This window comes from Chenopodium quinoa, unplaced genomic scaffold (assembly GCF_001683475.1).
Source record: "Chenopodium quinoa cultivar QQ74 unplaced genomic scaffold, ASM168347v1, whole genome shotgun sequence".
Classification (NCBI taxonomy): Eukaryota; Viridiplantae; Streptophyta; class Magnoliopsida; order Caryophyllales; family Amaranthaceae; genus Chenopodium; species Chenopodium quinoa.
Window position 1 is genome coordinate 318,043 of NW_018743391.1, and position 144,179 is coordinate 462,221.

At 34.5% G+C, this 144,179-nt stretch overlaps 8 protein-coding genes and 1 long non-coding RNA gene across 12 annotated transcripts; 3 read left to right on the forward strand and 6 right to left on the reverse strand.

Moving 5' to 3' along the window:
* Nucleotides 1-16,655: 16,655 nt before the first annotated feature.
* LOC110738529 (agamous-like MADS-box protein AGL80) lies at nucleotides 16,656-17,854 on the forward strand. The gene has a single exon (XM_021918934.1). The coding sequence runs from the start codon at nucleotides 16,986-16,988 to the stop codon at nucleotides 17,595-17,597; it is 612 nt and encodes a 203-aa protein (XP_021774626.1). The 5' UTR covers nucleotides 16,656-16,985; the 3' UTR covers nucleotides 17,598-17,854.
* Nucleotides 17,855-19,111: 1,257 nt separating this feature from the next.
* On the forward strand, nucleotides 19,112-21,085 carry LOC110738618. 3 transcript variants are annotated; one of them, XR_002514637.1, is made up of 2 exons: nucleotides 19,112-19,535; nucleotides 20,647-21,085. It is a non-coding gene; the product is annotated as an uncharacterized LOC110738618 (long non-coding RNA). The 3 variants fall into 3 exon arrangements; XR_002514636.1 differs by having other exon boundaries at nucleotides 20,654-21,085; XR_002514638.1 differs by having other exon boundaries at nucleotides 20,713-21,085.
* Nucleotides 21,086-25,592: 4,507 nt separating this feature from the next.
* On the reverse strand, nucleotides 25,593-26,833 carry LOC110738530 (agamous-like MADS-box protein AGL80). The gene has a single exon (XM_021918935.1). The coding sequence runs from the start codon at nucleotides 26,409-26,411 to the stop codon at nucleotides 25,860-25,862; it is 552 nt and encodes a 183-aa protein (XP_021774627.1). The 5' UTR covers nucleotides 26,412-26,833; the 3' UTR covers nucleotides 25,593-25,859.
* Nucleotides 26,834-31,816: 4,983 nt separating this feature from the next.
* On the reverse strand, nucleotides 31,817-50,052 carry LOC110738619 (chromatin structure-remodeling complex protein BSH-like). Of its 2 annotated transcripts, XM_021919011.1 has the most exons (13): nucleotides 49,816-50,052; nucleotides 49,570-49,658; nucleotides 44,307-44,401; nucleotides 43,452-43,469; nucleotides 40,914-40,985; nucleotides 40,770-40,817; nucleotides 40,608-40,691; nucleotides 39,570-39,608; nucleotides 39,377-39,459; nucleotides 39,225-39,287; nucleotides 37,970-38,024; nucleotides 32,286-32,334; nucleotides 31,817-32,177 (listed from the first exon to the last, which is right to left on the reverse strand). In XM_021919011.1, the coding sequence occupies exons 1-12, from the start codon at nucleotides 49,863-49,865 to the stop codon at nucleotides 32,290-32,292; spliced, it is 741 nt and encodes a 246-aa protein (XP_021774703.1). In that variant the 5' UTR covers nucleotides 49,866-50,052; the 3' UTR covers nucleotides 31,817-32,177; nucleotides 32,286-32,289. The 2 variants fall into 2 exon arrangements, with proteins under 2 accessions (XP_021774703.1, XP_021774704.1); XM_021919012.1 differs by lacking the exon at nucleotides 43,452-43,469 and having other exon boundaries at nucleotides 49,816-50,049.
* Nucleotides 50,053-61,982: 11,930 nt separating this feature from the next.
* Nucleotides 61,983-62,784, forward strand: LOC110738555 (agamous-like MADS-box protein AGL80). Its single transcript, XM_021918955.1, has one exon. The coding sequence runs from the start codon at nucleotides 62,143-62,145 to the stop codon at nucleotides 62,782-62,784; it is 642 nt and encodes a 213-aa protein (XP_021774647.1). The 5' UTR covers nucleotides 61,983-62,142.
* An 11,935-nt stretch (nucleotides 62,785-74,719) lies between these two features.
* Nucleotides 74,720-79,583, reverse strand: LOC110738557. Its single transcript, XM_021918956.1, has 9 exons — nucleotides 79,344-79,583; nucleotides 79,020-79,250; nucleotides 78,644-78,928; nucleotides 76,126-76,578; nucleotides 75,773-76,042; nucleotides 75,424-75,693; nucleotides 75,071-75,262; nucleotides 74,847-74,963; nucleotides 74,720-74,742 (listed from the first exon to the last, which is right to left on the reverse strand). Exons 1-7 carry the CDS (start codon nucleotides 79,581-79,583, stop codon nucleotides 75,221-75,223), a joined length of 1,791 nt encoding a protein of 596 aa, XP_021774648.1. The 3' UTR covers nucleotides 74,720-74,742; nucleotides 74,847-74,963; nucleotides 75,071-75,220.
* Nucleotides 79,584-80,137: 554 nt separating this feature from the next.
* On the reverse strand, nucleotides 80,138-81,839 carry LOC110738558. Its single transcript, XM_021918957.1, has 3 exons — nucleotides 81,524-81,839; nucleotides 81,112-81,385; nucleotides 80,138-81,020 (listed from the first exon to the last, which is right to left on the reverse strand). The coding sequence occupies exons 1-3, from the start codon at nucleotides 81,837-81,839 to the stop codon at nucleotides 80,138-80,140; spliced, it is 1,473 nt and encodes a 490-aa protein (XP_021774649.1).
* Nucleotides 81,840-119,198: 37,359 nt separating this feature from the next.
* On the reverse strand, nucleotides 119,199-122,862 carry LOC110738620 (auxin-responsive protein IAA31-like). Its single transcript, XM_021919013.1, has 4 exons — nucleotides 122,482-122,862; nucleotides 120,698-120,912; nucleotides 120,152-120,251; nucleotides 119,199-119,607 (listed from the first exon to the last, which is right to left on the reverse strand). Exons 1-4 carry the CDS (start codon nucleotides 122,715-122,717, stop codon nucleotides 119,550-119,552), a joined length of 609 nt encoding a protein of 202 aa, XP_021774705.1. The 5' UTR covers nucleotides 122,718-122,862; the 3' UTR covers nucleotides 119,199-119,549.
* Nucleotides 122,863-136,380: 13,518 nt separating this feature from the next.
* Nucleotides 136,381-137,888, reverse strand: LOC110738559 (protein FAR1-RELATED SEQUENCE 5-like). Its single transcript, XM_021918958.1, has 4 exons — nucleotides 137,798-137,888; nucleotides 137,468-137,645; nucleotides 137,238-137,341; nucleotides 136,381-137,129 (listed from the first exon to the last, which is right to left on the reverse strand). The coding sequence occupies exons 1-4, from the start codon at nucleotides 137,886-137,888 to the stop codon at nucleotides 136,381-136,383; spliced, it is 1,122 nt and encodes a 373-aa protein (XP_021774650.1).
* Between the last annotated feature and the right edge of the window lie 6,291 nt (nucleotides 137,889-144,179).

Genomic DNA, 144,179 nt, shown 5'->3' on the forward strand with positions numbered 1-144,179 from the left:
TATTCCTAGTATCATGTCTAGGGTAACTTTAATATTAAGTATGATTAAAAGTATGATGCCTTTTATGTTCTTCCTAATATTTATGATTAGTAGTATCATGTTAAGGCTAAATATATGATTTTTATTGTTTAGTGACATGCTAGGGTTTGTTATTAATCTTGTTAGTATCATGCCTAGGATCTTGCTATTATTATTGTGCTTTATTATTAACATGATTATTTTTATGATTATAATTGTTATAATGAATATAATGATTATTTATTATGTTGCTTGATGATATTTATTTTTATTTCTTGATCACGCCTTTTATGCATGATTAAAGGGAATTTGTACTTGTAATCATGTTTAATAAGATAATTAATAATCTTGTTTAGGGTTAATATGATTATAATTCAAGTGATCGCCAATAATAGATTTATTTGTGCATTAATATTCAACCAACATAGATAAACAGGTTTAGGGTAATCCTATTGATTGCATGTTAGTCAGAAAGCGCACATGAATACTATCAGAATAAAGTAGAGGCCTATTATTAGGGCATGTTCAATCTTTTTTAGGTTGGATTTGTACCTTCATCCCCGGACTACCAGTCATGGTTCAAGACCTATTGGATTTAAAGATCTCTTGGATCGTTAAGGGGTGTAACCTTCACCTCATGAACGGTTTACAAGTTCCTAAAAAACTTGTTGGAGACTCTTTTGCTCTATCTTCTTTCCCTTTGGACGCCACCGTACTTAAGTGTATGATCACACTGGGGTTCAAGCTATGGGATTAACGCTTGAAATATTCCCTACAACAATCTTTATTATCATTTAAGGGATTTTGAGACAGTTATGAACATTAAGGGAATTGATTGGAGAGTTTTCCCTTCACTCTTCTCACTTTCTCTTGAAATTGTATGTTAGAAATGGTTCTTTTTTATGGAATCTAAGAAAAAAGGATACTTGGGATTCTATTACATATGCTTTCACTAATAGATACAAATGTAATATTCAAGTAGAAACTGGTCACAGGGAACTTGAACTGCATAAAAAAAAAAACAGAGAATGAAGGTTTCACTGTATTTTACAATAGATGGAAAGAAACTTTTGCTAGGATAATTGAAGTTCCAAATGAGAAAGAATATGTAAGGATGTTCATTAAGAATATTTAAGACAAATATTAAAAGCACTTGAAATATAAATTCAATTTAAATACTTTCAAAGTTGTCTATAATATAGGCATTGATATCGAAGATTATCTCGCAAAACAAAAAGCTATTAACAATAGAAACAATAGTAGCTAGAACGAAAATCCTCTTTCTTTCGAAACACCTACTCTAGTAACAATGTTAGTTACTTTAACCTTAATGATGTCTTAGCCATGGAAAATTAAAATCCAAGAAAGCAAATAAGAAAAGAGTTCATCCCTATTGGGATGAGCTATGACACCACCTTCGACTGACTCCATGCCAAGGGACTCATCAGTCACATTGGACCTCTTTAAGAACTAACACCCGAAAATAGATCACCTAACTGGGATTCTAACACCCATTTCAAGTACCATCAAGGCAGGGGACATACTATCGAGAGTTGTTGGAAACTAAAAGAGGCCATCCAACGTTTTTTCGATTGTAACAAGCTTTCCATTCCTCCATCCGGCAAGAAGACCGAGTGTTGAAAAGAACAAAGCAAGAGGCGGGCTTCGATGAAAATATTTCATGATTTCTTTTCTTATTTTTGATTTCCCTTTCCCTTAATAACTCTAGCATAGACACCCTCCATTTTTTACTTAGATTTATTTCATGAGCTCGATTTTTTCACCATTTCCACTTCAATAAAATGAGCATTTTATTTCCTTGCATACGATCATTCCATTGCATTTCAATTCATTAAAAAAAAACATTGTCAAACTAAGAACAAGGTATACCATTTGAGGCACCTCTTGTAGCCACATCATATCACTTTCACTTTTTCAAATATATAATTTCTTTCTTGATAAACCACTTTGAGCTTTGTATAAAGATATACCTTTCTTTTTTTTACCTACATCTGCCAAACCTTCTTGAGTTATTTTTAACAAAGTTTCAAAAGTTCAAAAAAGCAAATAGCAATAAAAGTGTGCAATAGGGCAAGTGTTCCAATGTCTTTGATATGAACACGTCTTAGATTGCGTCTCTTATCGTGTGCGCGGTAATGTGCCTGAGAAACATGAATGCCAAGTGAGTGATAGACCGCATGATCAGGATTTCCCACACTTATTTAAAAAAATAGAAAAATTTAAATACAAATCTCAAAAAGAAAAATGCAAAAGCAAAAGAGAGGGAGGGAGAGAGAGAGAGAGAGTAAAAAATAAAGAAAAAAGTGTTTAAAAGTGAGAAATCTCAAGCATACCAATATAAAGATTCAAATTCAAGGGTGCACACCTTGGGGGGGCTTATTTGGGTCTTTAGCGTTTATTCTTTCTTCTTTAACCTTTAGCCAAACCCCTTTACAACCCTTGAAAGACCTATTTGAGGTATACACACTTGTGTGAGGTTCGACTAGAGCTTTGTTTAGCCTGGTTCCTAACAGATATGTAGGGAACCTCACATTGGGGTGCGACCATAATAATTATGCTTTCAAATTCATATTTACATTCAGGCATAATCATATAACGGGATCTCCAATGCTCATACCTATCTATTTAGAGCTAGACTTGGGGGCTTGATCCCTAATTCATTAGCCTACCCAACCTAAGCTAGAGTCATCATCATTAAGCTCTTTTCAAAATATATTTCCACACCTTTAGCCTTTGCATCTTAACTTTATTGTCACTTTCACACACATTACAAATACATAGCTAAATAATCCTTCCCTTAGGAACCCTTTGTCATGAAATCTGGATATAACTTTGAAGCATGTCATGTCATCTTAGAATAATTCATTACTCATAATCATCATCGCACCACAAAGTAAGAAGTGCTCAGCCTCCGCGCCTAAGTTACCTAAATACTTTCATCAACTAAGATAGTCTAGGATGCTATAATCTTTGCACCATAAGATACAACATCAACGTGTACACTTGATAAAGCACATTCAACATGTACCATCACTTTGATTCATTATTTTTCTTTCCTTTTGAGGAATTTCAAAAACCTAATCTTTCAACAATACTTCAGCTTGATTCATTTTCACGTCTTTCTTTTTTCGAGAGAAAGTCGATACCCTCCACAAAAATGACGGAAATTTTTTGCTTTTTTTACATTTTCGAGACACATGAACACAATTCACACGCAAGTCATGTACATGGAGTCATGTCGTGTCATCATATCGAGTTGAGTCTACAAACACATGTCAAAAGACATTGAGTCCAGTTGATCAAAACACATTAAGTCGCACACTAAGTCAAGTAACACCAAGCCATGGGTCAACCTCAAGATAACAAGCAATAAACATGAGAAAAGTCCTATAATCCAAAATATAGGTGTAGGTACACTAAGTCCTTGAAAGACGAGTAACCTTTACAAAATATTTAAGGCAATTTAATGAGCGGAAGACGCAAGTTTTCCAAGGCGTGAGAATCTATCACTTCCAAGGCATGAAGACGAGACAATTTGAGAAGACGGCTCGAGGCGTAGTGGTGTTTGACGACATTCCCTAATATGTGGAAGATGTCACATTGATTCGAGAAGACGGCTCAAGGCGTAGTGGTATTTGATGACATTCCCTAAGATGTGGAAGATGTCACATTGATTTGAGAAGACGACTCGAGGCGTAGTGGTCTTTGACAGCGTTCCTTAGGATGTTAAGGTTGTCGCCCGATAGGGGTTGCAATTCGGGTCAGTGGGTCGGGTTCAGGTCAAATTTTGGGTCGATTTCGGGTTATGCTGAGAAACAATAAAAAATAGTGTAAAACTTAAAATTATTATGAAATATGAAATGTAGGTCAAATCAGGTCGAATTTGGGTTATTCGGGTTTGGTTCGGGTCGGGTTCAGGTTTCTCTCAATAACTTGAGGTCGGGTTCGTTCGAGTTATCGGGTCGGGTTAGGGATTGACAGCCCTATCGCCCGATTTGAGAAGATAGCTTGAGGCATAGCGATCGTGGACGGTGTTCCCTAAGATGTGGAGGTTGTCATGCAAAATAACTTTTATTCGAGAAAATTGATCGTGTCTTGAGGCGTGGACGATTCACATTGCAAGTTTCTCGAGGCGTAAAGACCTATAATTATCATAAAAGTTTTCCCAAGACGTAGAAAATTGTCAATCGATGCACACTTCCCAAGGCATAGAAGTTGGAAATTGTGTCCCAAGGCGTGGTTACTTAATGGAATCTCACTTGCGAGCTACTCAATTCATAGAAGCTCACGATAGGACTTCCTAAGGCGTGGAAAATCATCATTTAGAATACTTCTCAAGGCGTAGGAGTCTACGGCATGTTACTCGAGGCATGGAAATTTGTCATCTATCACTTGTGGGTTGTTCAAGGCATAGAAAATCACGATATAATTCCCGAGGCGTGGAAGATCGTCATCCAATGGATCGCTCGAGACGTAGTGGTTTTTGATAAAACTCCCGAGGTGTGGAAGATCGTCATCCAATGGATCGCTTGAGGTGTAGTAGTTTGCAATAGAATTCCCGAGGCGTGGAAGACCATCATCCAGTGGGTTGCTCGAGGCGTAGTGGTTCACGATAGAATTCCCGAGACGTGAAATATTATCATCCGGTGGATTTCTCGAAGCATAAAAAACTACCAAACGTGTTTTTTACCATGCATTGGTGCCTGATACGCATTTCTTTCCCCTTTATTCCTTTATTTGTGGAACTGTAGACACCTAAAAATGTCTCCTCAAATCCGAATCCAATGATGAACAACCTTTCACCGTCATTATTGGTCGGGTTGAGCATTTAATCTTCGAGTGATTAATCCATATTTTCATTCAATAAACCAACCCAATTCCTAGCCCATTTCCCCAAAGAATAACTTATCTTCCTCTTTTCGTGTCTTTAAATCCAAAATAATTCATTTCGTGTCCCTTAAAATTATTCATTTCATGTCCTTTTTATAAAAACGTTTAGACTTGTTTATTTTGGTCCATAATCAGGGTCTAATGATTGAATATTTAAATGGTTATTGAAAAGAGCTTTCCAAAGATATATTATAAGCCCAAATCCGAGTTATAACGAATAAGTTATGACCAAAATACTAAACTAAGCCTAAACCGAACCTAAACCCACCTTACCTACGACCCAATGATCATGTGAAGGGTCCAAAGGATTTAATCCCATTACTAAACCAATTAGATTAATTGGAGGTTTATAAGTTTCTAAAGGATCTTAATTATCCTTTTTAAAAACATAAGATTAAAGAGTTTGAAATTGAATAAAACTCCTCTTTTTGAAAGTCCTAATTCTATTCAAATTTAAAGATGTTCAAAGATAGTCTTATATGATTTTTGTGCCTCATAGTTTTTGTCTAAATATTATATGTATGGATATCCCTTGAAATTATCTTTTGAATTATATATTATAATATTAATTCCAAGCTATAACAAAAAATATATAAAAGAAATACCAAACTCTATCCAAAACTAACTTCGTCCCACTATTTCGAACATATCTTTTATTACAAACTATTTTAATCTGATTCTTATTGGTATAGAAAGTATGCTTCAATATCTTTCCAACGACATATTATTTATCTTATTATGATTTCTGTATCAAAAGATATGATAAAAGCAAAAACCGCAAAACCTGTTGCCTATCGCAAGAGTTTTATTCCGATTCGAATTCAGATCTTTTCTTAATTCTTCTTCGACCCTTCTTTTTTCTTTATAAATAGAGGTCATATCACCCCTTTTTCAATCATCAACAAACTTGATCACAAAATCATTCTCTTCTCCCTCTTTAGCCTAAACACTAGCCTCCCTATTCTCCCATAATACTTCCCCTAAGCACTCCAAGGTGTCCATACAATACCTGAAATTCTATACTTAAATCAAGACGTGAAAGGTATAATTAACTGAGCTTTTGGACCAAATTAACTCTACTTTTATTTAATTTAATTGTTTCAATTTGATTTATATATTTATTGAAGTTACACTATTTCCATTGTAACTTAAAGTATATGAATTTATTTGAACCGATTCTAATTAGTTTGGAGATTAATCTTCTAAATATGTGCAACGATATATAATATGTGTTTGGGATCAAAAGTTATGATAAAATTAAAAACTGCCAAGTTGTTGTCCCTACACGCAGTAGATGGTTCGTGCACCCGAGTGTATCATGCGCATAATACACCCGGATTAAGCCGAAAAAACATGGCTATATATAAAGAACATTATTAATTTATCAAAGAACGCAACATTAAAATCTAAAGATCACAATTTATTTTAATGAAACATTTTGTATAAAAGGTAAAAGATAATTAATAATTGATTTTTACCACGCACTTAATGTCAAATCATTCCAAAATATTAAGTTTTCATAATTTCTTTATATAAAATTATTTTCAACTAAAAATAATTCAAGGTTTTATTTTCAAATTTCAAAATATTATTTTTCAATTTCCAAATAACTTTATTCCAATCATTTTCTTTTAAAAATCCTTTAAAAAATTGATCGTATTTTTTCACCATATTTTTTATTGTTATAATATTCATCTTAATGATAAAGGAACATTGTTCGTAATATATAGAACATAATTTGTATTATTGATACGTAAACAACATGTTTAATCTATCTTAAATACCTTAAAGAATATCGAAAAGACCAATGGAAAATATCTTACCTAGAAAGATCATTGTCTATAAATCTCCAACTCACTTTCTACATCAAAAACATCCTGATTACTCTCATCTTCGTGTCTTTGGTTGTTTGTGTTATCCCCTTCTTCTGTCTTCTAAAATACACAAACTTCAGGCTTGATTTACTCCATGTGTATTTCTTGGATATCCATATAAATGTTTTGATATGTGTAGACACCCAAATGTGTCTCCCCAAAACCAAACCCAGTGACGAATACCTTTCACGTCATTTGATTATCGAACAAAGTGAAAGTCTGAAAAGTTTAGTGATGAGGATGTTTTTTTATTAAAAATATTTCTCTTTCTGTTTTCTAAAGTATTTCTTTTCTTACTCTATTTATAAAAAATAGTCAGTCCAATTTGGTTTGGTCCATGATAAGGGTCCAATAATAGTGTAGTTTGATTGGGCTTGCAAAGAGCTTTCCAATGATAAATTATAAGCCCAATTCCGATGAATAATGAGGAAGTTATGGATTAAATTAAATTAGGCCCAATGATTTTAAATGTGGCCCAATTATCTAGAGGAGGGCCTATTTATTATTATTCCTAAAGTGATTAGGATTGATTTTAATCTCCTAGGAATATCTAGAAGGTTCTCTTTAACTCTAATAAGGTTAGGATTGATAATTATATTTTTAAAGAGGTTTTATTTTGAATAAAATACATTAAATCTGATTTTAAATCTGCTTGGACGCAGAATTACCTGAATCGGTTTAAAAGGTGATTTCGCGTGTAAAAATGCGTTGTACTTTTGAACCAGCGCGAGACGACAGAGTCGACGCCTGGCGCTGACCTTTGTCGCCGGGCGCTGACCTTTGTCGCCTGGCGCTGACCTTTGTCGCCGGGCGCTGACCTTTGTCGCCTGGCGACAAGCCTGTCGTCTGGCGCTGACTCCTGTCGTTGGCGACAAGAATTATTTTATACCGAATATGATTTTTTTGATCCCGTGCTATTTTTCCTATAAATAGGGGTCATATTTCCCTGTTTTGAAATCCCCTAGAATTTTCTAATTCTATTATCCCTCTCTCTAAAAGCTATAAGCTTTCTCTCTCTATTCTTTTTCTAAACCTTCCCCCTCTCAAAATTCCTCACTCATTAGTTCTAGAAACACCTAGCTAAGTTCGAAGTTGCCTTCACCCTAGACGTGAAAGGTTTGATATTTCTGAGGGTTTGGTCCTAATCTCTATTTTAATTATTTAATCTAATTGTTTGGTTTATTATTTTCCTTGAAGTTACTAACGTGTGTATTTTGTTAATAGAAAGAGATTCGAGGCATCGAAGTAAGTACTTTAATTGTTTATTGATCTTTTGACATAGAAATCATGCTTAGATTGTTTTATTGATTCCTAGTATCATGTTAGGATGTTTTATTGCTTCCTAGTATCATGTTTAGGGGGATAACTAATATTTTAAATATCAAGTATGTTTATTATGATGCTTCCTATTTCTTTCCTAATATCATGTTAGTATAATATTAGGGTTAAAGCTTTGATCTTTAATGTTTAGTGACATGCTAGGGTTTTTTTATTAATCTTGTTAGTATCATGCCTAGGGTCTTGCTAATATTATTATGCTTTAACATCATTATGATATTTATGATTGTTATTATTATTATGATTATTATGTTGCTTGATGTTTATTATTATTTTTATTGCTTGATCACGCTTTTTATGCATGTTTATAGGGAATTTGTACTTGTAATCACGCTTAATAAGATAATTAATAATCTTGTTTAGGGTTAATATGATTATAATTCAAGTGATCGTCAATAATAGATTTGTTTGTGCATTAATATCCAACCAACATAGAATAAACAGGTTTAAGGTAAACCTATTGATTGCATGTTAGTAAGAAAGCGCACATGAATACGAGAAGAATAAAGTAGAGGCCTATTTTTAAGGCAAGTTCAATCTCTTTTAGGTTGAATTTGTACCTTCATCCCCGAACTTCCAGTCATGGTTCCAGACCAATTGGAGTTAACGATCTCCTGGATCGTTAAGGGGTGTAACCTTCACCCTGTGAACGGTTTAAAAGTTCCTAAAACTTGTTGGCGACTCTTTTGCTCTATCTTCCTTCCTTTTGGACGCCGCCATGCTTAAGTGTATGATCACAGTGGGGCTCAAGTGTGGGATGCTTGAAATATTCCCTACAATCTGCAAGTCGGAAAATTATAATTGCTTGGCATGTTTGGTTTGATAAGTTTGTTTATCCTTTCTCTAAAAGTGTACTCCTACTCCTCATTCCTACGATTTTTTGGGTGCGGAATCACATTCATTAGACAATCCTTTAATTTGTCAAGTTCTTGAATCAAGCCCTTCGCAAGTTTATTCTCTTGCTCAGCATATCCATTCCCCACCCTTTCCCCGCAGCACACAGCAGCCTATGAGTGTAGCTTCTGCCAGTTCTCAACAACGTGGCTTCTTGCCACCAACTGCTACCCTTGCCAAGTTACCAGCGGGCGCTGGTGTGCAAGCAATACCACATTATGATGCCTCTATCAAGCCTGGTTGTTATCCAGGGCACGCTGGTGCGGGCCTGGGTGCTCACACACCTGTTGATGATAGTATGCACTCCTATAATTCCCATAGTACTCCTCACTCCTCTGGCAGTCAGTACTCTCTAACCCCATAAAGCCCGTGGACCCCAAATCACTACCAAGGCAACAACAACCTCTTTCTCATCCTATTCTCTCTTCCTCTCCTTACCCGACATCTACCACATCATGTTCTATGGATATGCAAAGTAAACATGAAATATTCAAGATGAATCTTAAATACCGAGACCAAACACATCATACTACTACCTCCATATTACCCATTCCAAAGAACTCGGTTCATGCTATTCGTGACCATAATTGGAAAATTGCTATGTTGGAAGAATATGATGCTCTTATTAAGAATGGAACTTGAGATTTAGTTCCTAGGTCACATAATGTGAACATTATTCGGCCGTTATAGATTTTTTGGCATAAAACTAAGTCTGATGGTTCCTTTCAAAGATACAAGTCTCATCTTATTAGTGATGGTAAAACTCAAAGGGAAAGGATTGCTTGTGATGAGACTTTTAGTCCAATTGTTAAATCGGCTACTATTCGAGTGGTTTTTAGCATTGCATTGTCCAAGTCTTGGACAATTCATTAATTGGATGTCAAAAAATCTTTCTTACATGGTAAGTTGAATAAGACAGTTTACATGTACCCATGGCATTCAAAGATCCCACTAGACCTAACCATGTTTGCTTGCTACGAAAGTCACTATATGGTCTGAAACAAGCACCTAGAGCTTGGTACCAACGGTTTGAAGATTTTGTGGCTAACATTAACTTTTCTCGTGCAAATTTGATAACTCATTGTTCATTTATCGCCAGGGTACTGATACTGCTTACATTCTTCTCTATGTTGATGACATTGTGCTTAAAGCTTCTTCGTAGTCTCTCCAATGCCGTATTATTTGCAATGAAAGATTTAGGTAAATTGAGCTATTTCTGGGTATTGCTATTTCTAGAGATAAAAATGGTTTATTTTTTTCTCAGAAGAAATATGCACAGGAAATATTAGAATAAGAAGGAATGGCAAAGTGCAAGCCTTCGCCTACACCTGTTGACTCCAAAGAAAAATTGAGCACTCAGACGGGCTTTGTATGATGAACCTACTTCTTACCGGTGCTTATGTGGTTCTATGCAGTACTTAACTTTCACTCGGCTAGATATTTCTTATGTTGTTCGACAGGCTTGCTTATTTATGCACTCACCACGTGTTGAGCACATGACTGCGTTGAAACGCATACTACGATATGTCCAAGGTACAACATATTTTGGATAATAGCTATATAAGTCATCTATTTCTTCTATTTTTTCATACAAGGATGCCGATTGGGCAGGTGTGCAGACACTCGTCGTTCTACATCAGGGTTTAGTGTCTTCCTTGGTGATAATTTGATATATTGGTTTTCAAAACTCCAATCCAATTTGTCTAAGCATAATGCCAAAGTAGAGTACAAAGGGGTTGCAAGTATTGTTCCTGAATCCTGCTGGGTTTGGAATTTGTTGTTCAAGGTTCATTTTCCTATTTCAAAAGCAACATTGGTTTACTGCAACAATGTTAGTGCCATTTATGTCTCTAGCAATCCAGTTCAACATCAGTGCACTTAACATATTGAGATGGACATACACTTTGTTCATGAGAAAGTTCAACGAGGCGAAGTTTGTGTCCTACATGTGCCATCCCGATACCAGATTATGGACATTTTGACAAAATTTCTGCCTAAGGTTCTATTTGATGATATTTAGTACATTCTCAGCATTCGCAGTCTTCCCGTTTCGACTGCAGGTGTGTGTTAGATTATGGAAATAATCTAAATATGTATATAATATTTTGTATATTATTTAGCCTTGTATTTATCTAGTTTACCTAGTTTAGCCGATTATATTTTAAATATATATATATATTGCTTTGCAATTAATGAAAATGCTATGGCAAATATTCTCTCAGCAAAGAACATATATATAGTTCAGACTCAAAGAACTTATTAATCAGACTAAAAGATCATGTTCCATTCCAATTCAAAAATGAATATGGATCTAAGGAATGATAAAACAACATTCTTCATAACATGAAGAACATCATCTTCAACCTAAAAAAATAATAGGAAAGAAGAAAACAAAATTAAAAAATTAGAAAAACCTTTTATCCCAACAACGAATTAGTCAATTACATCTTTTGATTAAAAGATTCATCGAAACAATAAAATCAACCTGTAATAACATTGAATCACTTCGAAATTAAAAATTTACCGTGGTTTCTCTCTCTATATCAACTCAATTTCTCTTTCTAAACAAAAATGTGATATGCTTACCAAAAGTAATATGAAATGTAAATAATAAATCAATTCCATAAATCAGAGAATATAAATAACAAATCAATCCCTTAAACCAATGAGGGAATTGTTTTGGAATTTTTTGCTCGTGTACTTTATATTTGTACCATGTCATGGTACACTCATGTATTTTGACTTGTATTTTGACACCGGTCAAAATACAAGGGTTTAAGGGATTGATTTAAGGTAAAAATACAAGGGTTTTAAGGGATTAAAACACCGGTTCACTTTATAATTGTTTTGGAATTTTTTATTACCCTTCTATTTTGACCGGTGTACCATGCGTACCATGTCATGGTACACTCATGTGTATAATGAAATTTTTTTTTTGATGCAAAAGAGGGTAAATACCCGAACAAAGAAAAACAATTACACCACCAAATGTTGCAAAGCCACTCCTACCATGTCCTCCCAAAGAATGTTCTTTATTTTGATCGGAGGATCATCGAAATAAATCACACTCTATTGAAGGCCAACCCCTACATTAGCGAGTTTATTCACCACCCTATTCCCTTCCCTAAAACAATGATGAATATTAAAAAAAGAACCAAAAAAACGGCAAAGACTACGACAATTGTTGATGATGTGCACGCATTCCCCCTGTTGTGGTTTTCATTGATAATGGCCTTAACACATGCTTTATTATCCATCTACGCTACAAGCCTCATGATGCCTAGTTGCTTTGCCAATTTTAGTCCATGTTTAAGAGCTAAAAATTCAGCTCTATAAGCATGACATATGCTAAAATTAGCAGCAAAACCTTTGATAAACTGACCTTCATCATCTCGAATAACACCACTACCACCAGCTAAACCCGGAGAACCCTTGGCTTCCCCATGTGTGTTCAAAGTACACCAGCCAGGAGGTAAAGCAATCCAGCGAACCTGAACCTCTTTTCTTACAGCAGCATTTTGGTGTAAACCTTGGTATCGATCCTTGGGTGTAGAGAAAACATCCCAAATTTCTCCTGTTTGGCCTCGAATGAAAGCTCCTGTATCAAATGGATTTTCATTTTCTTTCCCAAATACAAAATTATTCCTCCAACGCCATATCCACCATAGAGATGTAGCAAAACAGGTAGGCCATTTAGCAGAAAATTGAGGCCTGCAGCTTCTAAATTTCGAACAATCCATTGGCTTAGATCACCATTGAAAAAAGATGGGTGTAAAGCATCACAACCAACACTCATCCAAATAGCACGAGAAATAGGACAATCCCGCAAGAGGTGGAGTAGAGTCTCATCAGCTCCCAGGGTGCATCTTTGACAACTAGCATCTTCAGTTAAATGTCTTTTGCGACGAATATCATTGCATAGAATTCGATAATGTAAAGCAAACCATAAGAATGTTCTGACCCTCTGCTGCACTGGTGTCTTCCAAGCCAAATCCCATTTTGGATCTCTCGGGATAACATCATCATCACGCCTTAATTTCATAGCATGTTTGACAGAGAATTTGCCACTGTTTGAACCCCTCCAGTATCTCAAATCAGCTACTGCCGGCTCTTCAATAAGGGAGTGTGCAGCGATTAATTTCAATAAGGGAGTGTGCAGCGATTAATTCCCATCTCCAACCTTTCCCCTGTTCCCACATTTCCTCCACTATCGCATCCTCGATTGAACTAGGGATAGCTGAAGTAGCAAGCTCACGGAGAGGCTGCTGTGTTGCCCAACAATGCTAAAAAAATAATGTTGTTCAACCATTACCTATTGCCACCTGTGAGCCCTTCTTGATCCAAGCCGCATTATCAGTGATGCTGCGCCAAACATTAGACATACAAGAGGTAGGCACAAACATATAAATGTCACATCTATCCCGGCAATACTTGCCTCGCAGAACCCTTGACTAAAGTGCTTGTGGTTCCGAAAGTACTCTCCACCCAAGCTTGGTGAGGAAAGCAGAATTTACTTGTCTAGTAGAGCGAATGCCGAGCCCTCCCTTGTCCCTAGGAAGCTGAAGCATGTCCCATGACAGTAAGTGGATTCTCTGCTTCTCTTTCGAACTTCCCCAAATAAAGCAACAAGCTTTTTTTTTTATCTATTTCATCACAAATCGAACGAGGAAGTTTAGCCGTTTGCATCGAGTAATTTGAAAGAGTTGTGAGAGTAGACTTGGCTAAAGTAATGCGACCGGGCAGGGATAGATACTTGGTTTTCCACCCCGTGAGACGACGGTCGATTTTTTCGCAAAGGTGCGCATATGTCTAGAGCTGTCAATTCGGATAAATGGGTCGGGTTTGAGTCGGGTTAGTGTGGGTCGGGTCAGTACGGGTTAATGTTGGGACCTATGCGGGTCGGGTTTGGGTTGGGTCATGCTTGAGTCGGGTCACGTCGGGTCATACATCTTATCGGGTTTGGGTCGGGTTTAGGTTGGGTCAATAAAAGGTCGGGTTACATTCGGGTCGGGTGAAAAACAGGTCGGGTTACATTCGGGTTTTTACAGGTTTAAACGAGTTAGGGTCCTGTTCGGGTTCGAGTTGAGTTCGGTTCAAGTCAATTATTTGCGGGTTATAATCAGGTCGGGTCATTGTCGGGTTCAGTTCAAGTCAATAATTTGCGGGTTATAATCACGTCGGGTCATTTCCTAGTCGGGGCATTCTCGGGTTCGAGTCGGGTTCGGTTCAAGTCAATAATTTTTTTTTTAAAGCTCCAAATCAAATTACATAATTTAAAACATTTAAAAAAATATTTAAATAAGTAAGTGAATACTAAAATTTGAAAAAAAGGATCAATAAAAGGATTATAAGTAGTTATATGGAAGTTTATTTTGAAGATAAATTTAGAAAAAAAAAATCATTTGGCTGATTTAATTAGACAAAATCACTATCATCGATTCACCTCACTCACCTCATATAGCCTCAAATACGTTTAAATTCGGGTTAGTAATAGGTCGAGTTTAAATTCGGGTTAGTAATAGGTCGAGTTTAAATTCGGGTCGGGCCAATAACAAGTCGGGTTGAATTTGGGTCGGATCAATAACAAGTCGGGTTGATTTCGGGTCGGGTTTGTACCATGTCGGGTTTAAATTCGAGTTGGGTTAGGAACGGGTCGGGTTGAATTCGGGTTTTGACGGGTAAAATCGGGTTTGGGTCATTCTCGGGTTCAAGTCAAGTTCGGTTCAGGTCAATAATTTACGGGTCACATTTGGGTCGGGTCCTCTCTAGGTCGGGTTATGGTCGGGTTCGGGTCTCAAATACTCGGGTCTAGGGTTGGTTTCAGGTCAGGTTAGGTCGGATTCGGGTCACCATTTTTTTCGGGTTCAAACGGGTTAGGGTTAGGGTCGGATTAGGGTCGGTATTTCAGGTCGGGTCAGCTTTTGACAGCTCTACATATGTCTCATGAGTAACTCGATTGGTCAATGTAGGCATTTCCAAATAAAACCCAAGATCCTCTGTATAATGAAATATTCACCCCACACAATGTGCGTCTCAAAATCTATATTCTTTAAATTTTTATTAGTATTTAAATAACAACTAATATTTTGATATTCATGGAGACGATTTTGATTACCCAATAACAAAATTTTAAGCCCCACCCAAAAGACTTTGACGTAAAGTTTCGACCTCGGTTTTATTTATAATCCTATCCAAGTATTTCGGTACGAAGTGTAAAAAAAAAAAAAAAAAAAAAAAAAAAAAAAGGCTCATCTTTTGAAGGTATAATCACGAGATGACTTCAAAATTTACTAACTCTTTAATTTATTTATTGTTTTTATCAAAATGGGTAATTTAATTTTCTTGGTTTTATTTACTCTTATTATTATTTTTATTGCTTTGACTATAGTATCAAACTATATATTAGGATTATATTTATTATTGGGCATACTACGTTGCTTAGCTTTTAATATTTTAATGTCACATGCTCTACTTTAATTAATTTGATGGATTTTTTTTTATGATCAATATGTTATTGGTGAATCAAGGCCATAATTTAAATTTCATGACTAATAAGATAATTATTGTGGACAAATAGTTTAGAATCCCATTAATCTAGTTGTTTAACAAAGTAATTACAATCTTTATCAATTGAGTTCATTGATGTACGTTAAAAAAAAAACCTTATATGTATGTATTTTAATTGCAAATTAAACATATTTCTATAAAATTGAGTAAAGGTCAATACGGGCGAAATTATCATCCTTATTTGATTTCCTACCATTATCCCTGCACCCTCCATCCATGTTGTAATACTCTAAAAATTCCCATCCTTCAAATTCCCCTACCATCGTGATAACTGAAAATTCAACTAGTACTTAAGAGGGGCGGGGAGCTAAATTGTACAGTAACAGTTAGTGAACATAAAATAGACCCTGCAATAGTTGATTCAGTTACAAACATGCCATGATGACTAGACAATAGATCCACAATAGTTGATTTATTTACAAATATTTAATAATGACTAGGCAAAATTGTTGATTTATTTAAAGTTTTGCCATTTGATAAACGAATTTTGTTTGTCAAGGAGATAAATTGGCTTCCTCGCTATATATATCCCTCATATTCATCTCAGTGCCCCCAACCATTTTTTTTTTTTTGTTAAGTTTTAGTTTTCATTAAAGGTTATCAAGGAGTATTGAAGAGAAAATTTTCATTTGAGAAAAATTGAAAATTAGATTAATTGTCAATTGTTTAAATGCAAAGGATATTAAATTCATAAACTCTTATCTTATATGTGGTCAACCACACAATTAGTTGATGGATAATGGGGTTAATGGGATTATTATTGCGATTATTATCAAGTTGTCTTACTAAGAGTACTACAATAGAAAAATCGATATACTTTTACAAACAAGTGGAATTATTTTTTCATAGCCAAAATCAATGAAAGAGAGTTAATTACTTGAATGAACAAATGATTCTTTTATTTTCTAATAGTTTGACGTTACTATACTCATATACTGAATCAGAGTTACTCTTACAAATACAATAATATTACCTTTATGAATAAATGAGTTATTCATATTGATAAAAATTGGTTAATTTAATTTTATAAATAAATAAATTGAACTTTGTATCTAATTGGTGACTTGTATTATTAAATTAAATTAATATCATAGTCAGCTTGTCAACATATCAACCCTATTTAGGTAGCAAATATCTATTATTAAACCCGCAATGATTTGATATCTCATTTGATGTCAATAAAATCCAATAGGATACACTTTTATGATTTTAATTTTGAGGATTTATGATGATTTATCCCTATAAATACCACTTTGTATACCTTACAAAAATCAACCCCTCCAATTTATTAAAAGTCATCCCACCTTGAAATAAACCCTAATCCCTATTTCTTTTAAATTAAAAAAAAAAAAAAAAAATCTCTAGTTCTCCTTCATAGTAGAAATGAGTAGAAAAAATGTAAAATCATCAATCATAAAAGATGTCACTTCTAGGAAAGCTTCACACAAAACACGATCACTTGGGCTGTTAAAAAAGACTCAGGAAATTAGTGTGTTGTGTGACGTGGATGCTTGTGCTATCATATACGGAGAAGATGATCAAGTTCCATTGGCGTGGCCTTCATCTGAGGCAGAAGTAAGACGAATTATCAACAATTACAAAGGTAAGTCTCAAGTAGGTCAATTGGAAAGGCAATTAGATCAACAGACATTTTTAAAACAAACCGTACAGAAGAGTGAAGAGAAGCTAGCAAGGATTCAAGTGAAGAATCGAGAGTTGCAAATGGAAAATATAATCACCGACATAATGGCTGGTAGATCTACACTTGAACAAGTCCCCTTCTGCGATTTGGGATATATGATTAGGATGTTAAAAGAAAGAATGAAGCTTGTTAAGAATCGGATTTCTAATTGGGGAAATAATATCAACAGTAATCCTCCTTTTCAAAACTCAAGTGCTAGCCGTGATGATAATCTAAAAATAAACTCAAGTCTTTTTCATGGAGATGGGATGATGGAGGCTATTACGTCAAGGAATAATCATACTAGTGAATAATTCTTTGCCGGGTGTATCTTTGCTTGCAGCCAATCCTCATAATTCCTATTTTGTAGTTGTTGTTATTGTTCTTACTTCTAGTAATATTATGAGCCTAAGATTTAAATAAAGAATTGGATTGGTTTTATTTGATATATCTTTCCTATTATTTATTATGAGATATAATATCACGCTATTATGGATATTAATAATCACTTATGTTGTGTCTTAAGACATTAAATCAACATGTATGTATCTTTTATTAAATTCATATCTAACACCAGAAAAGAAAAGAAAGTTTGTATGTACAATATAATGGATGAACAATAAAATGTATGTACAATATGTTATTATTAGGTTGGTTAGAGGTTTTCCTCTAGATTTTTTTAGAACATTATTCTTTGTATAATTAGAGAATGGAAAATAAGAGTGTTCATTTAGAGGGAAAACATTGTTTGAATGATGAAAAGGTTTAATGAATTTTTGAATTCAATGATGCACAAGTAATTTTGATGATAGAGCTCCAAAGTTTACACCTTAATAATTTATTGTACTGGAAACAATATCCTTTGAGAAAATGCACAACCAAAAAGGTTTTTTTTTATTTTTTTTATTTTTTATTATCTAGGAATAATCCTATAATCAATACACATATTAAACCTCCTCTTATTATAAAACGATTACAGTCCTTCTCTCTTATTTTAATGTGGAAGGGTTATTTAAAATTATATTATTATATTTTAAGTTAAAGTTTGCATTAATGGTTTGGTAATAATGAACTTAGTACGTAGAGGAGTTTGGGTAGATGCTTTCTTTTGTCTTTGGTGGAAGTGCAGATAAAGATGATTAATATATTTATGAAGTGCATTTTTAGGTTAGTTTCTTTTATGAAGAATATTTGGTTGGTGGAACAGACAACTTGATACATGTTCTGAAGAAAATTAAAGAACTCATCTCACTTGGCGATTAGGTCATAGGAAAATAATCTCTGAATTTGAATGCATAAATTTGTTATGTCAAAACATTTCTCACCCTTTAATAACTTGAGTCTTGAATGACTAGAATAACACTCGTTGGTATAAAATTTTACTTTGATAGTATTGTCTTCATACCAACAAAGCATTTTACTTTTGTTGGAATTAATGAAGAAGCTAAGTAATTTAATATCATGGTAATATCATCTAAGAATAATTTTACACCAATGAACATTATTTTAGTCATTAATTACTCAAATTATTGGAGGCATCGATTTTTCAATTATGACAAGTGGTAATTATGTCTGTATTTTTGTATTGATCTTTAGAATTTTTGGAAAACGTCATTTAAGGCCATTAAGAATATGTAGTATTAATAATATTATTACAACTACAAATGCTTTTAAAATAATTGAGTTAATTCTATAAAGATCTTATCCCAAATCTTATTTTAAAAGAGAAATTGTAAGAAACCACCTTATAACACCTTTTTTTTCTTTTTTTTTTGGTAAAAGAACACCTATAAAATTAAAATTTTCTTGTGAAAGCACACTTAAACCATTTTTTTTTTTTTTTTTTTTTTTTGCAGAGTAACACCTTATCCCGATCTCAAGGCTTTGACCCCATTTTTCGGCGTTGACCATTACATGAGGGTCATGTGTTCATCCCCTCTCTCCTCAAAACCACCAAAACCTTGGCCTCCTAGCCAACCCCAGCCATCAACACCACTACCTAGCAACCACTAGAACCACCTCTCAACCTCCGACACTAACACCACAACCTATCAACCTAGTCGCCATCTAAGCCTAATCAAATTACACTAAACCCACCAAAAAAATCCCTTTTCTTTCTTTTCCCCTCCAATTAGACTTTCTCACTCGTCTAATCTTCCCAGAAACCCTTGAATTTTTTTCAATTAAAGGGGAAAACTCCATTGTTTTGCCGAATTGCAGCAAAGAACAACCCCATTTAATCTAATTTCAAGGTGGGTAAGTTGTTAAAGTAAAAAAAATTGATTAATTGTTGTTAATTTCGTTGGATTTTCTTATATACCTTAGATCTAGGGTTTTTAATTGGGGAAAAAAAGGGGGAAATTCTGCTACATACCTACCCACTTCTCTCTCCACTCCATTATTGGTTTTTGGGGGACGCTACGCTTTTTCGGATGGATTTTTGTGGTTTTGGAGGTGGGTAAGGATTTTTGTAGGCAGGTTTAAAGTGATTTAATTTAGGTGGGCAGTGAATCGGTGATGGCGGCTAGCTTGGTGGTTGGTGGTGTTGGCGTATGAGAAGTGGTTTCAGTGGTGGCTAGGTGGTAGTGTTGGCAACTGGGGTTGGTTAGGCTATGACTTCTGTGGTTTTGTGAAGGGAGGGGTGCGCATGTGACCCCAACATGAGGGTAAAAACATGATCAAACCCCATTTCCTAGTGTTTTTATGTTCTTAATTAAAAATTGTAGTTTGTTTCATTGTTTGTCTTGATGAACCTTGACAAAAACAAAACTTGCAATCTTTGAATTAGATTATGTATTGTGTCAAGATCTTTAGCAATTATACTGTATTTTCTTGATAAAAACCAAACTTGAAGTCTTCAAATAAACTTTCTTATTCTAAAGGATTTTCAAAGAGACCATAGAAACACATTTGTAGTTAATTTGGATCAATATGAAGGTGAACCCACAAGCAATTTGAATCCTAACTAAAAAAAAAAAAAAAAGAAAAAAAAAAAAGACAAGTTAACCCTATTTCTTTCTCATGATGATTTTAAAGTCCTCTAGGAGATATTTCCTTTTTTCTTCCTTATTACATGTAACAACTCATTACAAGAAGAGGTTGTGATTATGATAAAAAGCTTTTTTGGTAGTTGATCGATAATTATTAGGGATGAGCACCAACACTTATTTTCTTTGTTTTATTGCAATTCTCCAACATTTTATAACTGTGCTTTTGCTTGCTTTATTTGTTCAATCTTGCATGTGTTCCATTCTTAGATATATTCTTATGCCATTTCCATATTATATGTCTTGTATGAATTTACTTGTGCAATACTATTTAAATGAGTTATAAATTGATCATTAAAGATTCTAAAATTTTTAGCTGATAGGTTTGCTTCTAAGGCCTTTCATAATAATACAAGTGATTCCTCTGCTCACTTGTCTTCAGCTTTGGTAGACAACTTTGGTAAGGTACCCTTCACAGCTCCGCAAGGTTTTATGAAGTTCATCTCATGGAATTGCCAAGGACTAAATGACCAAAGTTCTCCGAAGCTTTCTTATGTGTTTTGGTTACTACACTCTTTTGTTCCTAACCTTTTGTTTCTTTTTGAAACTAAAGTTCCAGTCTCAGTTGTGACTAGCTTACTTAGTAGTCCTTGTCCTACTACGGTTTTTGGGGTTGACTTGAATGGTAGTAGTGGGGGTTTAGCGGTTTTTGGGTATGGCACGAAAGATGTTTCTTGCATTTTTTGTTGTTCAAACGTTGTACTTTGTAATATAAAAGTATCTAATGAAATAAGTAGATGTGTGATGTTAATTTATGGTGCTCCTGTTGTGGAAGATAGACCTCAAGTCCGGGATTTGATTTTAGATTTACTTGCTTTTGCTCCTAATTGTTTAATTATTAGTGATATTAATCAAATAGAGCATCATTATGATAGTTTGGGTGATTCTAGTGTTATTAAGGGTTGGGATTCCTTTATTTATTTTAGATTAAAATCCAATTTGTTTTCCACTCCATTCAAAGGCCCCCTTACATTTGGACAAATAATCGGAGGTACATCAACTTATTTTACAACAGTTGGACCGCTCCTATATGACCTCTGATTGGTTTCATAACTATCTTGATAGTCGTTTACTTGATCAACTGATCCTTGTTTCTAATCATGCTACTATTGTGTTTGACGACTCACCCCTGTAGCATACGTCAAATCGTCCTAATCAATTAGATAATTGGTGCCTCAACTATATACAGGTACATGACTTCGTTCGTTACACATGGCAAAGGAATAATATTGGCTCTCCAATGTTTATCCTTTCGAAAAATTTGGACCATGTCAAGGCACTAATGCGGAAGTGGTGTCTAAACAATAAGAAACTATGGGGTGTGGATTATAATTTTTTTTTCGAAGGAACTCTCCATATCCCATGGATGGGGAGTTAATTTAATCTGATCCTGATGCGACACAGTATATGTCTAATATTGTTACTTTGAAGGACAGTATTTTACTATAGCTTTAATTCTATCTAGAGACAACGTTATAAGAAAAATTGGATACTCAAAGGTGATTACCCCTCAAAGATATTTTTCTTTAAAGTTAAAACTCGATAGAAGAAGAATCAAATCACTTCTTTTCTTGATGAATAATGTGTTATTCAGCATGGTCAGCCGGACGTTCAATGTATTATCGTGAAATCTCTAAAACAGACCTTTAAGAGTGATGTTATGCCACCTTATGATCCAGAAATTGACATTGTCTTGCGTAAATTAGATCTTCCAACTCTATAATTTGGAAAGACCTTTTTCGTCTGCAGAAATAAGGGACGACATGTTTGCTTTAATACTGTAAGTCTCCTAGTCCGGATGGGATCACACTATAGTTTTTCAAAACACACTAGGATTTTGTTGGAGATTTGGTTGTCATGGGCATTAGACATGGTTCCTTCAGAAAGAGTGGAATCAATCTCTCCTTGTTATGATTATGAAGATTGGGACTTTAACAGAGATAGGAAATTTATGTCCAATTAGCCTCTGTAATACGATTTACAAATGCGCTTCAAAGTGCTTGGATACAATTTTAGACTGCATCAATATTTTCCTCTTCGTATCTCAGATTTCCAATATGCCTTTGTTCAAGGCAGAGTTATAACGGATAACATTTTGTTGAGTCGTGAGTAAATGGACAAATTAACATTTCTAAATCTGGTTCTAACTTGCTTGTCGCGATTAAAATTTATATAAGTAAAGCTTACGACCGAATTCATATGAGCTTTCTTTTACGTACATGTCTTGAAGGGCTATGGGTTTCCAGCTCGTTGGTTGCAAATGAACCAACAATGTCACTCCACGGTCTCTGATAAGTCTCTTATCAATGGTATGTTGTCAGACCCATTCAAACTGTTGTGTGGTCTTCTCTAGGGTGACCCTCTCTCACCGTACCTCTTCCTTTTCTGCATAGATATTTTCTCGTGGATGTTACATCTAGGCGAAGATTTGAAGTTTTTTCAAGGAATCAAGCTTTCAAGAAATAGTCCTATTATCTCCCATCTATTCTTCGTTGATGATGCTCTTACCCTCTTCCGTGCTTCATCTACTGCGTGTTCTAACATTGTCCAAATCATACAATGGTTTACTAAAATTTCGATAGAGGAACTCAACCTTTCAAAATCTCTGATTAAGTTTAGCCCGAATATTAGTACTAAAGTGTAGAAGGATTTCGAATTGATTTTTCCGATGAAACAAGTTTAGGTCTTCGATCATCATCTGGGTGCTCCTATCGACTGCTTAGAAAAAAAGAAGGATCACTTCCAACTCATCATTGATAAAATTATCGGAAGGATTAACTGCCTAAATACTATCAGGCTGTCCCAATCGTAGAAGTTAATCATTATTAACTCTATTCTTGTAACTATGGCATCTCATGTCCTTTCCTGCTATGATCTCTCGCTTTTACTGACTGGAAAAATTAATTCTTTACTGATGCGCTTTTTTTGGGCGAATTCTGATACTACAGGTATGCATTAGGAAGGATACCATGCATCTCCCTCGTGGTATGGGCGGGTTAAGAATTCGATGTTTTTCCTCCTTATATAAGACGTTCCTAATGAAACATTTTTAGAGGTTTGATAACAATCCATAACTCCTTATTTTGAAAGTTTTCTCTACACGCACTACCTTTATTTCCAATACCTATGACACTATGCCTTGATTCTCAGGTCGTTACTCTTATGGCCTTCGTGGGTTACTTAGGTAGATACACTTTCACAACAGGGTTGTAATTGGAAAATAGTTAATGGCCGCTCTATTCTAGCCGGCTCAACTAAATGGGTTATTGGTAATATCCCTTAATTTAAGTCGGAATTCTTAATACGCACTCCAGGGAACTGTAGTACCAGTCATTTTTATTTATTAGCAAACCAAAGGGTGGGACACTAATAAATTTCATACTGGTTTATGCCCGCAGATGCATTGGCAATCCTTGCTATGGAATTGTCAGATACTACACAGGAAGACTTTCAATACTGGTCTAGTACCCCTTCAGGAAGGTACTCGGTTAATATAGGCTATGAAATGCTTCATCAACAACTTCCTAGAGCCCTAGTTGCTTCAAGTGTAGGCTCCTTTTAGAAAATTCTTTGGTCTTTGCAGCTACATCCTAAATGGAAGTTGTTTTTATGGAAATTGCTCCTTCTTGCTCTCGTAGTTAATACGGAGCTTCATCATAGAGGGGTTTCGGTTCAAGATGTGTGTTGTGATATTTGTAATACTGAACCGGAGGATTTATATCATCTCTTTAGGATGTGCTATAATGCAAGAACATATTGGAGGGGTGGATGCCTCGGTATTCACTTAAAGAGACCTTTCTCTCTCAAATTGGATCCAAGATTATATTTGACTTTTTATTAGTCAGGATGGGCCTAGTAGTACTCGCCTGGGCACCTTCGTCGGTACCCTTTAGAGTCTTTGGTTATGTCGGAATTCCATAATCTTCAGCAATTCTAATGTAATACACTCTCATGCTTCTCAGTTTGCGGAGGTCATGGATTTTCATATAATATTCCTTGACCACGACGTTGCTGGTACTCCTCTTCTGTCACTAGGGATCAAGCTGCTACCTTACCTTTTCCTGGTTTTTATGCAGCTCAGCTTGGATTACTCAACCATGGGAATGCTTTACTATAAATGCAAATTGATGGTTCTTGGTTCAAAGATTCCGAGCATGCTGGTTGGGTGGTTATTGGATAATGTGGACCCGTTGGATGACCGGATCATTGGCGGAAGTAACTTCGGCGTTTGCTCTTCATCCTTACATGCAGAGGCGATGGCGTGCTTGTATGGTTTACAATGGGCTTCGAATAATGGGTTTTAGTCCCTCACAATCTTTATTGATTCACATAATCTTGTTACGCTTATTCGGGGGGATGATCAAGGTAACATTAATTACCTCTGGCTCATCATAAAGACTAACTGGCTTGGCTCTACCTTTCAATATTGTCGTGTTCATAAGGCAGATGGACAATGTGTTCATCGTGCTCATCAAATTGTTGAAGAAGCGGCGGTTAATTTTATTTGATTTTGTACTAATTTGTAGTTTGATTTTATCCTTTGTAAAAAAAAAGAAATGAAAAGATTTGTAATAGTAATTAGGCATCTCTTTAATTTTTTCTAACAACGTAACAATCTCTACTTGCAAAGCCAACCCCATTTGCATGCACTCTTGACATAATCATCAAAGTGATCACAATTTACAAACCCCTTGGTTGCTAAATCAAACCCAACTTAAAATTAAAAATACATGTTCTAAAATAAGTGGGTGTGAACAATTTTAAAAAATTTCAAAGTGAACAAGAACAAGTCAATTATTTCTATACCAACCACTTGGTTTCAAAGACAAAACGGATTAATTAAAAATTGGAGTAATATAATAAGGTTACCATAGTCCTTATAAAACTATGATGACCTTAAAAAATGCATCTAAGCAACCCTACAATTTCTCACAATGTGGGGATAGGCACAAACCTTGTGAGAGGGGGAAACAACCATGCATATATAACACCCCTACAAGTTAATTGGTTCAAATTGGGTCATTGTTTTTGGAACCAGACTTGGACCTAGTTGACACGGTCTACATTAGGGCAAAATTTGTTCTGTTCTAAAGATGGGTAACGAGAATTTTTTCTCATCCCTACCTCTTAACATTGTCGTTCACTTTATTTACTTCATTGTTAATAAAAAAAATGTGTGAGAGTGTTCCACATTTTTAAGTGCACTGTAGAAATCAAATTTTTGTTTTACTTCTAAAAATTTTATACCAAGTGGAGACAAGGGGATTATTAAATTTGAAAACGGGGGAAGTATATCATAGATGCATTATTAAAATGAATAACATATTTTAGGATGAAAAATCAGTCATTAAAACCAATCCGATCCAATTCTCCATTTAAATCTTAGGCTTGCAGAAATACAAGATAAATTGAAGACGATAACAATAAGAAGAACAACGGCAACAAAAAAAAAACAATAACGAAACAAATAACAACAACAAACAAAGATTGCGAGGATTGGCTGCAAGCTAAGAAACACCCAATGAAGTATCATTGGCTGGTATGATTAGCCCCTGACGTACTAGCCTCCATCGTCCTATCACCTTGGGAACGAGGATTGCTATTCTTTCCAAAAACCTTTAATCGATGTTGGACGGACTTCATTCGATTCTCTAGGACTAAAATCAAGTCACTCAAATCGCAAGGGTCGACTTGTTCGATTGTAGATTTTCCAGTCATTATGTCAGTGACCATATTTTCTATTTGTAAATCTCGGTTCTTCCTTTGAATCCTTTCTACCTTCTCTTCAGTCTTTATAACATTTACTTCTGACAATGATTGTTGATCTAATTGCCTTTGCAATTGATACATATCAGAATTATCTCTGTAATTGGAGATAATTCTTTTTATTTCGGCCTCAGATGAAGGCCACACCACTGGAACTTGGGCATCTTTCGCAAATATGATAGCACAAGCATCTATGTCACACAATACACTAAGTTCCTGAGTCTTTTTTACTAACCCCTTTGTACGTTTTGAAGATGTAGCTTTCCTTGAAGTTGCATTTTCTATGAATGCTAGCTTCACTTTTTTTCTAGCCATTTCTACAATGGAGAAGATCTAGGGTTTTCCTCTTTGAACTAAAAGAAGGGTTTTTAAGTGGTTTTTTTTTTTTTTTTTTTTTTTTTATATATGTATTTAGAAGAAGGGATGAATAGTTTTAGGTATATAGAAGGATATATATAGGGCTAGATCACCCTAAACCCTAAGGATACAGTGAGAGTCCACTTTTGTATACCTTACAGTCCATAATGGATTTTATTGACATCACATCAACATGTCATAGAATTGAGATAGTATTGACAGCAAATCAACAAGTAATTGAATTGAGATATTATTGACAGCAAATAATTGTATATATGTGAAATAAAAATGATTTTTGTTACCAAAATTGGGTTGATATTTTGGCAAGATGGCTAGGATATTAATTCAATATTCATCCATTGCATTTAGACTATTGTAACTTTTGTACATTAACCTAAGACTCCCTCTGTTTAAATACTTGCTTCATTTCTCTAGGACACGTATGTCGTGGTAATATTTTATCAATAATATCTTTAAATTTCAATAAGTATAAACTCTAACAATTGAAAATTAATAATCTATTCATTGAGACAATTTCAACAAGTACCCACAAGATTATATATTTTCTTATGTATAAATCACAAACATTAATCAAAGTAGGACAAAAGAACAATGCAAAAAATAAAAACAGAGCAAGAATTTAAAAACGGAAGGACCATCTTTTATTTTCAACTTAAAATTATGTCCCTTAGGCTATTTGGCCACCATAAAAAAAAAAATACATTAACTAAAAGAAAATAATTGGGGGATAGTAATGCGATGAATTTGAGGGACTAATATGTGCCTTAACAAAAATTTCTAAGGCACTTTAAACGTAATAGATACTCTTTTCCTTTATAAAAACTTGCTCCATTTCTACTTTTTGCACTATTTATTTGTCCTACTTTAATTAATGTTTGTGATTTATACATAAGAAAATATATAATCTTGTGGGTACTTGTTGGAATCATCTCAATAAATAGATTATCAATTTTCAATTGTTAGAATTTATACTTATTGATGATTAAAGTTATTATTGATCAAATATTACCATCGGCATACGTGTCGAAGAGAAATGGAGAAAATATTTAAAAATGGAGGGAGTATTTATTAATAGATGATTTTAACATCGATTTTAATTAATAATCTTACAAAATGTACTTTGAGTATGCATAAAAAAAAGGACAAAACCTTGAACATTGCTTATGTTTTTGGTGTCCATAGAATCACAAAGGTAGGTAATAAGAGTTGATTTCAGGATCTTCTAAAATAATCAGGATGAAACCCTAACCACTTGAGCTACCCCTCACTCTTAAAACCTTTAATGAACATTGCATAAATGAGGAATTATTTTAAATCACAGAAGTTTAATGCTCGGACTTTCATTTTACTAACTAACAAAAACTAATACAAGAAGAGCGCAAATGAAATTAATGTTGCATTGATAATACATTAAGAAACATTCATGAATTTGAAAAAATGCTTATCAAACATGAACAAATAAATCATTAAACGTTCGAAAAATGAAAATCTGCACCCAAAAAAACTTAACAATTTTATCACATCGAAGGCTTAACACGATTACTTGGTAATGGCATAGACGGCATAGATGATTCCGGGGAGGTAGCCGAAAAATGTCAATATTAGGCAAATCCAGAACTCTACCTGCAAGCCAATTACACGAGTTTTACCTTAGTTCGTTACATATATGGTGTTTATTAGTAACGAATATTGATTAGAAAAACAATGAAGATTATGCAAAATTAGACAATTTAACTATTTAAGGATTCAGAAGATCAGTTCATGTTAGCTACCTTTGTGATTCAGAAGATCAGTTCACATACCTTTATTGACTCATGCATGAGTAAAATATAGTACGGAGTACTAAGTATTTAAAATTAGAAATAAAATTTCATCAATCCTGAGATTCCTAATAATAATAATAATAATAATAATAATAATAATAATAATAATAATATTTCACAATTATAATTATCAAATCACACCAAAAACCTCTTTTCTTACTTCGTGTAATTCTTCCATCAAGGATTATACGTTATTATATACTACGTATATAGTATTATTATGTAAACTCGTATTGTGACAAAAAAAGAATAAGTTGGTCATAAGAGGATGATAATTACCTTAAACTTGCAATGGAGGTTGCACATTTGGATCCTAATATTCCTGAACACTTATTAAAACTACACATATCAATATCAAATTTTAGAAATTAGTGTAAATCGAAATTTTCTTACAAATGCAAAAATTCTCAAAATTATTATCATCAGATGATTATAATTCTTCCTATCACATGCCAATAAATCTAAAAAAAGAAAAAAGAAAACCTTTTAATAAGGTGGGTGCAATATTAGCACGCAAAACTAAATAATTATAACTAAAGCACACAAAAAATACAGTTGCAAAAGATATATTGACAATGAAATTTGAAAAACTAATATAATCATGTACGTACTTCAAACCATATAACCTAACATTTATTTCATCCGAAATTTATCATCTCAATGATAGTATTATGTGAACTGGTATCGTGACAACTAAATTAAGAAGATCGTAATAAGATGGATATGTTCATAGGAGATATGATACTTACCCTACATCCAAACTTGAGAAAAACACCAAGAGGGGGTAGAATTATTGCAAGAAGTATATCGATACAAGTTGCTGTTGAGTCTGAGATTTTTATTATTTTCCGAGATTTTTGGTGTGATAAACACAATTACACAAAGCAAGAAGAGAGAAAATAGCAGGGTTGTTAGATTTGATGGCAACTTAGATATGGTTTTAGGGTCTTTATATAACCTGCACACACTCTCCCAAAACAAAAATCAAATTTCTTTTTTTTTTTTTTTTTATTAATTAGTTAGGGTGTGGAAGGAGCTTAACAACATGATAACAACTCATACATGCATGTAGTTATTTTTTCTTTTTTTTTCATCTATTGATGTTGACGAATGGAATCAATGGATACTATATAATTTTATGATGTAGGGCACGTGAGTAAGAAAATATTAACAGTAAAATTACATCTAAATGTGTTGTGGAAACTGTAATTGTCATTTATATAAAAGGAAATGATCACATCTTTAATATACAATTACCAAAACTTAACATTATCGTCACATTTAATGATTAATCAAGGTAAAAAATGAGGGAGCCCAGGTTAATCTATGATATCAATATTTCAGGTTAATCTCCTCTCACAACTTTATGTATTTTTTTCAGTGCCACTTTATTATTTCACTTTTTATTACTTAGAAAATAAAAGAAAAAATAATATATTGTGAGTGGAGATTAACATTACAAGTTAATGTCAGAGATAAACTTGATTTTCCCATAATAAAAAAATTAACTAATTAAGTATAGGTAGGTCAAGGAGAAAGAATTCAATTGTACAAAGACTCACTAATAACACTCCCTCTAATATACTTATGCCCTAAATTGATTTTCAAGTTCATTTAAAAATTATTTTACATACCTATTTAGTTATGTACACTTAGACGGAAGAAATAAAGGCGTCGACATTAAAAACACCCTAGCTAGGTTAAGGTGAGGAATATATCAAACCTAAAGCTAGTATGAAGTAACACAAGCAAAATAAAGCAATTAGACAGGTAATAACATGTGTATAAGCAAGTATTATGGCCTGAATATAAAGCAAAAGCTTACATGTTGTCTGAGCAGGAGAATAGGTTCTCTCATGTGTTCTAGTCTTCCAGATCCGACGCAACCGTAATCGTGTATTATCTCTCTAAGTACAGTTTCTAATTTCTTAATTAACACCACTAATTATTATTTAAGCACGTGAATTAACAACTTATTCAGAATATTATAACCGACCATCTTGTTCAATAAACTTTATTTAGGGTTGTATCGTGGTATCATAAATGAAATTAGGTTTAGAATTAAAAATATAACTATTTTTTTAGGGCCATTTTAGGAGATATTCTTGTATATTTGTGTTAATTCATTCAAAGATGTTTTTCATATGGGGAACTTTGTGGCTTTGTGCATCACATACCATAAATTTCTCTAATTTTGAAAGTACACTTAAAATGAATACATAAATCCTATAAAATGTGAAAATTAACTACGTTTTGCATTATATTCTAGTTTTTTTTTTAATTGTTTGCATCATACATACACTTCAAAGGGCCGGCATGTTCTCATTGACTGAATTAAACTGAACTGAACTGAACTTATTAGAGCTGAAATGAACTGAAATAAATTGAACTGAATTGAATATTTTATGAGAGAAAAAAAACTAAACTGGACTGAAAATAATTAATATAATGAGAATAGGGCCTTCATCCCTGCATAGGCTACATTCGATGATTTTATCAGTTAGTCATTTCCATTTTCATAGAAGCTTCCCAAAAGGGGGGAAAGGTTAGATCATTCGTATGATTTTAGTTTTGGGAGCAAGGAACTTATTACGAATAAATAGATAATGTAAACATGATTTGAAATCATCTCCAAATCATCTCTTATGCGTCCACAACTTTTGCCCTTTTAATTTTACGTGTAATTTTTTTTTTTTTTTTATTGTGTTAAATGTGTATCACGTAGATTTTTTTACCAAATCCGCCTATAATGTGAGTGAGCTAAAAACTTACTATTACAACGACGTCAAAGATTTAAAATACGCATTTAGGTTCCATGCATTTTGACCCTAGATTGATTACAACAACCAAATAATAATATATGATACGAGTACCACGTATGGTGAAATAAGAAATTAAGAGCCTAAATCTCCTGATGACATTTTTATATAGGAAGAATTGGTGAGAAGATATAAACTTATAAAATTTCAATGGCGGTGCTAAGTAAATAAGTAATTCTTCATTGTGAATGAAGACACTCAATTTTTATAAACTACGTGATTTTGCGTTTATTTGTTGACTTTTCCTCGTAACAAAACAAAACCATGAAATTATTCTAGGAAGATTTGTACGACTACATAGTACAAGCAGCTAAGCAACTTAATCATGAATTAATATGAAATTAATTTTATAAACTCACACGCTAATCAAATACGACCTAAGAAACCTCACATGGTGATGCTTGCATAGTTGCATCATTCTCACCGATCACCATACTTTTTAATTTAGAAATAAGCTACGAGTAGATCAATAATAATTTAATTGCAATCCGTTGTATCTTTTGCATGATAGAATCTAAGAATAACTTTAACCATATGCTTGTACATTATGGCAAATCGGCAAACCTTGGTTGTACGAAGAAGATCCTTCAAATCCCATCTTATTTTTAAATTATGTACTATATAAAGTATTCCATTTACTTTTATGTTTTTCAACATATTAAGTTATAGTCTTTACTGTAGTATATACCGAATGAGTTCATAATCACCTCAAGGAAAAGGTATTTTCCGAGTTTACATTAAGTTCCTTTGATTATGTCTATGACAAAAACAAAATTAGTTATATTGTATCGGTAAATGTTAATTAGTCCAAGTTAAAGATTGAGAGTTCAACCACCAAGTTCAACTGCATTGTATATCGCGAAAGAAACAACCATTAATCAAGCAATCTTCCACATGAGCATATTGGATTTGTAACATCTTTTCGATTTACTCGAACGTTAATCGTTGCAATTCCAGTCGAGTACTATGCAGTAGGAATACATAACCTTATAAGGCATTAGTTTTCTTCTACATATCCACAACTGTGCTTGACAATGTCCTAGCATATGCTATCATGTCACCTAAGAGAGATGCCAGCAATTGTTTTCAGTATCTAGCAGACCAGCACCAGAGGTAATATATGAAGAAAACAATGGTTTTTATCAACCAAAAAAATTATTAAGACGTACCTAATCAACGAGCAATTTTATCTTCTCTTGCTTCAAGTGCTTCTACTTCCTCTGTTGATAAGTATATTAGGTGACTCGTACTTCGTAGCTTTGTCCGCCCGATCGGGCGGACATTGCCCGGTCTGACCGGGCGGAAGAAGAAGAGGTGCCTGGCAAATTCGTTGAAGAAGCTGCTCTCGCGCCCGACCGGGCGAGCCTTCGCCCGACCGGGCGAGCCTTCGCCCGATCGGGCAGACCTTGCCCGGTCTGACCGGGCGGTGGGGGTTGGATACGTTGAAGCATTCGTATGGAGTTTTCTTCTCGCGCCCGATCGGGCAGACCTTGCCCGGTCTGACCGGGCGGAGAAGGAAAAATACGGAACGCGGATTTTGCGGTTTTAGGTTATCTTATTTTATTATCTTTTTGCCCAAGTATCTTTTAATTAGGGATTAATATAAAACCTCCCTAATATCAGTATTAGGGTTAAGAGAGATAGAGTGAGAGCCGTTCTTGAGAAATACAAGAATCATCTTTGTAATCTTTGCAGTTTATAGTGAAATCATTCGATCTCGGTGCCCGTGGACGTAGCTATCACATCGATAGTGAACCACGTAAATTCTTGGTGTTGTTCTTATTGTTTGCATTGAATTTCTTTATTGTTTTCTTGTTTGTTTTCGACCTTTGCTTCCGCTGTCGCACAACAATTGGTATCAGAGCCAGGTTCAATCCTTGGAGAGTTTCTTGAAGATAACAATGGCAGGAGATTCAACAATAAGAATTGAGAAGTTTACCGGGAAAAATAGTTTCGGGCTATGGCAAATTAAGATGAAGGCTCTGTTAAAACAACAGCAGATATGGCGTCCGTTGGCTCCAAAGAGTACTACTTCGGAGTCAGGAGACGGACCGACTGACTCGCAGTTAGAAGTTATGGAAGAGAAGGCACACTCTACCATATTACTTAGTCTTGATGATCAAATCATCACGGAGGTTGCTGATCAGGAAACGGCAGCTGGATTGTGGCTGAAGCTGGAGTCATTGTATATGACTAAGTCGTTGACCAACAAATTATTACTGAAACAGCGGTTGTTTAGCCTCCGGATGCAGTCAGGTACTTCCTTACGGGAACATCTAGAAAAACTTAACTCTATTTTGCTTGATTTACGTAATTTAGATGTTAAAATTGATGATGAGGATGCTGCGTTGATTTTACTTGTATCTCTACCGTCTAGCTTTGAGAATTTTGTAGAGTCTTTTGTTGTTGGTAAGGATTCTATAACCTTAGAAGAAGTGAAGGCAGCACTTCATACTAGGGAACTCAGAATGAAAGCTACGAGTGATAATGGGGATAATGGTAGTGGGTTATTTGTTAAGTCCGGAAAGTCTAAAAAGAATAAGGGGTTTAACAAGGGGAACAATGCTGGGTCGGGTGCTGGAAACGGCAAGGATGGATCTAGTAAAACTACTACTAAAACATGTTATTACTGTAAAGAACCGGGTCACTTTAGGAATAATTGTCCGGTGAGGAAAAACAAGTCCCAGGCTGCTGTAGTTGAAGAGAAACCGAATGAGAGCTATAATTCAGAGGAAGATTTAGCATTAGTCAGTTCTGCTAGGTCTGATGATTTATCTGATAACTGGGTTCTAGATTCGGGGTGTTCGTTCCATATGTGTCCACGTCGAGATTGGTTTGATACATATGAACCTCGCAATGGGGGTATGGTTATAGTCGGTAACAATGCTCCATGTAAGGTCACAGGTATTGGTTCCATGAGGTTGAGGACTGTTGATGGGCGGAGGTTAACTTTGACTAATGTACGGCATGTTCCTGCTTTAGGAAAGAATCTGATTTCATTGGGTACCCTGGATGAATTGGGGTACAATGGTGTGTTTTCAGATGGGGAGTTGTGTATTTTCAGAGGTTCTGAGTTGGTACTTAAGGGTATCAAAAGGAACACCCTCTATGTTTTTGAGGGTGTTACACTGCCTAGTTCTGCGGTTTGCGCATCTGTATCTCACCAGGAGATGACTAAGATTTGGCACATGAGGCTTGGTCATATGGGGGAGAAGGGGATGCAGCTATTGTCCAAGAGGGGTCTTCTATCCGGGGTCAAGGTTGCCAACCTTGAATTTTGTGAGCATTGTGTGTTTGGTAAGAAACACAGGTCAATGTTCAGCAAGGGTGCTCACATTACTGATGCAGTGCTCGATTACATCCATTCAGATTGCTGGGGTCCATCTAGAGTTGAAGGTATGGGAGGTTACCACTATTTTGTGTCATTTGTTGATGACAAGTCCCGATACACATGGCTTAGGTTGCTTAAGTCAAAGGATGAGGCCTTCAAAGTTTTCAAGCAATGGAAAGCTTTGGTGGAAAATCGACAAGGAAGGAAGATCAAGAAGCTACGAACGGACAATGGGCTAGAGTTTTGCAAAGACGAGTTTAATCAGTTCTGTGCAGATGAGGGTATAGGTCGGCATCATACTGTCAGGAAGACACCACAGCAGAACGGTGTAGCAGAACGGGTTAATCAGACACTGCTAGAGAGAGTCCGATGCATGCTCTCTAATGCAGGGCTTGGGAGGAGGTACTGGAGTGAAGCTGTGTTAACAGCTTGTTATGTCATTAATAGGGGTCCTCATTCTGGAATTGATTCCAAGATTCCGTTTGAGATCTGGAGTGGTAAGTTGCCTAATTTTTCGAATTTGAAGATTTTTGGTTGTGTTGCTTATTATCATGTTATTGAGGGTAAGCTGGATCCACGAGCCAAGAAGGGGTGTTTTGTTGGGTACGGGGATGGTGTGAAGGGGTTTAGAATTTTTTCACCTTCGGAGGGTCGGGTCATTCTTAGTAGGGATGTTACTTTCGATGAAAACACCATGTATTCAATTAAAAATGCAGAGATTTCAGATTTGAGAAGGGAAGGAGACAATTTATTACAGACAGATGGGGTACTTGAGGTACATCAGTCTACCATTGCTGATTTACCTCGGGTACAATATATTGATGATGATGCTGATGTTCCAGTGCCGGGTACTCCTGAACCTGAGATTACTCCTACTCATTCTAACTCTGGGGATGAGGTGGAGCAATCTAATCAGGGGTCATCTAGTCAACCTGACACCATTCTTGAGATGCCTAAACGAGTTATCAAGAAGCCTGTTAGATTGATTGAAGAGATGGAGGGAAGAAATTGCTGTGTTGATGCGATGACAGGTTATGCATTGAGTGTAGCTGATGATGTAGAGTCATTTGAACCTGCCACATATAAACAAGCAATTAGTTGTAGTGAGTCTGCGCAATGGCTTGCCGCAATGGGTGAAGAGATGCAGTCTCTTTACAAGAACAGAGTGTGGGAACTGGTAAAAGTACCGGAAGGGAGGAAGCTTGTGGGTTGTAAATGGATTTACAAGAAGAAAGAAGGGTTGTCGGAAACTGAGCAAATACGTTTTAAGGCTAGGCTAGTTGCTAAGGGGTTCAGTCAGGTAGAAGGGGTTGATTTTGTTGAGATATTCTCACCTGTGGTTCGACATACTTCTATCCGTGTGTTATTGTCAATTGTAGCACATTTTGATCTTGAGCTGGAGCAGTTGGATGTTAAAACGGCTTTCCTTCATGGCAATTTGGAGGAGGAGATTCTGATGAAGCAGCCCGAAGGATTCGAAGTTCCTGGAAAGGAACACTATGCCTGCAGATTGCTAAAGTCATTGTATGGACTTAAGCAATCCCCCCGACAGTGGTACAAAAGGTTTGATTCTTTTATGGTTTCACAAGGTTTTGACAGGAATTCATATGATTGCTGTGTGTATCATAGTAAGCTGGATAATGGTTCCATGATTTATCTTTTGTTATATGTTGATGACATGTTGGTTGCCACAAAGAATAAATCTGATATTGCTAGATTAAAGGAGATGCTTAACTCGGAGTTTGACATGAAAGACTTGGGTGCAGCTAGGAAGATTTTGGGTATGGAGATCTACAGGGATCGGGCTAGAGGTAAGCTTTTCTTGACTCAGAAAAGCTACATTGAAAAGATTCTGTCTCGTTTTGGGATGGAAAAATCGAAGCCTATAAGTACGCCAACTACTGTTAGTTGTAAGTTGTCTTTGTCTATGTCACCTCAATCAGAGGAGGAGTTGTCTTATATGTCTAGAGTTCCATATGCAAACGCGGTTGGTTGTTTGATGTATGCTATGGTCTGTACTAGGCCGGATATTGCGCATGTTGTTAGTGTTGTAAGCAGGTTTATGGCTCGACCTGGGAGGGAACACTGGCAAGGGGTGAAAAGGATTTTTCGCTACCTGAGAGGGACAGCTGATATTGGTCTTGTGTACGGGAATGGTAGGGAATGCTTGGTCACTGGGTACAGTGATTCTGATTATGCAGCTGATGTGGATACCAGGAGGTCTGTGACTGGTTATGTGTTCACTTTGGGTGGTTCTGTGGTTAGTTGGAAGTCTACATTGCAGTCATCAGTTACGTTGTCAACTACTGAAGCTGAGTATATGGCTTTAACTTCTGCAGCTAAGGAGTCTATTTGGCTCAAAGGCCTAGTAGGTGAACTGGGTATTGCACAGGATTTTGCTACAGTATATTGTGATAGTCTAAGTGCGATTTGCTTAGCTAAAGATCAAGTACACCATGATCGGACGAAGCACATTGATGTCAGGTATCATTTCTTGCGTACTGACAAGAGGATTAAGGTGAAGAAGATTGGGACTGCTGACAACCCGGCTGATTTCTTCACTAAGCCTGTTCCGTTTAGCAAGTTTAAACATTGCTTAGACTTGTTAAATATTGATTACTACGTGATGTAGTAGGCCCTGAGGGGCGAAGTTGGGGAGCTCCTGGTGTAGGTGTGTTGGCCTTAAGGTGGAGCTTGCCCGGGGCTTGTGATGCAGGTGGAGCATTATGAGTTGTTATACTTGGAGACGAGTATGTGATGGGTCTTGGTTGAAGACTTATCGGGATGTATGGCTTATGCATGAGTCTTGCATCGGGTTTGGCTTGAGATGTTTTTCACTATGTCTTGATGGGGTCGTTTGCTGACTACGAGTTCTCGTCAAGGTGGAGATTGTTGATAAGTATATTAGGTGACTCGTACTTCGTAGCTTTGTCCGCCCGATCGGGCGGACATTGCCCGGTCTGACCGGGCGGAAGAAGAAGAGGTGCCTGGCAAATTCGTTGAAGAAGCTGCTCTCGCGCCCGACCGGGCGAGCCTTCGCCCGACCGGGCGAGCCTTCGCCCGATCGGGCAGACCTTGCCCGGTCTGACCGGGCGGTGGGGGTTGGATACGTTGAAGCATTCGTATGGAGTTTTCTTCTCGCGCCCGATCGGGCAGACCTTGCCCGGTCTGACCGGGCGGAGAAGGAAAAATACGGAACGCGGATTTTGCGGTTTTAGGTTATCTTATTTTATTATCTTTTTGCCCAAGTATCTTTTAATTAGGGATTAATATAAAACCTCCCTAATATCAGTATTAGGGTTAAGAGAGATAGAGTGAGAGCCGTTCTTGAGAAATACAAGAATCATCTTTGTAATCTTTGCAGTTTATAGTGAAATCATTCGATCTCGGTGCCCGTGGACGTAGCTATCACATCGATAGTGAACCACGTAAATTCTTGGTGTTGTTCTTATTGTTTGCATTGAATTTCTTTATTGTTTTCTTGTTTGTTTTCGACCTTTGCTTCCGCTGTCGCACAACATCCTCATTTGAGAGGATGTCAACAATTGCTTCATACACATCCCAATCTTTTCTTTTCCTGAAGTTTACAACCAATAAATTTCAAACTGTAATCGTTATTTTACTCTCAGAAATTGAATTCATTTTCAACCGCAACCAGTTTAAGTAATTAAAAATCCTGATACACAGCCGCTAAAGGTGTTACCAATGAGGCAATGAGCATACATGCAGCTTAACACAGAATAAGGAAATCACTACTTCCGTCCCATATCAATCTATACAATGAGAATTTGTAGTAAGGTGAAGGGGAGTGAAAAGAGGTTAAGGAATTACTTATAAATGAAAATGTATACAAGTCCATCCCAAAAATGAATACACATGATGCCAGAATTGTCAATGGAAATACTGCAGAGAAATAAGTCGCCATTGAGGGAACGTTTGGTTCGGAAAATAGAAACGGAGTGGAACGGAAACAAGTAAGAAGGGGGAAAGGAATAATTAAGCTATTACCTTTTCATTTGTTTGGTTTAACCATGGAAAGGGTATTTTTTAAGAGGAAAGTAAGAGTATTTGTCACCCCAAGTTTTTGAGAGGTAACAAATGAGGGGTAACCATTACCCTTAGGTAATGGTAATTGTCACCATGCCTTCAAACCAAACACACGGTAATGGTATCGGTTTAATCGAATCCGTTTCTAAACCAAAAAATACACTAACCAAACGCCCCCTGAGTATGTAACAGTTACCATGCACCAATAGGCTTCCATCCAGATCACAGTGCATTGAAGCCAACATCATGCATCTCAAGTTCTTTACCCCACAAGAAACCTATTTAAACTTCCCTAGTTGCAAAAAAAATCTATCTCTAGCTTTGACTACCATATCCTGTACATTTCAGCACACTGCATATCTCGAATAGATCAACTACATCAATTTGAGAATACACATGCGCCAGCAGGCAAAGCTGCCACATGTCAGCATTGTTAAGATTCGGCCTAATGAACAGAGCGAATTCTACAATTGCCTCACACCATATGTCAATAGAATGGTGTCAATTATTAACATACCATTTTAAGTCTAGATGTTAAAACTAATCAAGCACCAGACAAGTGACTGAATTAACATGCGACTCTTACGTACATATAGTTTAGGCCTATCATGCCAATATAGGGCAAACTCCAGTTTTAAAAAAGGAAATAAAAGATATGTATAGTAACAAAACAACAGAATTCCAATATCCTCCCAGAAAAGGGAAAGAAAATCTAAATCTAAACTCTTACCGAATGACACTTGATTTGCTGCCAAACAACTTAGCCAAATCTACTGCAGTAACGCCAGCTTTGCTGAAAAGGGACATGTCAATTATAATATTAAAGTTCACTACATTTGGACATGGACTAGGTATCTTGTTGATATTCATACATTAACATACCTAACAGGCATGTACTCAATTCCACGACGACCCTTCTTGCTTACTCTAATCTCCTTAGCCGATGTTACATTTTGGACTGCAATCTGCAAGCCATAATTGACACACACAGCAGGAAATGATATAATTTTCTTCTTTATTACAAGCATACGTATCACAAATAAATATGCTTAGAGATTTCAAACAATGTCAGCACCTCATAAAGTTGCTCCCTTATGGAAAAAGCAATAGCAGGCTGCAAAAAGAAACAATCAGTGATTCACGTTAAGGCATAGGGTCACTCAGAACATGATAACACACAAGCGAAAACAAGAAAATATACCAATACATGATATCTCACAAATTAGCAAGCTTTCAAACACCATTTAATAATTTTCATTATTTAATTCACTGATATCAGGTAAGAAGAGAGTCATAACTCATAAGCACATTGGATAGAGTCAATGAGTAAGAAGAATCGTCCCTCTCCAAGTGCCAAGTGGAAATTGAAGTGTGTTGGCTAGTCATCAAATGTTCAAAAAATTCATAATAGCAAGGTTTTACCTTGATTTGACTTTTCCAATTACCACTGCGTAATAAGGTCACATTACCAGTCTTCACATTTATTAGTAGTCTATTTGTAAAGAACCATCAAAGCCACTCTTCCAGTGTCACTTTCAAAGCAACCAAAAACAATTTCTGCTGTGATCTTATTTCCTAGTTTGTATTATTACTCACTTACCCTCCATCTTGACGTTTTTTAATTTGCTAGCGTTGCATGATATCAAAACAGCTAACGTAGAAATTTCAATGAGCAATATCAAGTTCGAGCATGGATGTAGAACAATCAAAGTGACAGCTCCACAATTCATGGGACCAATGCTTAGATGTAGAACATGTGGATAACTTAGTGAACAGTTTGAAATTGGCCATACTTCTTGCCCAGGAATTCTATATTTATGCTTAGCACCCAAGGGGCTTGTGCATGCATATCTGACATCTATCAGGTGAGCTTGATGTTCAAGCAAGATAGCTAACTAAGCTAAGATTTGAGCAAGATAAATGAATACTTCCTAGGGTTTCCTAATCTTGGCTAAATGGCAGGAGCAGAGACAGGAATTTTCCTGGAGGAAGATTCTCGGGCATTGCATTATCTGATGCATCAGCATGTAAGTTTCTTAGGAAACTGCAGATAGTCACGCCAGAGGAACTTCTTAAAATTTCTTTAAAAAAGGGATGTTAGTTATTTGCTTACTCCAACTTCAGGATCATCAATACCCATGTCAGCACAGAAGATCTTTGCAAAGTCTTCAGGATCACTCTCCATATTGTTCAAGTCCTGAAAATGACAATGTACCTTATTAATATGAGGTTCAATAACTAGCCATAAACTCTCATATAGAAAATATAATCTTACCCATAAAAACTGGTCTCTAATAAGAGTCTGATTTACTCGAAGATCTAGCTGCAAAAGGGTAACATACAATCACATCAACAACAAGAAGATTGGATGTTGCATCCAATTTTACAGAAACTACCACAAGAAAATCAATCATCAAACCTTGATGGGGACAATCTTCTCACCAACAATCATATCTTGGCCTTCATATGACCGAAATTCGGTCAGCTGTGACTGCAATAACCAAATGCCAGCAAGTAATAACAATATAGTTAAGTGCTTTTAGTTCAAAATTATAGTACACATTTCCCACATAATTTGCATTCTTCCAAGAAGCTGCGAGTCATTTTACAAGAGTGTTGAGGTTTTAGTCATACAGACTATACAAGTTTGAATAGGAAACACACATCTCCACAGGTAGTAGAAAAAAAGGAACATAATATTTCCATGGGGGCATAAAATAGAGCAAGGGTTGCTGTAGGTTAGCAACAGCTAGCAAAATTTTTTTTTTGTATCTATGAGCATGAAACTAGGTGATATTTATGTAGGGAAAATGGGCAATCCCTACTCAACAACATCCAGCACTTCCTTGAGTACAGCGTAAAGATAAGTTTTCAAGGGTTGCTTAGTCGTCACCCAGGAGCAGTGCACCACATTTCCAAGGTCTGGTGACAAATAAGCATGGGATTGGCACTACACCTCTTAGACCCCAAGTATGGTGATTATGCAAGGTTTGCTAGATCAACAGACAGTGATGGAGCACCGCATTAATCAAGTGTGGTGACAAATGAGCAATGGCTTTTAGGTTCTAAAAGAGCTCAAAGAAGAACTTTTGACCTAAAATCCAAATAGGATCTTGGCACATTAAAACCCTTACCAGAAAGTTAGTAAAGTTAGTGGAGGTGATGATGCGAAGAAAAATTAACAGTGTATCAGAGCCAAAGTAATTACACCTTAAGCGTTATAAATCATGATATGTAGAACAGAGTTGGCGTTATTATCTGGATCAACTACTTTCTTTAGCTTTGTTCTAATCAGTGCCTTCTCTGCCTCCACTTTTGAATAAGTTATGTTAAATAAGTTTGTTAACCTTCACTACGAACTTAGTCAACAGGAGTTGGAGGAAAGATTGACCCCACAAGGAGAAAAAACACATTTGTACCAATATATAAGAACAAACACGATGCACAAGATTGCTCAAACTACAAAGGTATAAAGCTTAAGTCGAGCCAAGAAATTGTGGGAGAGTGATAGATCGTTGATTAAGAAGTTTGAGTATTTGGAGAAACAGTTTGGATTTATGTCTGGGCGTTCAACCATTGATGCAGTTCATTTGATATGGATAATGATGGAATATTACACAGTGAAAAATAGGGATTGGCATATGATTTTCATTGATTTGGAGAAAGACTAGAAAGCTTATGACAAGGCGTCGAGAGAAGTGCTTTGGTGGGCAATAGCCAAGAAAGGTACTTCTAAAATCTATATCAACTTAATAAATGTTAGGAACTGTGGTAGAGTAACAAAGGATTCTCCAACTACTCTACTACGATTTAATTCCATCACGAGCCAGCATTATATCCTTTTCTCTTTGCAACTATTTGGATGAAGTAGCAAAGTTTGTCCATCAATTTTTCTAGAGGTAAATGTCTGTTGAAATCTCACAGTTTTAAATTGAGTTGGTGTTAAACATAGTACATGAAACGGCAATTTAACACAGCAAGGGAATCAAGGTGAATAGGTACTAACTTCGGACAGTAAGAGTTGTCCAACAGCAAGTTTTTGAAGTACTTTGGAGCGATTTTATTGTAGAATGGAGATATTGAACAAGATGTGAACCAAAGGATTTAATCCAAGTGGAGATCTGTAATAGAAATATTGTGACAAAAGCATACCCCTAGTGTAAAAGGGGAAATTCTACAGGAGACTATTAGAACAACGCTATACGGATCTGATTACAGGAAGGACAAAGATGAGAGTAGCGGAGATGGGGATGTTGAGATGGATCTGTGGTAACATCATAAGGGATAGAACTAGATATGATGATATTAAAAGAAATGTTGGAATTGCGGGCATTTAAAGCAAAATAAGTAAGAATTGATTACATTGGTTTAGGGATGTGAAACGAAGAAATGAATATCAAAAAAAGTTCTGGTAAGGTAGCAGAATGTTGGGATCATGAGAGTCTTAGAAGAGTTCTAGAAGGACTAAGATGAATTGGTTATAAGGAACTAATACTGATATGAAGAAATTGAATTAGAGGAGTGTATAGCAATTGAAAGAAGGGAATAGAAGGAGAGGATCATGGTTGAGGATCACTTGTTCACGTAGACAACCCCATCATTGGGATTAAAATTTTGATGTTGTTCTTAATATTTACCAAATCTCATGTGATTTTCCTTCACTGCAGCACACATAAATGCAACATATATGAACTTTAAGCAAAAGTATAGCGGGCAAGTACAATAGGATGTCAACACTAATAAAAAAAAGGGCTTGATCCCCCTAGTTTAGTCACTTACCATCAGATAAACTAGCATCAATTAGAACTTTAGAAGTAAGCAGGACTACATTTACCAAGGTTTTAAACAAAAGATATAGCCCCTCCATCCAGATTTATGTTCACATAGCTCCATACCCTCTAATTCCATTTTTGCTAACAGGTATATCTTAAATTCCAGCTGGTACAGTGGTGCTTACCTTCATCAACTCAGCATCCTAGACATTAGAAAAGTGAGCAAGGAAAAAGGTTTAATCCTAATTGGAATCCAGGTGCATAGATTGTCTGGCACCAAACCATGTTGATCCACGCCAGCCATAGAATAAAGTACATCAATTTTTTATCAGTCTTAATAGGCACATCTTAGAGAATAGACAGATACAGAGATATATACAATATTTTTGCTTGACACTTTTTCTGCTTATAACATCCCAAAATGTATAGTCAAACGCAATAAGTTGACTTTTTAGTACTAAACTCTTCACCTCCGGCAGTTTGATTCTGATAGTTTTTAAGCAACTTTCACTCTCATGGCCTAAAAGTTGCATCCTTAGTAACCCTGCTTCTATTTGTCTGGATATTATATTATTATCCCAGCAGAGTTGCTTTACTGCTACGTTGAACCACCACTAGCAAATTTTACCCTATCCCTTACTTAGCAATGCCACCCACTCACTAAGTTCACAGCCTTGGCAAGAAAACTGACAACTTTCATTGCTTCTTAAAGAGTGAAATATTTAAGTCCTCCCTATGTTTATCACAAAAGTGGTTATAACTTATGATATCCTTAATCATGCCCTTAATATGCTTCGTATTATGACACAAGACACTTCATAATTGTTTCATAGAGAAAAAAAAAGTAGAAAATGAAAAGAGGAATGATTACAAAAAAGGCCCCAAGGAATACATTAAGAGGTGAGGAATAGACAAAAGTGATTTGTAATATAGCACGATGCGTCATCTTATTAGTTCATGTTTAAGTTCTCTTTTGATAACAAAAAGAAAGAGAAAGAGAATTTTAAAAGGGTGCATGCATTTAGTAAACCTCCACTCACTTGAATTGACTGAGCAATCTGAGTTATAAATCCAGTTGGGAGCTTCAAGTCCTTTACGGTCTTTTTTGCAAACACTGCCACTTCTGAATCAGGATCTGCAAGTCAAATCAGCAAGTGGATGTGAACAGTACTTTGGAAAACACTTCCAGCATTAAAAACAGAGAAGTCTAGCAATAAAAATAACAATAACAAGAATATTGTCAAAATAATCTTAAGAAAATTTTGATTTTTACCACCTTCAAATAACGACTTTGTCGAATTTACCACCTCCAAAAAAAAAACATTTACTTTACCACCTCATAAAAAAATTTAACATCAGTTTTACCACCAATCACCTCCAACTAACGGATTCCGTCCAAAAATCCGTTAGTGGGGCCTACCTTGCACACGTGTCGCCATATTATTGGGTAAGTTTTAAAAAAAATAAAAACAAAAAAAATTTAAAAATCCCCATCAAGCAACCGGTGGTTGCTGCCACCGTCGGGACCCCCACCGCCGGACCGGCTACGACCAGCCCCACCACCTAACTGTTACGACCAGCCCCCACCACCTAATCGCTACCACGTCGGGACCCACAGCCACCGCACCGATTTCGACCTCAAAACCCTAGCCACCACCTAACAGCTACGACCAACCCCACCACCTAACCACTACCATCGCACCGCACACCATAGCCGTGCCAATTTCTACCCCTTTCCACCAATTTCCGACCTCAAAACCCTAGCCACCACCTAACAGCTACGACCAACCCCACCACCATCCAAACCCAGACCAGAAACCACCGCCACCCAGACGCGAAACCACCGCGACCCGAAACCACCACCACCCAGACGCGAAACCACCGCAATCCACCCCAGCCAACCTAACCCCAGACCAGAAACCACGCCACCAGACGCAAAACCATCGCCACCCGAAACCACCACCACCTAGACGCGAAACCCACACGAAATTCCGACCAACCGTGGTAGTTGATTTCGTTGCTGGTTGGTTGACATGGAAGATCGGGGAAGATGAAGAAGAAACGTCAAAAATGTGGGCCCTACTAACGGATTCATGGACGAAATTCGGTAGTTGGTAAAATCAAATTTTTGGATATTTTGGTGGTGGTAAAGTAAATCTTTTTTTTTTGGTGGAAAATTCAATTAAGTGGTTATTTGAAGGTGGTAAAAATCAAAATAAAGCTACAAATGTAATACCCCGTATTTTGAGATTTCACTAATTATTTCAATATTTTAGGTAATTATTTATACTAGTTAATTATTTTACCTAAGGGTATTTTTAAATTTACTTTTAAAAAGATACTTTGGCGCAAATGTAATAATTTTAAAGTATCAATTTTCGGATTTTCATTTATAATTTTCAGGTTTTGATTAAATATTGCTCCATATCATTATTTTAGGATTATTATTTATTAAAAAAATTATTTAGTCTGGTTGGTTAGGCCTTGTTTAATAGTTTTAATCTAACTTTCTTTAATATTCATCCTTCAAACTTATAATTACATCATTGACTGCCAAACCTTAGAAACCCTAAAATCCTAAAACCAAGCTTACAAACTTAGTCATGAAATCCTAATTAATTAGGAATCTAAGAATCTATAAAACCTCAAACAAATTTCTTTTTAAAATCCTAATATTATCCCAAGCCTACCATCTAAACTATAAATATCCCCTCCAAACATCTCATAATCTTCACACAAAATTCAGTTGTAGAAGGTCTGATTAGCTATGGTTTGATATAGGTTAACCTTTCTAAAGCCTGATTAATACTTTAATTAATTAAAATGAATTTATATATCGAGAGTTTGTATGTAATTAGTGACGTTATCATTTTCGCTTACTCACATTCCATTTTGTTTTGGCTTCTCCCTACTCATCGTTATGATGAGTAAGTAGGGGATGATTACTCGACATGATCTAATTGCTTTATCGGAGACAAAAGGCGAAATTTCCCTAGCCTAGATTTTATGTTTACAAAATCTAGGATGAGTACTCTTTTGGATATGTTTTGGAATATTATCATTATTATTAATAAATAAAAGTTAAGTTATTTTTTTCTTCCACTAAGAGTCTTGAATTTCGGAAAGCCTTACGTAACCACGTGGCCGTAATACCTGAAATTTCTCTCTTAAGCATATTTATAATTATTATTCTAACTTTTAAAGAGAGGAATTTAGGGGGTTATAAGTTTACAACAGATGTTCACATCCTGGATCTAAATCCAACAACGAAACAATCTAGCACAATCAAGAATCTGATTCCATAAAAGGATCAAAGAACAAACTTTCATTGGTTCCTTCTGCTGTCCCACCATGTTTAACAGAAATTATACCAAGTTCTATACGGAGGTGGACAGATTGTCTACACAGATTAACAGATGAAGATTGCAACTCTGCCAATGTAATCAAATCAAAGAAAATACTTGACAGTCTCCTGTAATTCGAAGCTGAGACTACAAAATGTATAACAAAAAGAAAAATTAAAGGAAAAAATGAAAATCTAGTAAACCTTAGCCTTTGATTAAGTCGATTATCATGCTCTAAACCTGCCTATTTCATCTCTTATAGACAAATGGAGAAACATCAACAGCACATATCAGGGACACAAAAGGTTTCTGTTTGGCAGCAATAAGAAGGGACGGAAATAAGATATAAGACATTTAACAAACAGCTTGAACACTAGAGGGTAACCACTCCACTCAACCATCAATGAAACCCAATGGTAAGTTCCACTAGCGAAACAAATCAACAAGTAATAACAAAGATGCACTTTTCAAATTCACATAAACACGTGCTTTAACATCATCATCATCAATTAATAGTCAAAAGAGACAATCACTTTATCACTCACAAAATTTGACATTATTATCTTAACTCTTCGCAGAGATCAAGGGTAATATTAGTGTGTGTTTGTCTTCTCCTGCACATAGTAACAACTTCAACTCTTGGACCCCAAAAATTTAGCACAGAAAAAGAAGAGTTGAATTCCCAACAAACTTTTAGGAGTGTAACTGGAAAAAACTAAGAGACTGTATCCTTTCTATGGAAATACTCTTAACTTGGGGCCTCTATATCCCAGAGGCTTGGTGCTTGGTGCTTGATGCTATATCTCCTAAATTATCGTCATTAAACAGAAATATTTGTAGGGAAATGTTATAACCAGTAGAAGGCTCCTTTTTATATACAAACTATTTCCAGACTTTGAACTCAACTCATGTCCTTTTTTGCTGAGTTTTGAAGATCACACAATACTGGATTTGATTCAAGTAACCTGGTATAAGGACCAACACTAGGAGACAAAATTAATTAAAGAAGCGCTAGGTAGTGTGGCAACATAGGCTTGAATACTGATCTCTTGAGCAGTAAAGGACAAACAATATTAATATTAGGTTATTTTTGTAGTTTTGCTAAGGGTAGTAGTATAGCAGTAGTAGGAAGGAAATTTGTATTGAGAAAATTCACTATTAAAAGTTAGGTAAATATAAAACATAAGCATTCACCTTCCAGCCTGCGTTCCCACAGATAATTTAACTAAAGAAGAGAAGGAAAGGATCTAGCTACCTATAAATCTCCATATAAGAATTCTATGGCTGTCATCTCATGGTCAGAAAATGGAAGAAAAGAAGCAGTAGAAATAAGATGACAAGAGGGTCTAAGGATCTCCTAGATCTATTCAGCCATTAGTGGCTCATGATCACATACAATAAACCATACTAGAGAAACAGATTTCAGCAAAAGACATAGTGAATGTGCCCTTTCCTCCCTCGAGAATAATGCTTTCTTCATAATTATGTACTAGAACAATCGCATAACCTAATATCTTTAGTAGGAACCTGGCAAAGTAGAAATTCAAATGCACGAAATTATCACCCCTATGCTACCATAACAACTATGTAAAAGATCATTTATTAGACTAACTGATCTGCTTCAAAATAAACATACATAGTTTAGTACTTTAGTGATATAAGTAGCAGTTGATTTAAATCATAGTGATAAAAGCTAAAACTTTTCAGACATTCAGGGTTTAATCAGTTTTTGACTACTCCTAATAATGAGTGTAATCTTGAATCACTCTTTAGTAGCCATGTTTGTTATAATACTACTGCAAATGCTTCAAATATACTAAGATCTCCAAGAATCCAATCTTCATATATGAGCCAGGTATAAACATTGGCTGAGTTTACTCTTCAGTCCTCAATTTTTCTTGGAATAGCAAAAGTCACTAAATATGATCCTCATATCACTAACAACATAATACATTCTTTACCTAAAAGTTATGTGTATAACATCACCAAAGGAACATTCTTTACCTAAAAGTTATGTGGAGCATAAGCATTAGTCACCAGAATATTAATAGTACATCCATTTAAACCCCTTCAAAGAAACAAACCAAGCCTCCTTAGATATGGTCATATGGACTTTAAACATAATGTAATTCCAATAAGCCGCCTCACTCAAATCCACATAATTTCTGGTCTAAATAGCACTATTGGAAACTCGCATTCAATTATCTCCTATAAGATCATTGCTGCAAATCATTGTTTCTTCAACAAAGGAAATGATATCCCAACACTTCAGTGTTATTAACCATTCTTTTTCAAAATTACCATCAAAATAAACCTACTCATCAAAGATCACTACCTAGCGTACCACTTAATACCTATTCTCTCCTTTTCCATTTAACCATCAAAAGACTGTATTTTTCTCACATGGCAATAAGAGCATGGGTATCCTTACTATCTCCTACAGCTTACTCTCTATAGCACGAGATTTAAAGTCTTGTCATCCTCACCAAAAAAAAGAGGCTCATACTAGTAGCATTAATACCTTTCTAATTGCTTTCCTTGTCTTCTACATGTGGCTTGCTGTACAAAAACCCTTGATCACAGCAATAACCCAACTCTTAATCATACCTTAGTCATTTACACCCAACTGTCTCAAGTTTACTTATACAGTTCACCCAAACCGCGAAACTATAACCCTTTTCCCGTCGTCTACTTGCCTAAAAGCCACCAACGGCCTTCATATTTTTCCAATTGACAACAACAACAACAACAACCACCACCACCACCACACCCCCAACCCCCCCACCCCCCAAAAAAAAAAAGAAAAAAAAAAAAACATTGTTAAATTGACAATCAAATTGAAAATATGGGAATTTCTTACAACATCAAATCAATGACAAAAATAAGTAATTGGTACAGAATTATACAAAGGGGCAACAATAATTTGATTAAAACAAGAAAATTAAAGAAGAAGAATAACCTGAAGGGTTCCAGGTAAAGGCATCTTTATATCGCTGACCATCAATTTCAATGTCCAATCGAATTGGAACTAAATTTTCTGCAGTTGGCCTGTAATCATTGAACAAAAGGGTCACAAAAACATCAAATTTTAGTTCCAGAAGCACAATCAAATTATCAAAGAAAATTATAATTTATTTTCAACAAAGAAAATTAAAAAAAGTATAATTATAAGGGTAAAATTGAAAGGGAATAATTGAGGGTTTACATTCTGAATTTAACTGGGTGGCGGTATGCTGGTGCTAGTTGGGACTTCATGCTTCTTCTCGCAACTTTGTTTGCTGATGATTTTGGCGCTTTTTCTTTTTTTTTTTTTTTTTTGATGTTTTTCTTTTGGATCCAAAAAAAAAGTATTTTGAGGAAGTGGTTTAAGGGGTTAAGAGAAAAGGGTCCTTAACTCTGGGGGTGTCCATTCGGACTTTGGATTGGACTGAAGCCTAGTCCAATCCAATCCGAAATATATTTGGACTCTTATTTTATAGTCCAAATCCAAATCCAAAGTTTTTAAAATCCAATTCGATCCAATCCAAATTAAAATTTCATAGTCCGAATCCAGTCCGATCCAATCCAAATTAAAATGATTTAGGGTTTCTAGTATATAGTAATGAGGGGATTTGGCAGATTTGGGCTATTGGGTTTGGTCTTACTAATGTTATATGGGTTGAAGTTTATTATGATTATTATTATTATTTTAATTATTTTTTTATATATTAATATATATATATATATATATATATATTCGGACTATTTGGACTTGATTGGACTTTTTGGACTTAAAAAATTTAAGTCCAAATCCAATCCGAAAATCCGAATTTCAAAATTTTTGAGTCCAAATCCAATCCAAATTTAAAAAAGTCCAATCCAAATAGCTTACTTGGACTGGATTGGATTGGATTTCGGACTGGAGTCCGAATAATAGACACCCCTACTTAACTCCTAACAATAAATAATTTTTTAATTTTTTTTGGAGAAATGATTCTTTATGAAAAATATTTTTCAAGGGAAAACGTAAATCTAATATATATATATATATAGAGAGAGAGAGAGAGGGGAGAGTTTTTTTCTTGAGGTTTAAGCGTAGGATTTAATTTTCTTAGCGCACCATGTAGGATTATAAATTTAAGTTATAGTCATTTAAAAAAGATATTATTAATTTTATTTTGAATTAATTAAATCAAATGTCATGCAAGCAAAATTGTAGAATCATATTTTTTAAGTTTAAATTAATTAAATATAAAATATTATCTTTTGAAATTAGGAATTTTATATAAATATGTAACAAATTTTAGCACATAAATACAAAAAAATATATATTTTTTTAAAAAAATTCAAACAAACCATGCATCACACGGGCTTCATCTAGTGTAATTAGTTTCTTGTGGGTAGAGTTGTTGTCCTTGTTGATATATCTTGTGTTGGCATTCAATGTCATAACAAACTTAGCTTTATTACCAAGAAAAATAGTGTTAAGTAATTGGTGTGTTAGAATAGTAAATAGGTGGTACGAATTTTCATTGTTTGATGTTATGATTGCATTGTTTAGCGAAACTTTGATTTAACTTTTACAACATAGAAGCTTGGCCAAATACTATCAAAACGATTAAAGCAACATCCGTGATAGCAATAACTAATTCGTGATGAGGATTAACTCCATTAGTAACCAACATGAACCTTAAAGACTATGCATCAGTCTCAATTTCAATCTTTGATATTACCAAGTTCCTTGGCAATTGACAAACCTTCATTATTTATAGCACATTTTATCATCTTATATTAATCAATAATTAACACCAAATCAATCTTTAACACCGAGGATGAGAGTGGGAATTTAATGAGTAAGAACTCAATCAGTGATCAAGTGTAAGTAGAACTCGTTGGCTCTATTGTAGATATCCCATGTCTCTGAAATCAATAATCAAATGCACCCTATGCTCATACCCACGTACTACCTTTATTTTCTAGTCCAATCCAAAGATTTATGGTAAACTACACATGCCATATAAGAAGATAAAAAAAAAAAAAAAAAAAAAAAAAAAAAAAAAAAAAGGTATGAAATACCCTAGGTTTTACTTTTGCAGGTTTAAGTAGTACAAAAGAGCTAACATTGATCACCTAAATTAAGCATCCACGAAGGAAATGATCAACCCCCCTACATGTACTTGTCAGAAGGTCATGATATTTATATCCCCCTTTCCCCGAACTTGTTAGCAGGTCATGATATTTGTATTTATATCTCCCCGGTTATTTAATTACTTATGTAAGGGTGGTTAAGAGAGTAAAGCTTAACAACTAACCCCCACCCCCCACCCCCCCAATAATTGTAATCGGGTTTTCTACCTTGTCAAAGTATAAGAAATTAAATAACTACTAACATGTACTGAATAAGTATTATATAATTCAAATATTCATAATATAAATCTATTATATGTGTTCGTATTTTCATATGTCACTATATCTGGCCCAAAAGTAAACATTTCCTTAAACTCCCTCTAAACAAAAAAAGAAATTTCACTGGTGAAGACCAATTATTACCTACACTAAACAAAACGTCCCTTACATATTCTTTCTATTTAATATTCTTATTGTTTTCTTCATAATACTAATATGAATGCATATATATTGGACCATAACTTCCAAACAAGCAAGCCTTATACTATCATTTGCAGCAAAGTCACAACTATAGAATAGATGTAAAGATTTAAAATGTTTGAACTAGGCTTTACTTTGGCAGCTGAGTTTGGTGAAAATTTATACTGATTCTTTCAATCTCGTAAGTATATATTACAAGAGGAAACATTTAAGAACATCCAACTTACTTGGACGATTGAGGAAATTTTGCAACAAAGGATGACCTTTTCATTTATGTAATACGTAGTATTAGCAAAGTTTAAAGGATAGTTTGTAATTGTTTTATTTTGTTTATTAGTTTTCTTGATGTTAAAAAATAAAAATAATAATAAAAAAAGATTTGTATATCTTAATAAAAAGGAAAATTTGTTAAAATAATCCCAATTTTGACCGGTTCGCTCAAATTAATCCCAACTTTGGATTATTTTTAAATAATCCCAACTTCAAGGAGTATTCGCTCGAAATGAACCAAAATACTTGTAACCGGTTAAGCAGGTAATTTTTTTTATTTATGTGACACTTGTCACCCTGTGAGTGGATGAAAATAAAAAAAAAACTAAATAAATAAAAATAATAATCATAAAAAAACCAAAAAAAATTAAAAAAAAATACCAGAAAAATTAAAAATAAAAATAAAATAGAATTTTTTTTTTGTTAAAAATATGGAGTACTAGAAAAATAAAAATAAAAATAAAAAAAAAAAGAAAAAGAAAAAGAATTCCCAAACCACCAGCCCCCCACCCCTCACCCCCGCCGGTTTCCTCCTCCCCTTGTCAGTGCCGGCCACCCTCACCCACCTTCCACCTCTACCCATTATCCCCAACCAAAAGCCCTACCCCTACTCCCACACTCAGCCCCACCCCGACTCCTACACTCAGACCCATCTCGACTCCTACCTCAAACCACCCCCCAAAACCAGCCCCTTCCTCGAAATTACCCCTTCCCCCGTTTTCCGACACCCCTAACCCTAATTTCGCACCCATAAACCCGTTAAACCCAAAAAATCCAAAACCCTAAAAAATGGGTTTTCTAGGTTACCGGGTTTTTCGGTGGGGAATTAAAATTGGGGGGCCAGAAAAAAAAAAGGGAAGGGGCAATTCCGAGCAGGGGGTCGATTTTTTGGGGGTGGTTTGGGGTGGGGATGAGGGTAGGAGTCAGTGGGATTCATGTTAAGGGTGGCAGTCGTGGTGGGATACAGGTAAGGATGGAATCGGGCAGGGTGGAGGGAGTGTGAGTAGAGTTCGCCGGCTGATAGGGGCGGCAGAAACTCCAAACAGGGCTAGCCGCCGGCAGGGGGAAGGGAAGGGAGGTTGCTGGTGGGTAAGGGGGAGTTGGGTTTTTTTATTTTATTTTATAAAATAATTTAAATTTTATAGTTTTTTTTTCTATTTTTTTTATTTTTCTGGTTTTTTATTTTCTGTTTTTTTTTTTAATAATTCTGGATTATTTTTATTTTTTTGGTTTTTTTATTTTTTATTTTAATTTTTTCAAGTATTTTTATTAATTTTTTCTAGTTTTTTTTTTTATTTTTCAGTTTTTTTTATATTTTTTTCAGCGAATCAGGGACTAACACTTGTCCCTTAACCTGGTATAATAGGTTACATGACCGGTTAGGTCCATTTTGAGCGAATACCCCCTAAAGTTGGGATTATTTAAAAATAATCTAAAGTTGGGATTATTTTGAGCGAACCGGCCAAAGTTGGGATTATTTTTAACAATTTATCCTAATAAAAAAGGGGGAAATTCTCTTTAGTGAACGTCAATTTTATAAAATTTTGTTAGTTGAGACGATTAATACAAGAGGGGGGTGAATTGTATAGAGTTCCTAATGACTACTTTTTGCGGATAAATAAACAATGCACATAGGAACTTGCTAAAACACACAGATTTTACGAGGAAACCTTCCAGGGCCCAACTGGAAGTAAAACCTCGACCCTACCTTAGGGATTTCAAACAAAAATCACTTCACTATAATAGGGCAAACACCAAGTTACAACCTATTAGACACGGACCTTTATTTCACAAGTTCCTCACTGGACTTGCTACTTGATAGGACCCTATCCTACCCAATTTAAGCACCACACTTAAATTCACACGTACCACCAAAGCACTACCCGTACTGCCAAAGTACTAAAACACATGTACCACCTAAGTACAAGACTCACAACTTCACCTAGAAGTCAACACAAAACTGTATATAAATCAAACTATAAATTCACCCAAATAACCCAACCAATACAAATATATGACACCTAGTATGATAGGTAAGCAATGCACGAAATCCGAAACTAATATGACAAGTTAGAAGCTTGGTAAACTTACTCAATTATAGCACTGTGATTTCTCCACGCATAAAGTCACAAAAACCTAAAACCATTTTGCTCTCTACTATTTATACAAGTAACACTCGTATAGAAAGTAGGTTTTCTAAAAAATAAATAAGTTAACTTAACTTATCTTTAAACACGGTTTTATGTAAATCAAGTAGGATGAAATCTTTTCCGAAAATAAGATTAAAAAGATATTTATTAAGGAGACTTATCTTTTTAACAAACCGATTTTAAAGAAAATAATCTTTTTAGAAAATCTTTTCCTAAAATCTATATTTTATTATTTTCCATATTTATTTTATTTACCAAGTAAAATTATTATGTTTCTAATAAATTTCGTGCACTAACCTACTTAACATATTAACAATAAAATTTATAAGATAAAAACCTTAGCTAAATATTATTGTTGCGCCGCACTTCGATCAGGTAGATTACTTGGGCTCCAAGCATATTAAGTTCCACCAAAGAACTTAAACATGCTTTTCTTCAATTTCCTGTTAGGGAACGTTCCTGTTAGGGAACTTAGTTCTTGTTAGAGAACTCTTCCTCTGATTTGTTTAACTTCTTCAATAAAGATCTTCTTCATGCCTTCTTAGTTTCAGATGGTTCTTCAATCACCAAGATCAATCTTCACCTATACTAATCACACACTAGAGAATCTTTATTAGTTGAGTTTGCTTTTAGTTCAAGTTTCTCAACATCAAAACCATTATGCTTCAACAATTTCCCCCTTTTTGATGATGACAAACTTAAGCAAACTCTAAAACAAGTTAAACAAAATAGAAGGTCGTATTTTTGATTTTTTTTTTTTGATTTATTGACAAAAAGTAAACACTCACAGAAACAAAACAAAAAATAAAATAAAACAATAAAAGCAAAAATAAGCAAAAATAAACAAAACAGAAATAAGCTAAACTACTACTGCATCATATCAGAGAAATTTCTGATACTTTCTTAACTAGAACCCAGAACAACTTTAGCCTCCAAGTTTGCTTCTTCTTTTCCCCCTTTTGGCATTATCAAAAAGTCCTGTTTTTCAAGTTATTAAGCATCTAGCCACAGCCCCACAAGCAATTCATCGAGTGTTGAAAACTGAAGGCAGCGCTGCTAAGTTACCTTAAGCAAGTTCTACTTTTCTGCATAAGTGTTCAGTACATACATAAACACACAAGTATAAGCAAAGTTCCAACTAGTCATTAAAAACCAAAAGATATATCATCCAGTTGAACAATTTAAGAAAATTTACAACCAAAATTAATTGTTCAAACACTAAAACAGAAATTAAAGTTGTTCATGACTGAAATAGAGAAAATAGGTTAGGCTGAATATAGATTGAAAAGGAATAAGATAGGATAGGTTTCAAGAAACTCCAGAACTTTCTTGTAGTCCTCCTTTGTCTGTAGTGCAGAAGCTTTCAGATTCTCTTCAAGACTCTTGAGTTTCACAAGGACTCCTCCTTTTGTTCCTGTAGAGCCTTGTTCAGTTCTTGCTGAAACTTCTTTTGCTCTTGAAGTTCCTTGTCTTGTTTTAGCATCAGCTTCTTGAGTTCTTTTAACTCCTTCCCCTACTCCTGCACCAGCTTTTCCAGGGTTAGCATCTGAAGTTTTCTAGCAGAATCCTTCATTCAACTCTTTCCATCATGTCCACCAATTCTGCAACTTGCCCATTGAGGATACTTTCCTCAACATCCAACTCCAGAGGCTGTTCTATGCTTGTTTGAGGAACTGAACTGGTAGAAATCCTCCTGCTCTTCCTTATAGGCTACTCAGACACCTCATTTTCCTTTCTTTTCCCTGTCACTTTTTCTTTCTTTTTCTCTCCCTTCTCTATGTTTTGAATTTTTCCTTTCACTACCTCCAAACTCAGTCCAGCTAGAGTTTCCTCATTGATCACATTTTCTGGCTTCTCATCTAGAGCACCATATTTATCCTTCAGAACCACTCCAGCATTTTCAAACACAGTAGACAAAATGGCTCCATATCCTACTTTTGTCCTACTTGGAACACAATGTGCTAAATGCTGGTACATCAATGCAGGAAAGTTGACTTTAATTTTCTCAGACAGACAGAAAACTACAGCCATATCCATTAAGCATGCCTCTACCTTCTTTGCAATTCTTGGCAAGATGGTTTTCTTAACTAAGTTGAATAACAACTTGTTTAATGGGTTCAGATCATTGTGACTCATGACCTTCTTCCCCCTTTGACCACCAAGGGCTTCAACAATGTCACCTGTCAAGTAATTTCCTACTTTGACACTAGCTTTTCCCTTGATGTATGTTTCATACCCTCAGTAGGTGTTTTCAGAATTTTACCTAGGGTTTCAATATTTAATTCGATTTTGACACCATCAACTACACTAGAAATTACCCCTAATTTTGCTTGAAAATTTTGACAGAACTCAGTCATAGCAACTGGATACATATAGTTTGCTGAGACTCTTGACAGCAAGAATTCCCAGCCTTGAAACTTAATCAAATCAAGAAACTCTAAGAATCTAGCTTTCCTACACCAAACTAAATCGATACGATGTCCTACAACATACCTCCCTGCCTGTGACTCAAGTTCGGCTTGATCAGTTACCTCCTCTTCTTCATCTTCCTTTTCAGATTCTTCCTTTTCTGAATTGTTCTGATCTTCTTCTCCCACATTCATCTCTTCTCCTTCTTCGTCCTCCTCTTTTGTCTCTTCTAAGTGTTTCTCTTGAGCAAACTCGTCAATTTCTTCGATTTGCTCTTCAAGAGACTTCTCCCTTTGTTTCTTCTCTTTCCACTCTTTTAACCTTTGAAGGACACTTGAGACAGAAGATTCTTCTTGATCACTCTTACTGTCTACTTCTTTAGGTTTAGGAGATGTGGTTTAGGTTTTTCAAGAGTTTTGATTGAGGTAGAAGACGATTTGTAGTTCACCATGGCTAAAGGAGATGTTTCTTCTTGAATGGTGTTTTCGGAGTTTTGAGAGTTTTCAAATTAGACGATTTTAACAATGATGACCATTGTTGTTCTAGAGATGGTTTTAAAGATCAAGAGTCTCCAGTCATGTGCTTAGAACAACCATGTCGAGGTACCAAGTGTTGTTCCCCCTCACTGGAACCTGCATGAGAAATCAAACATTAGGTTCAGGAACCCAGGTTTCCTTGGGTTCCTGTGTAACAACAGTAGGTTTATTCTTTTTGATCCAAATCTGTTCTACATGTTTTTCATTTTTCTGTGTACTCTTTTCTTTCTTAGGACACTTAACCTGTTTATGTCCAGTATTGCCACAGAAATAACAAACTATACTACTGGGCAGGTCAACATACTTCTTTTCCTTTTGGAACTTCTTTTTGAAACCCAAACCTTCTGTTCTTTTGGTTTGAGCTTTGGTGATCCAATTTGGAACTCTGTAATCTACAGGTTGTTTGCCTTTCCTAGCTTTCTCAAGTTCCCCCTCAAGTCTTGCCTTATCCGCTTTTATATCTTCCAAATCAGATTTTAGTTTTTCAAAATTCGGATATTGAGCAAGTGGAGGAACTTCAGAATCAGGAGCATTAAGAGAGAGTTTCATCAAGGATAGTTCCACATTTAACATTATTTTATCATGTTTCAACCTGTCTATAGTTTCTTTTAAATAATTATTATCATCAAACAGACTAAAGAATCTATATTGAATATCAAATTTCAAATTATCAACCCACTCAATGTTTTCTTTAAAAGTAACCAAAGCTTCATCACTTTTCTGTTTAGCTTTATGCAATTCTTTCAGTTCTTCTTGAATTTCTAAAACAGCTAATATTAGGTTTTCTTTAGTGAAATGTCTAAGTTCTTTTTGAGAAAACCATACCTCAGATTCTAGCTCCTTCAGCTTTGCCTTTTCATCAATTTTCGCCATCAAGCACAGATGGGCAGTTTCCTCTAGAGGTTGTTCTTCCTCTTCCTCTGAATCTGAATCTCCCCAAGCAGCCAGCATGGCTTTCTTAACGTTGTCCTTGGTGAAGTAAGGTTTATAGACTCTTGACTCTTTGGATTGCTCCTTGCCCTTTGTCTTTCCTTTCTCACCATCTGGTAATGGACAATCTTTAATGAAGTGATCTTTCGAGCCACACTTGAAGCAAGTTGTGTTTCTGGAACTTGTATATTTCTTGTTCCTATCAAACTTCTTGTAGTTCATCATCCTTTTGAACTTTCTAACTATCATTTCCATTTCTTCCTCATCGGCTTCTGATTCCTCCGAGTCTTGGGCCTTAAGAGCAAGATTCTTGTTCTTGGAACTTTTAGAGTTGGAACTCAGATGTAGTTCATGAGTCATCAATGATCCAGCTAGTTGTTACATGTTGAACTTTGTGAAGTCCTTGGCTTCCTGCATGGCAGTAACCTTTGATCTCCATCGTTCACCTTGTGGTAGACTCCTTAAGATCTTCCTAGCCTGTTCATCAATAGGAATGTGTCTGCCAAGGGAATTCAGTTCATTAATTATATCATTGAACCTAGTAAACATTTCCTCTATAGTTTCCTTTGATTGCATTTCAAACCTTTCATATCTAGACATCAATAGATCAATCTTAGAACGTTTTACCTCATTTGTACCTTCATGAGTTACCTCTAGTAGATCCCAAATCTGTTAAGCAAACTTGCATCCCATGATACGATTATGTTCATGAGGTCCAAATCCACAGTGCAAATACTTTATAGCTAAAGCATTCAGTTCAAGTTTCTGATAATCTTCTTTATCATACTCAGAAATAGGTTTAGGAACTACCTCTTTCTTTTCATTGGTTGCGGTTATTTCAAAATCACCGGTTTCAATGATACGCCAAACCTGGTAATTTTCTGCCTTAATAAAGATCTCCATCCTGTTCTTCCAGTAGGTGTAAAACTTACCATTGAACATGGGTGGACGTTGGGTAGAATACCCTTCTTCAAGTTTCTCCTTGTAATTCATCTCTCCAGGAACTTACTCAGCAAAGTTATTTTCTTACACGAGAGAACCTTGCTCTGACACCAATTGTTAGTTGAGACGATTAATACAAGGGGGGTGAATTGTATAGAGTTCTTAATGACTACTTTTTCCGGATAAATAAACAATGCACATAGGAACTTGCTGAAACACATAGATTTTACGAGGAAACCTTCCAAGGCCCAACTGGAAGTAAAACCTCGACCCTACCTTAGGGATTTCAAACATAAATCACTTCACTATAATAGGACAAACACCAAGTTACAACCTATTAGACACGGACCTTTATTTCACAAGTTCCTCACTGGACTTGCTACTTGATAGGACCCTATCCTACCCAATTTAAGCACCACACTTAAATTCACACGTACCACCAAAGCACTACACGTACTGCCAAAGTACTAAAACACTTGTACCACCTAAGTACAAGACTCACAACTTCACCTAGAAGTCAACACAAAACTGTATATAAATCAAACTATAAATTCACCCAAATAACCCAACCAATACAAATATATGACACCTAGTATGATAGGTAAGAAATGCACGAAATCCGAAACTAATATGACAAATTAGAAGCTTGGCAAACTTACTCAATTATAGCAATGTGATTTCTCCACGCATAAACTCACAAAAACCTAAAACCATTTTGCTCTCTACTATTTATACAAGTAACACTCGTATGGAAAGTAGGTTTTCTAAAAGATAAATAAGTTCACTTAACTTATCTTTAAACACGGTTTTATGTAAATCAAGTGGGATGAAATCTTTTCCGAAAATAAGATTAAAAAGATATTTATTAAAGAGACTTATCTTTTTAACAAACCGATTTTAAAGAAAATAATCTTTCTAGAAAATCTTTTCCTAAAATCTATTTTTTATTATTTTCCATATTTATTTTATTTACCAAGCAAACTTATCACGTTTCTAATAAATTTCGTGCACTAACCTACTTAACATATTAACAATAAAATTTATAAGATAAAAACCTTAACTAAATATTATTGTTGCGCCGCACTTCGATCAGGTAGATTACTTGGGATCCAAGCATATTAAGTTCCACCAAAGAACTTAAACATGCTTTTCTTCAAGTTCCTGTTAGGGAACTTAGTTCTTGTTAGAGAACTCTTCCTCTAATTTGTTTAACTTCTTCAATAAAGATCTTCTTCATGTCTTCTTAGTTTCATATGGTTCTTCAATCACCAAGATCAATTTTCACCTAGGCTAATCACACGCTAGAGAATCTTTATTAGTTGAGTTTGCTTTTAGTTCTAGTTTCTCATCATCAAAACCATTATGCTTCAACAAATTCTCTATGGTGAACAAAGTTTTATAAAATTATCTTTGGTACTCATAAACTTTCTGTATTTATTACTTATGACATTAATTATTATATTTTATAAAAAAAATTAACTACATACAGTTAGATTTTTTTTTTATTTTTTTACACAATAACATTTAACTATAGTAAGTTTTTTAATTATTTTTAACAATTTAATAATTATACTAAAATAAAAATAAAAAAATCAACCACCCCTTCCCCTACCCACTGCTAGATCCTCTATCCCCTTGTCGGCGACCGGAACCCCTACCTAACCCCCGACATCGGCGACCCTACTTCTCTACCTTTCCCCCAGTTTCCAACCCCCCAAACCCTTTAAACCCATTCGAAAGCACTTACAAACCCGAAACCACCCTGCAATCCAAAACCCTAGAAAACGGTTAAAACGGATTTTAAGGAGGTTTCGGGTTTTTGAATGGTTTCGAGTGGGTGATTAGGGTTTTGGGTGTCTAGAAAACAGGGTAGGGATAGTTTTGGGAAGGGGATGGGGCGAATTTTGGGGCGGTTTGGGGTGGAGATGGGTGTCGGGTTGGGGAGAAATATGGAAGGGGTGGGCAGCGAAAATGGGGAAGGGGAAATGTCGTCGGCCAAGGGTGGGAGAGTTTAGGCATCACCGACAGGGGCCAAGCCGCCGACAGGGGGGAGAGGCTAATGGTTTGGTTGGGGAGGGGTTTTTTTTTTCTTTTTGAAAAATATTTTTATAATAATTTAATTTTTATAAAAAAAAAAAAAAAAAAACTAACTATAGTTAAGGATTTTTATTAAAGTAACACTTATCAATGGTAATCAATAATTTAAGTTTACCTTTGATAATAAAATTTTAAAACGTTTACCACTTAGAAAATTAAAAAGTTGGAGTTCAGCAATGAGAATTTCCCCTAAAAATAAAAATTATAATAAAAATATTTAATAGCTTATTCTTAATAATTTTTTTTTTATCCATAGTATATCCTAAATTTCCAAACAATACAAATCGAATTTCATAAGCATATAACTTATCCAAAATTATGTAATCACCAGCTAAGCATTTTGTGTTATTACAATCTCATTATAATTACATAATCATGTCATATATCTCTTAAGATACATTATCAAAATTGATCACAAATGATCATATAATACATAATCAAAATAGATCACAAATGATATGATCATATAATATTGAACAAATATTTTGTTAAAATCAAAAGAATATTGCATAATCAAATCTATAAATACTCTCTTAAGACTTCAATCTATTCATCCATCATATTAATTTCACTCATCTCCAACCCATAGCTCTTCATTCCTTCATTCTCAAAATGGTTAGGAAAAAGGTGAAACTAGCTTTCATAGAAAATGACTCTTCTAGGAGAGTGACATACCGAAAAAGAGTGAAAAACTTGGTAAAAAAGACTAGGGAACTAAGTGTCTTATGTGGAGTTGATGCTTGTGCTATCATCTACGGGCAAGAGGAGCAAGCACCGGTAGTGTGGCCTTCTTCCGAGGAAGAAGTAAAAAGGATTATCTCCGACTATTATAGTAAGTCGGAAATTGATCCATCTCAAAGGGGGTTTAACCAATACACCTTCTTAAATGATAGTGTGATCAAGGCAAAGGAAAGATTATTGAAGCTTCAAAGAAAGAACCGTGAGAAACAAATCTCGAATATGGTGAGTGACATCTTGAATGTAAAATCATCTCTTGACCAAGTTAACCCTAGTGATTTAGGGGACTTGCTATGGGTGATTGAGGATAAGATAAGAACAATCCAATATCGGATTAGAGTTACTAAGGAGGGTGATAATAATAATAATAATAATAATCCTCCTGTTTGTGAATCTATAAATTTAACTAATAACGATGATTCAAGTAGAGTGTGTGCTAGTATCAATCATACTCCATCGTTATCGACAAAAGTGGGATGTTTCACCTTAGAAAAAATTGAAATGATGCTTCGTTAAGATTAGTGCAAGTCCACAAACTCATATTAGTTGCAAATATTTTGTTTTTTTCTTCATTATTGTTGTCCCATAGATTTTACCTAAGCATAAATTTCAATGAGATTATTAATCACAATTTTATAATCTTACGCAAATTAAATTTGGAATTGCCAATGAATTTGATCTTTTCTCCTATAATTATTAGGGTAATGCTATACATGGCCCTTAGGGCTATATATAAGTATTAAAACAATCTTGGAAATTGTATAAAATTAGGAATTCATGACAAAAACACACGTTAATCAATGTAATTAGTGTGAATTTGTCATGATTTTAAAATTTAAACAGTTTTCAAGAGTATTTTTAATGCTTATATGTAGCCCTAAGGGCTATGTGTAGCATTTTCCTAATTATTATTTCATATTTAAAATATGTGACATGTAATTTTCCTTTCATATATTACAATAAGCAATGCTGGCTTAAGGAGCTAAATACAAATTGTAGATTTCAATGTTACAAATACGTGTAAAGTATGTAGAGACAAAATTAAGGTGGCTATACTAGGAGTAGTAGTGATGCCATCATATTCACACGAAGACGGACAATTTTGTAGTTCAGGAGAGAGAGCGAGATAATGAAATCGTACCTTAACAATGGATATAGGATTATGCTTGGGTAATATAGGAAAACAATCAAGCCGGTGCCCCCTATCAACATAGGTGGCAAGTTGACTTTGTAGGCAACAAGTGCCTACGTGTTCGTAAGTAGCTCTCCATGTGGCCGTGATTAGGGCCGTTATGGAGAGTTAGCCGATATGCGTAATAATGGATCACTAATAGCTTAACATATTTTAGTGGACAAACCCTAACAGTGTCCCGTACATAATCTATAATACTTTTAATCTCTAATATGGTTGTTTGAGCACATTTTAATTAACCATATCATAGTGTCCCCTCCATTCCATGATATAACTAGTGAGTAGCTCGAGCGTTACCTCGGGTTACTACTTTTATAATTGTGCAATTGCTAATTTTTAGAGCATCTAATAGTGTGTATGTAGTATGTGTCTTAAGTACTTTATAGTATAATATTATTTATTGTGCAGGGTCAAAGCATATTTGACAATTAGTCTAGATGGTTGAACAATAACTTTTCTTTACAGAGGTCAAGTGTTCGAACCTTCTCATCTATATATTTTTTCCAATATAGTTGAGAAAACATGGAGTATTATTGTTGGCTGTGTGGATGACGTGTCATGTTAAGGTGTTGAGTGGATGACGTGGCATAATAAGAAATTGAGTAAGTGACATGGCGAAATGAGGGAGTCTACATGGCGCCTAGTGTTTTTAATAACGCCTTTTAATATAATAGTATAAATGATCGTTATAATAGCTATCCATACGTCTCATCATTAAATCTGAAATAAAAAAATTAAGAAGATAAGTGTAAGAAGGGAGAAAAAAATAGAAATGCAATAAATAGAGAAAAATTGAGAAAGAGAGAAACACCCAAACATTATAATGCAAATTGCACTCTTTTTTTGTTTTGTTTTTGACAAAGAGAACTTCATAAAAAACGAGCAAATTACAACCTAAGCTAATGAAAGAAAAATTGCACTTATGTTTAGCGGCAATTGGAAGTGAACCAAGTCACTCAGTTTTGAAAAAAATTATCCTTGATCTAAGTATCATACATTCATACATTGCATCTATTACAGAAGATACTATTGGAAATTCCAGCAACGTGTTGTTCGAATTTTACATCATTAGAAGAGCATTATTCATCAATTAGAAAGTACATCAGTAGATTATGGTTTTTATTGACTTTAGAGGATCGATTCAAACTCTACAGAAGATTAATTTGAAAAATAACACAAAAACTATGTACGAAAATTAATTTCTGTGATAAATTTACTTCATGGGAAGTGTAGTACAAAAATGTTAGTGTGTAATGCTACACTTGTTTTTAATTTCTAGTTTACAAAAGTTTCTGAGTACATTTCAGGAATTTTTTTGAGAAATGTCCTTTTAGATCTTTTGTTGTAAATGTTTTTTTATAAAAAGGTAGCACAATAGGTCCTTTTATCTCACTTATATTGTGGTGAGGGTCTTTTGACCGGATTCCGGCAATTGACTCCGATTATAGTGTCTTGCATTAAACTTGAAGACAAATTATTAAACTCGGATTCTAGTGTCTCGAAATAAAATTGAAGACAAATCGAACAAGGTAATGGGAAAAGTGGGTAAAAGTGGATAAAATGGGAATAAAAAAAAATTAAGATGTCATGTACAACACACATGATTTTTATTTTTTACTTTTTTGCCGAAAAAAAGTAGGTCAATGGTCGAAATCCAGTCAAAGGACCGTCGCCACAACCTATGTAATATAAAATAATCTTTTGTACCACTTTTTTTTATATAAGGAGCTTTATAATAAATATTTATAATAAGACAAAATCAAGATTTATATAATAATATGTAAATGACTAATCAATCAATACACATAATTATATGTTTTAACTCTGTGCAATATAATTTTTATGTAATCATATATATTTTGTTAATTTATAAATAAATTTACGTAATTTGTTAATACATAATTTTTGTAACATTATTTAACAATTTAATTTTCCATAACTTACTATCAATATCCTAATTAACATTCAAGATCGCAGTAAAATCATCAATACCATAAGTAACATCCAATTTTGCAGCAAAATCTGTCATCAAGTTTCAAGTTCTAACTTCTAAAATCCGAAAAGTTCTCAAATCTTAAGTAACAATCGTAATTAAAAAAAAAAGATATTATAAGACTTTTAAGGCTCTGCAATGCTTAAATGTAATAGTAAAAAAATCATGGAAATAAAGTTATATAATATATTAATGGAAATTAGGAATTGTTAAATATGTTATTTGGATTTTTTTATTTCATAATTTTATTATTTGTTATGGAGATTGATTAACCATGATTACATGATTAAATCTATGGAAGCTAGGTTTGATCGTTATTTTATCATTTTTGAAATATTTTCAAGGTTATAAATCATCAATGTCGTTGAAAATTGAAATGAGAAAATTGAAATTAAATTTGTAACTGTTATTCATTTTTATTTTGGTCGAATATATAAGCGGTTGAGATCATTTCTATGAAATTTACTGGCTTAGATTATAAATAGTTATAGTATAATAGCTACAATGTAAGTGTAGTTATAAATAATATTTATATAATTTTGTAGAAATAACAAATCTGATCGATGGGATAAAGTACGATGTATTTCAATTTGGAAAATTCGCCAAACGAGTTGTGCAACTCGCGAACATGGATACTCAGCCATCATCATATCAAATTGAGAACAATATATCTCTGGTGAGATTAACACAGGACTTATTTGGAGAATGCCAAAGTCAACTAGATAATTACCTTGAAAGAAAGAATTGCATGAGTGTTTATTTGTCATTTTTAACAATACTAATATTTACTACTTAGTATTTATTTTAATAATAGCTTCATAAGAAATAATTAAAAGAGTATGTGGATTAAAAAAAATAATCAAAGAATTAAGTAGATTTTTCAAAAAAGAAGTTTGTAAATTAAATAAGTAATTAAAGAAGTATGTAGATTAAAAAAATTAGTTAAAAAATATATACAGGAATATGTATCTATAAAATGATTCTTTTGATAACACATTAGCAAACAAAAAATAAAATTACAACTTGTAAATTTATTTATTTTTTAGGAAAATTTATATGCACGGTACTTTCACCTTTATTATTATGTACACGCTATTACGTTAATGTGATTGTTTAATTCTTAATATAATTGGTTAATATATATTTGTTTAAATATAAAGATAAAAAATGAGTGTAATGTTAAATATACTGATTTACAGGGACTTGTCTTATTTTGTGAGTCATACTCCCTTGTTTCGGGAATATGTTAATAGGACTATTTTTCATGTGTATTTGACCTGTGGTGCAAGAAATTTCGTGGAATTCCGAGTAAATTATAATACTATCTACAATGTCACCGATGTGATGTATAGAAATTTTTTTTCTTAATAACATTGTCAAAATCATTACCGTATTGTTTGCGAATGGAATTATAAGTAAAGCATATCTAACTTCAAAATAATAGAGTCAATTAATTTACTTATTTAATAAACATTATTATTTCAAATATTTACAATATGGAAAAATCATGATTTATTTAATAATAATATGTAAATGAGTATTCAATTAATACACATAATTATATGTATTATCTATGTGTAACATAATTTTTAAGTAGTTACATATAATTTGTTAATTTATATAATTTTATGTAATTTGTAAATACATAATTTTTTTTTAACATTATTTATCAATTTTATTTTTCATATCTTATTATTAAATATTTATAATTTTTTCCATAGGAAACATTTTAATTTTTAAGGTCAAACAAATTAAAACAAATCGAAGTGATTTAAGAGTCTTGAGTTTGTCCTTCATCGGTGTTGAAAATACGATTGAGGAACAATAATGGTAGGTAAAATTAAGGGGGTTTGCAAATGTCGATAAAAATGCATATGACGGTTATCAAGTTTTGGCCCGAATATTTCAGAGAATTTTCCTTTTTGTTGTGTTTGTCCAAAAGATAAAGTACAAGGAAAAAATATAGAAGATCAAGTAGTGGGGGTTAAGTTAGATATTATACCTTTTGCGTCGTGGTTGTTCGAATCAATAGAAAAATATAGTATAAAACATTGGCTTGGAACAAAAAGATGTAAGGGATTTATTTCTAAAATAAGGAAAATGACTAGATTAGTAGGATCACTAATGTATCAACATCATGTGAATGATAATTTTCTTTGAATTTCGCTCCCTTTGCGTTTGTGAAGCAAAAAAATTTACTGTACGATGATGGATGAAAAGAATGTTACAGTAAGTGTGTATTTTAATTTGTTTTTTCATACTTTTAAGAGGTTATCAAGTACGTATAATAAAGTATTTTTTTAGTTAAGAAATTGTACATAAATTTGTAGGTAATGACCCGATTGAAGGAATCAAGTTCGATTTGCAACAATTTAGAAAGTTTATCGTTAGGATCGTTCAGCTCACAAATTTTGATAGGTGTTTTCAATAAGAAGGCAACAGTTCTGTTGTGAGATTTACCTCTTTGAAAAAACTTCAGTAGGTTTAATTTTCTACATTACTACTAATCAAGTCATAGATTAGCAAATTGCATATTAGTATAATTCATGTTTTTTTTTTTTACTACTATACACTGACCTTAGGTTAGAAGGGATTTTTTTGTTTTTTTGTTTAATAGCATAACTTAGGTTTACCGTGGGTTAAGGGGGAATGGTGACATCATAATTGGCCTAAAGTGGAGTGTGGTAGTAATAGAAAACTTTACGGTAGTAATTGGCAAAATTTCCTTTTTTTTCTTTAAAAAAAAAAAAAAAATTCTAAGTTTCCTTTTATGAAGCATAGAAAACGGTAAATAATACTCCTATGGTATATAATTTTAAAATAAAGATGGGCTAAAATTACAAGGATGTTGTTTGATAGGTGTGTCGCGTACCTAACAAAAATAACCTAACAAGACCACTACTATGTAGACGGGCAAGTAAGGGTCGGATCCCAAGAGACTATGGTTCAACTAATTAATTAGACTCAAGTAACTACTAAGCAGGTAACCAAATCAAATAAGTGAAAATTAATAACTAAAGAACTAATTAAAACGATTAAATCTTAGTAATATGACAAATCAAATGCTAAAACACCCAAGATCAAGCATCACCAAGAATAAAATTAATGCAACAGTCGTTCTACCCCTAACATATAATTCAATTGATTAATGAGGAAAAGGAATCCATATATAGTACCAATGGTCTCTCCCGAGTTACCAATGGCTTCCCTAATCACAATCAAGCCTACTTCCATGAAATCATGTAAATTAAAGACCTTGAGCACAATACCATATTCCTAATCATCCATTCAACTACTCCCATGATGAACTTCAAACCCTTGACTGATTTATTCAAACCCGCCAAAACTCAATTCCCGTTGCGATTAAAACAATGGATTAATAACAATACTAATCAATTAAGCATATCAATTGCAATTATCATTAGAGATTTAAAGAATTAAATCATGCATTAATAATATTCGGGTTCCACTAGATCTTGGAATAAGGAAACTCACACATATTAACGAAAGCAAAAACAATATTTAATGAAGAAAACATGATTAATAAACAAATAAAAGTAAAAGAAGTAAAGATGAATACCAATTACTTGAATGAAGAAAAGTACCAATTGTTGATGAACAAAGATCAAAACTTGAAAATGCAATTTAATCTAGATTTAGAGAGAATATTAGGGTTCTAATGAAGGTTTTAAAGCTGCAAGATAATAACTAAGTGTTTTTAATTGGGGTTTACAAATAAAAGTAAAAGAAGAAGTAAAGATAATAAGAAATCCCGAAAAATAGGAAAATGAATTCCCAAAATTGCCCGGGCAGCCAGGGAAAGGTTGCCCGGTCGGACGCGAGAAGCACACTTTTACACCCTGCGCCTCTTCTAAAGCCTCCAATTTTCGTACTTTGTCCGCCCGGTCTGCCAGGGCAAGGTTGCCCGGTCGGGTGCGGATGACATTCTCAGCGAATGCTGACTTTTAAAGCTTATAATAGCACATTTCCTCTCCAGGCTGCCAGGGTAATGGGAGGAAGAAACTTCATAGTTATACTTTGCTAACCTCTTCTCCTTTCTTTGCCGTGGCTACCATCTAGGGCAATGTTGCCCTGACAAGGAGGATACGGGATAATACTCTTTCATCATAATGAACTCTCGTGTTCATCCAAACTAGCCTCGTTCATTCTAAAATACATAAAAAAAACAACGAAACTACCCATAAAAGCATAATATGATCACAACTAAACCAAATCAGGCTAAGATAAGTTATAAACAACTAATTTAGACTCGAAAACTATCTAAATGGACTCTAAAAGCACGAACAATATACGACTTATCAAACTCGTCCAATATAGACCAGTGCTTGTCCTCAAGCATTGAAACATGGAACACAAAAAGAGTAAGATAGTCCCTCAAACAAGACAATCAACGACAATCAACAGCTAAATAAACATGCTTCACCCCATAATACATTTTAAAATACCAATCTCGAAATCGAAATTGGACACGCAAGCATCTTAGCCAACCAATCACCTCATTCAGACTATCAATCAACTTGAATGACTATCAAACAGAGTCAACCATGCACACATAAGGAATCGATGACTAGAATATCTCACTTAGTGGTCACTCTTCACAATTTCATGTGGCGAGCTAAAAATAAGCCCGATATCTCTCCATCCCCACTAATAATGATAACCCCCCTTTTCTCACACCAACACCTCAAAAACCCCCACTAGCTAGGCCACCCTAATCTACCTCCCTGAAATTGCAACCTCCTTAAAAACATAACCCCAAACTCCTGATCACCATCCCAAAAATCCTTACCTGATCTTCCTCAAGTCCTACTACCCACCTCAATAACCTAAACCACCACCCTGAATATTCCCACCCACCCAAAAAAAAAGCCTAATCATAAAATCAAGGATATTATAATCTAACCTAAAGTTTTACCAGTGGTAAAAGAGGAGGCAGCGACCAGCGGCAGATCCAATGTCGAATATCATTTAAAGGATGGAGGAATGGTGTGGGTTTGGATTTCCATACTAGGTGGGCATATTTAGGGTGGTGGTATAAATTTTCGAGGTGGTGAGGTGTTTTTGGAGTGGTGGTCTTGTTTTTGGGACGGGGTGTGTAATTACGAGGTGGTCAGGGGCAGAAGTCAAGGAGGTTCAGGGGTTCGAGGGTAGTGGGTGGGGGTTTGAGATTTTTTGCATTGGGTGGTGGCCAGGTTTTTCGAGGTGCGTAGGGGTTCTCGAGGTGGTGGTGTTGGTTTCCGAGATGGTAGTGGTGGCTTAGGTGGTGGGGCTTGGTGATAGTGTAGTGTTAATTAAGGAGTGGGTTAGTAATTTACCTAAAGGATAATTAAGTTAGAGTCTAATTACTGTAGGCTTTTAATGATGGGTTAACCACAGAAGGCCTATATATGAGCAAGGTCATTGTATAGGAGAACACTTTATATAAGAAAAAATTTTCTCTACCACCCTATAGAATTTTTAAAAGTTGAAGCATACAGAATTCAATTAAGAAAATGTAACTTTAGCTTAGTAACAATAATTTAAGTTTAACAAAAAAAAAAAATTCATTTCAGTAAAATATTTATTTATCAATAAGTTTTTATTCCCTTCACCTTATTTTTGCTAAACAAAAAAGTATTTTTCAACTGACTAATTTAATTTTACTAATTAAAATTTATTTTTATTGATTCACGTACTATTATATTTGTTCTTTGAAGTTATTGACTTTTACTAATTAAAAGTTATATATTTTTTACTACACTGAATTTAGTTACTAAACTGAAATTATATTCAACCAACATTATTATAGTAAAGATGAAAGAGAACAGGGCATAACTTTTAGAAGAAAATAACAAGCAATCAATATAAATAAATTTACGTCAGTAAAAATAATTCAATAATCGAAAATAAGCAAAAATAGTGTAATTTCAGTTAAAAAAAATAGTTTAGTCGTTTCAACAAAAATAAGGTGAAAAGAACATGACTTTATTCTACCAATATATTGAAAAAAATAATTTTAGCCTTTTTCTTACTTCACTTGATTTATTTCCAAATAATTACAAATGTAATTATATTATCCACCTACCTTCCTAAATATATATTTGTGAATTGTATCTTTATTGATTGGTTATTAATTACCTTTAACCATTATTATTTCCCCTCATTTTTTATATCCACTTTCTTTATTTACCCTTTGAAAGAAATCTACCAATTCTTTAATTTTCATAATAAAACTAGATTAAAATGTCGTGCAATGTTGCACCGTTGTTAAATATTTTTCACAATAATATAACAAAATACAAAGTATATAAAAGATATTCAAAAATATTTCATTTGGGTATATATGGAATATGATTGTCAATTAATCTGGAAAGAAAATACATAAGGTATAAATAGTTTGCTTAAAGATTTTGCGAAAAAAAAGAGAAGCGAAAAAGGCGTGAAAATTTTTCACAAGGTAATTGTTGAGTAATTAGGTTTTGATGATTGTAAAATAATGATGATTATCATATAATGTGTATGTTAAGTTGTGCATAGAAAGAATAAGTTATGATTGAAACAAGATATAAGGAACCCGAGCAATGACAAGTATATATATACAAGGAATTTGAGCAATATAGGATAAGAAATAGAGGAACAAGAACAATGATGAGTGTTATGGTTGATTATTATGATGATGGATAAATAACCATGAAGGTAATTGTAGACACCTAAAAATGTCTCCCCAAAACTAAACCAAACCCGATGATGAACAACCTTTTACCGCATTATTGGTCGGGTTGAGTCTTTAATCTTTGGAGTGCTTAAATCCATATTCAAATCCATATTTTCATAAACCAACCCAATTCCTACCCATTTCCCCAAACCATAACTTATTTTCCTCTTTTCGTACCTTTAAACCCAAAATAATTCATTTTGTATCCTTTAAAATCATTCATTTCGTGTCCTTTTTATAAAAACGTTTATTCCAGTTTATTTTGGTTCATAATATGGGTCCATTGATTGAATAATTGTATGGGTATTTAAAAGAGCTTTCCAACGATATATTATAAGCCCAAATCCGAATTATAACGAATAAGTTATGGCCAAAATATTAAACTAGCCCAAACCGAACCTAAGGTCACCTTACCTACGACCCAATGATCATGTGGAGGGTCCAAATTATTTAATCCCATTCCTAAACCAATTAGGATTAATTAGAAGCTTCTATAAGTTTCTAAAAGATCTTCATTATCATTTTTGAAAAGATAAGATTAAATAGTTTGAAATTGAATAAAACTCCTTTTTTTGAAAATCCTATTTCTATCTGAATTGAAAGACGTTCAAAGATAGACAGATATTATTTTCGTGCCTAATATTTTTTATCCTAATTTTATATGGTTGGATAGCCCTTGAAATTATCTTTCTAATTATATATTATAATATCAATTTCGAGCTATAACGGAAAAGATATGAATAAAATGTCAAACTCTATCCAAAACTGACACTGTCTCACTATTTCGGCTATATCTTTTGTTATACAATATATTTTAATTTGATTCAAATTGGGTTAGAAAGTAGCTTCAAAATATTTCCAACGATATCTTATTTATCTTATTCCGATTTCTGGATCAAAAGATACACTAGTGGAAAAAACGTCATCCGTAACGGGCAAAAAGGGGCCATCCATAACGGGCAGCGTCCGTTACGTATGCGGCCGTTACGGATGGCCATTGTTATTCGTAACGGGCACTGTCCATTACGAACAATGAGTTATTCGTAACGAACATTTCAAATGTCCGTTACGAATAATGAAATGTCCGTTACGAATAACTCATTATTCGTAACGGACATATGAAATGTCAGTTACGAATAAATCCTTTTTTGTATTAAAATAAGTCCTTATTCGTAACGGGCACCTAAAATGCCCGTTACGAATAAGTGATTATTCGTAACTGACATCTTAAATGTCCGTTACGAATAAAGTTTTATTGTATATAATTTAACACTTATTTGTAACGGGAAACAAAAATGCCCGTTACGAATAACTGGTTATTTGTAACTGACAATTCTGCTGCCCGTTACAAATAATTATTAAATTAAATTTTCATTTTATTTAATTTCGACATCATGTATTTATATATAATTAATATATATTAATTAAAACCTGTTATAATATACATGTTCCTGTAAATAAGCAATTATACCGAACAATCTTTCGTAAAAATTAATACGACGTAATATAAAAACTGAAGTAGTAACACATTACAAATAAAAACTTGTATAAATTTATCCAACATATACAACAACACTAAAAATATTATGTTGTTCTACCTAAGCTAATAGTTATGCATTCAATAAATATTTACTTCTAAAGTATTGCGCCCATTGTTCTCGAACCACATTCAACTCGTCAACATCATACGGGGCGGTCCTTGGACAAAAATCCTATTGAAAAAAAAAATATATGAAAGAGGTTACAAAATAAAAACAATCCATAATAAAAACAATCATTAGAATAAATGTGATGAACCAAATTATAGAAATAAAACTCATAATATAGAAACAAAACATATAACATCCTTAATTGACTTATATTTTGATTTCTATGAGTTGAAATCAATAAAAAGTTAACATTTACTCACTTTTGGGAGCGTATAGAGCCAAAAAGGCTTCAAAATTGTGCTAAAGGACTTCTATCTTTCCCATCTTTCAAGTATTGGTTCAAATTAACACAATGTAACACATAACATCCTAATCACCTTATGTTTTGGTTTCTATGAATTGAAATCAATAAAAATTGACCATTATCTCACTCTTGGGAGCGTATAGAGCCAAAAACGCTTCAAAATTGCCTAAGGGACTTCTACCTTTCCCATCTTTCAAGTATTTGTTCAAATTAACACAATATAACACTAAACATCCTTAATTACCTTATATTTTGGTTTTTATGAATTGAAATCAATAACAATTGACCATTATCTTACTCTTGGAAGCATATAGAGCTAAAAAGGTTTCAAAATTTGCAAAAAAAAAACTACTAACCTCTTCTAAGACACCTTTGCACTCCAAGTGAGAAGTAACAATCTCATACATGTATCTCATAATGTAGTAGCCACATTCAACGTCTCCTTGTTGTTGAGCACACTAGTATATATAACAAATAGTTAAAATTTTTGTTTTCAAAGTGAACAATGTATAACAATATGGGGTGAGTAGTGTATTTACCTCCATTTGTATGAATTTCAATTTTTGCCTTTGTGATTTCAATTCACTCCCTGTGAGATTCGCCCGATATACTTTATAAGCCCTACAAAAATAATATATATTCTAACACTTAGAACAAAATAATCTACAACACCACATACAAAAATGATATAGAAACTAGGGCATAATTTCAAGGTTGTGGCTCACGTCATCATAATCTCGGCAATTTTCAATTTTCGTGGATTTTCTTTAGGTAGCTTCATAGAGTCAAACTCATAAGCTAAACCTAATTGTAGATCAACCACCACAAGAACCCAATGACCACTACATCATTTAAGAGGAAAACACAAGTTAGAGTATTGGAAAATTGGTGAAAAACATATCATTTATATGATTAAGTTTAGTGGCAATATAAAAAACATATTTCGAACCTTGCGACATATGGAGCCACAATGAATTTGTAACGTTTACCCGTCTTTCTTACTTCATGCAAAAATGTATTCTTCACATATGTATAAGTTTCAAGGTAATCATTCTCAATTGCAGATTCAGAAATGAGTTGAGGACAAAAGAATGTGATCTCAGTCCTGTTGAAAAGGTCGATGAAGTTGTCTACTAAATACCTACATGACAAAGACATAGAAAACAAAAATTTCAGCATTATAGCATTAAAAATATTACTATAGTGAATATAAGAACCAAAGTAAAGGAAGATTAAGTAACCTACATGATATAAACATGAATCAATGAAACAATAGCCCACGATCCTCTTAGAGACACGTACATCGGTAGCGGTTACCCAAATCTGTTTGTCGCTATCAAAATTAAACATTGAGGCCTTTAAAAGTACCAATATTGTATCATACTTTGCACCATCATAATTCATTAACCAATACAACAACTCACAACCCTCGCCAAAAGTATCGACAATTTTATCTTCAAGTGGTAGGAATTTTGTGGGTTTGATGGTAGATTGCCTTGATTTCACACCACAACTATCGTCCCCTTCTTTGCTTTGGCGAGATCCATGCTTCTTTTTGGGCGATGGTGAAACCTTTACAAATAGGTGAATATTAGTCTAGATAAAGTATACAAAAATGATGGGATTTAATGTTTATAGTAAGAGAATATACCTCTTCTAAAAAAAAAACCATGTCTATAGGCCATAGTACAAAGGAAGACTTGGCTTTTCCCAACTTAGTCACACCATCGGGAGACGGTACCGATATATCGAGGAGGGCACAGTCGGGATAAGGGTTGTCCACACTAACCATGTAATGAACAGGTAACATCTTCAGGTTGTGAGTAACTTCACCGGTAACAGGATATACCGTTCCATCTGCCACAACCACTAAATTTTGATTGTACTCATCTTTCAATGCTAGGCGACATTTAGTGGCTACCTACATATTACAAAAAACTCGATCAATATTATACATGTTAACCATGTAAAGTCATATCTTTAGTATTAGTTAAAGACATATACCTCTATTACACGAGGGCTTTGTGTTGCCTCCATGTTCGTCATCACTTGCATTCCTTGAAATGCCTCCACGTCACCGGTCATCTGTGGTAGTAAATTGGCGAGATAAGCTTTCACCTCCATTGCCACCCTTTGTTCCAACCTCTCTTCGATCCTCTCTTCAATCCTCTCTTGAAGCTTCTCTTCAACCTTTTCTTCTAGCCTCGCCTCAAATTCTTGAGTTAGGGTAGCTTTCATTGATTCTAACTCTTCTAATGAGCATCCACCTTTGCCGGATGATTTACCCTTTTTGTATCCCTTCCCAAATACTTGTGTGTGACTAACTCCAACCCCACACCTTCTTAGTGCTTTTACATGCCCGCGGTGATCCCTTTTTCCTAAAGCCTTGTCGAGGGCATCCATACCAATACCATCACTTGAATTGTTTCCTTCATCATTCTTTTGCAAGTTTTCCAACTATTAAAAAAACATATATAAGATATGGCAGAACAAGAACCTGAATTGAAAAAAAATGATATGCATAGATAGACTTGTAGCCTACAGCATATATAGCATAGAAGTGAACAGAACTAATCGGAACTTATCAGAACTGAAATTTCAGAACTGATCGGAACTGAAATTTCAGTGATCGGAACTGATCAGAACTGATCGGAACTGAAATTTCAGAACTGATCGGAAGTGATCGGAACTGAAATTTCAGAACTGATCGGAAGTGATCAGAACTGAAATTTCAGAACTGATCGGAACTGAAATTTCAGAACTGATCAGAACTGAAATTTCAGAACTGATCGGAACTGAAATTTCAGAACTGATCAGAACTGAAATTTCAGAACTGATCGGAACTGAAATTTCAGAACTGATCGGAATTGATCGGAAGTGAAATTTCAGAACTGATTGGAACTAAAATTTCAGAACTGATCGGAACTAAAATTTCAGAACTGATCGGAACTGATCAGAACTGAAATTTCAGAACTGATCGGAACTGAAATTTCAAAACTAATCAAAACTAATCAGAACTGATCAGAACTGAAATTTTAGAACTGATCGGAGCTGAAATTTCAGAAGAGCTTATGACATGATTGCTGGACTTGATTATTTGCACAAAGACAGATACTTACCACTACTATGACATGGTGAGCCACATTCAGATTAGGGACAGAGGGGAACATAGGGAAAACAGAGAATATAGTAGAAGTAAGTAAACAAATAAGGAGAAATAAAGAAGAAGAGTGCAAACAAGAGCCAGGACAGAAAGTAGGGGATAGAAATTATTATATAATAATCTCAATGTATAACACCAATATGAGTGTATAATACAGTCAAGTACAAGCGCAATCTGTATAATATGAAAACATAAACAAAATTGTGCACATGGAAATGGAAATTAATTACACTGTGGGCCTGTTTAAAAATACAATAGCTTGTACAGTAAAGTGCTTATAAAGGACCTTCTTATAACTTTTAGTTTGTAGCCTATTTCTGTTTATCCTTAAGGCAACTTTGCACTCAATCTTCTACTGCCAATATCCTAGATGATAATTCATGCAAGTAAAGAAATTTAGATAATATGTACCCCCATTATGTTCAACAATTGGAAAATTGGTTGTTAAGGCCTTCATCAACTAATTGAGATGGTGAAGGGGTCACAACGGTCACAACAACAACTAAGCAAGAAACAACAATCAGGGCTATCTTAATTGCATAAATTACTTAACCATGCATACAGAAAAAGGCAAGGACAAATTCTGTTGGCTATCTTAATTATTTAATATCATCAGGAGTTCAGCACAACAATTCTGATGAAAAGCAAAATTTAAAACGGAGGTAAGCATCTAAATAACACAACTAGCTCGCTCATTACCCTTACAGTCAGAAGTTCACCATCACCCATTCACCCTTCCAGCTAAATGACATACTAAGTATTGACACCATCACAAATCCACGGGTCCTTGCCTTTTTCTGTATGCATGGTTAACAACAACTAAGCAAGCAACAACTAATCAGAACTGAAATTTCAGAACTGATCGGAACTGTTCAGAACTGATCATAACTGAAATTTCAGAACTGATCAGAACTGATCGGAACTGATCAGAATTGAAATTTCAGAACTGATCGGAACTGATCAGAACTGAAATTTCAGAAATGATCGGAACTGAAATTTCAAAACTGATCGGAACTGATCAGAACTGAAATTTCAGAACTCATCGGAACGGATCAGAACTAATCGGAACTGATCAGAACTGTAATTTCAGAATTGATCGGAACTGATCAGAACTGTAATTTTAGAACTAATCGGAACGGATCAGAACAGATCGGAACTGATTAGAATTAATCGGAAAAGGCCTCAATTTTAGCAAATCCCATTAAACAACGCAGGAAATGAGCAATAAACAAAAAAGGCCTCCCATTAAACAATGCAGGAAATGAGCAATAAACAGAAAAGGCCTGATCACTGATCAGCTAAAAAGTATAAACAAGTAACTGAAAAAAACTATACTTGGTTAATTAGAACAACACTTACAATAGCATTGGCTATTTGCTGGGTTTCGGCATTCTTCGGGTCTATAGCCCACGATCCATCTGCATTACGAGTTTGACGGGCCAAAATCCAATAAAGAGACCGATTTTTAAGCTTTTCACTCATTACACAGCTTGTCGTGGACTCTGTGGTGCTTGAGGTTGAAGATTCTGCTGGAATTCTATTGGTCTTACTCCAATCAAATCGAGCCCTCTCATAACTCTTGGAGCCTAGATGGTGGCGATGCTTATTATTCTTTGCATTTTCCTTGCCTTTTTCACTCAGAGCCTATTACAAAATGGAAAGCTATTGTAAGTAGTATTGTAGTTGAAATAAAGTAATATATATGTGAAAAATACTTTCATAATATCTTACACACCTTAAATTCATCTGTATTGCAATATGTCTCAAACTCTTTCCATTGCTCTTCTGTGATGTAACCTTCATAAAGCTCCCAGGGCTTAATGTTTGCACTTGATGAGTCAGGCGGAGGTGCAATTTCCTTAGTAATGAATCGTGAAACTAACCAAGACTTGTGCTTCCTAAATTTAGCACCAACAGCTTCGTGGAACTTCTTCTCTTTACTACCCTTGGGATCATCAATGTGGAACTTCTGCTACAAAATTAGAGAATGTTAATATTCATAATTAATTATAAGCATCGTTAAATTTAGAGCAATAAACCATATTTATATCGTAATTACCTTACTCTCCTCCCACAAGTTTTGCTTTTGAACTTTATCATACTTCGGATATCCCTTCACATTAATGTTAACTCTTTGAGCACAATTACCAATTTCCTTCCCATAAGCAGATTCCCACTTTCCAGTAGGCATGTCAAACTCATCAAATTCGAGGAACATGGGTGTAGTTGTTTGGACTGCTCTAGACGGGCCTCGTCCCTTTTTTGTAGAAGATTTTACTTGGGAAGTGGAGGCATCCATGTCACCAGATTGTTCCTGTCCATCATGATCATCTATGTTATCTTCCATTGTAGTATGCCTACACCTACACAAAGAATGAAATTAACAAGAATAGAATCAAAATCATAACAATAAAATCATATTAATGTAAATACTACACAATAAAGAAATTAATGATTTAGATATATACCAATTTAATAAATTCAATATTAATTGCAAAAAAATACTATTGTTAAAGGAATACAATAACACAAACCTTGGTTGTAGTTATAGGAACCACTAACCCTTCCTCACGATCATACTCTACATCATCAACAATATCTCCCCCTTCTTGTAGAGGTTGCACTCCCATTGTTATAGGCAGGATGTCATCAAATTGGTCATACTCTTCTTCATCCACAACATCTTCCACACCCACAATTTTTTTCTTGCCTTCAACTACAACACGCATTGCGGATCTATATTATCCTTGATGTAGAATACTTGTTTCGATTGTGAGGCTAATACAAAAGGCTCTTCACCATCAGTATAACGACTAGAGTCAACCAAGGTGAATCCAATTAACTCATCGGTTTTCATACCACGACGGTTATCAGCGCATGTGAAACGAAATATAGGAATTGTGAAATCAACATAATCAACTCCCAGATTTCTTGAATGACACCGTAATATGCCTGTGTAGCTTCAACTGGCCTTGTATCCCTAGAACTTGAGTATTCAGTATAAGATGCAACCACGACAACACCACTATTTTGTTGCACACTTTTTTCATCTTGACGACAAGTGGCAAAAGTAAATCCATTGATATCGTAACCCTCATAAGTATACACAAGTGGTTGTGGACCTCGTGAAAGCCACTTGATCGTTTCAGAAATATTCTCATCTCTACTCAATTCAAGCTTCACTTGGCCTTCAAACCACTCAACAAAGTGGAGATTATGCTCCTGCATCAACGCATAGGAGCTGATCCTGGGATTGTGAATTTTCAACTCATGAAGATGTTTTTCAATATATGGATGAACTGCAGATAGGTTTTGTAGCACAAATCGGTGGGCTTTCTTATATCGATCAAGTGGAGGTTTAACAAATTTTCGACCTACTGTACCCTTTCCTTGAAGTCTTCCTTCGTGACGAGAAGTCGGAATCCCAATTTCTTTAGCCTTAGCTAAAAACACTGAACAATAGTTCCCTGCTTCCTCTGCTATGAACCCTTTCACGATGCTCCCTTCAGGATTTGCTCTATTCTTTGCCTTATCTGCCAAAGTACCCATTTGCCTCTCATAAGGGTACATCCAACGCATAAATACAGGACCACACTCCTTTATCTCACGAGGCAAGTGCATAACAAGGTGAGTCATTATGTCAAAAAAGGAAAGAGGAAAATACATCTCGAATTTGCATAATGTTTCAACAATATCATATTCCATATCATCAAGTGTTTTTGGATCTATCACCTTACTGCAAATTGCATTGAAAAACAAGCAAAGCTTCACAATAGCATGCCTAACATGTTTTTGGCAAAAGGCCTCGGAGTGCAATTGGCATGAACACTTGCATCATCACATGACAATCATGGGACTTCATACCAACAACTTTCTTATCAGTAGTAGAAACAAAACGCCTTATGTTCGACGAATACCCTGTCGGCACCTTGATTCCTTTCAAACACTCACAAAAGATCCTTTTTTCTTTTCTAGACAATGTATAACACGCATGGGGCAAAAATGCTTTTTTCGTTGCTTCATTTTCCTCAGGCCATAACTTAGGTCGAATTTTGGCTTCCTTCATGTCTCTACGCACATTAATACTATCCTTTGTCTTCCCTTTGATATTCAACAAAGTCCCAATTAGTGCCTCACAAACATTTTTTTCAATGTGCATAACATCAAGACAATGTCAAACCGACAAGTGCTTCCAATAAGGCAGATCCCACAACTTAGACACTTTTTTCCACAACACACCCTTCTTCGGTATCTCTCTGTGCATCTTACCGAAGATTTTCTTAACATTTTTAATTTTCTCATACACTTCAATTCCTGTCAATGGCTCACGACTCACTCCCTTCTCAACATGCCCGTTGAATTGTTGTCTCATCTTCCTATATGGGTGATTTCGACGAAGTGATCGTCTGGTATGCATGTACACATTCTTCCCCCAATGCTTCAAGCGTGTAATTTGCATGTCATCCTCACAAATAGGGCATGGTTTTTGTCCTCTGACTTTGTGCCCTGACAAATTTCCATATGCAGGAAAGTCATTTATAGTACAAAACACCATGGCTCTTAATTTGAAATTTGTACCCGAAAGAGCATCAAATGTCACAACACCTTCATCCCACAACAGTTTCAAATCGTCAATAAGGGGCTCCAAATAAACATCTATCTCATGGCCAGGTTGTTTAGGACCTGGGATTAGAAGTGATAACATGATGTACTTGTGCTTCATGCACAACCAAGGAGGTAGGTTGTATATTGACAGAAGAACAGGCCATGCACTATGTTGACTACTAAGAGTGCTAAATGGATTCATCCCATCCGTAATTAATGCCAGTCTTATGTTCCTCGGCTCCTTCCCGAATTCTGGAAATGTCTTGTCAATGTGTTTCCATTGCAACGAATCAGCTGGGTGTCTGATCAACCCATCCTTCTTCCTCTCATTTTCATGCCAAACCAACTTCTTTGCTTCATCCTTAATTGAGAACAGGCGCTTCAACCTTGGTATTATAGGAAGATACCATACTACCTTAGCTGGTGGCCACTTCAAGGGATCCTTATTTAAGCCCTCTCTCTTGTATCGTGACACACCACACTTTGGGCAAGCATCCAATTTTGCATTCTCCTTTCGATGTAGCACACAATCATTAGGACATGCATGGATCTTGGTGTACTCTAAACCCAATGGACACATCAACTTCTTTGCATAGTAAGTCGACTTAGGAATGTCATTTCCTTCTGGAAACATATCAGAGAGGGTTTCCAACAACAAAGTGAAACTAGTGTTGGTCCACCCGCTCTTCGCTTTCAAGTTATATAAAGTTAAAATCCCAGAAAGCTTGGAATACTTAGAACAACCAGGATACAACGGTGTCTCAGCTGCTTTCGACACATTCTCATATATATGAGAATCTTCATTAACATGATCGCCTAACCCGTCTATCATATCTTCTATCCTGTCTTCCTCCATGTCATCATTAAAACCCACTTCATTATCATCAAAACCATTCGGCTCTCTCTCATCAGCTTCATTGTCGTTAATAGAAGAATTATCCGCGGAAGGAAATTTTTCACCATGCCAATACCAAATACTGTAGTCTGGCATAAACCCACGAATAATCAAATGGTCCTCTATTTTCTTAATTTCTTCCCACCTCTTCACATTGTTACAATCACGACAAGGGCAGAAAATAGGTCTTGCTTTGGTTAGCCTTTGTTCAACGAGTGTACTCCATTGGTATTGCACTGCGATTCTACAAAACTCGTTGACCCCGGCTAAGTATTCTGGTGTGGTTCGAGAACCATTATACATCCAACGACGGTCCATTTCTAAAAATGTATGATTAAAACCCAAGAAACAAATTATATTCAACATCACATATCAACACATTCCAAATGCATGATTCCAAAGGTCCTTATCGCTCCAACCTAATCCATCCTTGGAAGTGTATTCTCACTAGAAAATGGTTGACCATTTTTCGGCCCTAAGGAAATTTCGGCAGCATTTTCCTATGGTTCTCAAAGTACACGATGTAATTAATTTCTTAATTACATATTGTAGGTCGTTCGAAGTGCGCCTACGTTAAAAGCATGTGTGAATATACTTGGCACTCATAGGAAGAAGGAATTGACATAATACGATTACGGACAAATAAAGTGGAGAGCCGCCAACAAGTTTTTAAGGAACTTGTAAACCATTCACGGATCATAAAAGGCAACCACGATTAAGGGACAACGATAGGCATTAACGATTGACCCGTGAAGGTTACACCCCATTCATAATCCATGAGATTACTAACTCCATATGGTTCGGAACCACGAAAGGAGGATCGGGGATGATGGTATGAAGTGAGTCATGGAGTCACATTCGCCCGTATTAGCCTCTACTCGATTCTTATAGTGAAAAGTGATTCCTGCGATCTCAAAGGCATACAAAAAATTATTCAATTTGCTCCAATCTATTATTAAGCTAAATTGGTTGAATATTAATGCAACATATAATTCTAAAATAATTGTGATCACTTGAATTAAACAACAAGATTAAAAAGGAACCTAAACGGTTGTCCAAATTATCTTATTAGGCGTAGTTTTCAATTACATATTCCCTTTAAACATGCAATATGGTGATCAATAAAAAATATAATTGAATAAACATTAATATTGAAAGCAATTTAACAATAATAGTGTTAGCCAAATCAAATAATAATAATAACAACCCTAATCATGATACTAGCAATATTAAAAATAAAATAAGAGTAATTAAATTAATTAATTACTCACATTCTGCGCGTTCCTTTAAATTGCTACATCATGAATAAACTGTTAGTAACTTCAATAAAAATATAAATCAAATAAAAATTAAATTAAATTAGAGTTGATTTGGTCCAAACCCTTAGTCAATTATACCTTTCACGCCTTGGTTTAAGTATAGAACTTTGGGTATTGTATGAACTCCTTGGAGTGCTTAATTAGGGAAAGTATTTTGAGAAAATAGGATGGCTAGTATTTAGGCTAAAGAGGGAGAAGAGAATTATTTTATGATCAAGCTTGTTGATTATTGGAAAAGGGGGGATATGACCTCTATTTATAGGGAAAAAAGAGGGTCGAAGAATCAAGAAAAGATCGAGTTCGAATCGGATTAAAACTTTTGCGATAGACAGCAGTTTTTGCGGTTTTTGTTTTTATCATATCTTTTGATCCAGAAATCGGAATAAGATAAATAAGATATCATTGGAAAGATATTGAAGTATACTTTCTAACCCAATTAGAATCAGATTAAAATATTTTGTATAACAAAAGATATAGCCGAAATAGGGAGACGGTGTCAGTTTTGGATAGAGTTTGACATTTTATTCATATCTTTTCCGTTATAGCTCGAAATTGATATTATAATATATTATTGGAAATATAATTTCAAGGGCTATCCAACCATATAAAATTTGGATAAAAACTATGAGGCACAAAAAATAATATCTGTCTATCTTTGAATGTCTTTCAATTCGAATAAAATTAAGACTTTAAAAAAAAAAGGAGTTTTATTCAACTTCAAACTATTTAATCTTATCTTTTCAAAAAGAATAATTACGATCTTTTAGAAACTTATAGAAGCTTCCAATTAATACTAATTGGTTTAGGAATTGGATTAAATAATTTGGACCCTCCACATGATCATTGGGTCGTAGGTAAGGTGGGCTTAGGTTCGGTTTGGGCTCAGTTTAATATTTTGGCCATAACTTATTCGTTATAACTCAGATTTGGGCTTATAATATATCGTTGGAAATATATTTTAAATCCCCATCCAACTGTTCAATCATTGGACCCAGATTATGGACCAAAATAAACTAAAATAAACGTTTTTATAAAAAGGACACGAAATGAATGGTTTTAAAGGACACAAAATGAATTATTTTGGGTTTAAAGGCACGAAAAGAGGAAAATAAGTTATGGTTTGGGGAAATGGGCTAGAAGTTGGGTTGTTTTATGAAATAGAAATATGGATTAAAGCACTCCAATATTAAATACTCAACCCGACCAATAATGGCGGTGAAAGGTTGTTCATCATCGGGTTTGGTTTTGGGGCGACATTTTTAGGTGTCTACCGAAGCACCCACTTCGAATGAGTTTGTAGAAACGTCAGTTTTGAAAACGACAGTCAAAGTAGTCGATAGGAACGGAGAATGATTTAAGACATTCTGCGACTCTAAATCACTCTGTATACGCCGATACCTGCAAAAAATGTTAATTCCACAGATAAAAGTGTAAAGGGATAGAACGCTTATCTGACACCAGTGTATCGGTGACAAACAAGTTTGGTATTTTCCTATGCTTGAAGGAATCCACCGGATGATGTTTGTTGAAATGTTTTCCATGCTTGAGGAAAGCCGACTGACGAGTTTGGTAGCTTTCTAAGCCTGAAGAAACCTACAGGATGACAATTTCCATGCTTCAGGAAAGTCGACATATGATTTTTGCGTTTTTCTATGCTTGAAGAAATCCACCGATAATGCTTTCCATGCTTGAGGAAAGCCGACAAAGGAATTTGGCGGTTTTCTATGCTTGAAGAAATCCACCGGATAATACTTTCCATGCTTGAGGAAAGTCGACAGATGAGGAGATTGCAAGTCTCTGTGTATCAAGAACCTTGCGTCATGAAATGATGGTGGTTCGATTATCCCCGAACGTGGGCTGTAGATGGTTCGCTTGTCCCCGAACGTGGGCTGCAGATGGTCCGCTTGTCCCCGGACGTGGGCTGTAGATGGTCCGCTTGTCCCCGAACGTGGGCTGTAGATGGTCCGCTTGTCCCCGGACGTGGGCTAGTTGTAAATGGTCCGCTTGTCCCCGGAAGTGGGTTGTAGATGGTCCGCTTGTCCCCGGACGTGGGCTGGTTGTAAATGGTCCTCTTGTCCCCGGACGTGGGCTGTAGATGGTTCGCTTGTCCCCAGACGTGGGCTGTAATTGAGACCTGCAAAATAAAATTTGCCAAGGGACTCGTATAGACTATGATTGACATGACCAACTAACTTGACCAAGTTTGACATGACATAACATGACATGTGTATGACTTGTGATTGTGTGTGTATAGTTTGAGTGTGTGTGTGTGCAGACACAAGCAACCGAAAATGCAAAAGCAAAAAAAATTCCGTCATTTTTGTCATGAGACGAGTGGAGGGTACTGACTTTCTCCCGAAAAAGAAAGACGTGAAAAATGAAGATTTGTTTTCGAACTTCCCTCGATGAGAAAATTTTGAAAATGTTTATTGAACTTCCTTACAAGGAAAAACATGAAAAAGAGAAGAAGTTTTGAACTTCCTCGTTAAGAAAGACAAAATGAATCGTACGGTTTGAATTGCTTGTCTTGAATATAATGTATGCATGATGCATGTCCATCATGTAACACGATAGATGAATGAACTTAGGTCATGGAGCTAAGCATCATATATGGTGTAAAGAAACGATCTTGAACGTCACTTAGGTCTAGAAGCTAAGCACGTACATAGATGAAGTGATTATGAATGTTGCTTAGGTCAGGGAGCTAAGCACGATATGCTTTGTATGATTAAAAAATGTTGCTCAGCACATTATGCGATGCGAGAAACAATGAATTTTGCTCAGGTCAGGAAGCTAAGCAAGTATACAACGTTTCTTCTAATGAATGTTGTCCTGAAAGATGTTGAAACATGCACAGTGTTGAAACAAGATTCCATGATAAAGGGTTCTTAAAGGGAGGGATGATATTGATATGGATGTGTGAGTGAAGTGTGTGAATGTGATACTAAGGCTGGCTGCAAAGGTTATGGTGATGGAAATATATGTGAGAAGTGTTAAAGATGATGACTCTTTAGGCTGGGTAGACTAAATGATCTGGGTTCAAACCCCCAAGTCTAGATCTAGATGGATAGGGGTAAGCATTGGATATTCTTTGACTCAATCAAGCATGGGTATGAATATAAATGTGAATATGGCTGCACCTCGATGTGAGGTTGCCTACGTATCCGTTAGGAATCAGGCCGAACGTAGCTCTAACCAAACTTTGCACAAGTGTATGTACACCTCAAAGAGGTCTTTCAAGGGTTGTAATGTGGTTAAGTTGATGGTTTAAAGAAGAAAAGGGTATGAGGCTCAAGACCCGAGAGAAGCCCCCAAGATATATATGCATTTATGTATTAGACTTTGCAAGTTTTATTTTTCATATATATTTTTTTTGTTTTGAATTCTTTTTTTTTTTTTTTCTTTTTTCCAATTCCTGTGAATCAATGTAGGCAATCTCAGATCATGCGGTCCATCACTCACTTAGCATTCATGTTTCTCAGGCACGGTACCAAGCACTCGATAAGAGACGCAATTTGAGACATGTTCATATCGGAGACATTGGAACACTTGCCTTTAGACATTTTTTTATTTTTGCTTTGCTACTTTTTTTTTACTTGCTTTTTGAATGTTATACAATTACACACCTTCCCATCCTAGGGTTAAGTGAATGTGGGTTGAATAAAAAGGTGAACCGTTAGACGAGGCTCAAAGTGGTTGATGAAGAAATGGAATGTGTGCTTGAATGGTTAATAGGAAATGACAGGGTTGGAAAGGTGCCTCAAATCATTGGTGTACCTTGTGTTTATTTTGGCAATTGATTTTTTTTTTTCGGCGAATGACATGATCGAATGCGAAGGAAAGAAATGATCATTGATGGAACATGACATATAGACATAAGGATAAGGAGAACCTATTCTAGACTTATTCGGGGAAAAGGGTTAAAATGAAAGAAAAAAGCATGAAATCTTGTATGGAAACTTGTCTTGTGCTTCGTCTTCATGGTTGCTTATGAATTACTTGTTACCGCCAAGAGGAACAAGAAGTTTGTTATTGCTGATGCTTTGATTGGAAGAAAAGAAGGAAGGAATGGCGTTCCTCTTATTCTTCCAACTCTTTCCTAGTGATTCTTGCACTCGAGTACTATGGAAAAAAATGAGCTCACTTAATGCATTGACTCAATACTCGGATTGGAAAGGAAGAGTGTATGAAAGAATTTTGAAAACCAATGGGGAATACTCCACCCATTCCTATTATGACGGAAAACGACGCATGCATGGTCCTAGTATACGATCATAAACAATATAGTGCATTACTCGAAGACAAAGTGTGTGCAACGACTCAACATGTGTGATTAGGTGAGTTTATTAAGACTCGTGGTATGATCGCATGGCTAGACATGAGGACGTTGTGAAAAACAAAGGACCCAATGACCAAATAGCACGGAAGACTAAAAGACAAACTAACTTGATTAATTTTGTGAAATTTTAATGTTTATGCTATTTACTAGGTGAAAACATTCCATCGGAAATCATTAGTCATAAATAAGATCAACCACAATCAAAGACAAAGAACACATGTTAAGGTTAGCACAAAAATCGATCACAAGAAACTAGGAAGAGGACTAGAATTCTAGAAGAGTTAAGACTCATGGGTATAAAAAATAAAATAAAAATAAAAATATATAATCCTATGTTATACGAGTTGACACGGATTAAAGGACCGGGTAAAACTAGCTTGACACGATTTCTTTTTTTTTAAATAATAAAAAATAAAAAAAAGGTAATGCTAAAAAGACATCTAAACTGGACAGGCTGTAGTATATCGGTTATAACTTTAGATTTGTGACTCTGATTTGGACGAAACCAACTCTAAATAAAACATAAAACTCGGGGCTATAGATCCATAGATGGCACGACATGTAACTATTTCTAGAACTCCGGATATGACCAAAACAAGTTGACTCTTGTGTAGTACGGGAATAAAAATCCGAGTTGACTCAAATTTTAAAAAAAATCTATGACTCGACTCTAAAAAAAATAAAAAGGGTTTGATTAAAAAAAAGTCAATAAAAAAAAATGCACATATAAGCATATTATCACGCATGATGCAATGAAGTTCGCAACCTAAAGTCAAAAGCAAGGCAGCCTCCCTTGAGGGTGTATTCCAACGGGCGGCTCCGCGATTTCGTGATGAAATCGAACTCGACTACATGGTTTGGGTGGATTTAAAAATTCGGATGAACCCTTATTGCCATGAGCGTTTTCGAGTTGATAGAGCATAAATCCCCCCGGGCTAGCCACATACGTAGAACACGTACTATTGTGGCAAAATAGGTAAGCTAAAATGCATATGCATATGTGACAATCCCAATTAAATCACAGGAATATTTTTCAAGAATCTTTCAAGTGTCATCCACTCATCTCAATTAAATATCGATCACTCAAATCGATAAATAACCAAGAATCCTCCCCAGTGGAGTCGCCAAATTGTAGGCGTCGTTCGAAGTGCGCCTACGTTAAAAGCATGTGTGAATATGCTTGGCACTCATAGGAAGTGGGAATTGACATAATACGATTAGGGACAAATAAAGTAGGGAGCCGCCAACAAGTTTTTAAGGAACTTTAAACCGTTCACGGATCATAAAAGGCAACCACGATTAAGGGACAACGATTGACCCGTGAAGGTTACACCCCATTCATAATCCATGAGATTACTAACTCCATATGGTTCGGAACCACCAAAGGGGGATCGGGGATGATGGTACGAAGTGAGTCATGGAGTCACATTCGCCCGTATTGGCCTCTACTCGATTCTTATAGTGAAAAGTGATTCCTGCGATCTCAAAGATATACAAATAAAATATTCAATTTGCTCCAATCTATTATTAAGCTAAATTGGTTGAATATTAATGCAACATATAATTCTAAAATATTTGTGATCACTTGCATTAAACAACAAGATTAAAAAGGAACCTAAACTGGTTGTCCAAATTATTTTATTAGGCGTGGTTTTCAATTACATCACTAGATGAAAAAAGTGGCAGCGGTTCAAACCCGGTCTAAGGCACCGGTTTGAACCGCTGCCTATGTGGGGGGTGCCAAATACCCCTTTTTAGCAGCGGTTCAAAACCGGTGCCATATACCCAATTAGGCACCGGTTAACCGTTGCCAAAAATGAACCAAAATATTTATTTCATTATTTTTGGCACCGGTTAACCGGTGCCAAAACTTCCCCAAATCATTTTTTTTTCACTTAAAAATTAAATCAACTAAAATAAATTAGAACATCAAAATATAAATTAGAACAAGCGCAAAAGACAATGAAATATAACAATATATTCAACTGTTATTGTACAATACAAAAAAAAAATAAAAAAATACAATGAACTATAATCATACAATAAAATTCAACGTTAAATTGATATTGAAAAATAAAAAAAAATACAAAAAAAAAAAATTACAACATCAAAATCAATATTCCAAAATCAAAGTCTTGAATCCTTATGCATCTATTAACACTTGCATCAATTAAAATCCAGAAATCAATAAAACTCACAAAAAATGCGAAAAAAACCCAGAAAACTCATGCATCACTTGTGAACTTAGAATATAATGTACGAACTCAAAAATCAAAATAATAAAATAAATAAATAACCAAAAAAAACCAAAAATAATCGAAACACAATTAACCACAAAATTTTTGAATGTGTTTTGAACCCCAAAATTTTCGAAGATCAATTAACCCCAAATTTCGAAAAGCAATTAAACCTCAAAATTTTCGAAGAACAATTAACCCCAAAAATTTCAAAAAGCAATTAAACCCCAAAATTTTCGAAGATCAATTAACCCCAAAAATTTCGAAATCAATTATTCCCAAAATTTTCGAAATCAATTAAACTCGGAACCCAGAAAAATCAATTTCGAAAATCAATTAAACGCTAAAAAAATTCAGAATTCATCCCAGAAAATTCAAAAATCAATTAAACCCATCAATTTAGAACAATATTACAACAATCAAACCAAAAAAAATCAAGGCATTTACCAAAAATAATCAAACCCAGAAACCCATACCTCGAATATTAAACCCAGAAACATGTAGGTGGCGGCGGTGGTTAGTAAACCCTTACCTCAAATATTAAACCCAGAAACATGCAGGTGGCGGCGGTGGTTAGTAGCGGTGGTGGGCAGAAGACCGAAGGGAGAAGAAAGGTCGGAGAAGAGCGGGGAAAGAAGAGGAGAGCGAGATCGGACAGAGAAGGAGTACAACAGAGAAGAGATCTGAGGTTTCGTTGTGGTCGGAGAGATCGAGAAGGAAGGATGACAGAGAAGAGAGGAGAGAGAAGGAGGAGAGAGAAGAGAGAGGCAGCTAATAAGAGAGAATGAATCTGAGTTCTCATTTAGGGTTAGGAATATAAAGGACAACTAAGGAATAAAGCTTGACCCGTTTTTTTTTATTATTATTTTTTTTATATCTAACAAAGGCACCGGTTCAAACCGGTGTCTTATTTATTTTTGGCACCGGTTCAGGCCAAACCGGTGCCTTTTCTCATGTTCTAAAATCCCGCCCATTTTTAGACCGGTTTTGGCCACCGGTTTGGCCTGAACCGGTGCCATATGGGGGCTGCCTATTGCTATTTTTATACTAGTGCATATTCCCTTTAAACATGCAATATGGTGATCAATAAAAAATATAATAGAATAAACATTAATATTGGAAGCAATTTAACAATAATAGTGTTAGACAAATCAAATAATAATAATAAAAACCCTACTCATGATACTAGCAATATTAAAAATAAAATAAGAGTAATTAAATTAATTAATTACTCACATTCTGTGCGTTCCTTTAAATTGCTACATCATGAATAAACTGTTAGTAACTTCAATAAAAATATAAATCAAATGAAAATTAAATTAAAGTAGAGTTGATTTGGTCCAAACCCTCAGTTAATTATACCTTTCACGCCTTGGTTTAAGTATAGAACTTTGGGTATTAATTGTATGAACTCCTTGGAGTGCTTAATTAGGAAAAGTATTTTGAGAAAATAGGATGGCTAGTATTTAGGCTAAAGAGGGAGAAGAGAATTATTTTATGATCAATCCTTGTTGATGATTGGAAAAGGGGAGATATGACCTCTATTTATATGGAAAAAAAAGAGGGTCGAAGAATCAAGAAAAGATCGAGTTCGAATCGGATTAAAACTTTTGCGATATACAACAGTTTTTGCGGTTTTTGTTTTTATCATATCTTTTGATCCAGAAATCGGAATAAGATAAATAAGATATCATTGGAAAGATATTGAAGTATACTTTCTAACCCAATTAGAATCAGATTAAAATATTTTGTATAACAAAAGATATAGCCGAAATAGGGAGACGGTGTCAGTTTTGGATAGAGTTTGACATTTTATTCATATCTTTTCCGTTATAGCTCGAAATTGATATTATAATATATTATTGGAAATATAATTTCAAGGGCTATCCAACCATATAAAATTTGGATAAAAACTATGAGGCACGAAAAATAATATCTGTCTATCTTTGAATGTCTTTCAATTCGAATAAAATTAAGACTTTAAAAAAAAAAAGGAGTTTTATTCAACTTCAAACTATTTAATCTTATCTTTTCAAAAAGAATAATTACGATCTTTTAGAAACTTATAGAAGCTTCCAATTAATACTAATTGGTTTAGGAATTGAATTAAATAATTTGGACCCTCCACATGATCATTGGGTCGTAGGTAAGGTGGGCTTAGGTTCGGTTTGGGCTCAGTTTAATATTTTGGCCATAACTTATTCGTTATAACTCAGATTTGGGCTTATAATATATCGTTGGAAATATATTTTAAAGCCCCATCCAACTATTCAATCATTGGACCCAGATTATGGACCAAAATAAACTGAAATAAACGTTTTTATAAAAAGGACACGAAATGAATGGTTTTAAAGGACACAAAATGAATTATTTTGGGTTTAAAGACACGAAAAGAGGAAAATAAGTTATGGTTTGGGGAAATGGGCTAGAAGTTGGGTTGTTTTATGAAATAGAAATATGGATTAAAGCACTCCAACATTCAATACTCAACCCGACCAATAATGGCGGTGAAAGGTTGTTCATCATCGGGTTTGGTTTTGGGGCGACATTTTTAGGTGTCTACCGAAGCCCCCACTTCGAATGAGTTTGTAGAAACGTCAGTTTTGAAAACGACAGTCAAAGTAGTCGATAGGAACGGAGAATGATTTAAGACATTCTACGACTCTAAATCACTCTGTATACGCCGATACCTGCAAAAAATGTTAATTCCACAGATAAAAGTGTAAAGGGATAGAACGCTTATCTGACACCAGTGTATCGGTGACAAACAAGTTTGGTATTTTCCTATGCTTGAAGGAATCCACCGGATGACGTTGGTTGAAATGCTTTCCATGCTTGAGGAAAGCCGACTGACGAGTTTTGTAGCTTTCTAAGCCTGAAGAAACCTACCGGATGACACTTTCCATGCTTGAGGAAAGTCGACATATGATTTTGGCGTTTTTCTATGCTTGAAGAAATCCACCGATAATGCTTTCCATGCTTGAGGAAAGCCGACAAAGGAATTTGGCGGTTTTCTATGCTTGAAGAAATCCACCGGATAATACTTTCCATGCTTGAGGAAAGTCGACAGATGATGAGATTGCAAGTCTCTGTGTATCGAGAACCTTGCGTCATGAAATGATGGTGGTTCAATTATCCCCGAACGTGGGCTGTAGATGGTTCGCTTGTCCCCAAACGTGGGATGCATATGGTCCGCTTGTCCCCGGACATAGGCTGTAAATGGTCCGCTTATCCCCGGACGTGGGCTGTAGATGGTCCGCTTGTCCCCGGACGTGGGCTGTAGATGGTCCGCTTGTCCCCGGACGTGCGCTGGTTGTAAATGGTCCGCTTGTTCCCGGAAGTGGGCTGTAGATGGTTCGCTTGTCCCCGGACGTGGGCTGTAATTGAGACCTGCAAAATAAAATTTGCCAAGGGACTCGTATAGACTATGATTGACTTGACCAATTAACTTGACCAAGTTTGACATGACATGACATGACATGTGTATGACTTGTGATTGTGTGTGTATAGTTTGAGTGTGTGTGTGTGCAGACACAAGCAACCGAAAATGCAAAAGAAAAAAAAATTCCGTCATTTTTGTCATGAGACGAGTGGAGGGTACCGACTTTCTCCCGAAAAAGAAAGATGTGAAAAATGAAGATTTGTTTTCGAACTTCCCTCGATGAGAAAATTTTGAAAAAGTTTTTTGAATTTCCTTACAAGGAAAAATATGAAAAAGAGAAGAAGTTTTGAACTTCCTCGTTGAGCAAGACAAAATGAATCGTACGGATTGAATTGCTTGTCTTGAATATAATGTATGCATGATGCATGTCCATCATGTAACACGATAGATGAATGAACTTAGGTCATGGAGCTAAGCATCATATATGGTGTAAAGAAACGATCTTGAACGTCACTTAGGTCTAGAAGCTAAGCACGTATATAGATGAAGTGATTATGAATGTTGCTTAGGTCAAGGAGCTAAGCACGATATGCTTTGTATGATTAAAAAATGTTGCTCAGCACATTACGCGATGCGTGAAACAATGAATATTTCTCAGGTCAGGAAGCTAAGAAAGTATACAACGTTTCTTCTAATGAATGTTGTCCTGAAAGATGATGAAACATGCACAGTGTTGAAACAAGATTCCATGATAAAGGGTTCTTAAAGAGAAGGATGATATGGATATGGATGTGTGAGTGAAGTGTGTGAATTAAACATGGGCACGGGCCGTGCCTGGCCGTGCTCCGCGGCGGGCCATGTCATGCCGTGCCTGAATTTGGCACACCCCAGCCCACGGCACGGCACGACCCACGTGAGTTGTGGGCCGTGCCGTGCCGGGCCGCGGGCCAAACGGTGCCAGCCTTTTTTTTTTTAATAAATGAAAAAAAAAACGAATTAAACAATATATTTTTTTTTAGTACAACTTAATATATGTGATTAATTTATGTTTATGTTAAATGTTAATGTTAATATATTTTGTTTTCATATTTTGAACAACTTTATTTTAATTTAGGTTATATAAATTATTTATCTAATTAATAATTATGTTTAAGTTTATTTAAACAAATAAAAACAGTTTTATTAATTTAGCAAAAAACAACAATGCATATAATAAAAAAAAATACGAGTGCGATAATCCGAAAACACAAAAAATTGAAGAATAACTTATTTTATTATATGACGGTAGCCGGTACGAATGTATGATAATTCAATAATACAAAATAAGTAATGATAATTAAAAATCGTACAATAGTGTATGAATATTGAATAACTTCATTTATTATACGGAATACGAAGTTCGATAATACAAAAAGAATACAATAGTGTATAATGTAAATATGTAATCATATAATTATTATTGGTCGTCTTCGTCTTCGCCTTCGTCTTCATCTTCGTCTTCGTCTTCGTCTTCTAGAGGTTCAAGTTCATCTGCCAATTGAGTTGATTGAGAAGTATGAGAACTAAAAGAAGTAGCCGTTCCTTCATCGTCGTCGTTTTGTGCATAAGTACGATCTTGAAAACGAGTTTCGGCATCCAACCAATCCTTGAAGCAAACACACATTTCAAGTGTTTCGGGTTTTAGTCTTGTTCTTCTATCGTCTAAAACTCGTCCCGACGCACTAAAAGCTCTTTCGGAGGCAACGGAGGAGACTTGGATTGCAAAAATATCACTAGCCATTGCCGACAAAATTGGATGTTTCACGGTTTGTGATTTCCACCAATCGAGGATGTCGAGGCCAAACTTCTCTTCATCGTCCATGCCTTTCATGAAGTCGTAACTTAAGTACATTTGCAACTCCGAAACATCGCTTTGTGTTCTCTTACTTGATGATGATTCCGTACCTGAAAACTTGGACATCATGTTAGCAGCTTGTGCAAATAAACCTTTGGCCCGTTTACTTACATTTTTGGATGTTTGAGAAGGGGCAAATCGAGACACGGTTCCATATTTACTTTCATAAACTCTATATAAAGAAAAAAATCATTTGTCACCTTACTTTTAAAAGCTTCAACATCATCTTCAAAATTCATGTTACTATAATAAATATCAATTAATAAAAAGGTGCCATCATATTTTTGCCTAGGATCTAAAATAGAAGCAAAAATATAAATCATAGGAATATCGGTGTAATATTTACGCCATTTTTCCTCCATGGATGGAAGATATCCACGATAAACATGTTGAGATCGGTGTTCCGCAAAAAGTTGTGCAAGTAAACATGCATTACTAAGAAAAGAATGAGAACAAGGATTATATACAGAAGAAAAACAATGTGTCATACCATATAGTAATTGTAAAAACTGCATATACTTTTCACAATTAACCCAATAATCTTCTAGTAAAGCATTTTGTGGAAATTTCATATTATAAAAAAGTGGTAAATGAACCTTGTACTCGATTGCCCGACTCAACATTTCATAGGTGGAGTTCCACCTAGTTGGACAATCCGGTGCTATTTTTATGGTTTTTATCCGTTGTTGCCTGCAAAAACCTTTCCATTCTTGATATCTCATGTTAGAGCTATTAATAGACATAATAGCATTCCTTATGTTGTGATAAAATGGACCAATTGCTTGTGTTCCATCCTTCACACACAAGTTAAGAACATGACAAATGCATCTAACATGAAGTGCATCTCCATCTAATATAACATCGGTCAATGGGTTTTTGACCAAATTCGCACTCATATAGAAGTTGCATTATCGAAAGTCATTGACATGATTTTATCCCTAAGACTATATGCATCAATGGCTTCCATTAAATGATGTGAAATGTTAAGACCGATATGAGGGTATTCAAGCATTTTGAAATGAATGATGCGTTTTTGTAACATCCACTCATTATCTAACCAATGACAAGTAACACATATATAGTGGAGTCCGTAACCACCATCCCATGCATCGGTGGTTAAAGAAACTCTACTAGGAAGATTAGCTAATTCATTTACTAATTTCAATTTGTACTCTAGATAACTCTTCATGGCAGCAGATAGAACGGTTTTTCGGGAGATTTTTTTGTGTTTTGGTTGTAGTGCTCGGTTAACATAGTTGTTGAAGGCATCATTTTCGGCGAAAAGAAAAGGTTGTTTCGCATGTACAATCATTCTCCCAAGTTCATCCCTATCTCTCTCGTAATTGTAAATGAAGCCTTGTGGATGGAATTGAGAAATTTTGGGTTGGGTTGGATCACTAGATGGTCCACCACATTTTTTTGTATGTCTATTAAGGTGTCCCGTCCCTCCCTTGGTATCGGCCGAGAAAATTTTACCTCAAGTCCGACACTTGGCCTTTTGTCCATTTTTACTTAATTGATAATGTGACCAAACTTCACTCTTTCTTTTGGTTTGAGCAAAATCCTCTTCGGTACACCACTCTAATATGTTAGGATTTTGGGTGTTGGGCATTTGGGTGGATGGTTCACTCGACCCGGAGGCTTGTGTTTGGCTACCTTGGGAAGGAGGAGGAAAAGGAAATTCATGTTGTTGAAATTGGCTTTGTTGAAATTGGGTCCAAGGAGCCATATCATCCATTTTTTCTTGCCCTCCCGTGTTTTGGGGATGAAAGAAAGGGGTGGAAGTGTTTGGAAAGGGCATGTTAGGGGAGGGAAAGGGCATGTTAGGGGGGCATAGGCATTGAAGTGTTTGGATTTGGTGATTCCTTACGTTTTGACTTGGCTTTTCTGGAGGAGAAGGAAGCGTTCGGGTTTGATGCCATGATTAATTAATAATAATAACAATAAAAGTAACAATAACAATAATAATAATAATACAAATAACAATAACAATAACAATAATAATAACAATTCACAACAATAATAATAACAATAACAATAAGAATTAATAAGTAGTTTTTATATAAATTAAATTTTTAAAAATAATTATAATAATAGTAGATTACTTGGATCAATGAGATCCCAGGTAGGAGAGGTTAGGAGCGACGTTGTCCAGAGCCCAAGTCCCACCTTAGACAGATTTCAACAATCCAAATAACCCACAATTAAAATAGAAAGTAGTTTTTATATAATTAAGTAGTTCCAACTTCCAAGAATACAATAATAATAATAATAATAATAATAATAATAATAATAATAATAATAATAATAACAATAATAATAATAATAATAATAATAATAATAACAACAAGATTAACAACTAACAATAACAAATTAAAATAAAGTTGAGTTAGATCTTACAATGACGCTTCATGCTTTCCCAAATTTATAATTTCCCGAACTTATAATTTCCCGAATTTATAATTTCCCGAATGTAAATATAACAATTTTTTTTTGGTAGTAGACTAATAAAGGTAATAATAGTAAAAATGTAAAATTTATAAGAGAGTAGGAATTTTATTTTTTTTCACAAAAGAGAGCAAGATTGTAGGATTTGTAGGAATTTGAGAATTGAGAATTTGGGAGTAAGAAAATTAGAGAATAAGAGAGAAGAGATGAGTTGATGAATTGTGAAAATTTTGGAGGAAAATATGAGGTATTTGCGGGCTCGTGTCGTGCCGTGCCGCCGGGTCGTGTCCATGTGCCGGCCACCGTGCCGCCCGGCATGCCACGTGTCGTGCCCGTGCCAAATCCCACAAATTTGTTCACGGCACGGCCCACATGTGGGCCGCCGTGCCGTGCCGTGCCGGAGTCGTGCCGGGCCCGTGCCGCTCGCGTGCCGGCACGGCCCGTGCCCATGTTTAGTTTGAATGTGATACTAAGGCTGACTGCAAAGGTTATGGTGATGGAAATATATGTGAGAAGAGTTAAAAATGATGACTCTTTAGGCTAGGTAGGCTAAATGATGTGGGTTCAAGCCCTAAGTCTAGATCTAGATGGATAGGGGTAAGCATTGGATATTCTTTGACTCAATCAAGCATGGGTATGAATATAAATGTGAATATGGCTGCACCTCGATGTGAGGTTGCCTACGTATCCGTTAGGAATCAGGCCGAACGTAGCTCTAACCAAACTTTGCACAAGTGTATGTACACCTCAAAGAGGTCTTTCAAGGGTTGTAATGTGGTTAAGTTGATGGTTTAAATAAGAAAAGGGTATGAGGCTCAAGACCCGAGAGAAGCCCCCAAGATATATATGCAATTATGTATTAGACTTTGCAAGTTTTATTTTTCATATTTTTTTTTTTGTTTTGAATTCTTTTTTTTTTCTTTTTTCCAATTCCTGTGAATCGATGTAGGCAATCTCAGATCATGCGGTCCATCACTCACTTAGCATTCATGTTTCTCAGGCACGGTACCAAGCACTCGATGAGAGACGCAATTTGAGACATGTTCATATCGGAGACATTGGAACACTTGCCTTTAGACATTTTTTTATTTTTGCTTTGCTACTTTTTTTTTTACTTGCTTTTTGAATGTTATACAATTACACACCTTCCCATCAGAGGGTTAAGTGAATGTGGGTTGAATAAAAAAGGTCAACCGTTAGACGAGGCTCAAAGTGGTTGATGAAGAAATGGAATGTGTGCTTGAATGGTTAATAAAAAATGACAGGGTTGGAAAGGTGCCTCAAATCATTGGTGTACCTTGTGTTTAGTTCGGCAATTGATTTTTTTTTTCGGCGAATGACATGATCGAATGCGAAGGAAAGAAATGATCATTGATGGAACATGACATATAGACATAAGGATAAGGAGAACCTATGCTAGACTTATTCGGGGAAAAGGTTAAAATGAAAGAAAAAAGCATGAAATCTTGTATGGAAACTTGTCTTGTGCTTCGTCTTCATGGTCGCTTATGAATTACTTGTTACCGCCAAGAGGAATAAGAAGTTTGTTATTGCTGATGCTTTGATTGGAAGAAAAGAAGGAAGGAATGACGTTCCCTTTATTCTTCCAACTCTTGCCTAGTGATTCTTGCACTCGAGTACTATGGAACAAAATGAGCTCACTTAATACATTGACTCAATACTCGGATTGGAAAGGAAGAGTGTATGAAATAATTTTGAAAACCAATGGGGAATACTCCACCCATTCCTATTACGACGGAAAACGACGCATGCATGGTCCTAGTATACGATCATAAACAATATAGTGCATTACTCGAAGACAAAGTGTGTGCAACGACTCAACATGTGTGATTAGGTGAGTTTATAAAGACTCGTGGTATGATCGCATGGCTAGACATGAGGACGTTGTGAAAAACAAAGGACCCAATGACCAAATAGCACGGAAGACTAAAAGACAAACTAACTTGATTAATTTTGTCAAATTTTAATGTTTATGCTATTAAATAGGTGAAAACGGTCCATTGGCAATCGTTATTCATAAACAAGATCAACCACAATCAAAGACAAAGAACACATGTTAAGGTTAGCACAAAAATCGATCACAAGAAACTAGGAAGGGGACTAGAATTTTAGAAGAGTTAAGACTCATGGGTATAAAAAAATAAAATAAAAATAAAAATCTATAATCCTATGTTATACGAGTTGACATGGATTAAAGGACCGGGTAAGACTAGCTTGACAAGATTTTTTTTTTTTAAAAAAAAAAAAAAAAAGGTAACGTTAAAAAGACATCTAAACTGGACAGGCTTTAGTATATCGGTTATAACTTTTGATCTTTGACTCTGATTTGGACAAAACCAACTCTAAATCAAAGATAAAACTCGGGGCTACAGATCCATAGGTGGCACGACACGAACTCTTTCTAGAACTCCGGCTATGACCAAAACAAGTTGACTCTTGTGCAGTATACGGGAATAAAAATCCGAGTTGACTCAAATTTTAAAAAAAAATCTATGACTCGACTCTAAAAAAAATAAAAAGGGTTTGATTAAAAAAAAGTCAATAAAAAAATGCACATATAAGCATATTGTCACGCATGATGCAATGAAGTTCGCAACCTAAAGTCAAGTTCTATGTTCGACTATGGTCAAGCTTTTGGGTGTCAAAGGGTACCATGGTTAAGAGTTTGGACGCGTTAGCAAGGCAGCCTCCCTTGAGGGTGTATGCCAACGGGCGGCTCCGCGATTTCGTGATGAAATTGAACTCGACTCCATGGTTTGGGTGGATTTAAAAACTCGGATGAACCCTTATTTCCATGAGCGTTTTCGGGTTGATAGAGCATAAATCCCCCGGGCTAGCCACATACGTAGAACACGTACTATTGTGGAAAAAATGGTAAGCCAAAATGAATATGCATATGTGACAATCCCAATTAAATCACAGGAATATTTTATAAGAATATTTCAAGTGTCATCCACGCATCTCAGTTAAATACCGATCACTCAAATCGATAAATAACCAAGAATCCTCCCCAGTGGAGTCGCCAAATTGTAGGCGTCGTTCGAAGTGCGCCTACGTTAAAAGCATGTGTGAATATGCTTGGCACTCATAGGAAGTGGGAATTGACATAATACGATTAGAGACAAATAAAGTAGGGAGCCGCCAACAAGTTTTTAAGGAACTTTAAACCGTTCACGGATCATAAAAGGCAACCACGATTAAGGGACAATGATTGACCCGTGAAGGTTACACCCCATTCATAATCCATGAGATTACTAACTCCATATGGTTCGAAACCACCAAAGGGGGATCGGGGATGATGGTACGAAGTGAGTCATGGAGTCACATTCGCCCGTATTGGCCTCTACCTCGATTCTTATAGTGAAAAGTGATTCCTGCGATCTCAAAGGCATACAAATAAATTATTCAATTTGCTCCAATCTATTATTAAGCTAAATTGGTTGAATATTAATGCAACATATAATTCTAAAATATTTGTGATCACTTGCATTAAACAACAAGATTAAAAAGGAACCTAAACCGGTTGTCCAAATTATCTTATTAGGCATGATTTTCAATTACATATTCCCTTTAAACATACAATATGGTGATCAATAAAAAAAATAATAGAATAAACATTAATATTGGAAGCAATTTAACAATAATAGTGTTAGCCAAATCAAACAATAATAATAACAACCCTAATCATGATACTAGAAATATTAAAAATAAAATAAGAGTAATTAAATTAATTAATTACTCACATTCTGCGCGTTCTTTTAAATTGCTACATCATGAATAAACTGTTAGTAACTTCAATAAAAATATAAATCAAATGAAAATTAAATTAAAGTAGAGTTTATTTGGTCCAAACCCTCAGTCAATTATACCTTTCACGCCTTGGTTTAAGTATAGAACTTTGGGTATTAATTGTATGAACTCCTTGGAGTGCTTAATTAGGGAAAGTATTTTGAGAAAATAGGATGGCTAGTATTTAGGCTAAAGAGGGAGAAGAGAATTATTTTATGATCAAACTTGTTGATGATTGGAAAAGGGGAGATATGACCTCTATTTATAGGGAAAAAAAGGGTCGAAGAATCAAGAAAAGATCGAGTTCGAATCGGATTAAAATTTTGCGCTAGACAACAGTTTTTGCGGTTTTTTTTATCATATCTTTTGATCCAGAAATTGGAATAAGATAAATAAGATATCGTTGGAAAGATATTGAAGTATAATTTCTAACCCAATTAGAATCAGATTAAAATATTTTTTATAACAAAAGATATAGCCGAAATAGTGAGACGGTGTCAGTTTTGAGTTTGACATTTTATTCATATCTTTTCCGTTATAGCTCGGAATTGATATTATAATATATTATTGGAAAGATACTTTCAAGGGCTATTCAACCAAATAAAATTGGGATAAAAAAATATGATTCACAAAAATAATATCTGTCTATCTTTGAATGTCTTTCAATTCGAATAAAGTTAAGACTTTCAAAAAAAGGAGTTTTATTTAATTTCAAACTCTTTAATCTTATCTTTTCAAAAATAATAATTAAGATCTTTTAGAAACTTATAAAAGTTTCAATTAATACTAATTGGTTTAGGAATTGTATTAAATAATTTGGACTCTCCACATGATCATTGGATCGTAGGTAAGGTGGGCTTAGGTTCGGTTTGGGCTCAGTTTAATATTTTGGCCATAACTTATTCGTTATAACTCGGATTTGGGCTTATAATATATCGTTGGAAATATCCTTTAAAGCCCCATCAAACTATTTAATCATTGTACCCAGATTATGGACCAAAATAAACTGAAATAAACGTTTTTATAAAAAGGACACGAAATGAATGGTTTTAAAGGACACGAAATGAATTATTTTGGGTTTAAAGGCACTAAAAGAGGAAAATAAGTTATGGTTTGGGGAAATGGGATAGAATTTGGGTTGTTTTATGAAATGGAAATATGGATTAAAGCACTCCAACATTAAATACTCAACCCGACCAATAATGGCGATGAAAGGTTGTTCATCATCGGGTTTTGTTTTGGGGAGACATTTTTAGGTGTCTACAAATATGTACCCCGAGAACACATTAGGGAATGCTAACTTAAAATTACTTTTACTTCCGAAAAACAAGCAACCATTTACATCCTTAGTGAGAATACAATTCCAAGAACAGTCCCAAACGGGGACTATTCAAGATTTACTCCTAATGAGTAAATCTTGAACGGGTATCTAGGCATATGAAGATATAATGCATAATAAATATTAACACATTCAAGATCAATCATGTCAAATAAAAGTAACGAAACACATAAACATGAGTTATTTACCTAACAAAGAATATTTGATATTTGATGCAAATAAATTATGCACATACAATAAAATAGACCAACAATGAAACTATACACTAAAAGTATCTATATAAAGTAAAATATACTTCAAAATTTCCAAATGCGAGAAAAATATTCACCTCTACCTCTAATTCTTAGGAATTCGTCACATAAATAACATTTCCTATCCTCTAACATAGTAACACTAATTCTTCATTTAACACACCCAATTAACACACTCATTCTTCATATCACTTGGATTCAAAATTTCTACGCTAATCACATTATCTAATACACAATCAATCTTAGTTTAATTTCAATTCTCTTAGCTAAACAAATCATCATTAAAAGTTTAAGACAAAACAATTTCAATCAACAAAATACACTACACCACATCAAAAATGCCGAAAATTAAGACTAAAATCAGACCTTGCCTTGCTGATAAAGGCGCCGGAGCTTGTTCTGACTTCACTATACTGGCTATCCAAGATTCATTACTGCCACACGGTTCCTGTAGACAATACTCTGGTTATTTCAGTGTTTTCAGCATCACTCTCCCCAATTATAGCAAAAACAATGAATTAAAAACTAAAACTTCATGTTAAAAAAGAACAGAAATAATAAAAAAAATTAATTAAAAAATTCAACTGAAAAAAATCAAAAAATGATTGAACTGGAAAAAAATTCAACTGTTCTTCACCTCAATACCAAAAAAAATTATATGAAAACCTTAGCAGATTTAATTTTTCTAAAAATTAAGGCTAGGAAAAAAAATAAAACTTATTACTTTGAGTAAAGTAAACTTATTACCTTGAGTTCTTCACATGCCGGAAAAAACCGCAAGAAACCACCACCCACCGGAGTTGCGAGGGGGAAACGAGGAACTTGCGAGGGAGAAAGGGTTCTGGATAACCCCTACTGCAATGAAAGATTAGAACTTGATTAGTTGAATTCGAAAGAGCAATGAAAGATTAGAACTTTAGAGAAAAATTGTGGGAGATTTTGTTAGTAGGATTATCCAACATATTTAAATTTGAGAAAAACTGTGAATTGATATTGCTAAAATGATTTGAAGGCCAGAAATAGTAAGCTACAAGATTCTAGCTACTAATGATTTCAAATTTATGAATTGATTATACTACTTTACAGAACATTAAAAAAAAAAATCCAACTATATAAACATTCCTCAAACCAACCAGAAAATTTAGCCTCAACCAAAGAATGAATCTGAACATACAATTCTAACCAAAAAATTTAGTGGTTATTAGAATGTTGCGTGATCAGATGAAAGGCTTTAGTGTTGTCCATTTAGTCATTGATGATATTTTGCTTTTTAGAAGTAAGTTTGATTATGTTAGCTGGGAATTTGTGAAAAGGGGGGTAATGGAGTTGCTCACACTTTAGCACATTATTTGGCAGGTTGGTCTTCGTGTTTGGGATGATGTTATCCCTTCTTGTATTGTATTGTAAGATATCAATGACCATGATAGGCTTATCGCGTACCTAACAAAAATAACCTAACTATTCCTTCTAACTGTGTAGTAGGGCAAGTAAGGATCGAATCCCAAGAGACTATGGTTCATTCAATTAATCAGACTCAATTAATCACTAAGCACGTCACCAATCAATAATGGATGATAATAATCAACTAATATATTAAATAACACAATTAACTAGAGGAAATATTAATCAATAAACTAAAGCATCCAAGATCAAGCATTACCACGATTATGATTGATAAACTAATAAATCTACCCCCAATATATAAATCAATTGACAAGAAGAAAAGCAATCCCTAATAATAATACCAAAGGTCTCTTCCAAGTTATCAATGGCTTCCCAAATTAACTATCAAGCCTACTTCCGTGGAATCAAGTGAATAAGGGACATTAAACACCATGCCTAGATTCCTAATTATTCAATCATCTACTTCCGTGATGATCTTCAAACCCTTAATTGGAATAACCTAATCCCGTTAATACCCAACTTCCGTTGCAATAAGAACAAAGGGATGATAACAATACTAATTATTCCTAATCTAGTATTGGCATAAACACAATCAATTAAGCATGTCAATTGGGATTATTATTGGGGAATTTAAAGATCTACTTTATACATCAATCATAATCGGGCTTAGCAAGATCCCGGATTAAGGAAACTACTCACACATCATAATAAAATCAAAATCAAGTTCAAAAACAAGAAACAGTAAAGAAAACATATTTAGAGAACAGTGAATATCAGAAAAGAGTGAAGTAAGATAAATACCAATTACTCCAATTGAAAGAACTCAAATTGTTGATGAACAATTGATTAATCTGGGATTAAAAGATTGAAATTGCTTAAAGGAAATAAAACTAGGGTTCTTGAGAGTTTTCTAGGGCTTAAGGAGAAAAACTAATGAAAAAACTCCCTTTAAAAGTTAATTACAAAAGGGTATTTATACCCCCAAAAGATAGAAATTCGGAAATAGCTGAAATCGCGCAATCTTGAACATCGCCCGGTCAGACCGGGCAGATCTCGCCCGATCGGGCGGAGGAAGGCTGCGTAAAATACGACAGTTTTCCTTCTTTGCCCGGTCAGACCGGGCGAACCTCGCCCGGTCGGGCGCGCGTAACACGTTTCCAGAATTGCATCTTCATAACTTGACTTCTTCATCGCCCGGTCTGACCGGGCGAAGCCTGCCCGATCGGGCGCGCGTTGCACCGTTCAGAATTGGGCTTCTTCCTGTGAACTCTTCATTGCCCGGTCTGCCCGGGCAAGCCATGCCCGGTCGGGCACTCCACATAAATTGCAGTTCTTGGCTATCAACTCTTCCGAATCTACTAAAAACACGTCCAATTGCCTAGAAACGCTTCATATTCCTGAAAAGCTTACTAAAACAATCGAATACACTAAAGAAGAGATTGTTAGCAAGAAATGGCTCCGTAGAGCTCAAAACCATATAAAATTACTAAGTAAAACCGGGGAAAACCATTGTATAAAACACGTATATCAAATTCCCCCAAGCTAAACCTTTGCTTGTCCCTAAGCAAAGCAATGAATAAATAAATCAATACTTCACCCCAAAAGCAATTCAAATCAATAAATACGATTAAAGGTAAACTCGACAGTTATGCATCAAAGTCAACCAATCAAATCCATCTGACTACTCATCCTGTCTGACAATAGTCAAATAGAGCAAACCACAAGAGCATATAGAATTCAAGACTAGTGTTCACACACTCAACTCTCATTTATGTGGCGAGTAAAAGATATACTCGATCGCTCTCCATCCAACTCCTTTAAATGTGAACAATGCCCTCCCAAACTCACGCACTCGTGTGTTTAAAGAAAACAAGCACTCAACCTAGCAGTCGACTCGAAATATATCAAATCATTCTTTGCATTGGAAAACAACTAATTTCACATTCACACAACTCTATGCACAAAGGTCAGAAGGTCTTCAAAGCTTGTAATGTAAGGCTAGGATAAAAGGTAGGAAATATTTGGGAAAATGTAAGAGTAAAGCTATGCTTAAGGGAGCCAAAATCCTAATAAATAAAACCAAGGTCAAAATGAATTAATGACCAAATCATCTCCAACACAACTCAACTCTACCAAAAATTCACCAAACATCCAATTATATTAAAAATTTCCAACACTTAAAATTTCACTCATATATACAAAATATAAAATTATAGAACTTGAGTGAACAAACAAACTTTGAACTCTCCTTTTTTTTCTTGAGCAGCCTTCAATTAGAACACTTGAACATTGAAACAATTTTTTTCTTTTGCTCTTTCTTTTCCCTTTTTTTTCATCTCACATTGGAATTTTTTCTTTGCACAATAAATTTTCAATTTTTTCAATCCACAACAATAAGAACAAATAAAAACTTCTCAAATCCACCCAAAATTGTGCAGATTACATGCACACTACAACTCCCTCACCTCACTCACTATTAGCTCCCCCAAGCCAAGCTTGGGACTAGTAACCAATGGGGCTTAAATAGGCTTGTAATGTGGCAAAATAAACAATAAAAGGGCACAAGCAACAACATGGGTAGCAAGAAGGGAACAAATGTATCTAATATCGTCTGAAAGCCACCTAGAGGAACAAATGCCTTCGTCCTCCTCAATGTGCATATTAATGAGTCATGCAAACATTACTCAAAGTTATAAACCAATACTCAACTTCATTGACATACCAGGAACTAACACACATTCCTAACCAAATCAACTAGTCAAGCACTATATTTACAAGTAGTTGGGCAAAATTGACTCATGTTAAGACATCCAAGTAATCAAACATCAAATCATGGCTAACCTATCCACAATACTCGTCATCATATACCAAGAATTAAAACAATTTTCATGAATGGGGCACAGGGAAGCATGATTTATTATTCATTGGATCGTATTTTTTGTATGTTTTTTTTTTTTTTTTTTTTTTTTAAAAAACAACTAAAATAACTACACTAAAATAAAACAAGAAAGATAAGAGAGATAAGGAGAGAGAGAGTACCACATGTACGAAGCAACTCCCCCAAGCTAAATGCGGCAATGGCCTCATTGCAGCGTAAGGAGAGCATAGGAATCTCGACGGCTCCTCAAAAAGAATCGGGTTGCCTCCCGCAAGCGCTTGTTTAGAAGGTCATTAGCTTGACCGTATTCATCCTCATTGAGTTTGTGGTGAGGAAGAGAATGTGATATCTGACTTTTCTTCAATAGGATCTCCCGCTCGATAGTGCTTCACCCTTTGTCCATTGACTTTGAAGGTGCCCCCGGTGTTGTTCCATAATTCAATGGTGCCATAAGGATATGCTTTGTAGACCGTGAAAGGGCCCGACCATCTTGACCTGAGTTTCCCTGGAAATAGTTTCAACCTTGAATTGAATAGAAGGACTTGCTCTCCTTCTTTCACAGAATTTGGAGGGGGAAGTTTCTCTATTACCTCTACTTTGGCTTTGTCCACCTCAATCCCTTTGTTTGAAACTACATGGCCTAAAACAATTCCCCGTTGTACCATAAAATGGCACTTCTCCCAGTTCAATATCAGATTGACATCCTGGCATCTATGGAGCACCTTTGTTAGATTATCAAGGCAAATATCGAAAGATGAACCATAAACAGAAAAATCATCCATAAAAACTTCCATAGAATTTTCTATGAGACCTGAGAAAATAGCCATCATACACCGTTGGAACGTGGCTGGGGCATTACACAGTCCGAATGGCATTCTGCGATATGCGAAGGTGCCATATGGACATGTGAATGTAGTCTTTTCCTGATCACAAGGGCGGATGGGGATTTGAAAAAAACCGGAATATCCATCCAAGTAACAGAAAAAGGAATGGTTAGCCAATCGTTCGAGCATTTGATCAATGAAAGGCAAGGGGAAATGATCTTTACGGGTGGCTTTATTTAATTTTCTGTAATCAATGCACATCCGCCACCCTGTAACAGTTCTTGTGGCAACAGGCTCGCCTTTGTCATTCTTGACAACTGTCATACCTCCTTTCTTTGGTACTACTTGTACAGGACTAACCCACTTACTATCTGAGATAGGGTAGATTATTCCTGCAGCAAGCAATTTGAGAACCTCTTTCTTGACTACCTCCATCATAGTTGGATTTAGCCTTCTTTGAGGTTCTCTAGAGGAGGCATGATCGTCCTCAAGAATGATCTTATGCATACAAAAAGAGGGATTAATACCCTTGATATCATCAATGGTATACCCAATAACATTTCTATATTTTCTTAAAACAGCGAGAAGTTTCTCTAATTCAATGTTATTAAGCTCAGCATTAACAATAACAGGGTATGTATTTTTAGGACCAAGATATGCATATTTAAGATTAGATGGAAGGGGTTTCAACTCTACCTCGGGAGGCGTCGAACTCTCCCCAACACTCGATGTACTAAGGACTTCCTTGACTGGAGCGATGATTGGATTAGCTTTTGCGTCTTCTAGTAGCCTCGTGTACTCCCTTACTTCCCAATCTTCATCATGGATACTCCCTATCAACACCGTTTCAAGAGCATCTTCCTTTTTGATCAGGGGAAGTTGTTCTTGTTGTAGATCATCGAGGACATCCACTTGACAAATAGTCTCACCCATAGACGGATTTCCCATAGCATTCAGTAATGAATACTCCATTTTCTCATCCCCTACTTCAAATGTTATTTTCCCATTCTTCATGTCAATAATTGCACCTGCAGTAGCTAAGAATGGTCTACCAAGAATAATAGGGACATGGGCATCTTCTTCCATTTCCATAACAACAAAATCACATGGAATAAAGAATTTACCAACTCGCAATGGAACATCTTCAAGTATACCGAGGGGAAATTTAACTGACCTGTCTGCAAGTTGCAGAGATATCCTTGTAGGCTTTAGCTCACCCATTTGAAGCTTTTCGCAGATGGAGAGCGGCATAAGGCTTACACTTGCACCAAGATCGCATAGCGCTCTATTGATCTCTATATCTCCGAGCTTCACTGGGATTGAATAGCTGCCTGGATCACCTAGTTTCTTAGGAAGAGTGTTTTGCAGAATGGCACTACATTCTGCAGTTAGAGAAACAGTAGCATTCTCTGCAAGCTTCTTCTTGTTAGATAGCATGTCTTTCAAAAACTTTGCATAAGAAGGCATTTCAGAAATTGCATCCAAGAACGGTATATTAATGTGAAGTTTCTTAAGGATGTCTAGAAATTTACCGTACTTTTTCTCTAACTTAGCCTGGGCTAACCTCTGTGGGAAAGGGACTCTTGGCATGTATGGGGCGAGAGGTGGGATCGGTTCCCGTGGCTTTTCTTGAACATCATTCCTTGGAATTAGGCTGTCTGGATCTCCCGCCCGGTCGGGCAGTGATTGCCCGGTCTGACCGGGCGAAGAAGAGCTGCTTATGTTCTTCTGTTTGTCTGGAATTTCTTCTTGCGCCCGATCGGGCGGACCTTGCCCGGTCTGACCGGGCGAAGAAGAAATTCGCACAGTCCCCTGTTTTTCGTCGACTGCTTCTCGCGCCCGATCGGGCGGACATTGCCCGGTCTGACCGGGCGAAGAAGAATTTTGCAAAATCCCCTGTTTTTCACTCATTCCCTCAATATCTATCGTTGATGGTTCCCTTACGGGAAGGTCTTCCAACTGTTTTCCACTCCTTAAAATTACAGCATTCATGTGCCCCTTTTGTGGTTGCTCTGTTTGGCCAGGAAACGTACCTGGTGTTTTTGAAGATTGGCCGACTTGATGAGCAAGTTGGCTTATTTGATTTTCCATGAGCTTATTCTGGGCTTGTAACTGTTGGATGGAATTATTTGTGGTGTTGATGAAGTTCTCCATCATTAGTTCGAGATTGGATTTTTGAGGGAGTGGTTGCATAGGTTGCATGGGTTGTTGTACTAGGGGTGGTCTTGGTTGAAAACCAGGTGGATTATAATTGTTGTTTCGAGGTGGGGGCGGAGGTGGATTTAGCTGAGCCTGGGTGTTTTTGTATGAGAAATTTGGGTGATTCTTCCAACCTTCATTATAAGTATTAGAATGGGGATCGTATGGTCTTTTAGGGTTGGAATTGTAGAAGGCATTGGCTTCCTCAATTGATACCTCATTCGAATTTCGTGGGCAATTAGGTGCGATGTGACCTTGAGTATTACACATTTGACAAGTTTCTAGCACATTATTAGAAGATCCAGTTTGTAATCTATCGAACTTGCTTGAAAGTGCCTGCACAGAACTAGTTAAAAGAGTTAGAGCATCAACATCTAATTTACCTCCTTTCTTGACACTATTTCGGCCGCCTGGGTGATAGTTGTCATTGGCTGACATCTTCTCAACCAGCTCCTTTGCTTCGGTTGGATTTTTAGTTAAAAGGGAGCCTCCAGATGCGGCGTCGATATAGATCCGGAATTCATGGGTTAGACCGTTATAAAAGGTTTGGATTAACATCCATTCAGGTATGCCATGATGAGGGCACTGTCTCTGTAATCTCTTGAATCTCCTCCATGCGTCATATAAGGATTCTTCATCTGATTGCCTGAAAGTGGATAGCTCGTTCCTTAATCTTGCAGTCTTTTCTTGTCCCAAGAACTTGACCAGAAAAGCTTTTACTAGTTTATCCCATGTATCAAAGGAACCAGAACCCTCATCTCTTAACCATTCCTTCGCCCTATCCCGTAATGAGAATGGAAAAAGGCGAAGTCTAAGAGCATCATCTGTAACACCATTCAGCTTCATAGTGTCACACTTTTCCAAGAAACCATCTATATGATTCACTGGGCAATCAAGAGGTGTGCCAGCAAATGAATCATTGGATATGAATTGAATAAACTGCGGTTTCAATTCAAAATTCTGAGCGGTGATAGGTGGTCTAACAATGCTAGAAAGGAGTCCGGTTGTTGTGTCAGGGATACCGTACTCCAAAAGAGACTTTGTTGCTTGGTCTTCCATATTTCTGTTACCTGCTCTTCTTCTACTTCTTCGTCTTCTTGCAGTCGCTTCAATTTCTGAATCGAGAGGCACTAAGTCGTCTGACCCTGAGCGACGTGTTTGCATACAACAAAGAACTAGGCAAAGAACATCAAAAACACAGGAGGCAATAGCCGAAGCAACAAACAACGCTTAGTAAAAACGAATCACGGAAAATCAATATGAAACCGTTAGTCCCCGGCAACGGCGCCAAAAATTTGATAAGCTTATCGCGTACCTAACAAAAATAACCTAACTATTCCTTCTAACTGTGTAGTAGGGCAAGTAAGGATCGAATCCCAAGAGACTATGGTTCATTCAATTAATCAGACTCAATTAATCACTAAGCACGTCACCAATCAATAATGGATGATAATAATCAACTAATATATTAAATAACACAATTAACTAGAGGAAATATTAATCAATAAACTAAAGCATCCAAGATCAAGCATTACCACGATTATGATTGATAAACTAATAAATCTACCCCCAATATATAAATCAATTGACAAGAAGAAAAGCAATCCCTAATAATAATACCAAAGGTCTCTTCCAAGTTATCAATGGCTTCCCAAATTAACTATCAAGCCTACTTCCGTGGAATCAAGCGAATAAGGGACATTAAACACCATGCCTAGATTCCTAATTATTCAATCATCTACTTCCGTGATGATCTTCAAACCCTTAATTGGAATAACCTAATCCCGTTAATACCCAACTTCCGTTGCAATAAGAACAAAGGGATGATAACAATACTAATTATTCCTAATCTAGTATTGGCATAAACACAATCAATTAAGCATGTCAATTGGGATTATTATTGGGGAATTTAAAGATCTACTTTATACATCAATCATAATCGGGCTTAGCAAGATCCCGGATTAAGGAAACTACTCACACATCATAATAAAATCAAAATCAAGTTCAAAAACAAGAAACAGTAAAGAAAACATATTTAGAGAACAGTGAATATCAGAAAAGAGTGAAGTAAGATAAATACCAATTACTCCAATTGAAAGAACTCAAATTGTTGATGAACAATTGATTAATCTGGGATTAAAAGATTGAAATTGCTTAAAGGAAATAAAACTAGGGTTCTTGAGAGTTTTCTAGGGCTTAAGGAGAAAAACTAATGAAAAAACTCCCTTTAAAAGTTAATTACAAAAGGGTATTTATACCCCCAAAAGATAGAAATTCGGAAATAGCTGAAATCGCGCAATCTTGAACATCGCCCGGTCAGACCGGGCAGATCTCGCCCGATCGGGCGGAGGAAGGCTGCGTAAAATACGACAGTTTTCCTTCTTTGCCCGGTCAGACCGGGCGAACCTCGCCCGGTCGGGCGCGCGTAACACGTTTCCAGAATTGCATCTTCATAACTTGACTTCTTCATCGCCCGGTCTGACCGGGCGAAGCCTGCCCGATCGGGCGCGCGTTGCACCGTTCAGAATTGGGCTTCTTCCTGTGAACTCTTCATTGCCCGGTCTGCCCGGGCAAGCCATGCCCGGTCGGGCACTCCACATAAATTGCAGTTCTTGGCTATCAACTCTTCCGAATCTACTAAAAACACGTCCAATTGCCTAGAAACGCTTCATATTCCTGAAAAGCTTACTAAAACAATCGAATACACTAAAGAAGAGATTGTTAGCAAGAAATGGCTCCGTAGAGCTCAAAACCATATAAAATTACTAAGTAAAACCGGGGAAAACCATTGTATAAAACACGTATATCAGACCATATATTTGGTACAATAATATCAAGTATTTAAACAAGTCCGAATCAACGTCTCAGGTATAATAAGAAGGTTGCCTATTAATTTAGTTTGATGGTTCCAGGGCACCACAATGAATCCAGGAAAAACAAAGTCAAAAATAGTTCCCATATTGCTTATTATGGTATAGACAACAGTCAAAATCCATTCAGAATTAGACCATGGACTTTTGATTACATAAGATGGAAAACTTGATGCGGAAGATGTTAAATACTTATAGGTTAAGTATGCGACTTTTTTAGGAGATTGTTGAGTTAACATGATTCACAGGACATGATAATCAGACACTCTGAGAACAACAGTAGCCACATTGGCCCTCATTCGCAAATATGAGCTCAAAATCACAAATTCAGAAGTACAAAAGGTTTTAAAGCCAAGAAAAGTTGTCGCACAAATTAGCTTAACTCAAATACATTAAATAGAGTAGCCAAGAAATATACTTGAACAAGTAAAAATTTGTAGATACTTCTACTCAAAAACAGTTTTCCAGAAGCACACAAAATAAGCTACACAGTACTAACTACCTAAGAGGTACACAAAGGCTGAGAAACAAATAGTAAAAAGCTTAACACAATTGAAGCTAGAATATTAGTTAGCTCAAACAAACATCATACAAGCTCCCCACACGAAACCAAACATCAAAAAAAAAATTTATAGCATTGTATCTATAATCCCAACAATACGGTTTCAGTTCTATACAATTGAAGCTAAAATTAAAATTCAAGAACATGCAAATGAAAATTGATAGAAATTCAGAAAATCACCTGTGACATTTCAAGCCAACTGTCTTCAATTTAGGTCATCCAACATCAGCATTCAATTTTCACCGCCCTAACCAAAGCTTCTCCAATTTCCACCACCCAACAAACCACCACCCACCGGAGTTCCTCTGATAACCCAGGCAGCCTACAATTTCCGGCACACACTGGCCCAAAAATCCCAAGACTAGCGACGGACAAACCAGAAATAGAGGACCAGGCTGAGATTGCGCTTCAATGGGGAACAGGGAGAAAGAGACGAAAAGGCGATAGAATGGACGGCGACCGGCGACGGAGAAGGCACCGGAGAAGAGATTGCGCTTCAACGGGGAACAGATCTAGCTTAGATTGCGCTTCAATGAGGAAAAGTGAATGAGGGACGACGCGCGAAATGAATTGAAAAGGGGGAATTGGAAATAATTTAGGGTTAGCTAAATTCGAATCCGTGCAAAAAAAAAAAATCCAACTTTTACTCGTAACGGATATTTTATGTCCGTTACAAATAAGTAGGTCAATCACGTTTTGACTTTACTATTTGTAACGGACAGAAAATGTCCATTACGAATAATTTAGTATTTGTAACGGGCAGTAAGGTGTCCGTTACAAATAAATATTTATTCGTAACGGACATAAAGATGCCCGTTACGAATAAGTATTTATTTGTAACAGGTACCTTACCGCCCGTTACAAATACTACTTTTTTACGCAGATGGATAATTATTTGTAACGGACCTTAATTTTGCCCGTTACGAATGATGTTTTGTAACAGGCAACAACATTCCCGTTATGATTAAGCCGTTACAAATAGACTTTTTTCCACTAGTGATATGATAAAAACAAAAACCGCAAAAACTGTTGTCTATCGAGTTTTATTCCGATTTAATTCGGATCTTATCTTAATTCTTCGACCCCTCTTTTTTCTCTATAAATAGAGGTCATATCACCCCTTTTTTCAATCATCAACAAGCTTGATCATCAAATCCTTCTCTCTTTCTCTCTTTTACACCAATAATCATTCTCTCTCACCTTGCACCAAAAATCATTCTCTTCTCCCTCTTTAACCTAATTTTTAGCCTCCTTATTCTTCCATAATAATTCCCCTAAGTACTCCAAGGAGTTTATACTTAACCCGATGATCCGTCCTTAAACCAAGGCGTAAAAGGTATAAATAACTAAGGGTTTGGACCAAATCAAATCTATATTTATTTAATTTAATTTTCATTTGCTTTATATTTTTTATTGAAGTTACTAACAGTTTATTCATGATGTAGCAATTTAAAAGAACGCGCAGAATGTGAGTAATTAATTGATTTAATTACTCTTAATTTATTTTAATATTGCTAGTATCATGAATAGGTTATTTCATATTTGATTTGACTAACGTTATTATTGTTGAATTGCTTCCAATATTGATGTTTATTCTATTATTATTTTTATTGATCACCATATTGCATGTTTAAAGGGAATATGTGATTGAAAATCACGCCTAATAAGATAATTTGGACAACCGGTTTAGATTCCTTTTTAATCTTGTTATTTAATCAAGTGATCACAAATATTTTAGAATTATATGTTGCATTAATATTCAACCAATTTAGCATAATAATAGTTTGGAGCAAATTGAATCTTTGTTTGTATGCATTTGAGATTGCAGGAATCATTTTCACTATAAGAATCGAGTAGAGGCCAATACGGGCGAACGTACCATCATCCCCGATCCTCCTTTCGTGGTTCCGAACCATATGGAGTTAGTAATCTCATGGATTATGAATGGGGTGTAACCTTCACGGGTCAATCGTTGTTGCCTTCGTTGTCCCTTTATCGTGGTTGCCTTTTATGATCCGTGAATGGTTTACAAGTTCCTTAAAAACTTGTTGGCGGCTCCCTACTTTGCTTTGTCCCTAATCGTTGTCCCTAATCGTAATGTCAATTCCCACTTCCTATGAGTTCCAAGCATATTCACCACATGCTTTTACGTAGGCGCACTTCGAGCGACGCCTACAGTAACTATGTAAATAGGTGTTTGCATATGTTAGCTTCATGAGGTAAGTACACTATGCATACAAGAGTTGTATATGTGTAGGAGTATTTACATAGCTTTGAGTTTAATTAGTTCTCACTTGAAGTTTCTTTATGACAAACAAACTTCAATCTAATGCTTCTTTAAAGTGTTTATGTGAAGACAGGAACTAACTTAGGTGAAGTCAATGGGTTGGAACATAGAAGACTTCAAAAGGAACAGGAAAAGATGAATGAACCCAAAGAAGGTTCTCCCACGAGAACCAAACCACGAAGGAACCTGAAGATATTCTACAATGAGATGTAGAAGGAACCTTCGGCAGGCTTTCCCACGAGAGCCGGAGCATGTTCCCTAACAGGTACATGAAGTGTTCCCTAACAGGTACACACAAAAGCATGACAGCAATCTAAAGAGTGAAGCTTGGACTGCGAAGATGACAGCAAGTTCTAGAAAGGAACCTGGTCTGCGAGTTCCAATAAGGAATGAAAAGAGTGACAAAAAGTTCCAGTTAGGAACTTGGCCTACGGTTCCAGAAGTGGAACGTTTCCCCCAAGATCTAGAATACATCAATACTACAAGATTCCAGAACAAGAGTTTCAAAGAAACAACATGAAGACGGAGAAATCGAAGTATATCGCTCTAGGATTCATGTAAGTATGTTGGACATAAAAGTCGGTATGGAACAAGTCTAAAGAATCAAGGTGAACTCATGATAGTCAATGAAATTAGAGTAACTGACTTGTCAGGAACTCGAGACTATCAGAGTTCGAGAACCTAATCGGAACATAAGTCTGCACGTCGTTAAAGGTCGGTTTTAATGATATATATATATTTAGCTAATACGTGCATATCTTTTAGGGATTTGGTTTTACATAATAAAGATATTTATTTTCTAATAAATCCCTTTTGGAAAAAGATAAATTATTTTTGGAAAATATTTTAAGCAATAATAAGTTTAGAATAAAATCTGATTTTATGATAATTAGTATATCTTTGAAAAAGATAAGCTAGTAATCTAGTATATTTGGAAAATATAAGTTTGGAATAAAATCTGATTTTATGATAAGTATATCTTTTTAAAAAGATAAGCTAGTATATTTGGAAAATATAAGTTTGGGATAAAAATATGATTTTATGATAAGTATATCTTTTGAAAAGATAGCTAGTATATTTGGAATGTATAAGTTTTAAATAAAATCTAATTTTATAGAAAATATATCTTATTATTATTGACAGAATATATTCTTAACAAAAAGATATATTTTTGGAAAACCTATTTTTGGTAAATATATTTTAAACATATCTTTTGAGAAAACTTATCTTTTATGAAAAGAATAATTTGGGTGTACTATAATATGCTCATATGTATTCATTCAAAGTTGAGGTTGACGAAGCTTAGTGGTCGTGCTTAATGGTTTCATCCTTCACTACGAAGCTAAGTCAAACCTCCAGGTCAAAGTTCCAGTCAGGTTTGGTTTCAGTTCGTCCAGTAAGTTCCAGACAGATCTTGAGTGTCCATCATATTAGTTTTATCTCTTAACTCAATTATATGTATTTAGAGTTATTCTTTGATATCTTGTAATTGGGAAAAAGGGTTTTGAGTGTTTTATGTATTGGGGTGTGAGAGTTCATGAGAAATCTCGTTATCATAATTGTATGAGTGCAAAGTGTGAGCTTCTAGGGTGAAGCCAAGTGAACTTCTAGTGAGAGGCCGAGTGAGTAGTACTCAGGGAGTACGAGTGAATCTAAGTGAGGGGCTTAGGTTTTGTAGGATAGGGTCCTATCAAGTAGCAAGTTCAGTTAGGAACTTGTGAGAAAGGTCTGTTTGTAATAGGTTGTAACTAGGAGTGTTTGGCCTATTATAGATGATTGGTTTGGCTTGAAATCCCTTGGAGGGTCGAGGTTTTACTTCCAGTTAGGCCTTGGATGGTTTCCTCGTAAAATCTGCGAAAAGTAGGCACTAGGAACATACCACAATTCACCCCCCTCTTATAGTATATCATCTGAAATAACAGTAATGACCAGTATCATGGAATGATTTGCTTTTAGTATAGGTTAACAGATTAAAATTCCAAATATTTTCTCTTTTTCCTATAAAACTCTCTTGAATTTCATTGAGTTGAATTTAATTTATAATGTAATAAGGCCTAATGAATGTATACAAGTGCATTAGCCAAATAATTAACAATAGGCTAGATCATGAATGTATTAGGATAATTGAACCAACTAGCTTGACATCATATACATAATGAAGGATAATAAAACCTTTTGGAAATACAAAAAATTAGTTATGTATAGGAATTTCTTGTCTCAAGATTGACTTGTGTAATTGAGGATCGTAGTAAAGAAAGGGTAACATATATCAAAGTAGTAGTATTATACTTGTGTCCTCTAATTCTAATCCTATTGCAAGAATCTTATTAGTGGTAGTACGTATACAAGTTTAGTCAATAATCAACGTATATCTTTAGGTACACTCGCATTAAAATAGATTGTAAAAGGTAGTCAAAATTTTATTTATTTTTCACACATCTAACTATCTAAGTTGCTAGTTATAGTCCCTTTTTTAGCTTTGAATTTTAAAACAAGAATGGAGTAGAATTTAAAATAACATTCAGAATATACATAGTAAATCACATCAACCATATTACATTACTGATGCGAAAAAGAAAAAAATAATAATAATAAAAAAAAAAAAGGGATGTCATCAGCAAACGAAAATTGTTAGGGTTCTAAAAGATTTAAAGATTAGATTAAATTAGTCAAAATTGTTTTGTTTCTTCAACTGCTTGATCAGCATGCAAGGAGGCAATCACTATTGGCATTTTTCAAATGCGACAATCTTCAGCCTTTTTACAGTAATCAAAAACATCCTGCATGCAATAAAACACACCAAATTAATTAAATCTATAGTATATATTCAATCATTGTAAAATAAAGCTGAAATATTTGATTTAAATAGAATTAATTTTGAACTTTAGCTTAAAATGGTTAATATAATTTGATGATATTCATTTCAATATTGTAAAATGTACTTGGATTTTGTTAGTGTAATTAATGAGTAACATAAGCATCATTAGAAAAACAATGTTTGTCCCTTTACATATTAGTTGTAATTAACTTTGGATTTTTTTACGTCTCACAAATAATACCGTAAATTTGCAACCCAAATATGTAACGGATGAAGTATTTTTTTTGTTAAAAATAAATTAATGTTGATTAGGACTTAATTTAGGAATTAACGTTTTCTATGTGATGTACGAAAATATAATAATTTATTAGAATATGTCTTTTTTTTTTTTTTTTTTTTTTGTGTGTGTGTGTGGATTCATTTAGGTGATGGTACTTGAAGAACAAAAAATAAATAAATAGAGTTATAATTGTATAGAGCTTATAAAGGAAGATGAAAGTACTTACTCCCAAGGAACATCTCCAACCATCATCCAATCTCCTTCTTTATCCTCATAAGTGAGAATATGACAATTTTCTGGTGAATCATGGCAAATTACATCGGAAGCTGTTTTTACGCCACCAAAAATCAGAGTAAGTTTTGTAATTATTAGAGCTTATTCATTTAATTAGTTTAAAAATTAGGAAAAAAAATTAGAAAGAAAATGACCATTTTAAGCCCATAAAGATCATAAAAAGCTGTACTTTCTTATATAAAACACAACAATTATATATTTTTTTATAAAAAAATTACTCGTAAAAAATGTGACAAGTTACGTATCAAACTTTTCTATTTAAGTTGAACTATTAAGACATTTTTAAAAACACTCGTATTACTTATATCCATTCACATAGATTTAGACACTTTCAAAATTTTTAAAGACGTCACAACTTCCTGATGACAACTTAACATATATCCAACCAAATAACCACTTGTAAATCGAAAGAAACTTCATAAAGACGAGATAGAAAGAAAAACAAAAAAAAGGGGTTGGATGGATGATGGACACTTACAAAGAATAGTGGTCCTAAACATTTGAACAAGGGTAGTAATCAAGCTATGATAACCATGATGAGCAAGCAAGTCGAGTTTCCTACCAATAGGAATGCCTTCCATACTAACTTTGACAAACAAAGTTTCTCGTCGAGGCCGGCTATTACTTGATTTTTCTGCTGCAAGCGTGCTCCTCAACAACGCCTTCATTGGTGGCCAGTCACTATACTGCCCCCTATTCACCATTTTTTATCATCATCAGTCCAACCAACCAACCAACCAAACATAACAAAACTTTATTTTTTATGCATAAATCTTTTATTTTAATCTCTAGATTAGATAATATCAAAGTTAGTTCAACTCATGTAGATTATATGGATTAGTCGTCCTACTCGTCTAAGTTTATCTTAAATTGATAGACAATTTTCAACTTCGGCTTTGTACAGAATATGCAACCCTTAGGACTGCATATAATTAATCACTTCCCTTTTTAGTATTAAGTTGAAAATTTATCGACAATTTACGAGTAAATTGGTATAATAAATGTTTATTTATTGTCAATTCTTTTCATTTTTAGCTTCTTATATGCAGTCCTAAGGGCTACAATATATCTTTTTCCTTTTTAAAATGGGCGGACATGTTAAAATAGTTAGGAAGATTTTTTTTTAAAGATAGTAATGTTAACCTAATTTATCTAAGAGAATAACATGTTAACCTATTGCAGTTAGTGTCTATATGGTCTTGCAATTGATGAATGTATGTCTCAAAAAGGAAAACTTGTTTAATATGTATGTTTTTATCTTTCATGACTTTGCACCAAATATTTTAGAAGTTATTGATTGATACCACTTAGCTTGAATATTTCAAATGGAAAAAACTTAGCTTGTTCTAGATTCTAACTTCATGTTACGCATTAAATTTACTTGCAATTTTTGTTGGTAAATTTGGACATTTTAGAGGTTATAATGGTTAGAATAATTTTTAGGATTTAGCCTAACCTTTCTTTTTTTGTCCTTTCACCAATCACTATCTCGATTGTCCTAACTAAAACTAAAAGAAGTAAAAAGACTTTTGTGCTTCAAATGAATCAAAAATACTATATTGCATTTATCAATTGGCCACTTTATTAGTTAGATCCACATGTTAAAGTTATGGCACAATTTTTTTTTTCTTTAATTTACGGTTCAAAGAAGAACCAAAGGTCTTGTTGCAATTAAATTTTAATTCTAGATTTTTAATGTGTAGTTTTTTTTTTTTTTTTGGAGGGAATTTTTACTGTGTTATTTTAGTAACGACATTGGCACCTAATTATCAAACAAATTCATAGCTTATTATATTATCATAAATACAATTGATGTATTGTTATTTTCTCCTTTACAATAATCTTATGACATAAAATGTACTAGTACTACTTCCTCTATATATATTCTCTAATGTTCAATTTCTAATTATGTGTACGTAGTTTAAATTAACAATTTCAATTCTCCTTACATTTTTATTATCACAATATCACGTGACTAGTTATCGTACATTCATACACCTTAATTTGTTAATATGCGGGGAAAAAAAAAAAAGCAAATAGAACAACTAATTATTATACAACTAAATATTTATTTCAACATTGAGATAGATTGATCTCATTCTTCTCTCTTACGGAATATTGATTACTTATTCATGAATTAAAATATATATAAAAGATAAAAATAAATAAATAAATAAAAAGAAAAAAAAAGAAAGAAAACTAAGGGAGAAAAAAAAACATAAAATAAAGTAATAAAGAAGAGAAAAAACAAACAAAAATTACCTTTGAGAGGAAGACAAGCCATGAGAAGAAATGCTCAAACCCAATCTAAGATCAGTGCTCAAATCCTTGCTACCAAAATCATTTAAACTCGTCGTCGCGCTATTGTACGATGGAGAAGCTATAGAATGCGAATTACTCTGAGCATGATTAAGAGCATATGAATTATTATTAACGTTACTATCAGTTGATGAAGACGACGAAGAATATTGTTGATCATCATCTTCTCTTTTTCCCATTTTTATTTTATATAAATATAAATAAAAACCTTGGTATATAATTATATCACACTCTTACTTAATTACACACGTACTATTGACGTTTTTTTTAAGGAGGGTTTTTGAGTTTGCTTCAATGGAGGAAAATATATAAGTTGTTTGGTATATATATATATATATATATATATATAATTAAGAGGATATAATTAGAGGGAAACTTGTGAAGGAGGGTTTTATATAATAAGATTATTAATTACTACTTTTATGAAATTTTTAATTTATAAATGAGAAAGAAAACAAAGTGGGGACACATAACTTGACAAGAAATACTTTGTCCGCCTTTAACTGTTTTCATGCTGGCCGACATTTATATCTTTGCTTATGTCATAGTCTAGTTCATGTTTTTGATTAGTGCTAGATTAGTAGAATAATACGTCTTAATTATCGCATATGTTTAATGGGTGGTTTAATTTTATTAGACTTTGGATTGTTTGGAGTTTTTAGGATAAGTGTACTTTTGTCTAGATTACCTGTTGTTTGGTTTGATTAAGGTTGAAGGAATGGAATTTCGAGATCACTTGTTATGGATAGAGGTTTAATTAGATAGGCAGGGTTAGGTGCGCAATTTGTTTCATTATTATTTGAAAATGTAAGACTTTTGAAAGTTCGTTCTCCTTGTTTTGAAATAAGGTTGATTAGTTTTACTTTAATTTGAAAGTTAGATTTTATGCGTGTTTTGTAATTTGTATCACTCGATTTTCATTATCGGTCATCATTAATAGCGTAGAATAATAGTTTTCGAATAATTAAATAGTACGAAGTATATGACATTTTATTGATCTAAGTAGGAGATGTTAATATATAAATATTTTGATTAGGTGATATGCATGTACTTTGTAGTTTTTAAACCTTTTTAACCAAATAATTACATTTTCGTCTTCTAAGAGAGTTAAATTTCTTGCGTTTCTTTACTAGGGTTATCAATTTTTTCTCTAGGTTGATAAATTTTATTTTGTTTTTTAGAGTTTGTTTTGTCGATCTGGTCCAATCCAGTCCAGATATGAAAAAGAAACCAAACCCAATTGAAGACCGGAACCCACTTTTCTTTTCTTTCTTTCTTTTTTTTTTTCCAAGAAGACTTTTTATTTAGTCAACCCATTGATCACACTGTTCACTTTCACAAGAGACTTATGAAGAGACTATCCTCCATAGTTTTAATTCCAACCACTGATTAAATTCAATTGGGTTAGCACACAAAGCTTCTAGGAAGCCTCTTTAAACCAGGGCCATAAAGACAACAGAACAAGGTCCCAAAGCAACAATGACAAGAATACAAATTAAAGCTACACTAATTTAAAGTATTCTTCTAGCTCAATATATAAGGCATAAAGCTAAGCCAACTGTTTTTAGCAGGATTTGATAATATGTTATTGTTTTCTAATATAATACGATTATAAATCTAGTAAGATATCAAATCTAATTCCATCAAATAATGACAAGGAGTATCACTACTACACGTCTACACACCCTGGTTTCGAAAGACAAAATTGGTAGATCATACACTCGCATTATCAAATTGTTTAGAATTTAGAGCATCTATTATACATTTGTGTGTATCACACACACACAACATACTTAAAACTTCATTCATTTTAGTTTTTAGCTGAACAATTCAATGAAATATTTTTTGATATACAGTATACTCAAGTGTATAATAAATTTTTAATTATTAAGCGTCATTAACAAATATGTAAAACGACTAATCTAAGAATACATTCTAATTAACTAATCAATATGGAATATTAACAATGATCAAAATACCAAATTGTTGAACATTAATAAGTATGTGACATCTTGGACCTCCAAGTATTATTTTTTAAGTTTAATTATTAAATAATAATTTGTTGGACCCAACAGCTAAGCACTAATTAGCAACCCCCCAACATCCATGGAAATAACAAATAAGCCCACCACTACTTAATTTTTGTTTATCATTAGATACTCCATACTAGGGGTGAGCAAAATTATTGGGTACCCGATTTTGGACCCGGAATTGGTTAGGACCCGCCGGGTCCAGAACTGGAACTGGTGCAACCGGTTTCGGGTCCGGGTCCAAAAATCAGGAACTGGTTATAACTGGTTCCAGTTCCAGTTCTTGATTTTACGGACCCGGTACCCACCGGATACCCGGAACTGGTTGCATTGCTTTAAAAATATGTTATTCGTGGCCTGCTCTGAATATATGGGGCATAATTATCTATTGGGCCTTATAATTTCCTAGCCCACACTTTATTTCTAACCTAATTAGTCACCATATATTTAAGGAGTACTTTTTTTTTAACTCATGTTTTTTTCATTTCATAATTCACCAAAAACCACTCATAATTTCTACTTTCATCCGTCAAACATCAAACTCCAATTTGATGATTATTTCACCCAACTTAAATTAATCACTCCATTCTTATATTTTTCCCAAATTCTTGTATCTAAATCCACTTTTTTCCGTCCTTAATTTTTATTTGTACAATAGAAAGAGGTAAAAGATGAAGGTGGTGAAGAAGAGGCCGAAAACAGATGAAGATTAAAGATGAATCAAGCTTACATACTCTATTATTCTGAGTTTTAGGGATGATTTGTGTGATTTCAGGCTAATAAATTTATGAAAAAGCCATGATTATGTAATACAACTCGAGTTTTCTACTATACATTCTCTAAATGCTCAGATCTACTTTTTTCATCTTTATTTTCTGCAATTTTCATATAATACTTTTAGGTTTGATTTTTTTTAAAATAAATATAATTTCTGTTTGTCGATCAAATCTGATTTTTCCTTTGGATATGTAACCGGGTACCCGGTTCTAGAACCGGTTACCACCAGTTCCAGTTCCAGTTCCAGTTCTAAATATTCTGGACCCGGTTATACCGGTTCCGGGTCTGGTTCCAAAATCTAGGACCCGGTACCAATTTCAAGACCAGTTCCTTCGTTTTTCACTGGGTACCCGGTTGTGCTCACCCCTACTCCATACATATTAAATTGAAATGTGTTAAATAGGCCACATATGGACCCACACGGTGGACAAATAACAGAAATTAGAGAATTTTATTTTATTATTATTTTCACAAATCTAGTACTTATATTAGAGCTTAGAAATTGCAACAATAATCAATTAATTAATTAATGGATTAGATATTATGGGTTAATTAATAAGCTAGGGACAATTAAACAAACTTTAAAGTAATAGCATCACTACTTTTTTGAGGCAAACAAAAAAATAGTTGAATCTAACCTCTTTTCTTATTTGTTCTACTAAAAACCATCCAATTTCTTTAGGTATCCTCTCTTTTCCGTGATTATGTCTCCTCTATCACATGCTACGTTCAGAAAATAAAGTTGAGTGTAACTAACTAACCTTCATTTAAGTGAGAACACAAGTACACTAGCTACTAGATAGGACTCATAGGAGTCTAGCTAAGTATTATACTCGAATCTTTATAAATTTTTGGTTGTAAAGGAGTAAAAGAGTGAGTACTATGCATGCAATAATGTTAACTTTTTAGTGATATTAAGTGATTTTTGTTGTGCATGGTTGTCTTGTGTTCAATTATGGTTTTACTTGTAGTTTGGGGTGGGAGGTGGGTGGGAATTAATAGAGTTGCTTGTGAATGGTTTGGATTCAAATGAGTTGGAATTATGTCAATTGAATTTGAATTGTTGGCTCGTGAGCTCATGATTTTAAGTTCAGATTTAACTCCGATCCGTATTAATTATTAAGTTACAATTGATTGACAATTTGACATATATACTATGTCCACCTTATATTGACTAAACTCACCTTATTTTTGCTTTTTTGAACTTTTTTTTTATCTGGTTGAAACTTATTTTTTATAAGATATTGATTTATATGTCGTAATATGTAGTTTTATAATATCGAATTGTTATAATTGTTGTTGATACACTGATACATAAATATATAATTGTAGATATTGATCTGATAGTCAAATATATATCTTAAAGACCGTGCAAAGTCAAATGGAACCATCAAATTAAAACGGATGGAGTATCAATTTTAAATGCAATCTATAACTAAAAACACATTGCTTATTAAGGAGTATTAATTAAGTCAATTACATTATTAATGCTTTTCTGACAACTAATGAAGATAATTTAATTGCGTTAATTAGAAGCAATTAAACAAATAAATTTCCAATAGCTTTGAAATTGCAACCTTAGTCATCTTCATTGTCGGAATGTCTCTCTTAGTTTATCAAAACTGATGTATGAGTTGTTTGATTATAATCATTCGGTTGGAATTAATTAATTAATTATAATTAAGTCATGAACTCGTGATCTTAGTGGCAATCATGAAACATTTAGACACGAGTGCCTGATGGATAATAATGTATAAATTTCTTATTGATCATATATTTGTACCTGTCATGATATTATTGTTTACACGTAACTTATGTTCTTTCTCCTATCAAAACATTGCATAATAATTTCTTTAATTTCTTTATTAGATTGAAATATGATGATCAAAAGGTAAGAAAAAAGGGCTTGTTTTGGTTTCTTTGTGTCATGATTACATGCATAGATATATAAAGAACGTTGGCCTTTATTGTTCGATCAAATCGATTCTTATACATATAAGTAGTAGTTGGTTGAAAATATTGGAATTTTTTTTTTTTTTTTGAGAAATTATATTGACTAATAAATTCTTAGCTTGGAATTATCTTAATACCGAGTACATTGTTTTAAAAAAAATAATTATAATAACTTCTGACTTTATGAGGAAAAAAAATGTTTTCAAGTAACTACTTATGAATTTCGTGTGGTCACTTTGTTGCTAACAAGACACAGAGGAATTATTATTTTTGGTGTTTAGAGAGCCACAAGGGTGGGGGTGAGAATCGATCCTAAGATATCTTGGAATCGGGAGGGAAGTTCTAACCACTTGAGCTATCCCTCACTCTCACGGAGGAATTATTATTACTATTATTATTACACAATGTTTTTTATGTGGCTGGCCACACCGTGTGACATAGGTTACTTCGTTAGTGTAATAAGGGGGGTTACGTGGTCAGTGTTAAAGAGGTTACTTCGTCGGTGCTATAGGGTTACTCGGTTAGTGTTATAGGGGTTACTCAATTAGTATTACAAGGGTTACTTGGTTAGTTTTAAATAGGTTATTATGTCGAGCCCATGAACAATCCACATGTGAGCATCTCTTGTCCTACACTAAGAAGGCTAAAGGGGGAGTGTAGTGGTAATGGAATCCCACATTGAATGAATTCAAGAGTTACCACCACTATATAAGGCTAAAGGGCTACTCCCCTCATTGCCATATGGTTTTGAGGTGGAACCTCCTTGATCTTGTAAAGTGGTGGACTTGCACTCTCCCGTGACGGGTGTAATCCAGGCCCGTATTTGACATATTACTTTGTGTTTTTATAAGTAGCTACACGGTGTGCCTGGCTACACACAAGACCAGTTGTTCAATTCAATTCAATTCTTAATTTTCTCATCCATTTCAAAATTCTAGATTGATTTTTGAGGTTATGTCTAGAATGTAGGTACGTAATGAGATAGATAGGATTATAATAGTTAGTGACAAATGGGTTACTATTGCAACACTAGAAATCTAGAAGGTTAACTATTAACTCAAACGAATGCACATTGCACAACAGTTACTTGTTTCTCCATATTGTACTCACTGTTCACCCTAATCGGCTAATCCCTTGTGGGCCTTGTGGCTAGTGTGGTGTTCTGCAATTACGAAACTCTTTATGACTTTATGTGGTAGTTGAAAGTAATTATTTATGGCTAGACTCTAATCTAGCCATTTATCCCTACACCCCACCCCCTAAAACGATGCGTACCACTACCCCCACACATCCCAACCTACCCCATAGTAACTTCCCTCTAAAACCACCAGTAACTTCACACTACCCCACCCATATATATATAATTAAAAAAAAAAAAACTTTTCAAATGATCACATTTACTCTGCATTTTCTCTCTCATCCTCTTTCTCCAATTTCTCACTCAACCTCCATTTTCTCTCTCTACTCCATTTTCGTACATGCAATTAGCAAGTAAAATCGTCTAAAATGTCCGACATTAGAGACGAAATTGCACAATCTCGACAAATTTCAACAAGAACAAACCAAAAATCTAATGAGTAAGTATGTTTTACATGTTTAGTGTAAAATTAATTGAAAATTGCGCAACAAAACCCTAATTTTTTGGTATTTTTTCTTTTTGATGATGTTTCAGGAAAAAAAATTGAAAATCCTGGAGTTCCAAAACAACTAAAGTAAGTATTACTGATTTTTTTCGAATTATAAGCATAATTTTATTTAAATTTGCTCATATTTAAACAAGTTACTGTTTAAATTTGAATATAAACATAATTTTCCTCTATTTCTGAGACGATAATAAAAATTTAAACAAGTTACTGTTAATATTGGAATGTATGCATAATTTTGATTAAATGATCAACCAAAAACTATATAAAATATACAAAAAAACGAAATGTGGAAAAAAATATAATGTCTAGTACTGTGAAATATAATGAACAAAAACAAAACAGTACATGTTCAAATTGGATTGTGTGCATATATGTGTGCATATATATGTATACATATGTTCAAATTTGTATAGTATGTGTATAGCATGCAATTTATGTTTGTTTCTAAATTGTTCAATTCTAAATTTATGTGTATACATTTACTGACATATTAATTGTTCATTTCTAAATTTCATTTTGTACAAGTAGAAAACATATACTTTACTCATCTGTGTAGTAAAATGAACATTTACAAAACACTATATGGTCAAAATTCATATTATGTTATATATATCCATATATGTGTATACAAATGTTCATTGCTACAACTATACTGATCATTTATATGAACTATTTTGTACATTTGTCTAACATAGAAACATCATGTCAATTTTTATGATTTACAATATAAATTTACATTGTAGTGATGTACCATTTAAAGTGATACACTTGATGCAATTTGACAATGGAATGTTCAATCCTTATCCTATAATTCATGAGAGAAAAGAATGTTCTGAAATAGACAACAAATTGGATAGAAATGAAGTTATAAAAAAGTGGGAACCCTATTTATTAGGAGACAACCTACATCCCAAGTAAGTTGATGTACTTACAAATATTCATATATGTAATATTTAATGTACAATCATTTACTTCAATACTTAATCTCATAATTGAAATAATTTGTAAAATTTTAGTAAACCAAAAAAGTTGAAAGTGAAATTTATAATGTCAAGATCAAGGCCAGAGAAAAATCAAGCAATGAGGTATGAATACTTAATAAAAATTCAATAATTTATTTTTATACTGTTACATAATCATACTTTTATGTATTAACATTCAAAAAAGTTTCAGTGAACAAGAGAAGGAAACTTCAAAAATAGATGATGCATCAACAAATCAAGGGTATATTCTACCTCAATGTGTTTAATGTTCATTTATTTCTTAGTTTTCATACATAATCTAATGATTTGCATTCTCAGAAAAAAAAAAAAACAACTGAAGAGGAAGCAAAAACTGATCACCTACAACAAGAAAAGGTTGGATCAGAATTAGTGAATACAGGGTATTTCATTCCCATAATGTTCATTTTCATATTACTTAATAAACATTTTTAATCATTTGAAATTAATTAATTTTCAGAAATCAATCACCTAAGAAAGACACAAGAGAGGTTGAACAACTACAACCAAAAAAGGATGCATCAGGGTATTTGATCAACTAATGTTCATTTTCATATTAGTTGATAAACATTTTTAATCATTTTCAATTTTTAATTTTCAGAAATGCATCAACTGAAGATGAGCATACACCAGAAGTGGAGGCTACAGCAAAGGATCAGCCTGCACCAGAAGTGGAGGCTATAGCAGAGGATGAGCCTCCAGCAGAGGATGAGCCTCCAGCAGCAGTTGAAGAAACACATTCATACATAATGCAAAAGTATGAACATATATAACTTATTAAATGTTTCTATTCCACTTTTACAATATTATTGATCATAAATTATTAAAAAATGTTGCCAGGAAAAAAATAAAAGTGTCAACTCAGGGAATACTAAAAAAACTGACCAAAAACAGGAAAACTGCTCCTGTTAGCAAGGTCATTGCTGCTAAAAAGGCCCCTGCTACAACTGTTGATACTGCTGGAAAAGCCACTGCTACTTAAATGGCCCCAACTACAACTACTGAAAAGTCCTCTGCTGCAGAAAAATCCCATGCAGCAAGTTCTGCCATTGCACAACAGAAGGTCCCTGCTGAAATTAAAAAAATCCAATTAGTTAATGTACATAATTGTTAAATTAAATATTAATTTTTTTTTATCAGTAACACTTATATTGAAAATGTTCATTTACCAATTTGTAAATGATCAAAATGTATAGGTGGTGAAGAAATTGAGATTGAGGATGAAACAGAAGAAGAATTGGAAAGACAAAGACAAGAAGAATTGCAAAGGGATGAGGAGTTGGCAAGAATATTGAGAGGTATAAAACCTGTTGAAGAGTTAACTTTGTCTCAAAAGAGTGAAGAATCTTCACAAAATTCAAAGCAACCAAGAAGGAAAATGGTTGCAAGGAAAAATCAGAAGAAAAAAGAATTGGAAGAAAATCAAAAAAAAAAAAAAAAAAAAAAAAAGAAGAAGGAAGATGAACAATCACCAGCAAGAAGAACAAGAAGTAAATCACAAGGTAAATAAAATGTACAATTTCTAATATAACAATGATCATATTAAATAAAATATTACAACTATATTAATATTTATATAACAATGTTTATTTGCAGATGTTAAGTTGCCTAACATATCAGCTATAGCAACAGCTACTGCAGCAATTGCTGAAAACCTACCAACAACAACAACACCCAAAAAACCTGGGCGTCCAAGTGGTACAACTGCAGTTGCAGAGAAACCCGCTGAGAAACCTGCTGAGAAAGCAGGGCGTACAAGGGCTGCAGTTATTAAGAAACCTGCTGCAAGTTCTGCTCCTTCAAAAGGGAAAGCAGGCCAAAAAGGTAAAAGAACATATCTAAAACAATAAATGTTCAATTACAATCTTACAGTTTGAAAATGTTCATTTTACTTAATGTAATTGATCAAATAATTAGGTGGTCAGAAGAGACCTACTGCATCAGCCAAAGGTCCTGCAAAAAAAAAGAAAAGTCATAGATCAAGTGCCTTATGATGAACCATCAGAGGATGAAGAACAAGAAGAAGTCCCTGCAATAAGTTCTGCTCCTGCAGAAAAGAAAATTCTTAAAAAAGGAGAACAAAAAGGTAATGTACATATTAATAAAGTTAAATGTTCAAATACAAACTAGCAAATTACACTTTCATATATATGTTCATTTTACATATTATAATTGATCAAATGTTTAGGTGGTCAGAAGAGGCCTGCTGCATCAGCTAAAGGCCCTTTGAAGAAAACAAAAATCATTGAAGAACAATCAGAGGAGGAAAATGAAGAAGATGAGAAAAGTGATACTGATAGTGGATCAGACAGTGAGGATCCAGCTTTTGATGCTGAAAAAGAAGAAGATGAAGAAAGTGAGGAGGTGGAAGTAGTTCAGGAAAAGAAAACAACATTGAAAAAACCAAAAGCCGAAGAAAAAAGAATGGTTATGTATGAGCGAGAACCAATAAAAAAGATTGTGAAGAGGAAAACTGAACTTTCAGTGGCTAAAAAGAAAGAAGAGGAGGAAGAAAAGAATGAAGAGGAAGTTGGAAGTTCGACAAGAGGAGGCCATGTCAAATTCATGCATTGGGTTAAGAAAATGAGTGATACACAGAAGGAATTAGTGCATGAAATAGGACTGGGGTCGTTGTTGGATATAGGACTTCCTCAGCTTGACAAACAATTCAGCCATTGGGTTTTAGATAGCTTTGAAGTCAGTAGTTGTAGTTTTGAGCTTCCTAAAGGTGAGAAAATTGAAATTGAGGTGGAAGATGTGAGAATTGTTTATGGTTTGCCAATGGGAGACATTCCCATTGTTGAAGCCAAATCTGACAGAGCAAGTGAAGATTTTGGTGTATTTATGAAAAATTGGAGGTCAAAATGGCAAGGCAAAACACCTTCTGTAAACCAAATTATTGCTCAATATACGAGTAATAAATTCAAAAACCAAAGGCCAGCAGAAGAAGATTTTCTCACCAACTTTTTGGTAGTTGCTGTGAATTGTTTGATGAAGTGTACTTCAAACAACCAATGCCATTTCAAGTTTTTGTTTTCAATGATGGACAAAGAAAAAATAAAAAACTTGAATTGGTGTCAGTACGTGTTTGACTCTCTCGTCAGTTGCCATGTGACATGGAGAAAGAGTGGAGGAAAAGGATTCTACAATGGACCACTGCAATTTCTGATGGTAAGTTTACAAAACACAATAGTAAATTATAAAATGTTCATTTCAGTAACAATGAATGTTCATTAACAAAATGTTAAATATCTATTTCGTCTAAAATTTTAATCTTTTATATTAATTGTTCATTTGTATTATATTATATGTTCATTTATAATAATGGGTTTTGGTGCAGCTGTTCTACTTTGACAGAGTTCAAAGATTGAACAAAAAACAACCAAGAACAATTCCAATAATTTCTTGTTGGACAAGGGATATGTCACTTGAAAAGATAAAAACAGAAAATGATTTGAACTATGGATATGGAAAAGTCCTTCCAAGAATAGAAGAAAAGCCTGAAGACAATCCTAAGGTACAAAATGATCATTTATAAATAATGAAATGTTCAATATCAAAACACATAATGTCTTATATGATTTTTTTATATGTTCTATAAATGACAGGTCTTTATGAATGAATTTGCATCAATGGTACAAGAAGTTGGTGCATCTTTGACAAGACTTTCTACAAAATTGGTTAAGGCAAAAGAACTCTTCCCTGTGAATCAGTTGGTGAAGAAGGTAGATGAAGTGTTGGGAAAGATGGCAAGAGAACCATCAATTCTCAGCCAAGATGAAGAAATATTTGGATCAGAGGATTTTTTGAATGCCATTGCACAAATTGAGAAGGAACTGATGGAGGCAAGTGAAGCAGAAAAAAAAAAGAAAACAAGAAATGAGAAGGAATATGATATAAGGAAGGCATTCAGTTTGGGTTGCAACTTAACTCCCCCAACTCTAACAACTGGTAAATATGCTTACTTAAAAACTGTCATTAATTTGAATATCCTTACTTAAAGAGTATAATATAATTAAAGAATTAAATTTTAATTTATTTGAACACAGAAGCACAGATTAATCTTGCAACCACAACTTCAACAGCAACTGATGCAAATGTTCCTTCTAAGCCAGAAAAGGGTAAAGCTTTAATATCTATGTACAATTATGAAAAGTATAATGTTCATTTATAAAATAATAAGTTTGTTTAGTCTAAATGTTCAAAAAAATATATATTCAGAATAACAAATGTTCATTTACATTAACAATTTCATACATTTTAAATCAACAGAAAGAGTTGGAGGTTCAAATTCTGAAGAACCACAAGATGGAGGAAATTCAAAAAAGGTAAAATGTTCACTTATACAGTAATAAATGAACATTTATGATTGTAAAATATTCTTCTTTAATGATACTTAGTCTATATATGTGTGAATGCAAATTAATACAAAAAACATTAAACAAAGGTGAAGGTTCAAAATCTGAAGCATTACAAGAAAATGTTGAAGGAAATTCAAAGAGTGGTACAATGTTCACATATTACAAATAAATGATCATATTATTAAGTATAATGTTCATTTCTAGTTATATAAAATTTCTTTCATGTATTTTTTTTGCAGCATCTGATTCAAAAGTTGATGATCCCAAGACACCAACTGAAAATAGGGAAGTTGCTGAAGATATTTCTACATTCTTGAAATCTCCAGCATGTCCAAGTATGGAAGATGTCCTTGATGACTCAAACAAGAAAGGATGAAGCATGGGATAAACATGGAAGACCTATCTTGTTAAAAAATATAGAATTTTGAATGGACATGTAGAATAAATTTGGTTATGAAGTGTAATTATTTTGGACAGTTTTTGGTTATGAAGTTAGTAATGGATATGTATTATAAAATCAGATTGGAATATTTTGCTTTAGGGTAGGAATGAACAATTTAAGATATGTAAATTATGTATTTTAATTTAAATGTCTTAGTAATATTTTAAGTGTTCGTGGTTCAAAAAATGAGAATAATGTTATTTTATTTTAATTACTCTTCATTACTAACCATGATTAATATTTCAGAGAAGACAAGAAGAAACAGTTATATGCTTCAAATGTGAAGGAAAGGTAAATGATCATTCCACATATACATGTTCTTTTTCATTAAACTGAATAATCATTTATACTATATTTATATTCAGTGAGACAAAAAAGGATTCAAAAGAAATTGAAACAGAAAAGATTCAAATTTCCAAAAACACAACAGGGCAAAGGTAAATGGTCTTTACATGTGTATAGATTTATAACGTTCATTATCAATATACTAAATGATCATTCATAATTCAATATTTATTCAGTGACAGAGAGAAGACTTTGAAAAGAAAAAAATCAAAAGAAGCTGAGAAGGCAAAAACTGAGATTGCAAAGGAAAAAGAGATAAGGTATTACTATTTGTTCATTATTAAAAATTCATATTTGTATTAATATATGGTCACATTAACTAGGCCACAAAGGGACATCCCAAATGTTCCTCTTGCTTTCCGATCTCCATACATGGTCAAGTACAAGGATTTGTTCAAAAATGAAGACACAATGAACAAACTTGTAACAGACTATGCTTATAGTGGAAAAGATCAAAGGTATACATCACTTACTTCATCAAAACTTTAACATTATGTTTGTTGTAAACTCATAAAATTTAAAAAATTGATATTTTGCAGTGAACTACTATACTATGATGGAGTGAATTTGATCAATAGGGCAGAGATGAAAACTCTTGAAGGGGATACATTAGTAGTAACAATGTGATTGATTCATGGGCAGTACTTCTGAATCAAAAAAGGTCAAAGAACAAGTTATACTTTTCAACATTTCCACATGTAAGTCTTTATTGAAATTACAAATGTATACATTGGTGTACTAAAATGATCAATTCACTTATACTAGATGATCATTATGAATATTAAAATGATCCTGTGCATCATTTGCAGCAAATTATGTATGCAAATACAGTGTGTCCTGAAGGATCATCAATGGAGCTTAGAATTGAATACTGCAGAGAAAGAATAACAAATGAATTGAGGTTATACAAAATCAAGAGTGCAGTTGGATATCAATAGGTATTAATGAACAATATGGAATTATAATATGTTCATTTACAATAATGTGTATATATAATAATATTGTGTACTATGTACAGATTTTTTTTCTAGTGGCCATATATGCACATTTCTATCTTCTATGCATTGATCATGTCAATGAGACAATGCATATAATTGACAACAGGAAACTGCCAAAACATCAAACAATTGCAACAAAGTATGAAAACCAACCCCAATTGGTGGTAAGTATATTGTTTAATAGATATATAAATGATCAGTTTGTTTATACAAAATGATCAATATTGAATATTAAAATGATCAATATTAACATGATCCTTTGATTTTTTTTTTTCTGTATATGTTGCAGTTAAAAGGATATGCAGAATACTTGAAAGGGTTGGGGTATGAAGATGCAGATTCTATTGAGAAATATAAGGTGGTTTTGCAAAAAATGAAGTGGAGGAGCAACGAAGATTACACCAACTGTGGAGTTACATATTTCAATACCTTCAACTGGTTCATTAAAATCAATAGTACCAGTAACACTCTCAATCTTTTCTTTTAAAAGATTGAAATACCATTCAACCTCTGCTCTAGCATTCAAAGAGTATTGACAACTTGTTACCAACTTAACAAATTTCCCTAGTGTTTGTGTCCTCCAAACACTTGTAGATACTACATTGGTTTTCATTGTTGGTTCATCAAGGCCATGACTACACATGGCAGCCTTAGTCCACCTCTTACATATATAGTCATCTGAAATTTTATGAACACAATTCATATGATAAATTCGAAGAGCACGAGAACAAAGCAAACCCATTTCACTAAACAACATGCATGTACAACATATTGCATGTGTTTCTTTATTAAAAACAACCTCGTGCTTGATCATATCTTTCCCATGTCTCCACAAATGATAATAATATTCAGGAAAACTCACACCAGCATCTTTATGATCACAAGCAGTACCCTTAATGAACTCTTCCTCAAAAAGCACATAAGCTTGAATAGTATACAATGATCTAGCATGAACAAGAATCCCAATGTATGCAAAGGCCAAATGACGATTACCTCTGATTGTATTATAATCTCTCCCTTTTTCTTTGCTTCTCCACTCTTGAACCACATCGAGAAACACTTATAGAAATCACATAGACCTTGTGTCTTGTTAAGCCTTTGAGAAACTGATTTGTTAGTTGTCTCACTACGTTGTGATGAGCACACCTCCTGACCAATATTTCTTTGAAAAAACTGGACACCACATCTCTTTGATTTTATACAAATCATTCAACCAATCAACATTTGCACAGTCATATTTCAGCAACATTCTGTAAATGAAACATGATCATTAAGCATAACAGTTATGATCATTAGAAATAAACATTTATAAAAAACTAAATGTTCATTTCTGTAAAAATTATTTAAGAAGCTAAACAAGTATATAGCAGAAGTACCTTTTCCAATAATGCTCAAATTCTGGTGGAGTTTCACAATACTTCAGCAAATAACCAAATAAATCAGTGAAACCATCCAAAGCTCTCAATGCCCCAATGTTTTTCTTAGAATTTTGTTCAATATGCCACACACATAATCTATGATGAACACCTTTGGGGAAAATATTTCTTATCTCAGCTGCAATTGCTTGAGTTTGATCATTATAGTAATAGGACTTCTCCTTCCCATAGAATTTAGAAAAGTATCAAATGACCACTCAAATGATTCTGTTCTTTCATTAAGTATAAATCCCATGCCAAACATCACATTATTTGCATGATGATTCATACCCACAAATGGAGCACAAATCATACCATATTTGTTAGTCCTATAAGTAGTATCAAGAACTAGCAAATCACCAAAGTAATGATAATCTCTCATCATCCTTCCATCTCTCTAAAAGATATTAATCAATGCACCATTTTCATCTTGTTCAAAATCATAATAGAAATAAATCTGCTTCATCAATTTGTCTCTTAGCAAAAAATTTGATTAGTTGATTGTTGTCACCTCCCTCAAGTTTAGCTCTCTTTTCAGCAGAAATAGCATTATAAGCATCAGGAGCTATAAAACAAAGGTTAGGAGACCCTCCAACCTCCTTCAAAGCTCTCAAAGAATCAGAAACTTTAACTCCACTCAATCTAAGTGTAGAAATGAAATTAATATGTTCCTTAGAAATATCCCTTTGAGACCTTATTAAATGTCTCTTGTCAACAGGAATCATTTCATGATTATGGACCATCTCATGTCTTGTACATGTATATACACCTAAACGGTCAATACTAAACTGCACAATAGCTAAGCAACCAGTCCTTATGTTAAGTCTCTCATAAAGTCTATTATTCCTGCACTTATCATCTTTAAAACCCTCATTTGTACAAACAAATCTTTTCATAGAGAATGAATCATCTCTTCGCCTCTTACTTTTTCCGATTCTAATTCCAAAGCCCTTTCTAAATGCATATTCATTAAACATTTCATAAGCCACATCTTCAGAAGGAAATTGTTTCCCATAAAATTCAGAACTAGCTGCTTCCTCAAATACAATAGCATTCTTTTTTTCCACTGCAATATTAAAATGTAACAAATGAACACAAACAATAGCAATAATGTACAATTACAATAATGATTTTAATAAATTACAGTATAATAACCACATGTAAACTGTTAATGATCATTTATCATTACATAAATGAACATATATCAAAATGATAATGAAACATATAAATGAACATTTATGATTACATAGATAAATATAAATTACAGTAACTACACCTATGTAAACGTAAATGTACATATAATGTGACATACATGAGCATTAGTTTAATACTCTAAAGAAATTAATTGAATGTCAAATTTTATAAAACTATAGCTAATCATTAAAATGCTGGAAAAAACATCAATCGAATAACAACATTACAAATAAAAACAATAAAATCACAACAATACATCACAAACTATAAATTAAAAATATCATAAATAAAAATGAAATCAAAAATTATAATCGACCATAATTTTGGTTTTAATTCATACAATAAGCAATAACAATTAGCTAAACAATAAAATCAAAAATTATAATTGAGCATTATATAAACTATAGTTCATACAATTAGCAAAACTATGAAATCAAAAATCAAAATCGAACTATTACAGGCGAAAAACAGAGCATAATCAAAATCGAATGATTGAGTAAAAAATTACTCACATTGTTTCGAAAACAAGTCGACTAAACCAACTCCAGCAGGAAAAATAGAATCACAATCACGATCAAAAGCAATTAAGCTAGAATCACAGTTCGATCAAACGCAATTGAGCTAGAAATTTCCATGGAAGAAGAGAGAGAAAAATTGGGGGAAAATAAAAAATGCAGGAGAGAGAAAATGAAATAAGTAAAATAAGAGAGAAATAAAATAGAAATTAGGTTAAGAAAATCATTATATAGTTGCTTGAATAGAAAGTTAACAAAAATGAAAAAAGATGAAGAAAAAAAATAAAAAATTGCAGAATGGTTCAATATAAAACGACGTAGTAGCATTAGGGTGTAGGAGAAGCTAGCTACCCTAGAGTCTAGGCAAAAATTTGAGTAGGATATCCTTGTTGGGCCATGGGTTAAGGCTTACAATAAACTAATGAGAGATGATCCACGTACAAATTAAGTGATGTTCCATCTTAAATTTATATGTCTAAGTTACCGCCCTTCTATTGTGAAGTACGAAGTACTATTACATACGAGTAATATTTACTATTTTACTCACATATGTGACATGTAAGAAACTCTCTATAATCTATCTCTTCACGCGTGTTTAAACATTGCTAATTGTACTTGTCTCAAGTCATAAAAAGCCTAAATTAAAACACTTCTCAAAATCTTTCCGGGAACTCACCAATCCGACTAGGCGACTATACAATCACATCAATACATGTGACTTCTTTCCATCACACCGCTTCTTAGCTACCACACGCCGTCCACACCTTGCCTTTGAGCCACAATACACAACTAACATGTTCCACTTCATGCTTACGTGAAATTGATATCTTTCACTCTTTTGTTTTACATGTTTAGGTATCAACTGTTAGTGGACCAACTCAACCAAAAGCTTAAGTTTATGATTGAGGTCCAAGAATATATTTTATGCTCTATCATCAACTAAGGTTCACCCATCCTTCGATGAATAACCTCGTACTATGCCACCTCCAAGAGCTTGCAACCACGCCATCAAGTTACACCACTTGATATAGCATGACGCCCATGATTGCATTTGTTCTCTTTGCGTGGCTCTCTACTTCTCTAGGACTCTTGGTTGTTAAGTACACAATTGCTCTAACTACGCACTTAATTACTTGTCACTTCTTTTGCTCCCCCTCGCTTGCAACATCTTGCAATTCATCACATGCTACATCTAATACATATCATCATCTTGTCTAGTTGGAAAACAAAGCTCCCAAAATAAATTCATCAACTAAAAATGTGGATTGTGGAATACAAAAAATATTTCTGTAATTAATTGAGTGGCAGTAAATCAAAAGGCAATCTTTTATTTAGATGGATGATAATAAATGAATAATTTAGATGATGATGAGAAGATATCTTCTACTCTCTCAATTCTTTAAAGTTCGACTCATTTTACATTTATGTGTTCTCCAATGAACATGCTTGACCATGAATATCTTCGGCCGCTATGTATAAGTGAAAATTATAAAAGGTTGTTATTTGAAAATTTTAAGGGAAATCTAATAAGATACCTCATGCTAATTTATTTTTATTGTATAAATCATAATATGTGATCAAAATTATTTTATTTTGACCACAGTAAGTGAGTCAAACTTTCAGGAACGGATGTAGTACTATGCATTCATATATGTGGCCGGACAACTCGTTAGTTGACGGTATGATGATTGTGACCACGCATTTCACATACTTTAAGGAATTGAGTATTGGAGTTAATTCCTGAAAGTTCGACTCATTTTACGTGATTAACTGAGTAATGGAGGTTACGGTGATTATGTTAACGGATGAGGGGTTACTTTAATAAATGAAAAAAATGTGGGTTACCTAAATGAACAAATAGGGTTATCCTTACTTCTATTAATTGATAATGTTACCGTCTATTGAATTATTAAAGTTACTTTTATGGATAAATTAAGGTCAGCGCTTTGTGAATATATGAGGCTAAGCAATGCAGCATTGCTAACACACAATACATGTTGTATATTTAATAGATTGTTAATAAAAAAATAAACCATAATTATTTAGATTGATATTATATAAAAAAGATTAATAATGATAATACAAAATTTTACTTATTAATATGGTAGATGAATTTTGATCAAATACACCCCTACTGATTTTAAATTGTACTTAATCCCCTCCTCTTTAGTCTAACAATAACATTGTGTTTGATATCTTATCTTTACCCTTTCTACTTAACTATATTTAAATAATTACAACGTTACAAGTGAGTAAACTTCTACTTAAGGGTTGTTACTTGAAGTTGTTAGATCCCTAATATGAAGGGATACAATTATAATTGCTTATCCTCACTTTTAATTGTCACACTTTTCTTTTCTTTAACGACTTAAAATTAAACTAATATTACTTCATCAATTATTAACCTGAAGCTAAAATAAAATGGAGGGAGTATGTGGCGCATATATTAAGCGTTTTGTGAAAAAACAACGTGCTAGCATAAGGAGCAAATAGAGGAACAACTGCCTGTCCAAAAAAACTATAGAGGAACAAGTAAGCAAACTTGCGCCTAGAGGATAGAAGAAAAGCTCAAAATTAAGGAAGATGATCATAAAATTGAACTTGTCATACAATACAAGAAAAATAAAAATTGAGCAATGTTTACTTCAAGGTTGCTTCTGTTGGCTATCTTTTTATTACTCCAACGACTTTTACACTTTTATTACCATAATACAATGTACTTTGTGTGAAACTCAAACACACTCATGTTTTTTCTAAGATTATTATACCTAATTAAATTTAGTGCTCCATAAAAGTGGTAAATTTTGAGACATTTGGTATGGCAAATTTACTTTGGAATGGGGTCGTTGTTTTATTTTGTGTGGCAAAAAGGAAATAGGCTTTGAAATTTGAGCCTAATTTTGAGCCCTCACTAATTTATCTTTGTGTCTTGAACCTTTGACAATTAATTTTCAACATTGACCCATATAATGTTTACAATATTATATTATATTATACTTTATCAATCATGTGATTTGTATTATTAATAGTGAGAATATGGTCAAAGGTGTGCAAATTGAATTTTAATGAACTTTATTAAAGTTTTATATATAGGCTATTTGTCGAATTCATGTTCTATGCATTTTAATGATATGTACGAATCATCATCAATTTATTTATTCATATTATTAGCATATCTACGATTAATTAATTAATTAGTTTATTGTTAAGGTAAAAGATTTAAGTAGTGTATGGTAAATAGTTTTTTTTGAGCAAAATTAGCTTATTCGACCAACCTTAGCTTATTTGGCTTTTAAATAAGCTAATTTAATTAAAGTGTTTGGTGGAAAATTTATTCCGCTAAATAAGCTCTTTTTCAAAAAGCTTCTTTAAATGGGTTTTTTTTTTTTTTAGCATATTCAATGTCTTAAGGTGAAAATAACACTCATATACACATTTAACTTAAAATTTAAAATCCTATATCAACTACCTACCCCTACAAATAGTTTATTGGTTATTTTCCAAAACTCAAACAACTTCAAACAATTAGCTAGTCAAAATCAGTTAACACAATTAGGTTCACCTTTCAGCTTTTCATCAAACACAATTTTAATATTATTAAAGCTTACATTTGTTTCCTTGGCACAGCACTATGCAATTCAGCCTAACAAGAGATATTGCGAAGGAACTTAACATTCGAAAGTGACCAATGCCAACGCTGGCCTATTGAGTCCAGTGGGCTTTGAGGTGATATTGGATTCTCATTTATATGACTATGATTAATGTAGTTATGATTATAATAATGATCATTGTTATGAACTTATGAGTATGAGCTTCTACTGTGTAGTTGGACAACTTTGAGTGCTCTCTTTTTGTCAACATTCGTTGGTTTCTTACTTTTCCCCATTGTTTCCAACCAACAATAGCAATTTTCAAAAAAAATCAACAAATAAAACCAATATACCAAGCAAATAGCCACAATGTCAACTCGAAACGATTGACAACAATAAGATAGTCCAATATGTAATACTCAACAACACTTGTAGTAATAAACACTATCAATGAAATTCATGAATCAAAACCAACAATCCACAAACTCCCGAAGGAAAATTCAATTACTCCAATGGTGAAGCAAAGATTCGAACTTTACCTTGTGATAGCCAGAAGGACCTCCAAAACCAGATTTGTAGTGAGAATAATCGCTTGTCGATGATTGATTCGTCTATTGCCCAGCCTTGAACCTCGAAATTGGCAAACCCTAATTTCTAGGGCTTTATGAAGATTAATGGTGGATGAAGGGAGAATTGTGTTTATGGTGATTCTAATATGATTGTTGAGTTCTAACCCTAATTTTGGAGGTATTGAATTTGTGGAAGATGAGATATAATTATTAATTAGGGAGGATTTGTGGAAGAACAAGAAAGAGGAAGAGAAGAGGGCAGAGATGCGGCGAGTACCTCTTGAGTATGCGCTTGTTGTTGTACTTGTACATTTAGGGTTACTAGTTGTGGACCCACGCGCGTTGCGCGCGGTTCCCCAAGTTATCGGAGATCAGCAAGGTGATCCGCCTGTAGCTTGGATTTGACTATCATGTCATCAATGTACGCCTCTACATTCCTTCCTATCTGATTAATGAAGACTGTATTAATCATCCGTTGGAATGTAGCAGGCGCATTCTTCAACCCAAACGGCATCACCGTATAACAGAATAACCCCTGATCAGTGACAAAGGCCGTCTTCTCTTGATCTTTTTTCCACAGGGGAATCTGATGGAAACCTGAGTAGGCGTCCATGAAACTCATCAAGGCATGACCGGCTGTAGAGTCGACCAGACTGTCGATCTTTGGAAGCGGGTAACTGTCCTTTGCACATGCCTTGTTCAAGTCAGCGTAATCAACACACATGCGTCAGGTACCATTCGGCTTCTTTACAAGAACAACATTCGCAACCCGATCCGGGAAGTTACATGGCCGAATGAACCCAGC

Coding starts and splice junctions, on each gene's coding strand:
- LOC110738558 (XM_021918957.1), bottom strand. CDS start 81,839: ATGGTGTTTTGTACTATAAATGACTTTCCTGCATATGGAAATTTGTCA. Junction 81,386..81,523: donor CAGAGAGATACCGAAGAAGG/GTGTGTTGTGGA, acceptor TGAATATCAAAG/GGAAGACAAAGGATAGTATT. Junction 81,021..81,111: donor TGTCATGTGATGATGCAAGT/GTTCATGCCAAT, acceptor TGCAATTTGCAG/TAAGGTGATAGATCCAAAAA.
- LOC110738619 (XM_021919011.1), bottom strand. CDS start 49,865: ATGAAGTCCCAACTAGCACCAGCATACCGCCACCCAGTTAAATTCAGA. Junction 39,288..39,376: donor ATTGAGTACATGCCTGTTAG/GTATGTTAATGT, acceptor GTCCCTTTTCAG/CAAAGCTGGCGTTACTGCAG. Junction 38,025..39,224: donor AGCAAATCAAGTGTCATTCG/GTAAGAGTTTAG, acceptor TGTAAACTTCAG/GAAAAGAAAAGATTGGGATG.
- LOC110738620 (XM_021919013.1), bottom strand. CDS start 122,717: ATGGGAAAAAGAGAAGATGATGATCAACAATATTCTTCGTCGTCTTCA. Junction 120,252..120,697: donor GTTTAGGACCACTATTCTTT/GTAAGTGTCCAT, acceptor GCGTAAAAACAG/CTTCCGATGTAATTTGCCAT. Junction 119,608..120,151: donor GTTGGAGATGTTCCTTGGGA/GTAAGTACTTTC, acceptor TATTGCATGCAG/GATGTTTTTGATTACTGTAA.
- LOC110738559 (XM_021918958.1), bottom strand. CDS start 137,888: ATGAGAGATTATCATTACTTTGGTGATTTGCTAGTTCTTGATACTACT. Junction 137,646..137,797: donor GATTTGTGCTCCATTTGTGG/GTATGAATCATC, acceptor AAGCAATTGCAG/CTGAGATAAGAAATATTTTC. Junction 137,130..137,237: donor AAAGAAATATTGGTCAGGAG/GTGTGCTCATCA, acceptor ATGTGGTTCAAG/AGTGGAGAAGCAAAGAAAAA.
- LOC110738555 (XM_021918955.1), top strand. CDS start 62,143: ATGGTTAGGAAAAAGGTGAAACTAGCTTTCATAGAAAATGACTCTTCT.
- LOC110738557 (XM_021918956.1), bottom strand. CDS start 79,583: ATGGATGCCTCCACTTCCCAAGTAAAATCTTCTACAAAAAAGGGACGA. Junction 78,929..79,019: donor GCAATACAGATGAATTTAAG/GTGTGTAAGATA, acceptor ATTTTGTAATAG/GCTCTGAGTGAAAAAGGCAA. Junction 76,043..76,125: donor AAAGCCCTCGTGTAATAGAG/GTATATGTCTTT, acceptor TGTAATATGTAG/GTAGCCACTAAATGTCGCCT.
- LOC110738530 (XM_021918935.1), bottom strand. CDS start 26,411: ATGGCTAGAAAAAAAGTGAAGCTAGCATTCATAGAAAATGCAACTTCA.
- LOC110738529 (XM_021918934.1), top strand. CDS start 16,986: ATGAGTAGAAAAAATGTAAAATCATCAATCATAAAAGATGTCACTTCT.